At 31.6% G+C, this 144,179-nt stretch overlaps 1 protein-coding gene and 1 pseudogene across 3 annotated transcripts; both read right to left on the reverse strand.

Moving 5' to 3' along the window:
• Positions 1-5,106: 5,106 nt before the first annotated feature.
• On the reverse strand, positions 5,107-45,524 carry LOC143055559 (uncharacterized). Of its 3 annotated transcripts, none has more exons than XM_076228715.1 (14): positions 45,441-45,524; positions 42,514-42,625; positions 39,003-39,129; positions 33,599-33,706; positions 32,783-32,855; positions 31,191-31,253; positions 24,398-24,546; positions 22,688-22,978; positions 16,480-16,707; positions 12,481-12,564; positions 10,599-10,630; positions 9,609-9,719; positions 8,221-8,273; positions 5,107-6,526 (listed from the first exon to the last, which is right to left on the reverse strand). In XM_076228715.1, the coding sequence occupies exons 2-14, from the start codon at positions 42,622-42,624 to the stop codon at positions 6,520-6,522; spliced, it is 1,437 nt and encodes a 478-aa protein (XP_076084830.1). In that variant the 5' UTR covers position 42,625; positions 45,441-45,524; the 3' UTR covers positions 5,107-6,519. The 3 variants fall into 3 exon arrangements, with proteins under 3 accessions (XP_076084830.1, XP_076084828.1, XP_076084831.1); XM_076228713.1 differs by having other exon boundaries at positions 45,340-45,457; XM_076228716.1 differs by lacking the exon at positions 45,441-45,524 and adding an exon at positions 45,172-45,246.
• A 78,016-nt stretch (positions 45,525-123,540) lies between these two features.
• Positions 123,541-128,758, reverse strand: LOC143055125 (uncharacterized; annotated as a pseudogene).
• Positions 128,759-144,179: the final 15,421 nt, after the last annotated feature.

The following is a 144,179-nucleotide window of genomic DNA, read 5'->3' on the forward strand; positions in this document are numbered from 1 at the left end:
GCCGAGCTTTCTGCAACAAAAGTTGCAGGCTCGACAAAAATGATGATTGCTTCTTTAGGTCAGTTGCTGTCCCAAAATGATAGTTTTAACAGATGTCTACTCTTTGGTGAAAATGAGATAATAAGTTATTGATATGAATGTAAATATGACAAAAAATGTAAAACATTTAATAAAATATATGTAGATTACTTTATGCAACCAAATTAATAATAATATGAATTTATTCTCAAGATGGCATTAAAACTAGTATTACCTCGCAGTATATACGACAGCTTAAATATTTAATTAACTGCTATACAAATTCACATGTATTGTCAATTAAATATATGGATATAAATAAAATGAAGTTTATCAATTTTATATACATAAATGTATGTATCAATATATACATAACACGTAGCTCAGAGGTTGATAGAGCAGATTGGGACCTGAGAAAACGTTGTCAACCGAGGCGAAGCTATGTGTTATTGAATTTATTATAATGAATGTCCTTTTAAACAAATTTTGATTCAAGCATCTCTGATGAATCGTTTTTAGCCTAAACGCGCGTCTGGCGTAAATATAAAATTTCGATCCAGGTTATTATGATGAGTGTATTTTGATTATTGTCTTTTGCAATAAAAATATAAATTCAACCAGGTGCTCCGCAGGGCGCAGCTTTATACGACCGCAGAGGTCGAACCCTGAACAGTTGGGGCAAGTATGGACAAAACATTCTAGCGTGATACAGCTCTGAATTTGGATTGTGATCAAATTTTTGACATTACATGGTTTTTTATACACAAAACAAATGTCAAGATTTTACAAATTTTACAATTAAAGATTTCTTCTTCAAACTTTTTAAATCTAAAATTAAATAGTTGACACAGCATAGGTTTCTGACACAGAATGAATGTGGTCTAGTGAACTTAAAAGTTTGTTTTTGCCTTTTAGCAATTCACTATGCTGTTGAATATTAATCCTCTCAAAAAAATGTTTGAAGAAATTTTCTTTTTATTTATGAAATCTGAAATGAGAAAAATTTAACCCCCCCCCCCCTTTTCACATCCCCGTTTCCCTTTTTCCAAAACTGATATCAATTCAAATTTCTAATGGAGTTTGCAACAATAACTACTCTTTTAAATACATCATAAAATATTAAAATGTAAAATAAAGTGCTTGTTATCACTGAATGGTAAAGATTGGTTGGTAGTAAAAGTGAATATACATTGTTTATTGTATAAAACAATAAAAAAAACTTCATCAGCAACATTTTATATTGGCAAATTTCCAATGAAGTTATTTACATAAAGTCATTGGCAAATAAAAATAGAAAATGACATCATAGTCATGTCTGGCAAATGTCCAACATACATTATCTAAAAACATTTTAGATAAGATAAGGAAATAAGATGTAAAAAAACTGCTTGTTATCACTGAATGGTAAAGATTATTTTAATTTATCAGTTGGTAGTAAAAAGTGAATATACATTGTATATTGTATATAACAAAGATTTAAGTTGATTCTGGACAAAGAAAGATAACTCCAATTAAAAAAAAATCTTGCTATTGCACAATATTTTGCAATTAGATATTTCTTGCTTACTATTCTGGACAAAGAAAGATAACTCTAATTAAAAAAAAAATTGCTATTTCACAATATTGTGCAATTAGATATTTCTTGCCATTGCGCAATACTGTGCAATTGAAAAGACTTGCTATTGCACAATACTTAATATAATAATTTTAGATCCTGATTTAGACCAACTTGAAAACTGGGCCCATAATAAAAAATCTAAGTACATTTTTGGATTCAGCATATCAAAAAACCCCAAGATTTCAATTTTTGTTAAAATCAGACTAAGTTTAATTTTGGACCCTTTGGACTTTAGTGTAGACCAATTTGAAAACAGGACCAAAAATGAAGAATCTACATACACAGTTAGATTTGGTATATCAAAGAACCCCATTTATTCAATTTTTGATGAAATCAAACAAAGTTTAATTTTGGACCCTGATTTGGACCAACTTGAAAACTGGGCCAATAATGAAGAATCTAAGTACATTTTTAGATTCAGCATATCAAAGAACCTAACTGATTCATTTTTTGTCAAAATCAAACTAAGTTTAATTTTGGACCCTTTGGACCTTAATGTAGAACAATTTGAAAATGCGACCAAAAGTTAAGAATCTACATACACAGTCATGACAGTTAGATTCGGCATATCAAAGAACGCCAATTATTCAATTTTGATGAAATCAAACAAAGTTTAATTTTGGACCCTTTGGGCCCCTTATTCTGTTGGGACCAAAACTCCCAAAATCAATACCAACCTTCCTTTTATGGTCATAAACCTTGTGTTTAAATTTCATAGATTTCTATTTACTTATACTAACGTTATGGTGCGAAAACCAAGAAAAATGCTTATTTGGGTCCCTTTTTGGCCCCTAATTCCTAAACTGTTGGGACCTAAACTCCCAAAATCAATACCAACCTTCCTTTTGTAGTCATTAACATTGTGTTTAAATTTCATTGATTTATATTTACTTAAACTAAAGTTATTGTGTGAAAACCAAGAATAATGCTTATTTGGGCCCTTTTTTGGCCCCTAATTCCTAAACTGTTGAAACCAAAACTCCCAAAATCAATCCCAACCGTTCTTTTGTGGTCATAAACCTTGTGTCAAAATTTCATAGATTTCTATTGACTTAAACTAAAGTTATAGTGCGAAAACCAAGAAAATGCTTATTTGGGCCCTTTTTGGCCCCTAATTCCTAAAATGTTGGGACCAAAACTCCCAAAATCAATATCAACCTTCCTTTTGTGGTCATAAACCTTGTGTTAAAATTTCATAGATTTCCATTCACTTTTACTAAAGTTAGAGTGCGAAAACTAAAAGTATTCGGACGACGACGACGACGACGACGACGCCAACGTGATAGCAATATACGACGAAAAATTTTTCAAATTTTGCGGTCGTATAAAAACATATCTCTAAAATGACAATACTACGTGACAAGAAATGAAGAATACAGTAAAAACAAACGCAGAAATAATAAATATAATAGTAAATCAGTAACATGTAAACATAGCAAATGAACCACCTTGTCTTGAGAAATCATGCTATGGTTTTGATTAATGTATTTCAGAGAATTGTTTAAAACATTTGCTACTTTTCATGTCGTGTTTTGTATCAAAAGTCAATTATTTTAATTAATTTTAAAATATATATGAAACAAAGAGTGCATTTTTACAGAAATCCGAGTGTTTAAATCTTTTTCAATTATATTAGAGACATCTATGAGTCGTGTTAGCGTTAATAGGAAATATTTATAGATTAAGATTAAGATAATGTCGTGAGAATACTTTTGGACAACATTGGTCATTAATTCAATTTACTAGTCAGCAAAACTACGTACATTGAGTGATTAATGTCAATCAACATTTAATTTAATCTGCTTTGGTACTTTTTAGTGTTTTGAGACAACATGGCTATTTTCTTTCCCTTTTCTATTGTCATTGGTCGTATGCTACATAACGTTGAATTTACATGAAAAAAAAGAGGGAAACTTTGGATAGTAACCATGTGGCGAACATTTTTCTCCCTCTGCGAGGTTCTCTGTTATTCCTCTTTCATTGCATATACAGTTATAGTAAATCAAACGAACAACATTCAGTTCAGTAGCCAAGGTACTATTGTTTGTACATTGATTTGATAAGTTAAGGTGTCCAATACTAACAAGGTCAATATGGTAAGTTATTTAATATTTAGACTTTATAAAAGGAGTGCTATATAGTTTCCTCGTTTAAAAAATGACAATTTTAGAGCGGAAAACAATTAAAACTAAAGAATAAGCAACACGAACCCCACCAAAAACTAGGGTGATCTCAGGTGCTCCGGAAGGGTAAGCATATCCTGCTCCACATGTGGCACCCATCATGTTACTTATGTGATAACAAATTCGGAGAATAGTCTAATTCGGTAGGTCACATTATTAATTTTTTTTATACAATACCCCAAATGTGATCTACATTTTCTGTGCAAAAAACATTAGGGTATTCAAGGAAATAGTTATCAAAGGTACCAGGATTATAATTTAGTATGCCAGACACGCGTTTCGTCTACATACGACTCATCAGTGACGCTCATATCAAAATATTTATAAAGCCAAACAATTAGGAAACATTACAAAGAACAACTCATTTCATAAAAAGCAACAACTTTTGTAAATACCTGTATGCTTACAAGCTTGATACTTTGAACCTAGTAACTCATTCATTTTGTGAAACAGATTAAACCACAAAATCATAACATTAACCAATGAACCATGAAAATTAAGTCAGGTCATATGAACCCTGCAAGACGCACATGTACAACTTAAAATCATTCAATACACCAAATACAGTTGAACTATTGCTTATAGTATCTTATCAACTGACAACACTATGAAGACTGATTATTGACCAATGAACCTTAAATTGAAGACATGGTCATATCAAATTAGACAAGACAGACATATACATCTTACAATCGTTTCTGTCACTTGTTTATCAATGACCTGAGAAATAAACAAAACCACAAAACTATACTGTACCCATTGAACCATGAGGTCAAGGTCAGATAAAACCTACCAGACGGACACATACACTCTACAATCATTCCATGAATATAACATAATTGACCTTATGCTTATAAGATTCAGAGATAAAGACTTGAACATGAAACTTTATCCTTGATCACTATTCATGAAATGAGGTCAAGATAGGATGAATACTAGTTGACAGACATGTAGAAGTTGCAAAGAACAATAAAACAAATAGCTACTAATAATCGAGTATTTCACTTCAACACTAATATTTTTTCAAGCAGCCACAGAACCAGGAAAATGAGATGAAGGGCAATGGATATTATATGACAGACTTCGGTACATAAAGGTATTTGTATACAAGGTATGAAGCATCCATGTCATCTACCTTCTCAAATATAAAGCTTTATACTAAAAGTTTACGCCATTGCAGCCACTGTCATTTGATTGTAATCTTCAATGTCTAGCATTTCCAACTTTTGTCAGAGGCGAGACAGCAAGCTTGAAGCAGCATAACTGAAGAAATAAGATATTTTAATAAAAAAAAATATTTATTTGAAAATATACTAGCACAAGCATTGCACTGTAAAACGGTAATAAAAGATGACATGAGATCTGATAAAACAAATGGTATAAAATGGTATGCAACATCACAGATGTTTTCTTTACTTTAAAAAATTAGCATACTATTTCTGTTGAGTTATAAAATATACCAAGTGATTCTAGCAATTATTTTAAAAAAAATTATTGATAAAACAATATCTAAAATCTATTTTGGAGCTTAAAAATAAATTTGTTTAAAATATCAAGAAATGCTATTTCAAGACAAACTTTCTTTTTGCAACAGACAAAGAAACTGTTTACCAACCAAAAGAGGAGAGTTCATAATTTCACCAACAAAAAACAAAAGTTTTACTGTTAATTTTATTTGAAATGATCCAATTTTTACAAGACTGAACAAATATATCTGGTTCCATACATTTTTTTGTTAGTTTCCAAATGAGCAAAAGAGAAAAAAAACACATTACAAGTTCTATAAGCTAGATATTGAAAACAATGACCGATCTAAAATTGCTAAAATGTCACATCTAGTTTATCATCCTTAACCAGTTGTGTAACAAGAGTTTAGAACATAAACTAATCCCTTATATAAAAAAAAATGGTAAACCCAATTACCTCATCTACCAATTAAAATGGAAGAAGAACATATGTAAATATGTGTACTTTCAAAAACTACAATATTCTAAATTCAACTAACCCCATCTAAATCTAATCAGCTTATACATTACAAATCTATTAATATATCTATTAAAGATAGGTTCTCTGACCCTTTTAATACACTAAACAAACTAAACAAAAAGGTTATCAGACCTTTCTTATGCAATGAGCATACAGTTCTCCCGCCTTTTTAATACACTTAACCTAAGGTTATCTGACCTTTCTTTAGCACTAAGCATAAGGTTCTTATTTAATCACTAAGCACTAAGTTCCCAGACTTTTTTAAATCACTAAAGCACCAAGTTCTCCAACTTTTTTTTTTAACACTAAGCACTAACAGCTGTTTAACATTATCAAAGTTCTATCTTCATCTAATGGTGTTTCTTCTGAATGCAGAAATTTTGTTCAATTGTTTGGCCTTACATTTTCAAACCATGTCATCTATTTTATTCAATCAACTGAGGTATTTTCCAATAATTCACAAACAATCACTTGAAGAATCACCAATAAGAGTGATTTTTCACTTTAAGAACCCTGGTGTTCTATATAACAAAAAAACAAGTGAGATTGGATTCTAAAACCCGTAATCAATAAAAATATAATTTATTATAAAAGCCCCATTATTTATGGGTACTAAAAATAAAAAAAATATAATATGGTGTCCTAATATCAACTTGACTTTTTGATGTTTCAGTATTATCCATACAAATTGTAATCGGTCTTTCTCATATCCCATTACAATCTACAAAATAAAAAGAGATTACAAAAAGCTAGGAAAAAAGTATGTACAAGTTTCATTTTAGCCAACCACAGACATGCATTATTTCAGAAAATAATAACCTGTTTTTGGTCGCTTGTTTGTTTTGTATCTTACTTAAAAACCAGTAATTATTTCAGAATTATTATGATCTAGCTACTTTGTAAATTTCAGAAGATTAAATTTGATCTCCTTCAAAACTAACTGAGAGCAAATATCACAACATGTTTTTCTGCTTATTGCAAACCCAGAAGGCATACATTATATATTAATGTTGACATGACAAAGTTTTGATATCATAATCATTGTTGTCATACATATAAGACGCAGAAACTAACATAAATATTGAACTAATCTAAATGTTTTCTATAAATGAACATGCTCAGGAATTACCTTTTCAGAGAGATTTTTCAACCGTATGTACTTTGCAGACAAGCAAGCTAGCAAATACTAACTTCAAGTCTATGATCCTGACAATGATTAACCAATCAGTCTTTCACTTGGGAGGCAAGAATGCTACCATGTGACTACCAAGGCCTTCTAGAGATTTAGTGTTATGAGTAACATTTGATGTTGGCATTTCAAAGTTCAGATTTTTTTATTTTTCATACAAACTTTTTATTTTATATTTAAAAAGGTCATTATTCACCATAAATAACACCAGCAGTTCTCAACCAGTGCTTCATATTAGAACTGATATTTAAGGATGTACTTTGGCCTGGTTTAGGAAATTTTTGTCAGATGTTTGGACTGCTTGTTTTTTTCCTGTGATACAGGGTCAAATATTTTTCTCCATAACACCAATTTTTTTTTTTCATATAAGACTTCAATATTCCATTTAGGTCAGCTAAAAAAATTTAAGCAGGTTCTAGATTTCTTCCTTTCAATTTGATACCCCAAAAATATATATTGAAATATAAGGTATAAGTCTGAGTCATCCTTTTCCTACAATTCTTTTCGAAATGAAATACTGGATAAGGAGCTAAATCACCTATCAATATTTTTAGCTTATTTTGTTCCTAAACTAATTTATAATGCTCTTCTGACTTACAGTATCAATTTTAAATTCTAGATTTTTTAAATTCCACTGAAGTGCTGTACATCCTTAATTCTAATGCAATTATTTTGTATCAATGGTTCTGATTGGATGACAGTTAGCGTAAAATTCTCGATCTCCTTGTCTGTAACTAAAGTAGTCAACATTTTGAATTGCTGAATGTATTGACATGTAATTTCTACAATAATAAGCCAAAAAACTAACATGTCGCACCTACAAATCTTCTTTTTATCAAATTTCATTACATTCTGAAGCAGCACAGAAGCCAGAAAACGCCTGGTGTTAATGTTTGACGCCAGAAGGATACCTATGACGTCACCTAGTGTAGGGACCAAAGAAGATAACATCTTTTCGTGGAATTTTCTCTAAGAAGATTTTACACTGAAATAATGATTGAAATTTAATTATGAACTTGTTTTGCATTAGAATAGAGATAACTGTATTGTATTTGAAGCTTTGCAGATTTCCATCGGTAGTTTTACTGTCGCAAAAACCTGTTTACCTGTCTCCGCTATGCGTCGCCCAGTAAACTAAATTTGCAACAGAAAAACTACCGATGGACGTCCTTAAAGCTTCAAATACAATACAGTTATCTCTTAAATGTTTGCAATAAATAACATACGTTAATTCCTCTAATGCCTTTAACAACTTGTCCTTGGCTCTGACTTTAAGTTCCTACAATACAACAAACATAAGTTTATTTAACACATTTATATTAAAACCAACTTTATACGATATTCTTTAGCTATCACCTGTTAAAATAGCAGGAGTTTTTATGACCCCTTTTTCAATATCTTAAACCCGCTTGTGACATTAAATTGATATCTAAGCATTGTACAACCTCATTTTTCCCCAAGACTATTTATGACATGTTTGCCCTAAATCTGTTGAACACATTGAATATACCTTGATTGATATTTAAGTCTAGGGAAACATGATTTATTTACTTGTTGTAACTGGACATGGACTGGGACGATTACTGCGATTACTCTTTAAGATTATTACTCTTTGTCTTTCGTGGGTTTTTTTCGTTGTAAATAAATCCTTTAACACATTTGGATAAGGAAAATATTAATGTTGATATTTAAGCAAGAAAGGTTAAGGTTACAGAGGTTTGAACAACCTTTCAATAGACATTTTATCTAAAACTTTTTTAAATGCTATGCTTCTTTGGTCCATATTTTAAATTGTTTCTTCTGTAGCATGTGACATGGAGCATTTATTTTGTTTTGCATATCATAAAAAGGAAATTTTCTTTTACTTCAAAATCGGGTAAAAAAATGCTAAAACATTTCAAGCAGAATATTTTTTTCAAATGGGTAAATATTGATATGAAGTACAAATTTTATTAATGAGTGACTTTAACCCTAACAGTAAAGCTTCATACTACAGTGTAATTGTGAAAATACTAACCCCCAATAGCATCAACCGTAACAATAAGATTGTTTTTGTTGTTTTAACGCCACTTTTAAGTGCCACTTTTAAGCGCCACATTTTGGCTTTTTAGTGGCTGCCAGTTTTAATTGGTGGAGGAAGCTTGAGTACTAGAAAACAAGAATGTGTCCATAGTACACGGATGCCCCACTCGCACTACCATTTTACATTTTCACTGGACAGTGAAATTGGGGTCAATACTTTAATTTGGCATAAAATTAGAAAGATCATATCATAGCTGACATGTGTACTAAGTTTCAAGTTGATTGGACTTCAACTTCATCAAAAACTACCTTGACCAAAAACTTTAACCTGAAGCGGGACGAACGAACGGACGAACGGAGGCACAGACCAGAAAACATAATGCCCCTCTACTACCGTAGGTGGGGCATAAAAACACCTACCTTTGATAGGCAAAATGACAATCCTAGTCAATTAAGATTGGAGTTGAGTGCATCTGCAAGAGAGGGGTTCAAACTCACAACCTCAGTGTTGACTGGCTAGTGATTACAGTAGTAGAACTACTTAAACCACTTGGCCACCGAGGCGCCTTGCTCTAACAATATGTATGATTACCTCATCCTTATTGTATGAGTATCCTTCATCATGTTTTTCCTCGAGAAGTTCAATCTGCTTCAATTTCTTCTCGATTTTCTTGATTTCTCTTTTCTTAGCATCTTCAAAATTCTATAAAGTAAATAAAAAGTCATTCTAACAATTAAATTTCATACAATCAGAGATATTCTCATGAACAGTAAACAAATATCACAGTTATTTGTGAACGGAAAAACTACGATTTTTTAATCCATCATTTGATAAAAGTAAAATAAAAACATTCTCTCTTTAAATCAGTCTGTTCAATACCATTGTATGGAGAGTACTGTGTCATATGAATCAACCTAAATAATTATGTGTATCTAATTGACAAGACCTAAAGGGAAATAACTCCAAGTAAAATATCAGTCCAAGTTTATTTTATCGTGTGTTTTTCTATGTTGTGATGTTATGCTATTGTTTCAGGAAAAAGGGAGAAGGTTTGGTACCATTAAAACATTTAATCCTGCTGCAAATGTTTGCACCTGTCCTAAGTCTTGTTTATGTAATTTATACACGTTTCTCTTTTCTCATTTTTTATATAAATTTGACCGTTGGTTTTTTCCGTTTGAATGATTTTACACTAGTAATTTTGGGGCCCTTTATAGCTTGTTGTTCGGTGTTAGCCAAGGCTCCGTGTTGAAGGCCATACACTGACCTATAATGGTTTACTTTTTTATATTGTTATATGGATGGAGAGTTGTCTCATTGGCACTCATATCAAGTCACTACCATAGACAAAATGTTATATATGAATGCATGAATATTGTGCATCTTTGAGAGTAAAATCAGCATTTCATATTTCTTGATTTTTTTATAACATTTGGATTTATAAGTAATCATTGTGTACCAATTTTCTTGCATTTCATTGGTATACTTGATTCAAATCAGGTAAGGATAAGAATAGAAAATTTGTAGAAAATAGAAAAATTGTCCTAAGCCTTCAATCTTATATAAGAAATTTGTACTTACTGCATTAATGGACCCCTCTTTTACAGGGGAAACTGAAAGAAACAAAAAATACATTTAAATGAAGTATTTAATTTTGTATTGTTTTACTTTTAGACTTTATTTGAATGAATCAGATGTCTTTTAACAATTTTAATCTGCATAACTTATGCCAGATACTCTGACAAGTATAATAAATTTTCTGTATGGGAGACAACTTTTGTAAAATTTATTATAAATATTATCTACCGAAATTCACATTTTTTACTAAACTTTTTAAAAATCTTTGAAAAAACATACAATTTTCAGTATATTTAGGCTGAGTATTAAATACCAGATAGAGTGCAAATTGGAACCAGTATCAGATCAAACAGATTCCAGATAATACAAATGGCAGATGTTTATCTATAATTTAAGTATGTAGCCTTTTGTATATAAAAAAATTCAAATCACTGAAAACTGATCCCCGAGGAAAATTCAAGACAGAAAGTCCTCAATGACATGGCAAAATCAAATAATAAAATACATCAAATGAATAAACAACAACTGTCACATTCCTGACTTGGTACAGGCATTTTCAAATGTAGAAAATGGTGGATTGAACCAGGTTTTAAAGCGCTAAACCTCGAAAAATACGAAAATAGCATCAAATTTCATTACATTGACAAAGATGTGTGAACAAAATGTCACAAATAGGGGTACAACATCAACATGAAACCCAACAAAACTGGGGTTGATTTCAGGTTCTCAAGAAGGGTAAGCAGATCCTGCTCCACATGTGGCACACATTGTGTTGTTCATATTATTACAAAGAAGGTAAATAGTCTAATTTTGTAGGTCACATTTGTAAAAAGGGAACAAATGTGAACTTCCAAAAAGTAAAGTATTGTATACGAATTTTCTACAAAATTGCAGCAACCCAACAACCAGTTGTCCAATACATCTGAAATTTTCAGCGCAGATAGATCTTGACTTGATCAACAATGTAACTTCTCGTCAGGGTTATAAGCCAAAATCTACATTTTACCCCCATGTTCTATTTTTAGCCATGGCAGCCATCTTGATTAATTAGCTGGATCACCGCACACATTTTCAAAACTAGATACCCTAATAAAAACTGTGGCTAAGTTTGGTGAAATTTGGCCCAGTAGTTTCAGAGGAGAAGATTTTTGTAACAGATAAACATTAACGAAAAATTGGTAAAAAATTACTATAAAGGTCAATAACTCCTTAAGGGGTCAACGGACCATTTTGGTCTTGTTGACTTATTTGTAGATCTTACTTTACTGAACATTATTGCTGTCTACAGTTTTTCTCTATCTATAATAATATTCAAGATAATAAACAAAACGAAATTTCTTTAAAAATTACCAATTCAGGGGCAGCAACCCAACAACCAGTTGTTAGATTCATCTGAAAATTTCAGAGCAGATAGATCTTGACCTGATAAACAATTTTATCACGGTCAGATTTGCTCTAAATGCTTTGGTTTCAGAGTTATAAGCCAAAATCTACATTTTACCCCTATGTTTTATTTTAAGCCATGGCAGTCATCTTGGTTGGCCAGGTCACACATTTTTTGAACTAGATACCCCAATGATCATTGTGGCAAAGTTTTGTTAAATTTGGCCCAGTAGTTTCAGAGGAGAAGATTTTTGTAAAAGTTAACGACGACGGACGGAGACAGACAACGGAAGCCAAGTGATGAAAAAAGCTCACTTGAAAGGGCCAGGTGAGCTAATAAAAAGTTTTGTTGTCCTATTGACCCAATACTTTTCAGCAGGTGTTAACACATAAAAAAAAATAATCTTTTATTGCAATTGTTACCTATTGGGCTGAAACTTGTTTATGTGTTAACACCTGCTGAAAAGTATTGGGTCAATAGGACAACAAAACATTTTCTTACCTCTGCTTATCTCTCCAGTATCTGATGGTACTTTAACCACAACAAATGATGGAGATGTAGGAGATGTAGGAGCTCCTTCTGTATCTACAATACAATTTCATAAAAAATTTAAAACAAATAAACCAGCATGTTTGTTTACAAGTTACTTCCCACAATTCTTGCATCACTAAATGAGTCTTCTCATATATATACAAAGTGAAAGTTGTCAATAGACCTTCAGACCATTTTTCCATATAATTTACTGAAGTTATGGAACATATTTCAAGGCATATCTTAATCAGACTTGGGGTAATTGTAATTGTTATCGTAAATCAGCTGTAATTGATTACAATTTTTCAAGTAATCATTGTAATCATTAATCAGCCAAAAATCTGATTACATGTAATTTAATTTAATCAATTACTTTTCAAAATACCCTGTAATCCTGATTACTTTTTGATTACATTCTGATTACATTGAAAAAAATCTAAAACTGTGTTTATGGTCAATAAATGAACCTTTTTATTTAATGAATACTTAATATGTTAAAATAGTTTTGTTTACTTTAAGCATGTTAATTGATTTGTATACTTCAGTAAACCAGATGCTCCGCAGGGCGTAGCTTTATACGACCGCAGAGGTTGAACCCTGAACGGTTGGGGCAAGTATGGACACAACATTCAAACTGGATTCAGCTCTAAAATTGGATTGTGATTAAATAGTTGACACAGCATAGGTTTCTGACACAGAATGAATGTGTTCTAATGAACTTAAAAGTTTTGTTTTCTCTTAGAGCAATTCACTATGCTGTTGAATATTAATCCTCTCAAAAAAATGTTTGAAGAAATTTTCTTTTTATTTATGAAATTTCAAATGAGAAAAATTGAACCCAATTTTTTTAATCACATCCCCCTTTCCCTTATTCCAAAACTAATCTCAATTAAAATTTCTAATGGAGTTTGCAACAATAACTACTCATTTAAATACATCATAAAATATTAAGATGTAAAAAAAAATGCTTGTTATCACTGAATGGTAAAGATTATTTTAATTTATCAGTTGGTAGTAAAAAGTGAACATACATTGTATATTGTATATAACAAAGATTTAAGTTGATTCTGGACAAAGAAAGATAACTCCAATTAAAAAACAATCTTGCTATTGCACAATATTTTGCAATTAGATATTTCTTGCTTACTATTCTGGACAAAGAAAGATAACTCTAATTAAAAAAAAATATTACTATTTCACAATATTGTGCAATTAGATATTTCTTGCCATTGTGCAATACTTTGCAATTGAAAAGACTTGCTATTGCACAATACTTAATATAATAATTTTAGATCCTGATTTGGACCAACTTGAAAAATGGGCCCATAATCAAAAATCTAAGTACATGTTTGGATTCAGCATATCAAAGAACCCCAAGATTTCAATTTTTGTTAAAATCAAACTAAGTTTAATTTTGGACCCTTTGGACTTTAATGTAGACCAATTTGAAAACAGGACCAAAAATGAAGAATCTACATACACAGTTAGATTTGGCATATCAAAGAACCCCATTTATTCAATTTTTGATGAAATCAAACAAAGTTTAATTTTGGACCCCGATTTGGACCAACTTGAAAACTGGGCCAATAATCAAGAATCTAAGTACATTTTTAGATTCAGCATATCAAAGAACCCAACCAATTCATTTTTTGTCAAAATCAAACTAAGTTTAATTTTGGACCCTTTGGACCTTAATGTAGACCAATAAGAAAACGGGACCAAAAGTTAAGAATCTACATACACAGTTAGATTCGGCATATCAAAGAACCCAGATTATTCAATTTTGATGAAATCAAACAAAGTTTAATTTTGGACCCTTTGGGCTCCTTATTCCTAAACTCCCAAAATCAATACCAACCTTCCTTTTATGGTCATAAACCTTGTGTTTAAATTTCATAGATTTCTATTTACTTATACTAACGTTATGGTGCGAAAACCAAGAAAAATGCTTATTTGGGTCCCTTTTTGGCCCCTAATTCCTAAACTGTTGGGTCCTTAACTCCCAAAATCAATACCAACCTTCCTTTTGTGGTCATAAACATTGTGTTTAAATTTCATTGATTTCTTTTTACTTAAACTATAAAGTTATTGTGCGAAAACCAAGAATAATGCTTATTTGGGCCCTTTTTTGGCCCTTAATTCCTAAACTGTTGAAACCAAAACCCCCAAAATCAATCCCAACCTTTCTTTTGTGGTCATAAACCTTGTGTCAAAATTTCATAGATTTCTATTAACATAAACTAAAGTTATAGTGCGAAAACCAAGAAAATGCTTATTTGGGCCCTTTTTGGCCCCTAATTCCTAAAATGTTGGGACCAAAACTCCCAAAATCAATACCAACCTTCCTTTTGTGGTCATAAACCTTGTGTTAAAATTTCATAGATTTCTGTTCACTTTTACTAAAGTTAGAGTGCGAAAACTAAAAGTATTCGGACGACGACGACGACGAGGCAGACGACGACGCCAACGTGATAGCAATATACGACGAAAATTTTTTCAAATTTTGCGGTCCTATAAAAATAAACTGTTACTGTATTGAAAAGTCATCATTAGCTTTAGTAAAATATATTGTACATATATTCACAATTTAAAGATGTACATTATTTATATATTTGATAATAGATGTTATATATTCAAGTAATAATTTTCTTTAACGCTTGAATTATAATCTTTTGTTAATTTTGTGACTTTTGTCAACTTTAAATTGACAAGTAGGATACCAATTAAGGATTGTTTGTATTGCAATTACCAATTGTGTATAGCTATAGGGCAATATTTATGATAAAAGATAAATCAGACATGTGAAAATTAATCTAATGGGCAAAAATGAATTAAAAGTTGGACAATTATGTATCTATCATATTAAAATTTTACATAGTTTTTAAGTGGTAACACATTATTTCATTCATCATGTCCATATTTTAACTCCAAGAAACTGCACCTTGAAATACATATAAAGTCTGGAAGGGGTCAGAAGGTAAACAGCAAACTCTGTTTAAAGCTATATCCAACTGAAGTCAAAATAATTCAGAGATCAACGATGATAAAGTTTAATGGGTCATTACCAGTGAAATAATGTTCATGTATATATCATATATATATGTTGTAAATTTTTGCGATTTCTTCAATAGAAAAAGTTTGACGTTATTATTTATAACATATCTAATAAAATCCTTTTTCAAAAATTTCTATAGTTATACCAAACGTTTATTTATTCACATAATTCAAATGTTTTTTTTTAAATTCATTGTAATCAGATGTAATCATGATTACTTTGTCAATGTAATCATTAATTTAATCAGATACTTTCAGAAATGATGTAATCGTTAATTTAATTTAATCGTACAAATGACAAAGTAATTGTAATTTAATCAATTACATTGAAAGTAATCAGACCCATCTCTGATCTTAATTAGTTATTCTCTATACTATAAATTCAGGAATAATTGCATACATTTATAATTGGTTTTTAAAGAATGGACAAAACAGCGAAATTAATCCAAGAATATCTGCAAATAGATATGCATTAGATATCAAAATGTGAGTTCTTATTATCTGATCCTAATTGTAATCCAGTCCCTTTATTCACAATAATAATAATCTTGCAAAAGTTTCTGAATTTCCATTATGTGAAATTTGCTTATTGTTTGAAAATTCATATCCCATGTATGACTAAACATTGTTTGAGTACTTTTTCCCCTTTTTGTTAGAGCCCCTTTCTGTCAATACAATGGAAGAAAACTCTTGACTCTAACACTACTGTAATTTCAGAAATTATTTTAATTTTGTCATTTTGCACTAAAATGTGATTTTAAATTTTTGAGATATTGAAAAATCTTATTCATATAAAAACTTTCAAAGTTTAAATTATTGCAATTATAACCCTGTGGCATATTTTGCAATAATGAAAACATAGCAACAATTTCTGAATTTACAGTATTCCATACTTTGAAAGGGGTTCACACTTACCTCTAAGCACCCCTCTTCCCAGGCCAACACTAAAGGCAGAAGGAGGTAACAAAGCCACACCTCTACCAATACCAGCAGGGGCTCTAGAAGGAGCAGGAGGACTTTCATTCTCCTTATTTCCACCAACAGGCTTTACTATATCTTCTTGTCTATCCTCAATATCTGCAAACTGTCCTGGCAACTGTATTTCTTCTTCTCTATCGGAAGCAGCAAACTGACCGTTAAACCCTAAATAATATAAACTTATATTAGAACAAGAATACTAAACACTGCAATAAATTTTAGAAAGTAAAAAGTTCCAATTAAAACTTACTATCTTTGAAATTTATAAAATCTCACTAATTTTTATTTTTCACTCAAATTAAATCACGAAATGTATAATGAATATATCTTCTCCCTTGAGAAAAGTTAATCCAAAGGGACTATCCTATTTTAGACCTTTTGGATCTTCTACTACCAAATGTTTTATTTGTTTGGCTTTCAAAACTTTTGGTCCCAAAACTTTGTAAATTTGGTAATTTCTTTTTATGATTACTGGACTAATCTGGAATTTATTTATCTTAAATATTTTAGTCATAATACATGTAATATGTATCAAATAAAGTTTTAGTCTCTTGTATTTTTTTCATATAAAAAAAATTCTTTACAATAGCTTATGCAGCAAACTTGGTCATTCATTTGAATTCTTTTTTTAAGTCGTATAAACTAACTTTGTAAAACTTTCTGGTCTATCATCCTAAGGACAATCTTAAGCATATTCAGGAGTATGTTTGGTAAAGGCCATTTTTGGCACTGATTATAAAGTGCAATGTTACAAATGTTGAAATTTACATCTCAAATAGGTCATAATTTGACAAAATCAAATGGATTTCAACCAAATTTAGGACCATGAAACAAAGAGCCCTGGCATCGACAAACTATTATTTAAGTTGAGACATGTAATAAAATTAACGGTACCAATTTTCTTGCACCAGCATTTCGACAATACATGTCTCTTCAGTGAAAATATTTGAAACCCAAAGTAAAATGTATTTACAAACATTATTTTAACAGATCTTTTTCGATAACATATATATGGGATCCATGTTTCCTGTCCAATAATCAATGGAAATTTACCCATTTTCATCAAAAATCAAAATGAATTCTATTTTTGATGTCATAAATAAAACACAGGAACGTCAATTTTCAACAAAAAAAGCACAAGTCCTATCTATTTACTGTTATGATTCATTGTGATATTGGTAAATAAATCCTAAATTCAAAATTTTTAGCTAAAAAAGTGGGCCATGTTAGGGCCTTATCGAAACCTACTCCTTTTGTGATACATTAGAAGAAAAAAATCAAAGCACTGTAAGCGCTGTAGGCAGTTAACCAAAAACCAAGCCAAACATAATTATAAAAACTGTGGCAATGTTGCTTCAATTTTTTTTTTAAAGATTTTTAAAGAGAACAATTATTAGACAGTCATATATTGTACATTTATGTTCATTTAATGATTATGAATTAATCATTAAGGCAAATAATTCATTTTTTGTCAAAGTTTTTAAAAGCATCGCATATATCAAGTATATTTTTTTCATGGTAATGAGTCTGCAGTGGTACAAGTTTGCAATGATTGCAGTTCTTCTAGTTGATAGTTAACGTTGGTATTAGTTGACTGTTAGTAGTTCAAGTTGACTTTAGTAAGAGCTTGTAAAAGTATGAATGGACTTGCTTCCCTGGAAAGAAAACTGAGTTTGTGTTCAACAGTACAAAAGTTATGAGACACAAATCAGACAAATGTTTACTACTACAAGGATCAAAGGTGAGGTCTGACTAACCTGTCCATAGTAAATGTAAATGTCCCCCACCTTCACCCCAAGTCTATGATGTCTGAGTTTGGAATAAAATGACAGGTAATTATAAAAACAGTTGGTCAAACATTCTTGGGCTTGAAAGATGTGTTTTCTTTATAATGAGCCATATGAAAATGAAAATTTTTATAGGACCAGAAATAATTCAAATTATAATTAAGGTAAATTCTTTAAACCTACTAATTATTTTCCATCAATAAAATTTTATAATTATCAAAAAAATTATTGTTACATAATGCTGTTACGAAGTCTTCCAAACAAAGCTCCAATAATTATTCATTCCCATGGTCGCCTGAAATTGGGCAAGATCTAGTACACATTGGTTAGGACTAGCAAAGTGACATAGATATAGGAAGATGTGCCAATGAGACAACGCTCCATCCAAATAACAATTTAAAAAAAAGTAAACCATAATAGGTCAATATACGGCCTTCAACACAGAGCCTTGGCTCACACCGAACAACAAGCTGTAAAGGGCCCCAAAATTACTAGTGTTAAACCATTCAAACGGGAAAACCAACCGTTTAATCTAAAAAAAGAAACGAGAAACGAGAAACACGTATATATTACATAAACAAATGACAACTACTGTACATCAGATTCCTGACTTAGGACAGGTGCAAACATTTGCAGCGGGATTAAACGTTTTAATGGATCCAAACCGTCTCCCTTTTTCTGAAACAATAGCATGTTACATCACAACATAGAAAGACATGCATATGTGACGCCTATGACATTGATATTGTATGTCATTCAATCTTTTTGAAATGACAAACAGGAATGAATATGGTTTAGTTTAGGAGTTGGTTTTTCAATCTTTTACAAGTTCTCAAAACACACACAAGAGGGGGTTGGGTGACCCTAGGGACTACCCTTATATTTCATTTAATGTTTTATCTTGTCCCATACATGCATATACATGTATATGGTTTGGGGTGGGGATCTCAATCGTTATCAAGTTTTCAAACAGGAGGGGTGGGTGATCCTAGTGAATTCCCCTATATTTCATTTGATTTGTTATATTGTCCAATACATGAATATATATGGTTGAGGGGTGGGGATCTCATCTGTTTCTAAGTTATCAAACAGGAATGGGTAGGGTGACCCTAAGGACTCTCCCTTTATTTCATTTGATTAGTTCTCATACATGAATATATATGGTTTAATTTAAAGGTGGGGATCTCAATTGTTTCCAATTTCTCAATCAGGAGGGGTGGGGTGACTGCAGGGACTTCTATATTTCATTTGATTTGTTATATAGTCCCATATATAAGAATATATGGTTAAGGGGTGAGGATCTCAAATTTTTCCAAGTTCTCAAACAGGAGGGTGTACAGTGACCATAAGGACCCCCTTATAATTCATTTGATTTGTAATATTGTCCCATACATAAATATATGTTGTTTAAGATTGTGGATCTCGACCGTTATAAATTCTCAAACAGAAAGGGGTAGAGTGGCCCCACGAACTCCACCTATATTTCATATGATTTGTTATATTGTCCCATACATGAATATATATTGTTTATGGGTGGGGATCTTGACCGTTACCAAATTCTCAAACAGGAGGGGTGGGGTGACCCCTATATTTCATTTGATTAGTTATATTGTCCCATACATGAATAAATATGGTTTAGGGTTGAGGATCTCGAATGTTTCCAAGTTCTCAAACAGAAGGGTTTGCATTGACCCTAGGGACCCCCTTATTATTCCTTTGATTTGTAATATTGTCCCATACATGAATATAAATGGTTTAAGATTGGGGATCTCAACCATTTCCGGAAGGGGAAGATTGGCCCCACGAATTCCACCTATATTTCATATGATTTGTTATATTGTCCCATGTATATGTTACAGACCATGTGAGTATTTGGACCGTCCGCGTACGGTCCGGACCGTATACGTATACTCGTACGGTCCGATCATACGCGTACGGTCGGACCGTATGAGTATACGCGTATGGTACAGTACGAGCTGACCATACATGTTATTAGATCATATGGGTTAAATTTAAAAAAATTAACATTAATCACAATCTTTATTTTCAGATTTACTAATTTAATATTATTACAATTACACGGATAAAATGAACAAATGAACAATTGAAATTAAATATTTGTTTAATTGTATATATATCTTGATCCTAATTTTGGTACTCTCAACCAATGTTACACTTGCTACCACAAGTAACGTAGTAATATTTTTTACATTTACATTTTTGCTGTTCGTGTATGTTCCTTAGCAAAAATATTTTTTGGTAAAGTTGCTAAATATTCTAAAACAATTGTCCTCCAACATTATATTTACTTCCGATATTTTCAATTTTAGTGATCATAATTCAATTATTTTACTGAGTGATCGACATGTTAAATACAAGAGATTAACAGATTCAATTAGCGTGAATTTATTAAATCATTAAAATATATAGTTTTTTTTTTCAATTACAATTAAACTTTTTTATATCTATTTGAGAGTTAAGTTATATTGATCTGTTATATGGATCTGATTAACTTTGACAACTTTTTAATATAAGTCAGACCGTACGCGTACGGTCCGACGTATGAGTACTTTGAAAAAGTACGCATACGGTCCAAATATTCATACGGTCTGGAACATATACATGAATATATATGGTTTAGGGGTGGGGATCTCGACCGTTTCCAAGTTCTCAAATAGGAGGGGGTAGAGTGGCCCCAGGGACTCCACCTATATTTCATTTGATTAGTTATTTAGTCTCATACATGAATAAATATGGTTTAGGGGTGGGGATCTCATCCGTTTCAAAGTTATCAAACAGGAGGAGGTAGAGTGGCCCTAGGGACTTCCCCTATATTTCATTTGATTAGTTATTTAGTCTCATACATGAATGTATATGGTTGAGGGGTGGGGATCTCATCCGTTTCAAAGTTATCAAACAGGAGGAGGTAGAGTGGCCCAATGGTCTCCACCTATATATCATATGATTTGCTTACATTCAGGTATCATATAATATAGTTGCACTATTTGTGCCTGTCCCAAGTCAGAAGCCTGTAATTCAGTGGTTGTCGTTTGTTTATGTGTTACATATTTGTTTTTTGTTACTTTTTTATATAAATAGGGCCGTTAGTTTTCTCGTTTGAATTGTTTTACATTGTCTTGTCTGGGCCTTTTATAGCTGACTATGCGGTATGGGCTTTGCTCATTGTTGAAGGCCGTACGATGACCTATAGTTGTTAATGTCTGTGTCATTTTGGTCTCTTGTGGATAGTTGTCTCATTGGCAATCATACCACATCTTTTTTTTCGTAAAAAACTTCCAGCTATTTTAACTGACCTATCAAAATTGAGAAGAAAAAAATACCTTTGAAATTGCAGTAATATGTTTAACTTTAAAAGCATCTAACATGCATTACCAACATTTATCACTGATAAAGAAAATTTATACTGTTACCAGGAACATATATATTGTTTTTGACAGATATACAGTGAGATACGATTTTACTCGGATTTACACATTATTTGTCGGCGATTTTCTGTATAAAGCTAGCGGCTGAACAAATTGAACATCGCTGTCATGAATAGTAATAATGAAAATAAGTTTGAGATCGTTTATTAGGAAACTTTGGTAAAAATGTTTGCAAAGTTATTAATTTTTTTTCTTTCAAGGTCCGTCGGGCCTGTCGGGCGTAGCTAGTAACCAAGTAGAAAGTCCGACTGCAAAAGTGAAAGGTCGCAGACCTCGGACCACCGCTTATTTGAACCCCTGCGTCTAAATTGAAGATACGAAAATTTCGTCTTCTAATTCAAAATTGCCGCCAACAGCGTGATCAGTTGAACTTATATTAATAGACTACTGACGTAGTTGACTACGTATTGACGACAAACAATATTACTACGACTTTTGCAATTTGGGAAATCTTAATTACTTGTCTTTAGAGATTTTCGGTGATTAAATATTTCATACATTTGTTCTTTGACATATTAGCCAAAAGCTCAGGGGATAATAAACTACATAAGGATTCCTAATGTGCTCTACTTCCTATGTGCAACTTCAAAACTTTTGGGAAAATCGACGATCATTTAAGGTTTTTCTGGTCATATTTTTTGTAATCCAGAATGAAAAGTATGAAAAAAACTGTCCAATAAGTTATAAATAACATAGTTACCAGTTAGATAATAATAATGGCAAGTATTTCAGCATGTATTGGGTAGAACACAAATCCAGGGTGCTCGCATAAGGCAGCTTAACTGCCTAAAAATCAAGGCCAACATGCTTTGGCCCGACCACTGATAAGTTCGTAAGTGTTTGGTACAAATAAAGTAATACAACTTTGCCACATTTATACAGATGTAACTTTTGACTGTACATTGTACAAACCTGGAGGTCCTGTTTTTGACTTTGCTCCATTACTTATCATGCCATTAACTTGTGTTGTGCCATTCATAGTCTGAGCATAGTTGTTCATGCTCATCATGCCATTAACTTGTGAAGATCCATTCATATTTTGAGCATAGTTCAGAGCAGATGCTCTCCCCATAGCTCGTCCAGCCGGTGGCAAAGATGTGGCCATACCACGACCCACTGCAGGCACACTGCCGCGACCAACAGCTGCCATTTTCTGTGCTCGTCCTGCTGCCTGTGGTATTTCTGGATTCATTGCAGCTCCACCTGTTGATAAAAATCAAGAAATTCGGAAGACTAAAATACACGATAGGTCAATCAAATTGTTCTTGATTGTTTTTTTATTCATCAGCATGAATTCCATAATTCATTAAAATAGACTTTTCAACACTGGAAGGAAATACCTGACATTTTCATTTTTTAAGGGAGGAAATGTTAACAGATCAGCATACCCTTCTGGAGCAATTGAGATCTCCTCCAGTTTTTGGTGGGGTTCCTGTTGCTCAGTCTTTAGTTTTCTTTGTTGTTTGTTGTTTACTATTGTTTGTCTGTCTTTTTCATTTTTAGCCATGGCATTGTCAGTTTATTTTCTATTTGTGAGTTTGACTGTTCCTCTAGTATCTTTCGTCCCTCTTTTATAATGTTGAAAACCTAATATCTTATGTTTTATTACATAATCTGAAAGATAAAACCTTGAACTTTACAGGAAAAATACTCCCACTTCTGGGAAAAATCTGTAAAGAAAGTACACAGTATCAGTTCATTATGTAAAGCCATAATTATATAATTTTTTCAACTAAAATAGAAGTTGCAGCTAAATGATAGCATCAAAGGCCTAAACCTTGCTACTTAAAAGAAGCAAAAAGTTCCTTTTTGTTTATTTTACTAATGAAAAGATATTATTTAAATCTATATGTTTAAAATTTTGGTAAAACTACAAAATCACAGTTTGTGACAAAACTTTGAATTTGCTACTTAAATAAGTGATTTAAAAATCACTTATTTCAATTAGTTCACCCGACTGATAGATAAACTGAATCCCAACTGATCATTCCATTTCATAGAAACTAAGAAATTATCCAGGAAATCTTCTACCCAAGATATTTTTGACAGAGGACTGAGTCGCCAGGTTACTAGACCTGCTTTCAATTTAGTAACATAGGTAACAGGAGATCAATGTTGAGACTTTTAATTGCAAATATATTAAAAGTAGCAAGTCAAAATTCAATTGAGGACTAACACAACTTTGAAAACAATGAACAACTACCAACTAGATGACTTGGAAACTGCATATCATATAATATATATAACAAGTTTCATTTAGCAAGTCAATAAGTTTTAAAATTTCAACAAGAATGTGTCCATAGTACATGAATGCTCCACTCGCATTATCATTTTCTATGTTCAGTGGACCGTGAATTTGGGATCATAACTGTAATTTGGCATTGGAAAAAGAATTATCATATCATAGGGAACATGTGTTCTAAGTTTCAAGTTGATTGGACTTCAACTTCTTCAAAAACTACCTGACCAAAAACTTTAACCTGAAGCAGGACAGACAGACGGGTGGATGGACGAAGGAATTGACAAACACCAAAAAACATAGTGCCCCACCTACGATACCCCTCTACTATCGTAGGTGGGGCATAATGACCAATAAATTAATCAGTTAACTTTGCTACCAACCTCGTCCAATGCCTGCCATTGCCAGACTGTATGACAACACTTGTGATTGTTGAGGTGGGGGTTGTGCTATCATGAATTTAGAGGCCTGGATACGTGGCTTGCGGAGTTGTCCATGGTCTTCCTCTTCTTGTTTCTCTTGCAGGGGATACCTAAACAAAACAGTTCTCATCACATCACATTCATATAGAATCTGAAAAGGCTTTTAGCTGAGCTCTTTCAGTATCATGTCATTTAATAAATTAATAATGATACATGTATAGACTAAATACAACATAAGAATAGAAAATATATATATGAAAAATATACTAAGGACTTAAATTAATCCTGTGTCACATGCAAGTGCAAAGTGTTATTATTTTAACTGCAAAAAAGTAGGCTAATATAAGAAATACAAACAAAAACAAAAATGTTCTTCAGATGCCATGTCTTAATCATGAAGAAGCACTATTTAAGTTAATACAATTTATGAATTTTAACAAAGTTAAAAATACTGATGTGTTTCATCAAACGCTGGACAATATAAAAATTCTGGTTTAAATGTCAGTGAGACAGCAAGACCATCAATTACTTGATAATGCATGATCTTCCACAAGACAGTTGTCAATACAATACTTGAACTCTTGAACAGATACCATCAAAGATCTGTCACCAACACTATACCTCAATCAGTCAGAGCTCTGACATAAACAAGTCAGAATAAAATGACTTCCATAGGTCAGATATAATTTGATGTAAGTGTTGTCTCCCTTCTTGCACTCAACAGAATATGACTTGTACAGGTCAGTTTATGTCAGACTTTAATTTATCATAAAATGACTTCCACAGGTCAGCTTTTGCATAAAATATTGTGACTTAATATCTTCATATTCTAATAAGATTTATGTCCCTTTTTAATGCATTTTGACTTAGAGAGGTCATTTTTGTTCTGACTGTAAGCAGTCATTTCTACCACTTTGTTATCAATCTCCATAAAATATAGTGATTACTAGTTTCGAATCAAAGAGTTTAAAAAGTGGGGCTCATCATACCTTCTTCTTTTCAGAATCTTAACATAATATATTTATCTCATCAAATTCAATCATTTCCAAATACAAACAAAAACCAAAGCAGAAAAAATGGATCATACAATTTTCTGTCAATATCAAAAGATTTACAAAATACAATATTGGATACATTAACTAGTACCATGACAATACTTCAAATCTTCCAAGGAAAAAATAAGGGATCTATTCTCATCCACTTTTAGCTAAATTTATCAAGAGCAAAACATTTATTATTTTAATATTTCATTGAGGTAAATACTGCTGTGCAAACTGACTCAAACAAGTCACACTATGTTCTGACTTCAAAGAGTCAGTCAAAACTAAACTTATTTCAACCTTTAAGTCTAGTACTGTCATATTGATTTAAAAATGTATGAGAAAGCCAGATATGGGACAGAGAAAATATTAAGGTCCCCTAAAGTCACAATGAGGACAAAAAAAAAATATTTGGTATATTCAATATTTAAATGCATTTTCTTTTAAACAGGTCAAATCATGTTTTGACTTAAAACAGGCAGCCCAAAACTAAATTTATTGAAATTTTTAGAGTGGGGCACTGACATATGATATTAAATGAAAGTATGGGAACGTCAGACTTAAGAAATATATGTAAGATCCCCTAAAATAAATAACCATTTGACTTAATTGTTTCTAAACATTTATCAAATAAATTCACAAATGGCAGATTCAGAAGCAGGGCTTAAAGGAAGTACACCTAGCTTTGATTGGAAAATTTGTTCTGCAATCTGACTTGAACAGGTCAAATCATGTTCAGACAAATTGACTTAAACAGGTCAAATGGGCATGTTCGGACAAATTGACTTAAACAGGTCAAATCATGTTCTGACTTAAAAGAGTCTGTCAAAAACTAAATGGCTTGCAAAGTTCTGTAAAAGTTGTGCATTATCATGATTGTGATGTGATTGTTAGAATGTATGGATACAAGTAGGAAAAAAAATCACAAAAAATTAAGTCACAATTATAAGAACTATATATATAAAAGATAATTTGGTATATTTTTGATATCTTAATATTTCATTGAGGTAAATCCTGTTGTGCAAACTGACTTGAACAAGTCACATTATGTTCTGACTTCAAGGAGTCAGTAAAAAACTATACTTTAATTAAGTATTGCAACTTTAAGTCTGGGATTGTCATATGCATTTAAGAATGTATAAGAAACTCAGATAAAAGACACCCAATAATAAAGTCACAAAAATGTGGACTATAAAAAAGTGTATTTGGTATACTATTATTTAATATTCAAATGTATTTTGTTAACAAATTTCTCCAAATTATTTAAATTTTTTTATTATATTTCTGTATTTTCATGACTTTTTTTCTGTTAAATTAACATTTGGAACTTTCGGTTTTAAAAAACATTATTTTAAAAACCATTTGACTGAATTGTTTCTTAAAAAAAATTATGAATTAATTAACTCAACAGTAGCAGATTCAGATATGGAGGGGGCTTAAAGGAGGAAGACTTAGTTTTGATTGAACATTTTTTTTCTGTAAACTGACTTTAACAGGTCAAATCGTGTTCTGACTTCTAAGAGTCAGTCCCAACTAAACTTATTTCAACTTTTAAGTCTAGTTTTTTTCATATTGATTTAAAAATGTACGGAAAAGCCAGATAAAAGACAGAGGAAATCAGGTCCCCATACGGCACAATAATGAGGACTATAAAAAAGTTTATTTTGCATATTGATTATTCAATATTTAAATGTATTTTGTTTTAAACTGGTCAAATTATGTTCTGACTTCAAAGAGTCAGTCAAAAACTTCACTTTAACTTATTATTACAACTGTTAAGTCCGACATTGTCATAAATATATGCATTTAAGAACGTATGGGAAAATCAGATAAAAGACACCCAATAATAAAGTCACAATAATGAGAACTAATATTTTATATTCAAATATATTTTGTTTACAAATTTCATCAAATCATCTTTAAATTTTATTATATTTCTGTATTTTCATGACCTTTCTTTTCTGTTCAGTTAACACATGGAACTTTTGGTTGTAAAATATATTATTTTATACCATTTGACTGAATTGTTTCTAATAAACTTATCAATTAATTAACTCAACAGTAGCAGATTCAGATAAAAGGGAAAAAGGGTGGGGGGGGGGGGGGGCTTAGAAGAAGAAGACCTAGTTTTGATTTGTTTCTAATAAACTTATCAATTAATTAACTCAACAGTAGCAGATTCAGATAAAAGGGAAAAAGGGTGGGGGGGGGGGGGGGGGGGGGGGGCTTAGAAGAAGAAGACCTAGTTTTGATTGGATTTAATTTTCTCTGTAAACTGACTTTAACAGGTCAAATCATGTTCTGACTTCAGAGATCGAGTCAGTCAAAACTAAACTTATGTCGACTTTTAAGTTATTGATTTTAAAATGTATGACAAACCAGATAAAAGACTGATGAAATATGGTCCCCTCAAGTCACAATATTGAGGACTATAAAAAAAAATGTATTTGGTATATTTTATATTCAAATGTATTTTTTTTTAACAAATTTCATCAAATTTATATCTTAAAAATTTATTTTATTTCTGTATTTTCATGACTTTTTTTTCTGTAAAGTTAACATATAGAACTTTTGGTTGTAAAAAATCATTATTCTAAAAACCATTTGACTGAATTGTTTCTTAAAAAAAATTAATTATCCCAACAGTAGCAGATTCAGATAACGAGAAAAAAAGGGGGGGGGGGGGGCTAAGATGAAGAAACCTAGTTTGATCGGATTTTTTTTCTGTAAACTGACTTAAACAGGTCAAATCATGTTCTGTTAAAAAAATGTTGAGGAGAAAATACTATGAAAATCAGACTAAGTTTGGTGACTTTGTTGTCCTTCAAGAAGTGGTACATATAAATACATAATATTTTCACTACAACTATCTATTGGGTGTTTTTTAAATAGATTTTTTAGCAACATTTATAACTTTGTAATTTATGTTCAATTGTACACTTGTTATTCTTAATATATATATTTTTGGGAACAAAATCTTGTCAGGGTTTCTTATGGTACTAGCATGACAAGAGCATTCATATTCTTAAATACTCTAAACATTAAAAACAAGTTATTATCTTCAGATCATTCTGAGTCTTTCTGGCCTTATTAAATTAAAGTCAGAACATTCAGACTTTCATAAGTCAGAACATTCTGACTTTCATAAGTCAGAACATTCTGACTTTCATAAGTCAGAACATTCAGACTTTTATAAGTCAGAACATACTGACTTCCAATGTTCTTCTCACTTCTGTAGAAACAAAGACTATCTATATTTCAAATAAAAGGTTAATGCTTTATGTGGCTAAGCATCTGGGGTAAGAATTATAGATGTGTAACTTCATAGGAAAACATATATGCCATATAATTAGGGATTGACTCTGTACATGTATGTCATTCAAATCTTCTTGAAATGACGAACAGGAATATTATATGGTTTAGGGGTGGTGATCCAGACCATTTCAAAAAGGGGGATGGGGATGACCCCCATGGACTTTCCCTTTATTTCATTTGATTTGTTGTATTGTCCCATATAATAATATATAGGCTTAAGGGGTGGGGATCTCAACCGTTTACATGTTTTCAAACATGAGGGGGTGGGGTGACCCCAAGGGACTTTATCTTTATTTCATTTGATTTGTCTTGTTGTCCCTTACACTAATATATATGGTTCAGGGGTGGGGATCTTGACCATTTACATGTTTTCACACTGTAGGGGTGAACAACCCCCCCCCCCCCCCCCGAAGGGACTTCCCCTATATTACATTGGGTTTGTTTTATTTTCCCATACAAGAATATATAAAGTTTAGGGGTGGGGATCTCGACCGTTTACAAAATATAAGAACATTCGCAAATGGCAGGGGAGGGGGTAAACCCAGAGACTAGCCCGGTATATTTCATTCAAATCAATTTGACATTATAAAAAGGAATATATATGGCCGTTTACAGGTGGGGATCTCGACAATTTTCAAGATATAAGATCATTCTCAAATGACAAGGGGTGGGGCGACCCATAGAGACTAGCTTGGTATATTTCATTATACTTTACAGTGAGAAAAAATTGAGTTAAGGGGGCAGGGATCTCGACTGTTCAACATTGTCAAATGACAGGGGTAGGGTGATCACTGGAGCCTTACCCTACATTTCATTTGATTTGTTTTTAATATCATATTCCATGTTCATAATTGAAAAACCCGTTTTGTGAATCTCTTTATAATGTTCTCAAGTTAAAATCATTTTTAAAATAAAAATAAAAAAATATTTCGGTTCTTTTAGTTAAACCCTCCCTTCCCTTTTCCTTTATTAAAATTATTCCGATTTCATTTCATTTTCATTAATATCAATATTCAAAAGATCGTTTTTCTCATTGGGAGAAACGAAAAAACAAATATATATTTATAAGCCGCAAACTCGGAAAGGTTAAAAAGTCAATTCATGATTGAGTTTAAAAATAGAAAAATCACGTGATGATGTTCAGCTCGAAGCAATAATTTTACTTTTAAATTTGCACTGACTGGTTATTAATGTTAATACTGTTTAAGACAACACGAGTTGTCTCCCGAAAATAACAGTTCATTATCATAACAACATTTTCTGACCTGAACAAGTCAGAATTGTCAGACACCAGGTCATCTCAAAGGCCACGCGTCCGTATTTACAGGTCACGCGCCTTCATGAAACAGCAACAAAATCACTTGCAAAGACCTTCTTCACACGCAAAAAATATTAAAATGGCCATGAAAATACGGAGGTAATATGTATTACCTTCTGAAAATGACCACATTGACCTAGATTTTCAATAAAAAAACGTAAATAATCACTATGTTTTCAATAACTTCTCGTTCGAGAAACTCCCAAAACAACGACTCTCAAACACGTGATCTCTCGCAAAAAACCACGTGATCGTATGTGTCTTAGATCGGCGGCAAATTCAAAATATCTTCTGGTTTGACGGACTCGATGGAAAACTACGCAAAACAAAAATTGACCCGTACAGGTCAGAATTTCAAAACATTTTCTGACTTGAAGAAGTCATTTTATTCTGACTTGTTTATGTCAGAGCTCTGACTGTCAATAGACTATTTTCATATTACGGACTTGTGACTATGAAGTTTATATTTTTTCCACTGGTTTTGTAAAATGTGGTTGGACACCCAGGTACCAAGTCGCAACGTAAAGAGCTGAATCAAGCTTTCAATCAGTACATTTTATGGGTAAAATTGACACATCTTCTTTTTTATGCTTAATATTTTCTTTATACATGTTATATATATAGAAATTAGTAGATCTTTACCTCAAATCACATCTATTATATGTTTGATTTAATCTATTTTGTTTTCTCTTACATGGCTGAGTACCAGGGTGTTTTGCCACAGAAAAGGTTACATGTCAAAAAATTATCAAATACAAAGTCAAAAGTCGGTAATATGAATATACTGTTAATTCAGAAATTTTGGCGTGTATTTATTATTGCAATTTATCATTTTTTGACAAAAATATGATTTCAATTTTTTGTGATTTTACGAAAAATCCTGTTTTTAAATGCACATAAAGCATTTTCAAAATGCAAGTTAATATATTTGTGGTTATAACCCTGTCACAAATTTTTCAGAATAAAAAAAACATTGCAATCATTTCTGAATAGTATATTTTCTGACAATAAAAAAACATACAGTTGCGACTAAAGACAAACATTAACAATTTTGCTGGAAGTATAAATCATAGAAACTTACTGCCTCTGATCAGGAGGTAGATGGCATTGACTTCTCCACGATCTCTTCTCAGATCTACTCATTCTGAAAAATATAACATAAATTTATGAATATTACTGGTATAACACATACCTGCCAACTTTCCAAAATGCCCATAGGGGTTCTACGTGCAAGATGGCTCTTATAGCCCTAAAAAACCTTCATGGGGGCCTTGAAACGTCTTTTAATGTTGTTTTTTTGCTTCTCCAAACTTTTACAAGCCTATATATATATAGATAGCCATTGTTAATTAGGGCTATGATTCCAGAAAAAATGTATGGAGGGGTTGGAAGGCAGTTTTTGTCAGCACCCACCACCCAGACAATTGAATTATAGTGCATTATAGTGTGAAAAGTTGCTCTGATACCCATCACCCATGTATTATTAATACAATGTGCCTTCCAACCCCCCCCCCCCCCCCCCTACATTATTTTCTGGAATAGCCCTCAATTGTTTTGTTTAAAATTGTGGACACAATTCCTTATTCAAAATTTCCATTTGGGAGCCTCCATGGGGAATTCGTCTGCAAATAGTGACAGTTGGCAGGTATGATAACATAGCAATTTATTTTAAAGTTTAACACTAACAGAATCTATGACTTGTACCTTTTTTCACAAATTGACATCATATATCTAAGTTAAAAAAAGATGCCATATCTATATATGGAACTTTACAATTTTCTATATAATTTTTTTCAATATTATTACATTATATATGCAATTTTAAACCCCTACAAAATAAAGAATGCAACAATTTGAGGTTCAATTTTAAGATCAGGTCCTGTGTTTGATAACAGGTTATGTAAAGAATGACTGGAATTTCATTGTGTTATTGATGCTATCAAAAATGGTCAGTCAGTTAAAAGTATAAAAAAACAGTATACAGATTGTTTGACCATCACAAGAAACAACTATCTTAAGTTTCATGTAATTTGGATAAGTTGTTCTTAAGTTTTAAGGGATTAACAATAATAATTTAGAATGGGAGACAATCTGAATAAAATACAGACCCTATATCTAATGCTTTGCTGGCATGAATCCGACTACAGCCAATGAAATTTTAGCCTTCAAATTAATGGAGGCATCCATTAATCCCTCAAAACCAGGGATCCAAAAAGAACTTTACAAAAGAAAGTTAATGAAGCATTTAGAGACCTGTGTAAGCAAAGCTTAAACACAAAATATTGTTTAAATTGGTAATACATGTTTTGAGGTAGCTTGGACACAAAATGTTGTTTAAATTGGTAATACATGTTTTGAAGTAGCTTGAACACAAAATGTTGTTTAAATTGTTAATACATGTTTTGAGGTAGCTTGGACACAAAATATTGTTTAAATTGGTAATACATGTTTTGAGGTAATGTACAATTTTTACATTTTTTAAATATTTCAAACTGAATCATAGTTTAGGTTATGGTCAATGATCATGATGATTATCAAGCCAATAATATATACATCAAAACGTTTTACATATATTAATCCTGTGCATCTCACAGAATAATATTACAGCCCGGCCAGAGATAGTGCTATGTCATTCATTAAATACTGAACCATATCTATACATGCTATACTTACCCTGACATATCTTTATATTCCATCCTAGCAAAATAAGAAGGATCAACTCCTATCCTTGGATTATCTGGAATTTCTATCAAAATAATTGAACGGCAATATTAGTTGTTATTACAAAACACATTTATTTTGTCAGAATAAAATAAAAATTATGTAAATACTAATTTCAGCAACTGAGCAAAAGGCTCCCTCCTTAGATTAATATTTTGATTCGTTGGTAGGATAAATAAATTCTATATTAAACAACACTTTTGTTTTAACATACAATTACAGTTCTTCTATAAAACCATGCAAAACAAAACTTTAATCGACTTGCTTGCTATGTTTGCAAACAATAGGTAGGTGGAGTTTCAATATATACTGGGATTTGATTAGACAATAAAAACTGACATGAAATGAAGATAATGTTTATTGTCCAATCAAATTCCAGTATATAGTAAACAGACTACATACCTGTTGTTTACAAACATCCAAACAAACATTGCAAGCAAATTGACCAATGGTTTGTTTTGCATGCGTTTATAGAAGAACTGTAACAATTTAATTGCTTTAACATTGCTACAAAAAGAAATCTCATCGTTTGTCATGTTAATTTGATCTACATTACTGTAAACCTAAATTATTGAATGAACCTAGAAATGTGGGTTACAGAGAAGCCCAAATCAGATGAGCAAAAATGTATCATCAGTTGCTATCACTTGTCATCAGTTTCAAACTAGTTTTATGCACATCTGCTGAAAAGTCTTGTTTACATTTATTCATACCGCCATCCAACTTTCAGGAGGAGTTGACCTTTACTGTGGTCATTGTTTTCCTTACCTTCGTCCCAATTTTCAGCCCCCCTACTTTGTCTGTTCTGGTCATCATACTTGGGTAAATCAGTGCATCCTTTGAAATTCTTCCCATCCTCTTGATTCTTGGACTGTTCTGAAAATCACAAACACAAATAAATTGTATTTTCCATTTAATTGTATGTGGGAGGGTAGAAAGTTTAATTATTGAAAGTGGGTCATGTGGTTCTTTTCGGTATGCATCTAATACCATTATGCAAAATTATCGTCTATTTCTACGTATATACTATAACTGTTTTATTACTCTCATAGAATTTCGTTGAATTCTTGGAAAAATCATTTCAGCTGTTATTGACATCAAAACAATGACACGTCATCTATTTTCAGGTTATGTAGTGCTCTTCTTCCTTATTAAGATGGTACCAAACACTTTCACTAAAATTAATTTGACTTGGTTAATTCTCATAAAAATAATATATAATAAATTTTGAACCAACCGTTTTGTCAGAAAAATTACACTGGTTATATAGCAATTTCACAAACACCAATTTTGATCATTGAGAATCTTAATATTCCTTTTACAACACAACGTAATTAAAACGTTTAGCTGACTTTACAGAGTTATCTCCCTGTAGTGTTAGGTACCACCTTAAGGCCCAGAGTATTATTGAAAAAATACTTTGAAACATTGATGCATTGATGACATTGTTATAGTTATCTTAAACATGTTTGAGGTGTTTAATACAGAATTTTCCAATCGACCATCAAAAGTCACATGTAAAAATTCTTTAAATTTTTTGTAGGCAGAATAAAAAAGTTAGCATGTCCCAATTTCTCTATTTAACGTAATACTCCAGGGCTCACACTACTTCAGAATTAAAGGGAGTAGTGACTTCTCTTTTTGAAACTGATAGGGAGAAGTGGAGAGATTTGAAAGAGAAGTGCTCATTCGCGCGGTGCGCTACAATGTGTGGATTTTACAATAGTATAAAGGGCCATATGTAAATAATGTTCTTTTTATATTGTTCAATTCATATCTGAGTAAATAAAATAAAATTAAAGTAACATTTGAAATTAAAAGTTGTTTAAGTTTTACTAAGGTTCTTGTGAGAAACTTATTCCAACTTAATATCTAGCACTAAAAAAAAAAATATTTTAAAAAATGTAAAGAAATTATAATATATCATTAGTACAATTTAATCAAAAATTATCTTGTGTATGAAATTCAGTGTTTCTCATAAAAAAATATAAAAGTTATTAAGCTGGGCCATAATATATTGAAATTAGTATAAGGCCAACTAAAATTAATTAGTAGATTTTCATCCAAATTTTTGAAAAAAATGGGGCGGGTGGGAGGATTTTATTTTTTAAATTTTATTTCATATGAAACCCTTTTGTGACGAGTTCTTCATATATGCAAGTGTAATAATAAGCTTATATCATGTATACACAAGTATGAGGAATCTTACATAATATTTCAAATCCTTAAATAAATATATCTAATTGCGGCTTTAAAAACTTAACAACAAAAACGTGTGAGAAATACTCTCTTCAGTTAGACTACCTACACCAAATGTATTTGGGTTTCTAAACAATGGTGAAGCAAATGCATTGGTATGCAACACAATTATTATGAGTACAGAATAAAATGAAAACTCAGAGAGTGTTGAAAACAATATGGTTGGTACTTTATATGCAAGATGAAAATATAATTATCATGTAAAACATGAACTCAATAATAATAAAAAAAAAAGTTGTTGTTTAATGACTCTTTTTGGGAGTATTGGGACATTTGCGGTTTGTCAACATAAAAAGACAGCCATGGGTAAAATCAAAGGGCTTGCATAAATAAAATGCGTATGTTAGGTAATGGGAATGAACAAAATCCGGAAATCGTAAATTTTATAAAATAAAAAAATTCGGGGCGGGGCGATTTCAGAGGGGCGGGCGGGGATGAAAATCTATCAATTAATTTTAATTGGCCTAATAGTCTCAGAGTTAAGCAACTTTAATCAATAGTTTGAAACAATCCATAAAAAATATAGGGAATTATATACACCAATCAATTAGATGTAACCAAAAGTCTCTTAATGTGTGTGGAATGCGTAATTTTTCCCTTTGGTATCAATATTCTTCTGTCAGCTGTTCCCTCCGTGCGTCCGTAGTAATTATTGTAAAAGTACGGATTTCGGTCATAGCTGGTCCAGTTCAGATCCGTAGTTTAAAAATCGGTCAATGGCGGACGAATGCAAGAAAATTTACAAAAATAAACGATGTTTGACAAGTTATTTGAAAAGGAACATGACATTTTTAATGCAATAAATGGATTAAACATTTACTGGAGGCAACTTTTATCACGTTTAAATGAAGTAACAAACTTATTTTGCCGCCGAAATTTAGGTTGATGTACCTTTTCGAGTAACAAGCACCGGAACTTCCGAAAAATGCATGAAGTGATAAAAAGTTGTATTTTTATCAAATAACCTGCTACACACTGCGAAGACAATGTGTCAACCTCTTTTCTAAAGATAATGAATCGTTTATATGTCTGAATTTCTTTAATTATCAATAAAAAAATTGATGTTTTATCAACTTGGTAAAAATTGAAAATGTCCGATGGCGGAAGCGACTGAAAGCGAGTATCGTCAAGAACAGGGCGACTTGATTTCGCTTTTGGGGGTCGGGGAAAGCGAAGTGACGGTCGGGAAGGCGACTTCTTCGCCCAAGTCGCCTGGTAGCGTGAGCCCTGTATTCATTTGTTATTTGATCTCAAATTTATTCTATATAATGCTAAAATTCATAATACAATAGGCCTGACCTATATATTTAATCATATGCCCAAAAACCACAATCCAATACAAAGGTCACGAACTTACAAGCATGTCTACTTATTTAACAGAATCAGGTCACAATACGAAATGTAGACGAGGTTGACCATGTTTCTGAAACTATTCATCAATTAGAGTATCAGTTTGTTTCCGAATAAGAAAAAAAAATCCATTCACATTGGATAACATTTGCTATAAGCTGTCTCACTAATTAGCGACAAGAAGAATTATTTTAGCGACAAGAAGCGACATGAAACTATTAAGCGACAAGAAAACATTTTTTTTTTAATTAAAATTACTTATTCCAAATAAATATCAAAAGAATAATAGAACAATTTAGGGACAAGAAAGTTAATATTGATAGAAAAAAATAAAAACATTTATTTACATGATATTTTATCATTTATTATGTATAACAGCCAGTATTACATTTATCCTGTTGTATTATGAGATTACTTTTCCTTGTGTTTTAGAACAATAATATATTTATCTTATAATTTGTTTTTTTTTAAACTCTCTTTGTACATATATTAAGCTTGCAAAATGAATTATGTGTGCATCATTGTCCTGAAAATACAGACACAAATTGTGAAATACAAAGAACTGAAATCAAACAAGAGGAAAACATAATTCAAATGTGAATATACTTCATCATTTAATTTAGTGTATTGCTTCATTTAACGATATTGCATGCATTGATTGGAGATTAAAGGACAAATGAAAATCTTTAGTTTTCAACAGGTGTTCACCATTTACAATGATTGTATATATATTCTGGCGCATGTAATTGTATAATCTGAAGCTTGTACAAAGTTGAAGGTATTAATTGGATGTTATTGTAGCAATAAAACAAGGGACATGCGCCTCTTTAATCTCATTTGATGTACTGCATTTTTTATTACCTTAGGGTGAAGCCACAGCTAACGTTGGTTCTACCAGGAAAAATGAATTGTACAGTTAGAAAGGAAATAATATTTATGTTTTTGTTTCAATAAATCCTTCAAAGGAAAGGTGAAAAATCTTTGTTTTTATTTTCATTTTATGGCGTGTGCATTTCCTTTGCTCTTACAAATATTTAATTTCTTCATCTATCAATATAATAATAACAAGAGGCTGTCACTACGACAGCAAACTTGATTTATTAACATTTATTTGTGTCCTAGCAATATCACAAAAACCATAACTGATTAATGGTGGAAGTGAAATCGTCAATTACAAATTTGACCTCCACTTGACATCCGTATCAACATATTAAAATTTGAAAAGTTTAGGTTGAATAGTTCATGAGTAAATGCAATGTTCAATATTAATTGGAAAAGCCATTTTTTCAATCTTTCAAGAACAATAACTCCTGAACAGTAAAAGTAAAAACGGACATTATTGAACTTGACCTCCATTTTGTCATCAGTAAGAACAGATTAAAATTTGAAAAGCTTCGGTTGAACAGTTCATGAGTAAATGCACGGACACGACTGGAAATACCACTTTTCAATCTTTCAAGAACCTCCTGAATGGTAAAAGTCAATATCGTCATTTTTGAACCTGACCTCCATTTTGTCATCAGTAACAACATATTAAAATTTGGGAAGCTTTGGTAAAACGGTTCATAAGTAATTGCACAGACAACATTTGGTTTTGCACGGACACGATTGGAAACGCCAATGTTCAATCATCCAAGAACCATTATAACTCCTGAAGGGTAAAAGTCAAAATCATCATTATTGAATTTGACCTTCATATTGTTGTCAGTAACAACATATTAAAATTTTAAAAGCTTTGGTTGAACAGCTCATAAGTAATTGCAAGGACAACATTTGGTTGCTGACCGCCCGGCTACCCGCCACACATCTCCAATTCAATAACAGACAGTTTTGTCACAAAAAAACGGTTAAAACTGCACAACATCAGACTGGAACAAAATTAAAACTTGATCTGAAACTTGGCACGATAAAACATTATACCAAATCAAATCCTTAAGCATGAAAAAAACAAGTGTGAAAAACTGACAGATGGACAGACAGACGAGACGAAGTGCAAACCAAAAGTCCATCATTGGCACAACTGGAAATGTAAATAAAACCGGATCAGATTCTGGGAACGGATAAGGATAATTCCAGGTTTGCCGATTAAATACAATAACTGAATAAAAATCCAAGCAGAACACAAAATTCAGCTATGAAATATAAACACTAGAATTGAAAACCAAAGATATATGAAAAAGAAAGAAGAAACAGGAAATAATATTTTATACAGAAACTCTAAATTATGTTTAGTTCACAAACATTGTCAAAATCCAATAAAATGGGATATTACTCTTCACTGAAATGCATTCAAGCAATTGTGCACAACTTTCATAATAATATACCCTCTTGTTACGTCATTTTGTTTTAGTGCATTTTGGGGAGGAGTACGTAGGGCACAACAAAGTCATATGTTTGTTGTTTTTTTGTCGGATAATATACAATTAGATGTAAAAAAAAAATGGTCTTGTAAAATTTCATTCGGTCTGGTAAAGCTAGGATGCTTACCAGACCGAATGTCCTGTAAAAATAAAATTTATTCGTGTAGTCTGAGTAGGGGACTAGAAAGCTGTTTGGCACTTACCATAACTAAGTATTGGTTCCAACATAGCCTTGTCAGGACAGTTAGCAATGTGGTATCTCAACTCAGGCTTAGGCATCTCATGTCTGGCATTGAAAGGGCATGTGGCAAATTCTCTTCCTGTGAAATTCTAAAATTAAAAGATGAACAAAATTAATTAAAAGTACACAACTAAAGATATTAATGAATGAGCATATTAAATAATAAGTATATCATGTATATTCACTGCTCATACCATTGCGTGATTTTACATGTATAATAATGTTAAAATAGTTTGATGAACAATTGGTTTTGGTAAATAATTGTCATTTCATATAATTCTCTCTGTCATTGTCTGTACTCTCTCAAGGTTATCATGGTTATGTCAGGATATGGATAAAACAATTACTATCTGTTGTTTGGAAAATATGTGGTTAAATCGACTTTTGAAAAAGTGATATTTACTTCGGCCTTTGTCCTCAGTGAATATCAGTTTTTTCAAAAGTTAATTTTACCCCATATTTACCTCATCAAAATATATATTTTCATCATGTATCATGTCTGACACACATCATGTGATAGTTCATGATGTATTATATATGCCACAGAGAACAAATTTGTGTGTATATCTTTTTCTAATTGAAACAATTCTTTAAGGTTAAACACCACTTATTTCAGCCCAAAATTTTTATTTCAAACATTCTCAGAAAAAATTTATCAAGACTTATCAAAATGTATCAAATCACATGTTAAGGTGTAACACCACTTATTTCAGCTCTTAATTTCAATTACACTTTATTTTAAATCATTCTAAGGAAACATTTATCATGACTTTTCAATTCACGTAAACCAGGACATAAAAACAATGAACATCTATATAGCTATGACATCCTGTCTCATAGCACTTGAAATCACTGAACACAATGAAGATAGATTTTGAACAGAATCGTCAAGTGTGTAGTTTTTAAACTCATAATTATTTGAAGTGGAGAAGGAAATAAATCATTTAAAAATAAATTTTACAAGTTATGTAGTACGAAACTATTTTTATTTATAATTGACATTTTGTGTGGTTTTCAATATTTTACTACATGTACTAAGACATGTAAAATTTTGAAAATTCTTAAGTTCCCCATCATACTAATTGTATTAGAAAGAAATATATCTTTTAAAAATCTGTTTTACAAGTTATGAAGTACAAAATATTTTTATTATTAATAATTGATATTTTACATGATTTTCATTTTTTTACTTACACATGTAAAAGTTTGTAAGTTTTCAAACTCCATCATGCTAAGTGTATCTGATAGAACTATAACTTTTAAAAATCTGTTTTAAAAGTTATAAAACTACTAAATATTTTTTTATTTATAATTTGATATTTTGTGGCTTTCAGTTTTTTACTTGAATGTTGAATTTTGTAAATTTTCAAGATCATCATTCTGACAGTACCTGACGGATATATATCTTTTAAAAATCTGTTTTATGAGTTCTGTACATTTGTAATACGAAATAATTTTAAATTTGTAAATTTTTAAGCTCCACATCATGCCGAGTGTATTTGACAGAAATTGATCTTTTAAAAGTCAATTTAACATCGTTTTACTGGATATGCAGTACTAAATAATTTTTCATCTATAATTGATATTTTGTGTGATTTTCAATTTTTAACAAGCATATCACATGAGTGTATCTGACAGAATATACCTATTCAAAATCTTGTTTTAAAAGATTATTGTGGTTAATATGTAGTACTTAATATTTTTTTTAGAGTTGATTATTTGTGAGATGTTCATATTTTTATTCACAGGCTTTGAAACACATTTATAATGTGCAGAATAAACAATAAAATGTACCAACCAAATGTTACACGAACACATTATTATAGATTATTCTGAAATTTAGTTTTTGAATTGCATATATATATATTTAAATACATAATGTATTGATACATAGGAAAACAGACCAAATAATACAATATCTTGTTCAACATTATTCTATTAACCATGTTTACATGTATAAAATGTAGATTTTTTATATCTATTTCAAAAAAGAAATATTGTTAATATATTTAATTGACAGACCAAATTAAACAATCTATCTGAATCACTATAAATGCAGGGATGATTCCACTATATAGTTTAGGGCCGCTTAGCTGCCCTTAAACAGGCCAGCGGCCCCAAAAAATTGTACATGAAAATTAATTCCCAATTCAGGAAAATAAAATAAAAATCGATATTTCCGGAAAAGTTTCTGTCACCGATTAAGGCAACTATAATTTTTCATAGTTTGTTGTCAAAATGTTTTAAAATCTGGATAAGAATGCTGTATACGATCGCATTTTATTAACAACGATTTAATTATGTCAACATGTGGCAAACAATTTTAGCAGCCGAATTCAATTGATTAATGTTATGGGAGTATTCGATCTTGTAAAAGCAGGTTGATGAAAATGGGTGTCAAAGCAGACCTCGGCAGAGAGCAAATTCAAATTTTGATATAACATTGATGGATAAAGTTTAATGGGCGCTGATCTCGTAAAAGCAGATCGCCCAGCAGAGCCGGTTATATAATATGATGAAAACTTGTTTTGTAAAAGAAATTATTTCCTCAAAAGACAAAAGTTTGAACGTTTTTTGAAAATATTGTTGATGATAGACCATTCATGAAATACGATGTCATCATAATGAAACTATTTCAAAAGATTTGAAGATGATCCAAATAATTTTAAAGATCACTGGTTCAATGCTTTAAATATCTTATCAATTAAGTATATGAACTTTTGTAATTGCTTTTCTGAATTCGACAATTGAGCAGTTCAATTTGAAATCCATTTGAATCAAGGTAAATTTATAGAGATGACCTGCTGTTGAAAAATACCCGATGAATGATTTTTTTCAGTGGTTTATGTTAGCTGAAATATATGTTTTTGTAATAGGCTTAGGTAACTATAGCTAAGTTGATAGACAAGTACATCATGTTCAATGATATTCATGTAATAACAGTAGCCCATCCAGAATTATTCAAAATGTTACAACTTACATGAACATTAGTGTACAGGTTAAACTTAATAATATACATTTTCCGTTTTTACAGGAAAATAATGTTATTTCGTCTTAGATTTTATGCTTAAAAAATTCCCAATTTGATGTTCAAGTGACCCATTTGAAAACACCTGGAATCATCCCTGAAATGCTTACATGGCCGAGCTGGCATTTTGATATAAAGAACAAGTTGCAAGTGTTTAAGTCTTAAATTGGTAAAAAAAAATTTAATCTTGTATTTCTTTTGTTACGTGTGTCCCATGTGTTTGTGCCCAACTGAAAACATGATCATTGGATCAAGGAGAACAAACTATATACGATTCCATGTCTGCCTATGATAACATTTACTCTAAACAACACAAGTGAACAACATGAACAAAGGAATCCTGAGTTAAAACTATTTAACAATTGAATGCTTCTTTTTGTAATTTATTGAGTTGTATTAGCTTTGACTGAAATACATTTTGTATGAAGCTGACTATAAATTTTACCCTTCTACATTTCATCAGATGATACTGCATGCGCTTTGCAGCTACCATGTGAACTTTATCATATGGACATTCAATCAACTGTTCCGGGTCAGGAATGTGGTAGTATGCCATTCTGAAATATAATTAATGAAACATTTAAAATGATTTTTTAAATTTTGTTGCTGTATACGATTTTTGTTTTCTGTTCATTGTTTTGTACATACGGTGCAGTCCGGAGCATCTGTGCACTTAAGACGACTTCACTTCATTCAACTGATAAAACCAATAATTGGATAATATTGTGTGAATACATTCATCATGTTCATATCATACTTTTATTTCATAAAATCTTCTGTTTGTTTGGTTTCATCCTCTAGATTTTGGACAATGTGTGTCCAAAATTTGGGAAACCCCTGTTCTGAGTATTCCTCAAATGTCCGATGATTTCCTGCATTAGCATGCCTTCCAAAAATAGCTTAATTTGAATAAAACAAAGATTTTCTACTACGAAATATAGCGGAGTTAGAATCAAACATACTCCAAAGGATGCAGAGCAAAATTATTTTAATCTGTTATAAATTTGACTTAAATTAAACAAATTTTATCTGATGATGTAATTATTTGTTATTGGGAATAGTCCAAATATGGTAAATCCCGAGATTGCAGTTATTAATTACCTTTTGAACTTATCAATTTTATTCCTTTTTTTTATCCCTTTGGAAGATTAATCAATAACAAGAAAGATTTTGTTTGTGTTATTGTGTTGATATGACGAAATCAGCTAATGTGCGATATCACGGGCCACACATGTACAGACACCAGATACTCCACTGTAAATCAGTGCCGCACATGTACAGACACCAGATATTCCACTGTAAATCATTGCCGCACATGTACCGACACCAGATACTCCACTGTAAATCTGGCTGTTAATTTTCTGGTTGGAATTGTCCTTTCAGGGTGTTTTTTTTGTTAAATCGGCATATAATGAATTTCGCGACTGGGTGACATTTTTCAAAAATGTGAGTTAACTCTAATTACCTTGTGTTATATTATTCAGGTATATAGGAGGGTAGTGATGGGGGTACCTTCATGATGTAAAACGGTAAAAATTCTTGCCATATGAAGTTAACTGTAATTTTTAGGGCATGCATACATGTGATGGACTGTAAAATTCAGATCAGGAGATTTGGAAATTTTGGTCAGGAGATTGGACCTCAGATCAGGAGGTTTTTTTATCGACATATTTTTCGTCGTAAAACTAACCGTATGATGTGTTTTTTTCTTCAATCTTCCTTGTGAATGGCATTAGTTAAAGTCTGCATATATTAAGGAATAATTGAGAAGAATCTTTTTTTCTTTTATTTTACATTGTTGATTGCTGATGAGAATATTTTTTTCTTTTGTTTTACATTGTTGATTGCTGATGAGAATCTTTTTTTCTTTTGTTTTACATTGTTGATTGCTGATGAGAATCTTTTTTTATTTGTTTTTCATTGGCATTGGCTTGAGATATAAGAGAGATTTATGCTATACATTTATTACATAATAAATAAATAATAAATTAACAAACATTGTTGAACTTTGTCAAATATTTCTGTTGTTTTGAAACTGGTGTCTTTGAAGATAACTGTCGTTTTGGCATTTTGAACACATAATGGTGTACAAAATAATCAATTTGCTTATATAATTTTTCAGTCAGCTTGTGTAGCAAACAGCTCACATTGAGCTGAAACCATTTTCCAGTATTTTCATCTCGAGATTTTCATATACAATAAGTGTTTTTCTCGGCATCAAAAAACTTCCGATAAATTTTTGGACAACAACATTCCATTTTCCATCAATGCCGGTATTTATCGGTATTTGCCTTTAATCATCCTTGGTGTGTGCCATAAACAGAAGCCACATCGAGTAATTGATATACAAACACCTTATGATTGTTCAATCAAACTATTATCACTTGTTAGTTATAGCCTTTAGCAAGAATTAAAATCTCCACATGTTGCGTAACCAGGTAATGTCAGTTACACCGGATACATTCGATAAACCTCGTGTTTTTACGACTTAAAAAATCTCGGGTTTTTACAATCTCAATGATAAATTTTGTAAACAAAATAGTAAAAATGGCGACTGAAAATTTTCATTCATGAAATTTTTTCTACACGGGATTTTTTTCTCTTCGACGGGAGGACGGGAGGGGACCCCTGAAAACGGGAGTTTTGTACTCCCGTCGGGAGGTTCACATGTATGGGCATGACGATAAAATGTACACTGTCTTTTAGACGATAAAAAAATCAGCTGAATTTGACAAATCACGCTAGCCTATTTATTTTTTCCAAAAACAACGGCAACGATAATTATAAGAGACATCTGAAGAATCACAATAAGAATATTTTGACGAATCACGGTAACATTTTAATCAATTTGTCAGACGCTAACGGTAGCCGAAAATGACCATTTGACACCTAACGGTAAAGGGCATTACCACCCTCATATAGGGGGAAAATCTATACGGGGGGGGGGGGGGGGGGGGGGTTCTCAGACAAGTGCAATAGTCAATATTGACATCTTGTACCAACATCTTGTACCAAATGACCAAAGGGTTTAAAAGGTAATCATGGTAATATCTGCATTATTATGTAAAACATAATAGGAACTGTTATGTGAAGTAACATCTACCCAGATATAGAATAACTATCAGTCACATGCGCCCTCGTGCACGTGTCGTGTAGCGTTTCCCGCGATTTTTTCTGCAATCAAAATGAAAGAATAACTTTCGTTTTCAAAATTTCAACACTGCAATGTAAACATTTAGGAATTGCAACGACTGTAAATCATTATACTTACCTTGAACTTATATATTTAAAGATAAAAGTATTCACAAACGAAACTTGCTGTCATTTCAATTTTTTGACAACTTTATCACTTTGACAAGGAAGGAAACTTACCCGATGTTTTCATTGAAATTCGTGCACACGATTGGTTGATGTCAACACGTGGAAATACTGCTGGATTTATAAAATACCGAAAAGATTTATCAGCCTGCAACGGTCTTTAATTCGTATTCAGTTTTGATCATTGATCTTAGAGGGGCACTAGCTAGCCTACGAGATGTATAAAAATTTAAAGTATGATTTGTTTTTGTTCAATCAATAATAAAAGTGAAAAGGTGAAATAATAATTCGCTTTTAGCAGCCAAAATGGTTCAATTTTGTCAAAATAAGCTAAATAATATTGATAATGAATGATTCACTTGCAAGTGAATAAGTCGACCTCATTAAATCCGCATTCATGTGAACTTCAATTTAACCCCTTAACTTACTAGAGATGGACAACGCATGCTTTGTACGTATACTGTTTATTTAAAGGAAAGGAATGTCAACATTGAAAGTGAAACTAATTAAGGCAATTCATTTGATGACTGATTCGATCCACTAAAAATCTTTCTTCTACATGTAAAAACGACGGGAAATACATATTTTTAATCTATAAAGTAAAATTAAACAGACCTATAAAAATTAAAATGCACGTGTTGGCTTACTCTATTTATATCTAATCATTAGTATATTTATGTTAACATCGCTTATATGGTCATCTGAGGTCAACTCGATATTTAATTAGATGGAGTTTAGACTATATACATGTGTATATATAAAATACACACGAAACGAAACTACATATTATTGACCCTATGCTCTGTAAACTGTTTATTTCACACTTTTGATAGTTTGAATAAATGTTTTAAATTGTTATAAATAAAATATGAAAGTTTGAGTCAAATCGGTGACCATGAATTTGACAGCTAGTGCCCCTTTAATAGGCTTAATAGTTAATTAGAATTTCGAACTTCTATAGTACCAGAAATAAATTAAAATTCAATAGTATGACCATGCTTAGATAATTAAACTAGAGGCTCGTAAGAGCCTGTGTTGCTCACCTTGGTCTATGTGCATATTAAACAAATGACACACAGTGGCGTAGCCAGGGTTGAAATGATCTGGATGTTTCGCCGAGCGGAGCGAGGCGAATTTTTTTTTGGACCTTTTTATGCAGAAAATTATTTTTTATTTAAGCACATGTACTCCCCCAGAATCCGACACTAGTTAGATTTTTGTTTAAATTCAAAATACTCACCAATTCATAAATTTATATTTTTAACCAAATTTTATTGTTTCCTCGAAAGTACCATCATATTCAATTCATAAATATTTGATGTAAAGTTTCCCACCCAATCTTATTTTTGACATATCAAAAACGGACCCCATTACAGCGGCACTTCTGTATAATTTAGGAAAATCGGAATAGCGGAACTGAAGTGGCTTCTCTTTCCAGGAATTTGAGTCTACAACCTTGGGTTTTTGATTATTGATTACTGAGCTAAACGCGTTATAAAAATACCGGGCGTCCGATCGTCCGGTCTATGATATGGCGCAAAACTTTTGAAGACGATTCAAAAGACGAAAAACTGACCCATATATGTCTTTAATGGTCTAATTCGGTAATATTTATGCATAAACAGTGCCACTTATATATGAAGTATGTCCAGAAAAAACTTTTATAGCGTAGTCCGTGGTTTAACGACCGGAATCTTCACTGACTGGTCGAAGTGTGAACTCAGTGTACACCGATTTCGCCATGCCGTGTATAAAGGCTTCAAAACTATAGACGAAGCCATTCAATTTCTTATTGCTGGTGATACTTATCAATCATGTAATGTCATCCCAGTATATGATGACACAACTGTACTTAAATCTCCCACAGATTTTGGACATGCCTGTCCAAATGACACTAACTGTACAATAGATCTATGTGAGCCTTCATTCACCATCTCAGTTCAACAAACACGATCTCAAAGTCTAACTAATGAAGACATTGAACCAATATATGATTGTGACAATACTGATCCAAAGCCATTGCTATCAGAAAACAAAAACACAACCCCTTCAGACACAGAGTTACATGTTCAAAATGTACATGTATCAGAATCCAAGTAGTCTGAACCTTTAGTCACATTTCGTAACAAAAAAACAACCTTGAAATCTGAGTGCTCACAGTCGTGTAACAAAGATCAGAATGATCATATGATGGAATGTAGCAAATGTCACAAATGGACACATTATGAATGTACGAAACTACCAATTTATCAACTGTACATACTCGTTAACACTTCTTGGAAGTATACATGTGAAGTTTGTGCTGAAGTGCCAACATGCTTCAAAGAAAAATGGGAAAACGTAACCATTCTACCACAAGCTCCCGAATCATCCCCTGAAGTTCTTTAAATTGCCACGCGTATTGAGCAAAGTGTTGTAACAGCTATAACTAACATCCATCAATCAAATCAAGATGAAATTATTAACGCGTTAAAGAAAGAGCTCGAAGACAGAAATGAAATCAAAAGTTTATGTGACAAATTAGATAAAATGTCAAACTCTCAAGCTCAAGAGAAATCTCAACTTTATGAAAACTATAGCCAGCTTTCAAACAAACTTGATAAAATTTCAAAAGACAGTGATGCTATATCCAAAAATCTCAATATTATAACCTTGGTAAACTATTTACAGTCAACACCGACAAAGTGTCTCACTCATTTAAAGATCTGAATGAACAGAACTGTCAAGTCAATAGTAATCTTGAAATTACAAATTCTGAGTAAGAACTCCACAATCAATGATACTGTCAGTAGAAACTTATCTAGCCTTTGTCAATCTGTGAAGTTACTTGAAACATCAATACCTATAAGAGAAAGTCCCCAGATGTCTCGCTCACGAAGAACACAGGATAGTTCAATCCTCAATTGTGATACTTCAAATCGTTACCAAGCTCTGTCTGACTACCAGGATTCACCAGACGCAGAACAGGAAAAAATGGAAAGTAAATCAAAGAAGTCCGCAAACCATAAAACACTATTAATGGGCAATTCCCATATAAAGTACATCAATACAGACTACTTCTTAAAAGATTGTATTGTTGACAAGCTTACAGTGTTAACTTTTGAAGAAGCAAATGAAAAAATTCAAAACTATGGCACAGATTATGAATGTGTTTTTATTCATTTCTTTACAAATGATTTGCGCAATAATACACCTGAAGATTGTATACAACTTTGTTCAAATTTAATTGATGTGATAAAGTCTCATTGTACCTTTGCTAAAATTACAATCTCCTTGCCATTTGCTTGTCTCTAAGATCAAACTCTTAATGATAAGATTATGAAATGTAATGTACTTTTACAGTATACATATCTAAACAGTTTAGATATCTTAATTTGTGACAATCATAATTTAGGTAGTAACTCCTGTTAAAAAGTTCCTAGCCAATGATGGCCTTCACTTGAATAAACAAGGTATGAATGTATTTGTATCAAACATAAAATATCAATTAAGAAAGCAAATGGGCTTGGAAAAAGTCCAACCTCACAATCAACAAAAAAGGGGAAATAACTACCAAAAAAGGAACAAACTCCAAACAAATAGGTACACAAGGTACTGATTTTATAAACCAGAATTCCTGGCATGGTACAGGTAATATGAAATTTAACTCTAACAAAATTTAGAACAACATTCCCCACAACCCCCTTTTATGTATCCTATGTACACAGGTTTCAATCCTAGTGTGTTTGGCTATATGCCAAGTTTGTCACAACAAACTGGTAGAAGATAAAAAAAAAAAAAAGATAAAAAAAAAAAAAAACAAACAAACAACAAAAACTTATTACTCAGTGGTAACTACATGTAATATGTACTTGTAAATCAACTTTATTTTTTCAAAGCTACTACAGTTTACATGTAAGCTGTTGGAATATTAATGGTTTTAAACTAAAAGGATACAACAAGTACAGTGATTCAGATTTTATTAGTGAATTCAACAAAAAAGATATTTTTTGTTTACTTGAAACCCATTGCTCTCTTGAAGATGCATTGGAAATACCAGATTTTAAAGCTGTGCATCTTATTCGGCCCATGTCTGCACGCACAAGAAAACGCTCTGGTGGTATTTCTGTATATGTAAGGTCTACACTGAGACCTGGAATAAAATTCTTAAAACACAAAACAAATGACTACATTTGGCTTAAACTTTGTAAGCAATTTTTTAGCTTACCTGAAGATTTATATCTATGTTTTTTATATAACCTCCCTGCCAATTCGACATATTCTCAATCTCTAACCTATGATATTCTGGAATATGTGGAAAATGATATAGTAAGTTATTCCAAACTGGGAAAGATTTTAATTGCTGGTGATGTAAATGCTAGAACAGGGTCCAAACAATTAGACTTTATTCAAAACGATATTTTAGATACTCATATCTCATCTTTATTTGAAGAATATAACCCTGATTTTGATATACCAGTCCGTCATAGCCAAGATAGCATTTTATCCACAAGACACTGAACGACTTGTGTGTGCAGACAGGGATCCGTATCTTAAATGGTAGAACCCCTGGTGATTATATAGGTCAGCTTACTTGCCACACCCCTATGGGGTAGTAGTGTGGTAGACTATTTTTTATCCTCCGAAAGTCTTTTAAGTAATATACTATTTTTTAAGGTTCATGATTTTAAAGCCGACCTCTCTGATCACTGCCAGGTATCCACAATGTTAAAAGTTAACTGTATATTTAATGCAGTGCAAAAAGATGTTTACTCTATACCAAACTAATATATATGGGAAGAAAATTCTGCAGAGAAATTCAAAAATGCTCTAGCTTCACCATTGGTTCAAGAAAAAATAAAAACATTTAATAATACAAATTATACTGGTGACTCAAATATTATGATACAAGATCTGAATAATATCCTTTATGAGGCAGCTAATATTTCTATTAAGAAAAAGATTATAAAAAAAGTAAATAGTACCGCTAAAGTGAAGAAAAGTCAACAGTCAAAATGGTTTGACCTACCCCTCATAAATATGAAAAAACAGTTATGCGATAAAGAAAAGCTTTTTAAAAAAATATAACAAAGATCCTTATATTAGATCCTCATTCTTTGCTTTACTGAAAAAATACAGGAAAGCAAGAAAAACTAAATATAGAGAATTCCGTGCTGATCTTAAAGATCAACTTGATAATTTGCGTGAGGAAAACCCAAAAAGTTATTGGACTTTATTAGAATCCCTTAAAAATTCAGACAAAAAAACAGAAAAATCATCAAATATAACAAGCACGGAGTGGGCTGAATATTTTAAAGATCTTAACAAAAAACCAGTAACTCCTTCTCCTAATATAATAGAATTTTTACGTAATTTAGAAAATGCTAAAGTTTTTACTGAATTAAACATCCTTATCACAGATAAAGAAATTTCTGATGCAATTCATACTTTAAAGAATAAAAAATCATGTGGCCCAGACAGTATTTCAAATGAAATGATAAAAAACAGTCAAAGTTTTCTAATTCAAAGTTTAAATCATGTTTTTAATAAAATACTTTCAACTGGAAACTATCCTCAGATATGGGTTAATGGTTTTATAACTGCCTTATTTAAAAATGGTTCAAAGGATGATCCATCAAATTATCGAGGACTTACTGTCACTAGTTGTCTCAGTAAAGTATTTACAAAAATTCTTATTAAAAGATTAGAAAAATTTTGTATTAAAAGAAATATCATTTGTCCTGAACAAATTGGTTTCTGCAAAGGCAAGCGTACTTCAGATCATATGTTTGTCATGAAATGTCTTATTGATAAATATACTCAAACAGGTTTAAAACATTTGTATACCTGCTTTACTGATTTCAAAAAAGCCTTTGATAAAGTTTGGCATGAAGGCTTATTTTATAAATTAAGAAAACTTGGTGTTAGTGATCTATTTTATAATGTTGTTAAAGATATATATATATATAGTAAAACTTTATTGTCAGTGAAAATTGACCCTAATCATGTAACTGACACTTTTTCATCTTTTATAGGAGTGAGACAGGGAGATAATTTAAGTCCCATCTTATACAATATTTTTGTTAATGATATTCCAGAAATATTTGATGAGGATTGCTTTCCATTTAAACTAAATAATACAAAACTTAATTGTCTGATGTATGCAGATGATCTAATTTTGCTTTCTGAAACTCCTAGGGGTCTACAAGAATGTCTTGATAAACTACAGATCTATTGCATTAATTGGGGACTGGAAGTTAATATTACTAAATCCAAAGTCATGATTTTTAGCAATTCTGGTAGACTTCTTTCTACTCAATTGCATTTAAATAATACCCCCCTAACTAACACAAAAAATTATACCTACTTGGGTGTCAAATTTAGTATTAATGGCAAATTTACAGATGCCCAACATGAAATGTATAATAAAGGGTTAAAGGCCTTATTTAAACTAAAAAAAATGTTTCTCAGGTCATAAACCAAAAATAAAAACTCTCATTCATGTTTTTGACCATACAGTTAAATCCGTCTTAATGTATGGCAGTGAAATATGGGGTGACATTAACTTTCACAAACTAAACACTCAAGGGGATAACTATTTCAAAAAACTATGTGGAGACCTGGCAGTAGAGAAGGCTCATTTAAGCTTTTGTAAATTTATACTTGGAGTAAGTAAAAAAGCAACAAATATTGCAGTTATGGGTGAACTGGGCAGATATCCTCTATTTTTGGAGGTTTTGTTACATATGTTTAAATATTATATACGTTTAAAAAAATCTGATGACTTATTATTAAAAGAGGCTTTCAACCTCTCAAAATCTCTACATGATGAGCAGAAAAAGAGCTGGTATACCAGTATTCAAACTTTATTTAAATACTTTAGAATCAATGAAAATTATGCACTTAATTTAAAGACGAAGTTAAAAAACTATTTATGCAAAAAGATGCAATCAAAATATGATTTAATATGGCAAACTGAGCTTAATAATGATTGCAGAGGCAATAAACTATATGGTAACAAGCTCAGAACTTAAAGACTTTTTAAAAGCAGATTTTGCTTAGAAAATTACCTTTTGCAGGAAAATTTTAGATATAGACATTATTGAACAAAATTCCGTATCTGACAGTGCTCACGATTTAGAGATCTCGATTGAGAGGGGAAGGTACAAAAATCTGACAGTGTCAGAACGTATCTGTAAATTGTGCGGTACTGAGGTTGAGGATGAAATTCATTTTCTTCTTCAGTGCCACAAACTTTCAAATATTCGTTTCAAATTTTTAAATGAAATAAAACAACGGTTTAAAAATTTTAGTGGTTTAGATATTAAATCACAATTTATTTGGCTAATGTCCTCTGAAGATACTTTCATACTCCAGAAACTCGGAGAATTATTGGAAAATTTATCCTCATATAGGAAAGTTTCCTTAAATGATATATAGATATAGAAATGCCCAGTGACCCCCCTTATATTATTAAACACTGTGCTTGTTGTATTCTTGTACTTGTCTTAATAAATATTTTTTGGTTTGGTTTTTTTTTTTATATAACATTGTGTCTTAATCATGTTGAATCACTTGTAATCATTTGTATGTAATTAATGTTGATTGTTCGGCTCCTTGTGGGCACTTTGATTAGAAATAAAATATATTTGAATTTGAATTTGTTAGCAGTCTCATGTGTACAATTCTTGTCAGATTAAGTGAAACTCGTATCATAAGCAATGTATTTGGCAATTTGGAAAATAAGTCGTAATCAAATATTTATAACCAGTTATGACCCTTTGAAATATGAGTTGTAATGGAAATCTCTTATTTCTCTTAAGATATTGAAAAGAAAAAAGAAAAAAAGTGTTTGTTTAAGTTATTTCCTTGTTCCTTGTCCTTTGATAGATAAAATATGACATGCAATGTGCATGGCGGGGAACATTGGATCTTTGTTCTTTACTGATTGAAAATAAAATTAGTATTTGAACCTAGATAGAAACGGGAATTCATAAGCCTATATGACTTATCACGATCTATTACAAATTGAGTTTTTTATCATGTCGTTTTACCATGTCGCAAGAAACGATATCAGGATATGGTGTTTTAGTTGTTAGTTGCTATAGTCTAATGAGAAGCCACCACTCCACTAGTTTCAATTTCAGATGGAACATGTCCACGGTCTGCGAACCAGTCCTCTCCGCTTGCCTTAGCCGATGACGTAGACTTTTTTTACGAACAAAAGTTAACTTGAAACACTATTCTGCGATTGAACTATCTTGTTAAAATAAACTAAATTATCCTAAATGAAAGACCAGGCATACTGCTTCGAAAATGACTGGACGTTAGGGAGCTACCATTTGATTTTTATGGGGGGGCTAGGATGAAATTTGAAAAAAAATAGGCAGGACAGGAGTTTTGAGTAAAAAAAAAAGGCAGGATGAGCATCTTGGCAAAAAAAAAAGGCAGGATGACAATTTGGGTAAAAAAAGTCAGGATAAACTAGTAAAAAAAAAAGGCAGGACCGAATAGAGTAAATAATAAAAAGGCAGGACAGAGATTACAACTAAAAAAAAAGCAGGACAAAATTTTTCATCCTAGCCCCCCCCCCCCCCCATAAAAATCAAATGGTAGCTCCCTTATCCTCATATCGTCAGCCTTGTTATCTTTGGATACTTCCGAGTTAAACTGCTTCTATTGTTATTTATTTTTGTCAAAATGATGTGGATGCTTGAGCATTTGAGCATACATGCATGCTACGCCACGTCACAGATGGATTCATGACAAAATTGTGTTTTGGTGATGGTGATGTGTTTGAAGTTCTTACTTTACTGAACGTTCTTGCTACTTACAATTGTTTCTATCTATAATGAACTTTGCCCATTAGTAACAGAGGAAATTATTTTGTAAAAATTTACCAAAATTTACCAAATTAATGAAAATTGTTAAAAAACAAAAGGGCAATAACTCCTTAAGGGGTCAACTGACCATTTTGGTCATAATGACTTATTTTTAGATCTTACTTTGCTGAACATTATTGCTGTTTACAGTTTATCTCTATCTATAATAGTATTCAAGATAATAACCAAAAACAGCAAAATGTCTTTAAAAATTATCAACTGGGGGGCAGCAACCCAACAACCGGTTGTCAAATTCATCTGAAAATTTTAGAGCAGATAGATATTGACTTGATAAACAATTTAACCCCTTTGCTCTAAATGCTTTGGTTTCAGAGTTATAAGCCAAAATCTACATTTTACCCCTATGTTCTAATTTTAGCCATGGCGGCCATCTTGGTTGGTTGGCAATCGTAACTACTCGGCCATTCTCGCTATCCAATACAGTTATTTCTTAGTGCAACCAGAAAGGCCGAGTAGTTCCGATTGGGTTGGTTGGCTGTGTCACCGCACACATTTTTTTAAACTACATACCCAAATGATGATTGTGGCCAAGTTTGGTTAAATTTGGCCCTGTAGTTTCAGAGGAGAAGATTTTTGTAAAAGATTACTAATATTTATGAAAAATTGGTAAAAAATTACTATAAAGGGCAATAACTCATTAAGGGGTCAACTGACCATTTTGATCATGTTGACTTATTTGTAGATCTTACTTTGCTGAACATAATTGCTGTTTATAGTTTATCTCTATCTATAATAGTATTCAAGATAATAACCAAAAACGACAAAATTTCTTTAAAATTACGAATTCAGGAGCAGCAACCCAACAACCGCTTGTACGATTCATCTGAAAATTTCAAAGCAGATAGATATTCACTTGATAAACAATTTTACCCAATGTCAGATTTGCTCTAAATGCTTTGGTTTCAGAATAATAAGCCAAAATCTACATTTTACCCATATGTTCTATTTTTAGACATGGCGGCCATCTTGGTTGGTTGGCCGGGTCACCGAACACTTTTTTTAAACTAGATACCCCAATGATGATTGCGGCCAAGTTTGGTTAAATTTGGCCCAGTAGTTTCAGAGGAGAAGATTTTTGTAAAAGTTAATGACGACGGACGACGACGGACGACAGACGACGACGGCCGGCCGGACGCCAAGTGATGAGAAAAGCTCACTTTTCAAAAAATGTGGTATGAAACAACTTTCTTCAAAAGACCAAATGGCAGAAATTAACAATATCTCACGATTCACTTGATAAGTTGGGTCACCATGATGGGCCTTCAACAATGAGTAAAGCGACCAGTTGCATTACAACAAAAACGCAAAGCACAACCAATCTGTTTTTTAATTGATATTTGTTTTATAGAAATGGGACAACTCGCTTAACTTGTACTGAATACATTAAAAGCAAGAACATTCAATGGTTCAAATATATCGATATGGAGCGTTCAGAAGCACTGCAACATATAGGGGGGTCACATATGTAAAATATTAAAAATCAAATCAACTTAATTGTTTTTTAATAGTATTAATTTGGCTTGATAATAATCCAGGAGTTATTTTAATAAATATATGCATTAAATATTATTTTACTGCGCAAATTATAACTAATAAGTTTGCAACGAAAATATTGACATATAAAAAACACCACCAATTAAGCTTAGTGAACTGAAGAAGATGATATTTTGCAATCACAATCCAATAGTATCTATGACTAAGTTGGAAACAATTATTTATTTCTCTTTTATGTTATGAATAATATCATGATTTTTGTATTACAGGTACATGATGTCTTTTGCAGTGAGTGTTTTTGTGTTTAGAAATTGTACAGAAGCAGAGACAGTATACCAAAGAGCATACTCGATGTTTCTTGTAGTATGCGATTAATTGGTCGTCTCAAAGGCGGATTCAGGGGGCTGGGGGTGGGCCCCCTCTTTCCTGGGAAAAATTGTGGTTGATTATATAGGGAATCATTGAAGAATGACTGGAGCCCCCCTCTTTTAGGAAAATGTCTGGATCCGCCACTGCGTCTTTAAATGATTATTTAATCATCAGACCAAATAGTTCATGATTATTTGTTAATTTAGGATTGCATTTTTGACTTATTTTATCATCTTCTTTTAATAATGGATGTCAAGTTAGCAGCCGGTTCGATTTTCAATGTCCAACCGGCTGCTAGCAGTCGGTTCGATACTCAAATTTATTTGATAATTATCAATATTAAAATATTCCAAAACATTAAAAGTATGATACTCATAGTTAACTGAAAGGAAGAGAAATATTACATATGTAGGAAATCGATTTTTGACTCTTTCAAGCTATCGAAAATTCTCGTTGTCCTCAAATAAATCGCACATTTGTCTTTATAAAATACAGATTTTCATCAATAAAACGACATCAAATATATACTTTTATATATGATATTTCTAGAAACATAAAAAAAAACTATCACTCCGGTAACATTTAAAGAAATGAATAGAAAAAAATGGAAAGCCAAAATAAAAAGAAATACATACATTTGTAGTGAAAACATAAAGCATACTGCTTAAATGGCGTTGAGACCCCTCTGATCTCTCAAAAAGTCGAATGTGATGAACTTCTTGTCGTCTATGTTTACGGAGGGCTCAAAGTTCCAGTTTGATATAATAAAATATTATTATTCGTATTTCATTCTTATAGAGAAAAACAACTGGAGACCATTAAATTACAGTGAGACCCCTGGTCATTCAATGTCCATAAAATTCGATGAACATTAAGACAATGTATATATACAGATGTTATCAAAAGGATTTCCCAAAATGATGTCATCTAAGTTCTTCGATATCTACGGTGGTCTTAAATTGTAACTATTCATCTAAAAAAAAATAGTCAAAATTCAGGTCAAAGGGCACAGGGCGATGTTTTTTGTTTTGTTGTTTGTTTTACTTTTTCTTCCAACACAAATCATGTTTTAATAAATTCTACATCAGATAAATCATTTAACCCTCTACTCACCAAGACACAACTATTGTCAAATTAATTTCTTTTTTGTCAAACCCAATTTCCTTTTCTTTACAGAAGAATACTTTAAGTTAGTCAATTCGTAAATACATAATAAGGGCTGACTTAGTCATAATAAACGAGTTACCGGTGAAAAATAATGTTATTCCAATTCTTGAACCAATGCATACAAACATCATAAACCTTAGTCTTCTGTGCACGATTTTATCATTTTTTTTCGGATATATAAATTTCGTATGATCGTCAATTTTTTTTTCAATCGGTCAGTGTTGTTGTGAAAATATGGCAGGTAATTAAATTTCGTTTTTTGAAGCCGAAGTTTAACGATTGTCACCTGTTTGTCAACAAACAACAAAAAAGCATGGATATTGAGCACGTGTTTTACATGCACAATCAGATAATAGTTTATTTTAAGGACATCCATGCGTATTGCGATCACCGGATTTTTACGAGATGGGTCACACTGAGGTCACTTTAAATACGGAAAATATGTCGGGGAATTGCTTCCAATGAAAATAAAGTAAACGTCTTCTAAATATGAACAAATTAAAGAATTTTCTTCAGAAAAAAGTATATGTACATAAGTTTTATAATGAATAAAATCCATTGAGATATAAAAAACATATGCATGATTTTTTTTTAATTTGAGGTTTCTTATGACTTTAACATTTAAAAATTGAGACAGATAGATATAAAAAAAAAACGACCATATAGACAGATCTGATCGTATTCATTTAAATTGCCCACTTGGTAAAGTTGAGGATGAGCTTTACTTTTTGTTAGAATGCCCAAATAAATATATCTAAAGAGAAGATTTTTTCTATACATTTCTAACATTTGTTATAATTTTAAAAACATAAATCTTCCAAATTTGTATGGCTCTTAACCCAATAAAATGTGTCTCTTATGGAAAAATAGGGCTTCTTTTATATTGGTGAGTGGTTTGAATAAAGGAGATAAGGTAAGAATATTGATACCAAGAGGGCACAGGACGTTTGCGCTTTTTTACCTGTAAAACGATAGGACATTATTGCGCTTTTTACATTTACCTTTACTTTTACCTTCAACCTGTAGTTTTAATTTAAGAATTGAATGCTTCTTTTTGTAACTTCATTGGAGTGTAAAAGCGTTGACCGAAGTACATTTTGTATGAAGCGCGGAATCGCTTCATTCTAAAAATGTAGGCCTACTTTCGTCAACGCTTTTACAAAATGTACTTCGGTCAACGCTTTTACACCGATTACAAATTCATTTTTTCTAATTAAATTTCCAATATTGTCTAACTATACAAATCCTTGTATAAAACAAAAACATTTTCTAAATGAATATTAAAAAAACATTTTTAAGAATCAACTTTTAAAATAATTTATTAACCAACTGAGTACATTATTGCCTACAATAGATATCGGAAGATGTGGTGTGAGTGCCAATGAGTAAATGACTGTTTATTATAAACCTTAATACAGACCAACTGGGCATCAATACAGGGCCGTTACAGAAAAACATAGCCATTACAGAAAAACAGCGTTAATATCAAATATAATAAATTTAACATGGCCGCAGATTTTCAAAACGGATCGCCTCGTAAAAAAAAGTCATCATAATTTTATTCTGTATAATACGGTAATGCAATGGTTTTCGTAAAATCAAAATTTTTGAAATAGACTATAAGTTTCAAAAACAGTAGAGAACACATCAAGTTGGCAGCAACACATACACTTTTGTTCAGTTGGTTAATAAATGTATTAAGAAATGGGTGTTTTTATAATGGCCCTGTTATATGTCCTCGGTGAGTAATAATGGCATCGGATGTCTGTAATGGCGCTCGGCGTTGCCTTGGGCCATTACAGACTTCCTTGACCATTATTACAGACCTTGGACATATAACAGGACCATTATAAAAAAACACCCATTCATTAATACTATAATAATGCATTTTTGTGAACATTATTCAATCGCGTAGTGGAATTAACTATAATTTGTGGATTCTTATAAAAAGTAAAAACACAAAAATACTGAACTCCGAGGAAAATTCAAAAAGGAAAATCAAAAATCAAAAGGCAAAATCAAAAGTCCAAACACATCAAACGAATGGATAACAACTGTCATATTCCTGACTTGGTACAGGTATAAATTCTATATAACTTTTGGACTATTTTAAATCTTGGTCTATTTCTGAAATTTATTCTTACATACTTTTGATTTTTTTTTCCCTTTATGCTAACATTGCCTATGTGAAATTTTAAAATTGTTTTTATGTACATTGAACGACAAATATATGTGACGTATAAAATTTTCTGACGTCAGACACGCAAATCAATGAATGTGTTTGTAGATAGATGTTTTTGTGTTCTGTTAAATTGTTCCTTTAAAATATTTACAGGATGATGACTGCTGTTCCAATATTTTGACTATTTTATTCATTGTGTCTGTTTAGTTAACGCATCATTGTAAATATAACGGAATTTGATGAGACTGTCATCAAAGTGAGAAGGTTAGCGCTATAAAACCGGTTTAATCCACCATTTTCTACATTTGAAAATGCCTGTACCAAGTCAGAAATATGACAGTTCTTGTCCATTCGTTTTTGATGCGTTTTGTTATTTGATTTTGCCATGTGATTATGGACTTTCCGAATTGATTTTCCTGTAAGTTCAGTATTTTTGTGATTTTACTTTTTGTATAAGAGTATTTTTTTCGAAAAAACAAATCGTGCATATTGCAGATTAATAAAGCAATTAAACACGTATTATTTAATGATTGATATTTCAATTTTCATCTTCAGTGTGTAATATATGCATGATAAAACGATCATGAATTTAAAAATTTGATCGTTAATGAAATGCACATAGTTTATTTTTCCGGCATTTGATGTCTTATCCTCAGAAGAGAAAAGTCTGTAATTCTTTCTCTCATCTAACATGTCTAAGCCAATAGCTGTGGCTGTATATCATCCACATCATGAAGCAACCAATCACAATTTATATGTGACAAGTAATTGTTTCAAGATGGCGTGTAAATCGACACTGAAACTTATACCTATGTAGCCTACAGTTATTCGAAGCAAAAAGAATGCTACATGTTCAAAACAAAATGCAACCGCATTTCTTTACGGAGAATTTGAACGGAAAATAAATTGATGTTCTCTTTTATCTCTACAACCGGGTCATTTTATAGGTCGCCATTCCTTGCATACATACTTATTGCATATGGTTTTAGAAGGTGGCGAATAACATTTATCAATTATAGACTTTTAAATGTCAATACGTTTATATGGACCTGTTCAGATTATATTGAGGCTTGTTTAGGGGGGGTATCAATATCCCATATCCCATTAAGTTTTTATTCCAATATCCTGTATCCCTATAATGTTTACCCCTAATATCCCAATAAATATTTTTTACAAATATCCCATATCCCTAAAACTATTTTGAAATATCCCAAAAAATCATTATAAATTCATTCCCAAGCCCATTTTTTTCCCCTCATCATCACAACGTCAACAATTTTGACTCTGGGAAAACAAACTGTGTTAAAGGAAATTTAGTGCATACTTCTAGTGTTAAATAAGAATATACAATGTATGTGTCCAAAAGATGAAGTGTTCCATCTTAGAGCCTTGTATAACAATCTCTTTTTATGTGAGGTTAAACGATAAATTTAGTGTAAGGGGTCTAATTTCAGACTTTTTATTTAATTATTCAAACCGTGATGCATATGACTGTACAATATAATTTTGATAGCATTCTTCTTTCATTGATAAGAAACTTCATCCTACACGTTAACCTATGTTGTAAAGAACAGAAGGACTCAACCCTGTCTCTTGTCCGAGATTGCTCTGACATCCAACGACTGTTTTGCCAGACAAGCTGAGACTGTGGGACGTCAGAGCACGTCCATATCAAAAAGTGGATATTTAGCATGCAAGTTCAATAACTCAAAATTTAACACAAGAAAGCTTTCTGCTAATGTACCTACATTACACTTAACTGTTGAATATTTTTACAGCAGGCAAAATTTGCACAGCCCTTGTTTTGCAAAGAAATAACACAACATTTGACTCTGTGATCTTGAACTTTATGAATTACATAGATCCCAATATTTTTGTTACTTTTTTTTAATTTCCTTCCTCACAACACCAGTAATAGAAGAAAATATATTAATTTACATTGATTATTTAGTAATTCTTCTTTATTAACATAGTTTATACAGCGAAATATCTACTTTTTGATATGGGACGTGCTCTTACGTCCCTCGGCCCCAGCTTGTCTGGCAAAACAGCCGTTGCACATCAGAGCAATCTGTGGAACGTAGAGACCTCTGAAGATCCTCGCCACGCCACGTAAAAAATAAGAGGTTAAACACTAGAAAATATCCTGCAATCATATAAAGCATCAAAACAAATAAAAACATTGACAACAATAAGGCTTAACTCATCAGATGGATACATCTAACAAAAATCTATGATTATTTCAAGAAAATTATCAATGCATATGAGCATATAATATAAAAAAAGATGTGGTATGATTGGCAATGAGACAACTCTTCACAAGAGACCATGAGACACAGAAATTAACAACTATAGGTCACAGTACGACCTTCAACAATGAGCAAAGCTCATACTTCATAGTTAGCTATAAAAAGACCTGAAATGACAAATGTAGAACAATTCAAATGAGAAAACTAACGGCCTAATTTATGTATAAAAAAATGAACAAAAAACAAATATGTAACACAGCAACAAACGACAACCACTGAATTAAAGACTCCTGACTTTGGACAGGCACATACATACAGAATGTGGCGAGGTTAAACATGTTGGCGGGATCCCAACCCTACCCTTAACCTGGGACAGTGGTGTAACAGTACAACATAAGAACGAACTATACAAATCAGTTGAAAAAGGCTTAACTCATCAGATGGATATACATAGAGATATATCTAACAAAAACTAGAGAGTGGACGTGACCGAGTACTTGTACATCCCATCAACAAAAAGACACTAAGTACAGATCTGAGAGTACTTGCAGTTACTGACAGCTAGTTCAAATGTAATTACAACTAATAAAAAGTAATGCATCTGAGACTAAATTATCAATCATTACACATCCAGCATCCAATGGCACGGTAAACAACATCTCCGTAAAAATGAGGATGTGCTATCCCGTTTGAAATAAATTTTCTACAGGTAGAACCAAACTTCAAAACCAAATCTAGAATTTAGTAAAGATTTTAAGTGATTTGTGGTAACGAAATCCCTGACTTAATATCATTTACCAGTAATACATAGATTTCGTTCATTAAAATCCAAAACGTTACAACAGACACGGGCATAGCGGAGGTGTTGTGATATACAAACACTGTAAGATAGTGCCAAAGGAACATCACCATCCAAAAAAGGAAAATTAACAATAAGGAACGAAGTATGGAAAGCAAAACAAATACTTTTAAAATTATCAGTACATATGAGCATATAAATATCGAAAATAGATCAATACTTTTCGCTTGGGTTTGGATTACCTTTAAATAAAACGACCATTAACTCAATTAAAATCAACAAAGCACTAAAATGACCTTTAATATTAAACTTTTTTGGGCAATTTTATCAAGTGAGATGTAAATATTTCTGTACTTAAATTTTAAATTCCACTTATTTGTTTTCATGTTAAAATTCAATATCCTTATAAATGCATCAATATCCCATATCCCATTTACTTTTAGAACAAATATCCCATATCCCTAAAATTAAAATGGCAAATATCCCGTATCCCAATATACCCTATACAAGCCTCTATATTGACCGAGGAAGAAGATATTTTCCCGTCACCTCTATTTTGTACTTTTATTTTAATTAACAGGGATTTTGGGCAAAATAAAGTCTCGAACCCCCTCCTAATCAAACTGTTTATTAAACCAACAAATGTAGCTCCTCACTTTTAAAAAATTCTGGTTTCGCCACTGGTCATTGATTGAGAAATAATAATAATAAAAAAAATATACAAAAACATAGGTCCGTGTGTTTGTTTCCAGATATCATCTAATGATATTTTAGCGGGAAGAATTTCTCTATTCATTTTTCAAATCAAGAACGAGAACTGTTTGTGTTAGATGTGGGAATGGACTTCATAAAAAATGCAAACATAATCATGTATGTGTGGACGAATAATGAATATATCTAAAATTGTGAAATCTATTTATTTATTCGCCATGTATATGCTAATGACTTACCCAGCCTCACCACATTTCCACACCCACACACAATTTCTAAAAGAAAATCCAAAACAAAAACAGAATCTGTCTGTACTATGTCCAAAAGAAAGAAAAAACCAAACAACAAAATCACTGCAAAGCTGTACAAAACATTTCAATCGTAAATAATCTTATGCAGGTAAAAGAAACAAATGGACTAGAGTATCGATAGACAAAAAAACAAACACGGGAACAGATTAAACACACATTCAAGGTCATTTAACATTGTGTCTTCAAAACAAACGAGAAAAACGGACACAAAAACTGGGGCGACCTCATGTGCTTCGGAAGTGTAAGCAGGTCCTGCTTCTTGCAAATACACCAGGCGTGTTTCTAAAAAATAGGAAATTAAATGGAAATGGGGAATGTGTCAAAAAGACGAAAACCCATCCAGCGGGATCACTCACAAGTCTTCATTGAAAAGTGAGAAACAGTGAGCTAATTTTAGCGACAAACAAATAAAATCTGAATAAAAAATTAGCCATATGCTATTTTTGAAATGCAACGGCAAGTGCGCTCTTAGGTGGCGGGAGATTGATGTCACAGTTCTGTATTGTTGACGACGTTGGTAACGTCGCTAAAATAACATCGGCCTAAAATCGGCCCTCTGGCACTGAACGTAGTATGTACAGATCGGCCCAAAATCGGCCCTCTGGCATACAATGGGTTAACATAAAGATGTTCTCAAAAAGTAATAACACATAACAAGGGTTTTATATTATTTTACAAATGTATTATTATCCTTACTAAAGCCCCAGTCCCACTAGACCACGATCGCACCACGCTCACGGCGATCTAAAATAGATTCAGATCGTGGTGTGGTCGCGGTATGAGCGGCATGAAAATGTAAATTTTCGTTGCTTTCACGATGCTACTACGTCCTCATTACGCTTTTACAACGATCCCGATACGATTATACCACGTTCTCACCACGCTTATTCTGCGACCTCACTACGATTACCACGATCTTTCTACTCTCATTACGTCTTCACTACGACCATACCACGATTTATCCGATTGCAACACGATCTTCTACTACGATTATAGCAGGCTCTTACAATGACCATACGACGATCATACCATATTCATATCGCGTTCTTACTACACTTCCAGCAATAACGTCAACATCGTGTTCCATATAAATACTGTTTCATTCCTTTTATTTCTCATTGATACGTAGAGTTTCTCGGAAACAACGCAGCCATGAAACCAAATCTACGTAAGTGCAAGGGTAGAGGTAGAGGCAGAGGCAGATCGGATAGTACCGAATCATGATCCGGAAGATATATGTAGGACCGATAAATCCAACCTCAATCACAACTTTTTGCTGTTCCATCAAGATCAAATGACGATGCTTTAGTGAACGACACAGATATGTCAAGAATCATTGAGACGTTGGAGATAAAGGACAAGAGGTCCAAATTAAATACAGGTCTCGGACCACAGTTTATTTTCTTTATTCGTGGTCTATATAGTTCCCAATTATTATATGGGGTATTTCTTCCTAAGCATTCTGACTATTGTTTTCTTTGCAATGTTTTCTATACAAGTGGTCCTATAAGTTTCTTATATATATTGAAATAAGTAAATAATGTGGAAACAAATTATTGTTGAAAGTGAAAGTAGTGATTTGGCGAAAATGAAATTAGAGTATAAATTAGCCTTCGTTTGTGTTCAAGATTCAAATCCTACCATTGGCATGTTGATATAGCTCTCAAAAAAAAAGTCACTGATAGATTGTCCTGGGACAAGAATATTTTATTAAAAGAATAATTGTGTTCTGAGGCCTATACAGACATACAAAAGCTGGCGGGCCTTTATAAATTTTATATGACAATTACAATGAGCATGATGATCGTGGTATGAGCGTAGTCGGGTCGTAAGAACAGCGTGACGAGGACGGCATGGGCGTATTAAAATCGTACTATGGTCTTGAACAGCGTGGTATAGTCGTAGTGGAAGCGTGTTTGGGCGCGGTAAGAACGTGATGGTCGTAGTGAGGTCGTAGTATATAAAGTCGCTGAGAGATCGTAGCGCAGTCTCCCCGACTAGAATCGCGCTTTCTTTACGCTGTCGCCACGATGGAACAGCGACCTTTTCGCTCTTACCACGACCTTACGGCGCTCTCACTACGCTTCTACTACGACCTGGTTTCGCCAAGAACGCACCACGATTGTTTTGAACATGTTCAAAGTTGGCCACACTCATCACGATCATAAAGACCTCACCACGACCGTACTACGACCTTACTGCGATCTGCACGATCGCACTACGATCGTCAAAATTTTCATTTTTTTCACAGATCGTAGTGCGATCGTGGCCTAGTGGGACTGCGGTATTAATCTTAATTCATTTTAAGAACTTAAACGTATCAATGACATATTGTACATCACGGTCATGGTGAGGTCTTCAAGATCGTGATGAGCGTGGCCAACTACGAACATGTTCAAATCAATCGTGGTCCGGTCGTGGCGAAATCAGTTCGTAGTAGAAGCGAAGTGAGAGCGCACTAAGATCGTAGTAAGATCGCACAGGTCGCTGTACCATCGTAGAGAGCGTACCGAAAGCGTGATTCTACTCGGCGACGTTATTACGACCTCACTACGACCATCACGTTCTCACCGCGACCCAACTACTCTTCCACTACGACTATACCACGTTTACACCACGCTGTTCAAGACCATAATACGATTCTAGCACGCCCTTGCTGTCCTCATCACGCTCTTCTACGACCTGACTACGTTCATACTACGACCATCATTCTCATTGTCATTTTCACATAAAATATATTATATACATGTATCTCCAGGTTTTGTTTTTCTGTATGTAGTTCTTGTACATTTTCTCTAACGACTCAACCATGCTTCTCGTTTATATAGATTAAACTTGGTTTTCCCGTTTAAATGGTTTTACACTAGTAATTTTAGGGGTCCTTTATAGCTTGCTGTTCGGAGTGAGCCAAGGTTCGGTGTGAGTATTGAAGGCCGTACCTTGGCCTATAATGGTTTACTTTTATAAATTGTAACTTTGATGGAGAGTTGTCTCACGTGTTTTATAAGATTTTGATGGCATGACTGTTTTTTTTCCGAGAAATCAATGTATTAATCAGAAATAGAAGGAATGGAATTGTATAATTTAAGGTAACACGATACCGAATGGCATGTCTCCCGATTTCCAAAATTTTTGGCATACTTGTACTTTGAATCGAGTTACATCGGAATATGTAATAAAAAATGGGGGTCATGCACCATTTTCGTTTTTTTGTAATTTTCATAGAAAAACGTCAATTTTGGCGACAATTTTACTTAGGTATATAGGGGAAATGCCTTTTTTTCGGCTTACCTTTTTAGATTTTCGAATGGATGGCTATTTTCTTATATACGGAGAAAAACAAAAAACTAACATAATATCCAGTATTGCATAGTGAATCCATACACGTATAGAAACTCATATGTCACCATCCTTGTTTTTGAAATAAATGGCTTCAAAATTGATCGATAGGCCTAGAATTTGACCAAAAACGTGTGACGTTATGGTATACGGAATATATTCCTTCTCAGAGAAATGGAGAAAAAAATATGTGTCGTAATCTGAATGAGTATATATTATTTTCATATCCCCTGTCGACTGTCGTAAAGTTCCTAGTAATACAATATAAAATTCTACTGAATCAGATATAATTTTATTTCGTCCTGCACATGGAATTTCACTCATATTAATATTAATATCGTCTGATTTTCACATCAAATGAGCACATACTTGAAACTTGCGTGAACAGGTTCCATGTGAATCTTATGATAATAGTTCATGCATAAATCACCGGAATTTTGTACACGTTAAATTCACGTAAATATTTGAAATAAAATTATTTAAATAATATCAAAGTTCTAAAATTTGATTAAAATCATAAAAAATACCTTCAGATTTCAGGTAACTCCATCATATCAGACATTATCGGACCACATATGAATTATCACGTTGTGATTGGTTAAATGCCGTCACGTGGTGACCCCCTATGAGACCGTATGGGGTTAGTAAGTTTCATATGGGGTTCATGACGCGTTATTAATGCGACGTCATCTATTAATGTTGTTGTGTTTCATTGTTTATTTTTCAACAAAACGCCGCAGAAAAAGTCCAGCGTCCGATAAATTCGTTATACGGTTAACTTCTGACCCCCTACGGATCCATAGAGGGTGAATAAAATTCATAAGGGACTCGGCCTCCGGCCTCACCCCCTATGGATTTTACTAACCCTCTATGGATCCGTATGGGGTCAGTAGCGAACCATATAACTTATAATAGTGGTATCATCACTGCATCTCGTGATGCAGAAATATAGTATTTTAAAAAATTTGATTCATTTAACAGTTTTTTAATTGCTCGGTTTGATGGTTGTTTAACGTTCAGTGGCAAATAGTTCATGCATGTTCGGGACGATACAATACAATTTTGAAAACAGTTGTTTATAAAAGACTACATTTGATGCACCAGTCAAAAAAGATTAAACATTCTGTTATTTGTGAAAATTATTAGGAAAAATAATGATCCTGATAAAATACATCTCCAAAAAAAATAAAATAACAAAACTCCAAGAAAAATTCCCTTATCAAATGACGAAATCAAAAGCTGAAAAACATCAAAAGAATGATAAACAGCTGTCATATTCTTGACTTGGTACATACAATACATGTAGTAAGTATAGTGTACTCTGCGTGGTGTAAATATGTTACTTGTTTGCTCAGCAAGTCGAACAAACCTTGCAAACTGTTAACCCGAATAAATCAGTGGTTATATTTTGCTTACTACATTATAAAAGTAAGTAGGAGAGATCGATTACGCGGAGGGACTGAATTATTCGGGTTAGCAAACTGTATTCAAACAAATTTCAACATTCTGTCATTTGTGAAAAATTGTTTACATAACAAATCTTGAGATCATATATGCATTCTTTATATAAGTAGAACAACTGCGAAATTTAAAAGTTCCAGCTTGAAATTCAACCTGTATCAGATGTAAGCCGGAGTCTGTACTCTGTGTGCCTTTGTATTTTATCAAAATGCCTAATCCAGCAACCTGTCATGAAACAAAAAAGTTAATCCAGACGATATGCGCACCTATAATATGAGTAGTAGCACAGTTATATAGTTTTAAAGCTGAAGCAAAACGACTGTAGTCCAAATTAATTAGCCGAATTAACCCTATATATATTCTAAGATTAACGGTCGAACGTACAAATGTTAAACAATATGATAATACGTGCTCTATAAGTAATTTGGTGACAATGCATATTTTTGAATATGCAGTTCATATAATGGAATGGTAATTTGGAGATCTGAAATGTAGTAGCAATGTAAGAAGGCTAGCATTTCCGTCATTTCGTCTTTGGTGGAAAGTTGATTAATTGGAAATTTTACTGCATCTCCTGATATTTCATTGTGGTTTGAATTTTCTAGAGAAGTGTAACGGGGTGTCATGTGGCTAACAAAACCAATCCAGTAAAAGTTGATAATTTTATTATTGGCACCAGACGTATTCAATATAATGAAATAAACGCCCTACAAAACATAATAAATACAATTATAATTATCTGCCAATATCTGTATTAAAGTTATAAATATAACATTCAACATATATATAAACGCATTTACATAACACAATGCACAATAAAACAAAGTATTTATATTTCTCATTTTTTTTTAAATCTGTATGAATTATCAAAATAAAATAACTTTAACTTTACGAAAATGTTCTCGGAACTTTATCATTAAAAATACACCAAGTCGAATACTCCCGTGAATATGATCAATAAGTACATACGATCGATATTACTGTTATCACGTAATACACATGAAAACTATTATATATAACTCTACAAAAATATACCTCCTCGTGCAATTATAATTTGCACACATGTATCAAACTAAGTAAAATATAATTATCTTAGTATTCTAGACAAAAAGGTGTCGGCAATCACTGTATGTAAACAATGAATTATTTCTTCACGCCATGTTAAACTGTATGTATCTATTAATCGTAAAACGGTCTAAATGACAATCCTTCTTAATTTGTAAATACTTTTCAATGTAATAGAATAAAAATAGAACATAGAAAACATTTTCTACATTAACATACACATTTCACCCGAAATATGGAAAAAATACGCTCACGCTAAAATATTATGTTTTTATAAAACATTAATATACACATACCAAAATTATGGATTTTATGCTCACTGATCTCTCATACTTGTGCGGCAAGGATGTGCATTCACTAAAAATAAGGAACATGCATGCAATAAAGTGTTAGTTTAACAATAATAGCGAATTCCGCATTACTAGAACTAATTTGACAAATGCGCGCTATATGAACTATATCAAACCGAAAAATACAGAAACCCGACAATAGAAATTATCCTACACATACCTGATATTTTCAACTATAACAACCACATGACTTTGGACACATCTTCAATACAAAAGAACATCCAACCCCGTCAACTTTCAGCAGCGAACTAACTAGATAACTATCTACCCGTAAAACGAAAACAATAACCAAGCGTTCATGACTAGCGGGAAATCTACCCGGACTAAACTCATTTGCATAATAATGTAAAGGTAATTCACATTATATAAAGAGACCAGTTTCTATACAATAAATTCCAACACTTTAATTAAATGATTCAAACAATTTATTAAAAGATTTAACTGCTATCTTTTTATTATTTATTTTCTGACTTTTATTATTTTTATAGCAATGGTTTCACAATAAATTATTTTGATTTTTTTAGTAACTTTTATTTCATAAAATAAAACACATATATAAAATTATATTCACAAACATCACAAGACCACTAAAAATGTCACTATTACATTCTTCCCCGTCCTCGAAATGGCGTCTCGACATTTATCTTTTTTTGTTCTGACTATCCAACATCTAAAACAGTATTTACGATTCTACTGACCATAGTTTCTGACACACCCTGTAACACTCCTGAAGAAATTAAATTAACTAACACATGTTTTGTCTCTAGTAATGACTCCTGAACAGAAATTTGATTCATCTGATAAAAACTATGCCATTCTGGCTTTTTCCTACGTCTAGCAGACCTTCGCGGCACCGGAGACTCTAGAACTATTTCCTGTTCTGTATTAACTTCATTTGCGTTCTGTTGGGGCATCACTAGTGACAATGGTTTCACAATAAATTATTTTGATTTTTTTAGTAACTTTTATTTCATAAAATAAAACACATAATAAGATTTATTCCTATGAAGAATAAATCCGGTTATCGGAGGAAAGTGGGCTTACGTTTTGGGAGTTGTCCCGCTTTGAACACGTGGTGGAACTTGTTATGTATTATGAGTCACGTTAATTATTTTAACCTTGATAACTGTGACGTCATCATTCTTTCTTTACCACGTACGATGCAGCAGAGGGAAGACGCAAAAAATTGGGTTCCGTATGAATTAACTAATGTTTGTTTCAAAAGTTAATAATATTTCTTTGATTTGGTATATGAAATGGATGTCTTTCAAAAAATCTTATTACTGAAAAGGTTCGGAAAGTTTGAAAGATAGGAAAAGCACATGGTTTTGATCCAGTATAAAATACTATAGTGTTAAAGATTTTATATCTTTTGTTGTTTCTTCTGTAAAGAGTTTCTAAATATTTCATTGTAAATTTTTAATTGTTGGTTTAATTCAGTGGAAATCATGAATTATATTTCCAAAAATAGAAATTTTAACAGACCCGTAATTTCAGATAAAAACTGCGCACATGGTTTTAAAGACACGTGTCGCATGGACGTCTGCGATTTTAAAACTATCGTTATATGAAATGTTTCATCTGCTACACAGCAAGCAATTTAAAGAGAAACCAATAATGAATAAATGTATGAAGTTTATAAAATATACAGATCTAACATTGTTGGGTTGATGTTTAGACGAGTTGTATAGATTAGATATTATAACTTTTCAACGGTCGTTTCACTAATATTATTGTAGTAATTTTTCAGTTTTAAAAACCAAACATCTTATGGAAATCGGGAAAGCAGATCGTATGTCACAAAGGCCCTCTAAAAGTCCTTATAAATGCAGCCAAAGGCAAAGGGTACAGCAGAGGGGCGTACCGACACCGTTGGGAAACAGATCTAGCAATGTCGTTGGACAGCATACTTCCACGCAAGTTTTAGCTACATGTATGATGACTCCATAACTTAGGAATGAAGTTGTTCAGATTGTCAATGGCAATGCCCTTATTCACTCTCCAGCTACTGTTAGTGTTACATCTCCTGACTCAGTCAATGAAAGGCAACAATCGAATACAGGTATAACACAAAGTTCTAATATTTGCCAATAACTAGTGCAAATGATAATCTATGTTTAAATGTTTCACAAAACTCGGAACAAAATAATTAATGGTGAATATGTAGATTTAGGTATATATTGCTTTAATACAAATTCAGGCACAGAACAGTAGATACAAATGGACAGCTGATTATCCAAACTAAACTAAGTAAAAAGATTACTGATATTAACACATGGATAGATGCTTTCCTTATTTACATAAGTATTTATGTTGGTGTACATTTAGAAGATGCACCTAACTTAACCGAATACATACATGTTAAAATATTTTGTGTATCCGTGTTTCCAGTGCAAAATTTACAAAATCTCTCATTAGAGGGTATTGTTGGTCTTGCATACCTACCAGTTTCTATTGATAATGAGTGTGCACTTATTCTTAATTTAGTGATAAATAAAAAGTTAACCACTGTTTCCATCTTTTATCTTAGATAGTTCAAATTTAATTTAATTTTGTAGAAATCTTCTAGTTTCTGTTTGAAATTACTATTACAATGCTTGTTAAAGGGTATTCCAATATATTTCATTAATTCAGATAATTTATTAGACCACAAATTTTCTCTGTACTAAGTTGATATTTTAATAGGATTGATTGATTGTTGGTTGCTTAATGTCCAGTGGCAAATATTTCAGGCATATCTATCAGGACGAATATTTACACAGTGTCTGTAAATTGTGTCATTTTAGGATAATTTAGTTTGTATCAAGATGATACATTGTTATGACACAGTGTCTGTAAATTATATATTTTTAGAATAACTTAGTTTGTATCAAGGAGATATTCTGGTAGGACACAGTGTCTGTAAATTGTGTCTTTTTAGGACAATCTAGTTTGTATCAATTAGATCCATTGATAGGACAAAGTGTCTGTAAATTGTGTCTTTTAAGGATAATATAGTTGTATCAAGTAGATACATTGATAGGACAAAGTGTCTGTAAATTGTGTCTTTTAAGGATAATATAGTTTGTATCAAGTAGATATGTTGATAGGACAGTGTCTGTAAATTGTGTCTTTTAAGGATAATATAGTTTGTATCAAGTAGATATGTTGATAGGACATAGTGTGTTTAATTGTGTCTTTTAAGGATAATATAGTTTGTATCAAGTAGATATGTTGATAGGACACAGTGTCTGTAAATTGTGTCTTTTAAGGATAATATAGTTTGTATCAAGTAGATATGTTGATAGGACAGTGTCTGTAAATTGTGTCTTTTAAGGATAATATAGTTTGTATCAAGTAGATATGTTGATAGGACACAGTGTCTGTAAATTGTGTCTTTTTAGGATAATTTAGTTTGTATCAAGTAGATACACTGATACGACACAGTGTCTGTAAATTGTGTCTTTTTAGGATAATTTAGTTTGTATCAAGTAGATACATTGATAGGACAGTGTCTGTAAATTGTGTCTTTTAAGACTAATTTAGTTTGTATCAAGTAGATATGTTGATAGGACAGTGTCTGTGAATTGTGTTTTTAAGGATAATTTAGTTTGTATCAAGTAGATATGTTGATAGGATACAGTGTCTGTAAATTGTGTCTTTTAAGGATAATATAGTTTGTATCAAGTAGATATGTTGATAGGACACAGTGTCTGTAAATTGTGTCTTTTAAGGATAATATAGTTTGTATCAAGTAGATATGATACAGTGTCTGTAAATTGTGTCTTTTAAGGATAATATAGTTTGTATCAAGTAGATATGTTGATAGGACACAGTGTCTGTAAATTGTGTCTTTTAAGGATAATATAGTTTGTATCAAGTAGATATGTTGATAGGACACAGTGTCTGTAAATTGTGTCTTTTAAGGATATTTTAGTTTGTATCAAGTAGATACATTGATATGACACAGTGTCTGTAACTTGTGTCTTTTAATGATAATTTAGTTTGTATCAAGTAGATATGTTGATTGGATACAGTGTGTGTAAATTGTGTCTTTTAAGGATAATTGAGTTTGAGTAAATTGTGTCTTTTAAGGATAATTGAGTTTGTATCACAGTGTCTGTAAATTGTGTCTTTTATGGATAATTTAGTTTGTATCAAGTAGATACATTGATAGGACACAGTGTCTGTAAATTGTGTCGTTTAAGGATAATTTAGTTTGTATCAAGTAGATACATTGATATGACACAGTGTCTGTAAATTGTGTCTGATAAGAAAAATTTAGTTTGTATCAAGTAGATACATTGATAGGACAAAGTGTCTGTAAATTGTGTCTTTTAAGGATAATTTAGTTTGTATCTAGTAGATACATTGATATGACACAGTGTCTGTAAATTGTGTCGTTAAGGATAATTTAGTTTGTATCAAGTAGATACATTGATATGACACAGTGTCTGTAAATTATGTCTTTTAAGGATAATTTAGTTTGTATCAAGTAGATACATTGTTAGGAAACAGTGTCTGTAAATTGTGTCTTATGAGGATAATTTAGTTTGTATCAAGTAGATACATTGATAGGACAAAGTGTCTGTAAATTGTGTCTTTTAAGGATAATTTAGTTTGTATCAAGTAGATACATTGTTAAGACACAGTGTCTGTAAATTGTGTCGTTTAAGGATGATTTAGTTTGTATCAAGTAGATACATTGATATGACACAGTGTCTGTTAATTATGTCTTTTAAGGATAATTTAGTTTGTATCAAGTAGATATGTTGATTGGATACAGTGTGTGTAAATTGTGTCTTTTAAGGATAATTGAGTTTGAGTAAATTGTGTCTTTTAAGGATAATTGAGTTTGTATCACAGTGTCTGTAAATTGTGTCTTTTATGGATAATTTAGTTTGTATCAAGTAGATACATTGATATGACACAGTGTCTGTTAATTTTGTCGTTTAAGGATAATTTAGTTTGTATCAAGTAGATACATTGATATGACACAGTGTCTGTAAATTGTGTCTGATAAGAAAAATTTAGTTTGTATCAAGTAGATACATTGATAGGACAAAGTGTCTGTAAATTGTGTCTTTTAAGGATAATTTAGTTTGTATCTAGTAGATACATTGATATGACACAGTGTCTGTAAATTGTGTCGTTAAGGATAATTTAGTTTGTATCAAGTAGATACATTGATATGACACAGTGTCTGTAAATTATGTCTTTTAAGGATAATTTAGTTTGTATCAAGTAGATACATTGTTAGGAAACAGTGTCTGTAAATTGTGTCTTATGAGGATAATTTAGTTTGTATCAAGTAGATACATTGATAGGACAAAGTGTCTGTAAATTGTGTCTTTTAAGGATAATTTAGTTTGTATCAAGTAGATACATTGTTAAGACACAGTGTCTGTAAATTGTGTCGTTTAAGGATGATTTAGTTTGTATCAAGTAGATACATTGATATGACACAGTGTCTGTTAATTATGTCTTTTAAGGATAATTTAGTTTGTATCAAGTAGATACATTGAAAAGACACAATGTCTGTAAATTGTGTATTTTAAGGATAATTTAGTTTGTATCAAGTAGATACATTGATAGGACACAGTGTCTGTAAATTGTGTATTTTAAGGATAATTTAGTTTGTATCAAGTAGATACATTGATAAGACACATTGTCTGTAAATTGTGTCTTTTAAGGATAATTTAGTTTGTATCAAGTAGATACATTGATAGGACACAGTGTCTGTAAATTGTGTATTTTAAGGATAATTTAGTTTGTATCAAGTAGATACATTGATAGGACACGGTGTCTGTAAATTGTGTATTTTAAGGATAATTTAGTTTGTATCAAGTAGATACATTGATAGGACACAGTGTCTGTAAATTGTTCCTTTTTAGTATTTTTATTTTGTATCAAGTAGATACATCAGAAACATAGTGTACATGTCTAGTGGCTTTCGAAGCGTTCCGTAAATTGTATAATTATGATATCATTTGGCCACCACTTTTAGAATCACTTAAGGCATTTTTATTGCATGCAACTATATTTATTGCTTATATGTCACTTGAAACAGACTAAATGGTTTTATAGGACAGCTAACTGTTATCCGTAAAGAAAGATCACGTTGCAAAATTTTGCTATTATTGTTATCCCATTCTCAAAAACGGATCAATGTTGTCATGGTACATGTATAGAAATAACAGAAACTAAACTAGAATATTGTCCAATTTATTTGTTAAAAATATGAAATGCAAAGACCAAAGGTTAAAGTCCCCTTATTCTCTGACTTTGGTGACAAGTACCAGTGTTCATGTGTTCTAAGTTTTAAAAGTTTGAATACATGTAGGAATAATGGATTCAGTTTCATTTTGAATCGGAGATATGGTAAAAACCAATAAGCATGAATAAAGCAGCCACAAGAATGTACACCTTTGCCGCTTAGCTATATATACAATTGGGAGGTTGTTACATAAAATAGCCTGAAATATATAATAAGCCCGATATATTCACATCTGATGGCGTTACTTTATCTCATGTGGGCAATTGTTTTTTTTTTTCTTATTTCATTACAGGGTAATTTAAATATAAATATATGTGTGTGGTCATTTAAAAGTACGGTCACGGCGGGTGTGTTGTGTCGCTACCGCATTTGTGGCGGTGGTCGAACTCAGTGTCCAATAACTCTTGGCATAGCCACTGAATTCGACCATGTGGCGAAAATAGCGACACAACATCTACAAATATATTATGCTTCTTATAATGGAATTATGTATCCGCTGAGCTTCTGTTTCCCAGGGCCAGCATCCGATATATTTTGGAAGCAATAATGTTAATAAGGATATTATATTGATATATAAGGAAATGACATGATAAGGAATAACAATAAGGTGGAAATAAGGAATAAGAATAATGTGGAAATAAGGAATAAGGAATGGACAATAATGTGGAAATAAGGAATAAGGAATGGACAATAATGTGGAAATAAGGAATAAGGAATGGACTATAAGGTTTAATTATATATACTAGGGACTTGCCAATTATGTTTCTCGGCAGTCCCATTCTTTGTCAAGCCGTGGCCGTACAATTTTGTACTTTTGCCAAATAAAATATTTCTTACTTTATATATTTGTATGTCATTTAGCCCCACGTTGTCTCGGATAATTATATAAAATTATATTCACAAACATCACAAGACCACTAAAAATGTCACTATTACAGAAGAGCAAAAGTTTTAAGACTTAAACTAGTTTTACCAAGAACTGACATGTCACTACTGTGACAATTATACTACACATACTCAAAATTTTCCAACGTTTACTAAAACTACAAATAAGAAGTGTAAAGATACTATTCCAATAAGCTTTAGTCACGATTTTCTTGATGTCTTCAAGGTGTTGATGTCGTTTAATTAATGCCCAGCTGTTGCTATCTTATAAATTGCATATCACATATCTCCATTTATCATTCAATCAGTCAACTTTTGTACAAATAACATGTACATGCACACAATTTTTTTTTCATTTGTACTTGTACTTTTACAAATAAAGTCTCATGTTACCCCACTTCCATAATGAGCAAGCGGTAACGTAGATATTTAGCTTTGCGTAACTGTTCAATTTTGGTCTTCCTCGCGGTCTGCGTTTAAACTTTGTCGAATTTTTTGAAAAAAATAGAGGCAATGATTTAAATTTTAACAACTAAGGTTCCAAGTGACGGGATTAATTGTAGGATTGATTGCTTTGATTATTGGTTGGTTAACGTCCAGTGGAAAATATTTCATGCATGTTCAGGACGAGAACAAGTTAACAATAAATACAATAGGTAGGTTTTGCAATAGAGGCAGGGCATCCGCGATGATGGTCGGGAAAATTTTAACTGACGCTATACATGTATATATGTACTTGTATACTTGTTCTAAAAACTAATTTTAAGAGAGAAACTTTCCGGGCCTTTTCCGACGCCTAGTATGCGAGCAATATGACCCTCAGAGCCCTAAAAGGTAACTTTGTCAATTTTCTTTCAGTCGTTTTGTCTCCCAACTTGTACATGTACATTATTTCCAACTCAAAACTAAAAAGACACAGAATACCCATGCAAACGTAAATTAACACGAATATAAAATCTAAATGATCTCAAGATCTAGCTTTTTTACAGTCTCTTGCCGTTTGAAAAATAAAAAGTCAGTCGTTTGCATGTAAATTTCGAGAAAAAAATTATAACGGAATCAGGGAACACGGAACCTGTCTGACTACAGCCAGCCCCAACTATCAACTTGCGTTTGTAGACGCAAGTGGATACTCGGGGCTGGCTTTATTCAAACTGTAACGGAACCTGAATTTTGTTATTTTATTTCTGCCGAATCAAGTGCCCATGCATTTCTCAGCCTTCGCTAACTTTCTAATGCTTCATTCCGATGTTGCTGTCAGTCCTGAGTAGACCTGGTTTATACGATTACAAAGCTGGCATTGTATTTTAAAATATTTCCAAAACTATATCGAATTTACTCTGTACAGACCAATGAATTGCAGAGACTGTTTACACATGGAACACAGGAAAAGTTATTCGGCTAAATAACCACTTTTTTTACATTCCATACAAACAGACTATTTTCTGTATGATTTTCAACGTCTGCTTGTATTGTGCTTTTCCCCCTAATTTTATCCGTATTCTCATCCAAATAAATTTCAGTTTTGTCCGAGCGGTGTTTTTGATGACCAATTTAAAACGAATTAATAGTTGTAAAATCCCCCGTTTTTTTCACACATCATCCTAAACTTCTATATATAAATTAGATTTCTACTTTCAAAACAAAATTTCATGGGGATACAGTGTGAATCATGAATAAGTACTTATTGCAAAAATAAACCAAGGTTTACTTTTATAAATTGTTATTTGGATGGAGAGTTGTCTCATTGGCACTCACACCACATCTTCCTATATCTATACCAAGAATAAAAATAAAGTGATAAAACTGTGTCTGTTATGCATAATAACATATATAGATAAAGCGTGCAGATGCTTAAATATCAAAGAAACAGAATATTTAAAAAATAAAGTAATACTTTTTAAAGATTAACAAAGAGCAGAATGATTGCCGGAAAACGATAAAACCATCTATGTAAAAAAAAAACACTACGTATTGCATCAAAACTATCGGCACTCTGCATCTAGGAAAAGTTACCGTTAAAAATGTCACACAAAACCCGCTGCATTGGCTTATATGTGTGAACGTTATTCGATAACGTCAGGAACGATAACTCCTTCTATTCAGATCTACCAATAATATCTTCTTTATATTTTATTTTTACTTTAGGCTAGGTAAAAGCTTTAAATTAAACAAATAAAAAAATGGGGTCACCGACCTCGTTTTCGATTTAAAACGCCATCTTTTTCACGGAATTTGGAAATTGGGACTTCTAGTCAAAAGCAGTGTAATATTTTTTTTAAAGTCCGTATCCAATAAAAACTTGTCTGTTTTGTTAACCTAGTTGTTAATATAAACTATTTTAATAATATCACCATTTTCTAAGTGGAAAATAATAATGATAAGTTGCTATAATAGTTTTCCCGCCTTTTTTTATTGTGAAATATCTATAAAAAAATTAAGTTTAAAAAAAATTGACCAATAATTTCTTCATGAGTCTTCAATAGGATATGCGTTGTTTATATCTAAACAAAATAAGGAAATAAAAAGATGGGGTCACCGTAATGGGGAAAGAGATATTTCTAAAAAGGGGTTAACAATTTGAATTGGCGGGAACACATTGTGCCAATTCTAAAAACAACGTCGAAAGACGTTCGGCCGGTTTAGGCTATATTCTTACAAATTAGGGACAACCCAGTTCTCGTTATTTGCTGTTTTGTTGTTTGTTCATGCGCGTAGCTACGTTTACGTCAAAACGCCCGGGCGTACACTTGAATTTTGAAGAAAAAAAATTTTAATCTAAATAAAAATACAAATTACTTATAAATAGTACACCAGCCCTGTAAAAAATATTTCAATTGCGAATAAAAGTGACGAATTTTACTTATCGAACAAAAGGTATCATATTATATAGATTTGTTTCTCAAAGTCTGAATCTACTAGTTGTGAATCTTCAGAGAATTCTACCAACTTTCCTTCTATTTAAATGAATTCATTATATTCTATGATTCGATATGTGGTTTGCATTTTTGTCAAGCCTGTGACATTTCTATATGTCGCAAAAGCAAGACATATGCGATTTTAAATTTCGTCGTTGGTGTCACTCTTGACCCTCCCTCTTTAGGATAAGTGTGTGGTTAAGATGTGTTTATTTTAAATATCAATACCTTAATCAAACCTTTGTATGGAAGATGGACAGAAACTGTGCATGACAAAAAGAGTATCCAGAGCATAATGATGAAATTATCTGTTTAATTTTGCCATATTTAGAATAAAAAAAATCTTGTTGCACAAGTAGATGCAGTCTGGGATAAAAGTTTGTTATAGATCAATTACTTTGTCAAACCTTTTTTGGATTTTATGATGGAAGAAGCTTTTTTCTGATTAATGTCTGAATAAAAAATTTTGATTTAAGCATTTTTTTCTTCCATTGTTTCAGTATTAATCTGACAGAAGGACTTATCTTAACGCAATTTAACGATCTGGGACTTTTTCACATGAATTTATAAACCTTAATAGATTTTCGTTAAAATTGGGTTGAGTCGATATTCCATGAAAAGCAGTAAAAACATCTAAAAAATATTTTTTTTAAATCCTGTAAAAGATAGATAAATGCATTCACTTTACGCGGGGAGAAATTCCAGTCGAGAACCAGGAATCAACAGAAATCTTCAGAACATTAATTATTTCATGTCCTTTAACGACAATTACCCCATGGCTCCTTTTGAACATTATTTTTAAGAAACTGTTTTAGACTTTTCTCTATACCCAATGACCATTAAATTCCAAATCAACACGATGAATAAACTAAACATTAAATAAACCATTTAAATTCTTTAAGTATGTTGCTATTGATGAGAATTTTCAATAACGGGAACGGTATCTCATTCTTGATAACCTGTTAGCTTACGGGGGCTTCGCCACGTTGAACCAACTACCAACAGGTGCTATGACTTGGGCACCCAGACCCCTCGCCGAGGTTCGGGCGTACACGTAACAAACACCTAGCTACGCCACTGTTGTTTGTTTTAAACTACGATAAATTCACATTAATCTACACATAATAGTACTTGGTTTTCAGTCAGTATCACAGACACGTAATATAAATGCGGTGGTTGGAAAACAATGCGTTGTACAAATGTATACACGAATGCTTCTATGAACATTTCGTTTCAGGTTATTCATAGTGCTTATGTGTTGAACAGCAATTCTTTTTAAAATAGTGAAGACATTTTTATATAATATCATTGTTCAATCAAAGTATATCTGAAAGACCAGACAGAATTTTGCTTCAGGTATCATTTAATTTCGTTTAAGAATGTTGTTCCTTTTTATTTTGATGATAATTACTTAAAATCATTAGAAATCTAAGACTCCGTTTCAACTAACAATAAAGATCGGTCATTTCTGAGATCGCCGATCTTTAGTATTGCAAAAATGAGAAAGATCGATCTTCAATCGGACGTAAACATTCCATTTTCAGATGTAGTTTTAAAAGACCGATTTTTTTATGAACCGATTTTTCTTCGAGTGAAAACGTTTTAGATTCACCGAGATCGACTTTTCAATCAATCAATCGATATAAAATTCCAAGTGTTTTATGTAGATATGAAAATAAATCTGCGCATGGTCAGTTTAAAGATGTTCTAAAAAAAAACTGATTTCAGTGTTTATTCTCAAATGATTTGACAGAACGTGCCATGGAGATAATGAAAACCAAATAAATATATTCGACGTTTTTTGCGTCATTCTTCCGAAAATATATTAATAAAAAAAGAAGATGTGGTATGATTGCAAATAACACAATTCTCCATAAATGACCAATTGACACAGGAAATTATTTACTATTGGTCACCGTACGGCCTACACATTGAGCAAATCCCATACCGCATAAACAACTATAAAAGGTCCCGAAAGGACAAATGTAACACAATTCAAACTAGAAAATAACAAAACAAAATTAAAGAAAAACAAATATGTAACTCTTTTACAAACAACAACCCCCTAATTACAGACTCCTGAGTTGAGACAGGACCCGTTTCAGCGCTCGACTGATACCATTACTTATTCGTTCCTTAATTGCTTATGAATACGTTGAAATACATTGCACTTATTACGAAACAAATCTTTTCAATTGTTTTCTTGTCTCTGGTGTTAGGTATAGTTCTTAAAAGTGAAACATACCTATTATCGTGTATGTACCAGTTTTAGCGCTAGACCGATGACCTGATACTTATTCGCTTACAATATGTTTGTTAAAAGTAACACCTTTTTAAACAAATCTTTTCCATTTTTTTTTCTTGCCTCTGATGCTATATATTGGTTCTAAGAGGTAAAATAACCCTATACTAATGCGTAAATACTCGTTTCAGTGCTCGACTGATGCCCTGTTACTTATTCGTTCCATATTCGTTTACTAAACGTGTGTTATTCGGTGCACCTTTTATAAAATATCTTTTCAATTGTATTCATTCATTATTCTTTTTATTTATTTCATGTAAATTACTCATCTTCCGTTATAAGTAATTTTTTCCTGACAATTCTTTGTTTTTAATTACTTATGACATGTTAATAAAAAATAAAATTAATAAATTCAGAAGCATATAATTATCTAATGAACCAAATATTTCCTTATTCAATTTTCTACGATTGTTTGTTAACGAAATGGTTAGACCGATTATTTTAGATATTCAATGTATACTAAATGTAAACGCACAAGTTCTTAAAAGATCGAAAACGCGAGATGCTCTTCAGAGATCGATTTTATTTCAATTCCGTGCAAGTGTTAACGGGGTCTAATTAACATCATTTCTGTTTTGATCATTCATCCTTAGGCATCTATGAATATCGAAATATTCCGTAATGTTGCTAGAAACTCAGTCTAAGTATACTCACACAGTTGTCATACCGTGAGTATGAATAAAACCTAGTCCGACCTCTTTTCTCAAATCTCCTTTTAATTGATTTTTTTCCATATGCATTCCTCTGTAATTCTTCATTCCGACAACTTTTTAACACAAACACGATTATGTTTTATTTTCATACAAAAAATGCGCACCTTACACATAAATATCAAATTTGGTAAATCGGAACAAACTCGGAATGGTCATATAAAAAACCTACATTGTTAGAAGCTTATATGTTGATTTCTCTAGATGTACTTTGTTTTACATGTATGCGTCGTTAGGTTACTGTTTTGTCGGTGACACAATATACCACTCCTTTAGCCCCCCCACAAAAAAAAAAAAAATTATCTTCAATTTTTGGCCCCCCATTTTAAAGAAAAAAACCCCTTTTTACATCCAAAATAAAAATTTTACCAACATTTTTGTGTGATTTTTAACTTCAAAATTAAGAAGAAAAAAAAAAACACACTTTGTATTTATACCCCCCATAAAAAAAATAAAATTTTTTTTTTGTAAAGAGCACACCAAAACCTTAATCCTGGGGTTTTTTATAAAACTCATTTTTTCCCCTAAGGGGAGTAGTATAGTACTTGAACGACTCCAGCACCCCCCCCCCTCCAAAAAAAAAAAAAAAAAATTTGACCCCCAAAAAATTACCCTTATTTCAAGTAAAAGAGCCCTAAATTTTCATAAAAAAAAAAAGCAAAAAAACACCCCAAAAAACACCAAATTTTCTTACTCCCAAAAAAACCCGGGATAACAGGCAGAGAAAAAATTCTGTGGGATTTAAGAGAAAAATAATTTCCCCAGTGCGCCCCAACCTTGATTTTTAATTAATTTTATCAATATAGTCTAGTAATAAAACGGATCAATACTACTACAACTTAAATTGCTTTTTACATTTGCTATTTAATAGGACATGACTTTTAAATAGACTAAATCGATCATTGGAAATATTTACATGGTTGTCAAGAGTATGTTTACATGTTGCCTAGACAATGTTGTCATCACATGTAAACATATAGCAGACTGGTGCGGTCTTTCGTTTCAAATTAACAGTGGTGAGACATTAATTTTACCTTCAAATCAGTGTGAACGTGAAGCAGATATGGAATCAGAACAACAATGGACTGATACCCAAAAACAATTTATTAATGATTATAAAATTTACTATCACAATATGGGATTGTTGGTTAACGAAATTGATTTAAATGGACCAACCGGAAAGATGCCGAAGCTTCCTAAAAAACCTAAACATCGGCTTAGTGACGTTTATGGAAAAGTGAATAAGAAAAAAATGACCCCCCAAGAACTGCACCAATATCTAGCAGACAACATTGCTGATGTTAACCGCACAATTTCTAGAGAAATATTCACCGACGTTTATTTGCTTGTTGGCAATGAGAGTGAGACGATCATTGTGGAAAAATTAAATAAAGGGATACGAAATCTAAAACGGCAGGATGCTCAAACACTTTTAATTCATATTAATTTTGGACATTATTTAAATCTTGCCAAAGCCTGGCTGGAAAATAAAAGGAAAGAAGGAAGAATTCAACAATCTTGGGCTACATGGTTAAAAGAGAAGACAGGGTATTCCGATGACCACGCGAGGAAGCTACGTGCTCTCGCAAAGGTTCTTCACGGATACCAACAATTTTTTTATGTGGGATTACCTCTAAATTTCATTTTGGGAAAACTAAAAGAAATTGAAATCATGCTACAAATTCCAGATTTCAATGCATTCTGGAGAGTACCTGTGGTTCTACCAACCACCAATGAACTTCAATCATCGCAAGACGATACACTTACACTGACTGCTTCCGAGTGACTTTTTTAAATGCTATATTTAGAAACTTAGAACTTTCTCAATCTGTAATTGTGTTTTTTAATATAGAATATGTGATATTGATTTTCTTATTCCATATAAGGAGTAATTATACATGATCAGTGGCTGGGACAACTTTGTATATATTCCGTATCAGGAATGACTATTTCTCAATGCTATATTTAGAAACGGTTGTGCATAACCGGGTAACTTTTAGTGGATGTGACAGTTCTAACTTTGAACAGTGATATTATGTTTATAGTGTTTGATTTGTATGTATTCATTGCACTTTTGTTTTCAAATTAAAATTTTGAAACTGATTATTGTTTTGGTAATAAATTAACCGTAAGTAAAGGAGGAGCGAAAAAACCAAAGGGACGTTATATCTCATAAGTAAAAAGTAAATCGACAAAGCCATGGCTAAAAAAGAAACAGACAAACAGACAAACAACAGAACACAAAATACAACACAGAAAAAAAAAACCTAAAGACTGAGAAACACGAACTCCACCAAAAACCGGGGGTGATCTCAGGTGCTCTGGAAGGGTAAGCGGACCCTGTTCCACATGTGGTACCTTTCATTTAGAAAGATTTAAAACTTAGTCATTTGTAATTCTTGTTCATAGAAAGCACCTGTTATTTCTTCGCCTTTTAAATCAATTATTTTATAAGTAAAAGGAATTGTATTTAAAACTTTTTCAATTACAAATATTTCTTTAGTCCAACGAGTAGTATAACCCTTTTCAAATTTACCCTTCTTTTTTGTTATTCTTACTCTAGTACCTGCTTTAAATTTAGGTTTTTTAATGTTCTCTTCTTTTTCTGGATATAAATTTTTATACACTGTTAATTCATTTTTTAATTTACTTGCTTGAACAGGTGTCATTTTAATTGAAGAATGTACTGTATTATTATAATTTTTAACTAATTTATCTAGTATATCATAATATTTAAAAGTTTCATTAGCAGTAAAGTATTTATACATATGTTGTTTCATTGTTCCTATCCAGCGTTCCACTACACTAGATTTTTCTTCATTCTCAGTTGAATATAACTTTATGTTATTATCTTTTAACAATTCTTTTACTTGTCGATTATAAAATTCAGATCCTTTATCTGACCAAATATACATTGGTTTTCTTTCTTTAAATAATGTTTTAAATGCTTCACTTACTGCTACTCCTGTTTTATTTTTCAATGGAATCAACCAACCATATTTACTAAAAACATCTATAACTGCTAATAAATATTTATAGTGTTTATTTTGTTTTGAATATGGTTGCATATCTATCAAATCAACTGCCCATGTTTGATCTATTGAATTAACATAAACACGTCTTTTAGGAAAAGATTTTATAACTCTATGATGTAATTCATCTGCTAATTTATTTGTTAGATTTGTTTTAGACATTTTTAAGTAACTAAAATGTTTTCTTAAAAAATGGAGGCAAAAAAGGATAAAATTTTATCCAAGCTAGGAGATTCATATAAACTTGTTTTGACAAAAGAATATAAACATAAAGCAAGTATTTATGTATTTAATTATAAAATTAGTCTAAAGGATGAAAAACAAGAAACATTTACAAATGCTTTTGATCACATGGTAGACTATTCCATAAAAGATTACCCTAATGGAAGAATTAAAATAGTACCTATTCATGAAATCATAAGTACTAAACATAAAGGCTGGCCTATAAGAACATATAATACAGTTAAAAAGTTATTCATGGATCAAATGGAAAGATTATTAAATAGTGCTGAAGAATTAAATTTAGAAGAAGTTATTTTTGAAGTTACTATTATACCCAATAAAAGAGGAAAAGGTAAAGCTTTAAAAATATTAGATGTCATAAATAAAAGAAGTATTATCCAAATAAAAAATGATGATACAATATGTTTATCAAGGGCAATTGTAACTTCTTTAGCTTCAAACAAGTTGTTAGAAAATTTTACAAACTCACAATTAAAACACATTAAAGAGGGTAGACCATTACAAAAAAGAGTTGCTGAAGATTTACATGAACAATCAGGAGTAGAAATAAAAGAAGAAGGTAATAATTTAGATGATTTAAAAGCTTTTGAAAATTATCTTAATATTAGGATAATTGTTTTTACATCAAATAGTACAGAATATATTGTATATAATGGTAATGAAGAATATAATGAACAAATATATTTATATTATCATGATGAACACTTTGACACTATAACAAATATAACAGGATTTTTAGCTAAACGTAGGTTTTGTAAAGTATGTTTAATTGGTTATACTGAACAACATACATGCAAAGATAACACAGTAACAACTATCAGAAAACAACATATTTGTGATAAATGTAACAAAACATATACAGGCCCTATAGGGAAAAATCACAAATGTGGTGAAAAAATATGTTTAATATGTTATGAAAAATACACGGAAAGTAATGAAGAACACTTATGTTATATGAAACCATCAGTACCAAAACAAGTAAAAAATAATAAATATATATATTTTGATTTTGAAGCAAATCAAGAAACAGGAATACATATAATGAATTTTTGTATAGCTTACGATTTAGAAAATATTTATTGTTTTAAAAATAACTATGTAAAAGTATTTAAATGTGATTTCAATATTGATAATTTAAACTTGTTAGAATTAAACATAGATGATTGTTTTAGTGATGTAGAAAAAATTCCCTTTAGGGAATATGAAACCCCTATAGGAAATTCTGTAATAGACAACTTTTGTAAATATTTCATAAGAGACAAATTTAAAGACTACACTTTTATTTCACATTATGGAAAAGGTTATGATATGCAACCGATTTTAGGATGGATAATAAAAAATAAAATTGAACATAGTATTATTTCTTCAGGATTAAAATTAACATTTATATTTATTAAAGGAATAAATTTAAGATTCATAGATTCTATAAATTTTACATTATGTGGATTAGCTGCTTTCCCAAAAACATTTGGATTTGTGGGTAACAAAGGTTATTTTCCACATTATTTTAATACAACAGAGAATCAAAAATATAAGGGAATTTATCCTGATAAAGAATATTTTGGTTATAATACTATGACAATTAAAAATAAAGAATTATTTGATGAATGGTATAATAAAGTTAAAGAAAAAGAATTTAAATTCTATAAAGAAATATTTTATTATTGTCTATTGGATGTATTAATTCTTGCCAAAGGTTGTACCTTATATAGAAAATTATTTTTAAATATAACCAATAATTGTATCGACCCATTTCAATATATTACAATTGCTCAATGTTGCACAAAAATATTTAAAACATTAATGTTGACAAATGAAACAATTGGAATTCACAAAAAGATGACAATTAAAGAAGTACATTCACAAAAATCAATACAATGGTTAGAGTATATTTCTTTAGAATATAATATAATGATTCAACATGCTAAAAGAGGAGGTGAAAAGAAATTATTCATTAATAATAAATGTTATAAAGTCGATGGTTATTATTATGATAGAGAAAATAAAATGCGTAATGTTTATGAATTTTTTGGATGTTATTGGCATGGATGTACAAAATGTTATAGTCCTGAAGAAATATGTAAAAAAGATAGAAATAAAAAAACTATGAAAGAGTTATATGACCAAACTAAAGAAAGACTTAAAACTATTGAAGATTATCTAAAACCAAATGTAAAAATTCATACAATATGGGAATGTGAGTTTGATCAACAAAAATATCCTGAAGTTGATCCACATTTAAAACCTATTGATAAAAGAGATGCATTTTATGGAGGAAGAACAGAAACTATTCAATTATACAATAATCTTTCTGATTTAAAAGGTAGATATGTAGATTTTTGTTCTCTGTATCCATCAGTAAATAAATATTGTAAATATCCTATAGGACATCCTATTACATATACAGATATTTCTGTAGATGATTATATAAAAAATCCCCATAGGAATTATTTCGGAATAATGAAATGTAAAATATTACCACCTAAAGGATTGTATCACCCTGTTTTACCTTATAAACAATCAACTAGTGATAATACACATAAATTACTTTTTGGATTATGTAGAACATGTATGAATAAAATATCTTTTAAATGTAAACACATAGATGCGTCAAGCGATCCTACTTTAAATAAACATGATAAAATACATGAAATAAAAAGATGTAAAGAATGTAAAAATATTAAAAATGAAAAATGTATACATTCTGATGAGGAAAGAGTTATAGTAGGTACATGGTCTACAATAGAAATAGATAAAGCAATAGAAAAAGGTTATAAATTACAAAAAATATATGAACTAGAACATTTTGAAAAAACATCTACAGATATATTTAAACTTTATGTAGATACGTTTATGAAATATAAACAAGAAGCTTCAGGATGTAAATGTGATCCTAAATATTGTAAAAATGATTGTAAAAACGATAAAGAATGTAAAACAAAAATACAATACATTATAGATAATACTGCTTATGATTTAGATATTGACAAAGTTAAGTACAATTCAGGATTAAGATTTATAGCTAAAATATGTTTAAATAATTTATGGGGACATTTTGGTATGAGAGATAATTTTACACAAAAAGAATATTGTTTTACTTTAGAACATATAACTAAAATAGTATTTAATGAAAAATATAAAGATATAAGTACTATGATATTAGATGAAGATATTGTTTTAACAGAATATAAAAATAAAGAAGAATACTCTAAACCTAATCCAAGTGTAAATGTTTATATAGCTTTGTTTACAACAGCACATGCTAGATTAAAATTATACGAACTATTGGATATTCTACAAGAAAGAGTTTTATACATGGATACAGATTCTTGTATTTATAATGATGATGGTTCTGAAGCTTGTAAAAAGATAGAAAGTATGATGGGAAATAAATTAGGAGATTTAACAGATGAAATTGTTTCAAAACATAACGCTAATCATATAAAACAATTTATATCTGCTGGTCCAAAAGATTATTCTATGAAACTAGATACAGAAAAACTAGTTAGCTGTTGTAAAGGTTTTAGATTAAATGCTGAAGTTGAAGAAAAGATTACATTAGATAAAAAAATAAAAATAGTTACTGATGAAAATGAAAAATATGAAACTGTAAAATATGACAACATAAAAATAGGAAAAGATAATCAACTTAAAACAGTTAAACAAGTTAAAGCTTATGATTATATGTTTGATAAAAGAATGGTATATTGTGAAAATGAAAATCTAATTAGAAGTTTTCCTTATGGATATTAAAAATTATATAATTTAAATTTTCATTTTAAAAAATAAAAGACTAAAAAAATGATTGAAGCTTATACTGAGAAAGATGATCCTGACGCTAAAGTTATATTAGGAAGAATAATGTTATCAGATTACCAAATATGTTGTTTAAGAGATGATGGAGAATGTCCTTTGACTCCAAAACAAATGGAAGTAATGGAAAAATTTGATGGTAAAAAGTTATCTAAGTTTCCTCCTGGTTGGGATGCTTTTATTAGACCAGATAAAGTTTATGAATATGTTTTTGAAAAACCATGTCCTGAAATTTCTTTTTAAGAATTTTTTATTTTATTTTATTATTTCTCTATACCCCTAAAAACAGAAAAAGTACAGGAATAGTACATACTTTTTTCTTATTTTTCCAATTTTTCATACAAACGTAAATTGTATTTATTTTTTATTTTATTACCCAAACAATAAAACCAGTTAATGCCATACCACCAACAACAAATGCAATCTCTCTATTTTTCTGGTCTTCTGATGGAGTATAAAAATCACTTAATGTAGGTTTAGGTGATAATGAAGTTAATTTTTTATTCGTGACACGATAGTATAGTTTCATTGCCTGGTCAACATCATCAAAAGTCTGAACCGCATGATGTTCCTTTTGTAATTGTTCATTTATAAAATCTAATTTTTGTATTCTTTTTTTATTCCATTCTGCTTGTGCTTTTTCTAATTTTTCTATAGCTTTATCATGTCTTATTTTCTCTTCATTTGCATTACTACCCATATGTGAAAATAAATAATTACTCCCTGAAAATGCAAAAGCATTTGTTATTGCCCCACCAAGCATCATTGTTAAAGCACTTGCCATTTTATAAAAACAAAAATTACTTCATAATATCAGCAGGTATAATACCTTGCTTAATCAACATATCTTTTGTTGCCATTGCAAGTAATATATCAATGGATAACATTACAACATCATTCATATTAAAATCCACTTTTGGTGCTGGCCTCCTTAATACCTTTTTACCTATTTCTGCATATCCAACTGTTAACAATGTTTCCACTCCAGCATGATATAACATATTTGCTATTTGTTTTCCGTCTTTTTGAGTTGTCATTTTAATGTACTAAATTTAATTAAATTCAAAAGGATCAATTTCTTTCTTTTGTTTTTCTGGTTTTGTTATTTCTTTAATCATTCTTTCTGGTTTCTTACTTTGGTTGTAAAAAAACAATCCCAATCCAACAATACTTATAGAAAAAAAGTACAAATTTGTAATCAACTAGGGAACTGGAGTGTTTCTCAACCGAAGGAATATGTTCGTTTGATTCATAATCTGTTTCTGTATCAGAATCTTTTGTTATTTGTTTGATTTTTGAATTTTCTTTTTTTAATTTTTCCACTTCTTTTTTTCTCAATTCTGCATTTCTTATTCTTACTTCTGCACCTTTCTTACCAGCAGCTACTCTTTTTGGGTCTTTTTGTTTGGGTTTTTTAAATACTTCTATTTGTTCAGGATTTTCATTCATCATTTTTTATGTCATTTTTTTCATCTTTTTTTTGGAAATCGAGCGAAGCGAGTGGTTCGATATGTCTTGCTGTTGTTAATATTGCAGTAAAAGGAGCAAGATACATTCCATATCTATAGTACAGTTCACAACATGTATTAGTTAAAGCATTATTGATAAAAGGATCTTCCTCTAAGTCTTGTATCAAAATTGGTGGATTAACAACTTTGAAAAACTTTGATACACCCATAACATATAAATTTATAAAAGAGTTTCCTAATGTCTTGGTCATACTAGCTCCCAATCTTGCTTCATATTTGCAGTATAGTTTGTTTATTTGTTCTGTTGTCATTTTATCAATATCTGACAGTTGTAATTCTTTACCCAGATATTGTTTACTACTCCCACCAGCAACAACAGCTGATAATCTTTCGCGTTTTTTTTCTTGAAGGGAACCGTTCACTCCGCTCGCTTCATCATCAATATTTATGTTTTCCACAATTTGCTCACTTAATAATTCTTCAGCATTCATTTTATACGTTTCAAAAAACGGATATAATTTATTTTTAACTTTAAAAAAATTAAATACAGCATATCCAACCAATGATAAGACTGCAGTGTTTGTTGCAATTGTTAGTATTTCCAACAGCATTGCTTTTTTTATTGCTTATTTTTGGTTAAATTACTTAAGCATTATTTTGCTTATTTTGGTTAAATTACTTAAGAATTACTTATTTTGGTTAAATTACTTAAGAATTACTTAAGCATTACTTAAGCATTACTTAAGCATTACTTAAGCATTACTTGAGAATTGCTAAAAAAAATCAATTAAGTAACCAATAATCAGTAGGTTGATCTGTCTTTAATATTAATTTACGATGTTTCTTTTTTTTAAGTTCTTCCTTTATTCTTTGTCTTTCTTCCAAAGTAGGAATAACATCATTTTCTCTTAGACAATTATCAAAACTATCTCTATCTTTTGTGTAAAACATACATAACCATTTTGTTTGTTCTCTTAAATCTTTTAAAACAGAGTTGTATCTCTGTGAAATGACCCACACTGATTGTTCCGCATGTCTTCCTGAAAATGCAAGCTCGGACAACATATCTTTTTTCTTTGTTAGTTCTTTTGTTGCACTGCAGTCATCAATGATATATAATGTTGAATGACCAGCATATTTTTTAAAGAACATTCTTAATAGTTCTTGTAGCTTCTCTTCTTCATAAAGGGAACCGTTCGCTTCTCTCACTTCAACAATAGGATTAACAATTATTAAATTTTTTGTTTTTGGTTTTCTAACATCACCAATCCATTCACGATTTTTGTATGCTTTGTTCCATTGGATGGTTGGACAAAGTATGACTATATATTTGAACACTTCACTATATTCTCCTTCTAATAAATCAAGAACAAACTCTGTTTTTCCACATCCTGTTTGTCCACATATAATAGCACAATGGGGATATTTTGGTAATTCATAAAGGGAATCGGAGTGTATCTCTTCCATTTTTAAAGGGGAACCTCTAGTAATTAACTTCTTTAAATCTTCCATCTTCAAAATTAATTTGTGCATCTTGTATAACAAACAGATAAACATTTATTAATTTATTTGCTCCTGCTGTTTTAGTTATTTGGATAGTAATACCTTCAGAAGCATTTTCAATTCTTCTACCTGAACCGTGTAACGAATTGTCATCTGTTGAACGTAAATCTAACCATAATGCATACTTAGTTGTAAGATATTTTTCTAATGTTGTATAGGATAAATTTAAATCCTTTAAAACTTCTTCTGTTGTTTTATTTCTTTTTGAATTTAAAGCAAAGAATTTATTTATTTCATCCCATTGTTGATATGCTTTCATTCCTTGGCTGTATAATTGATTTGGAACACCTTCTATTGTCATTTCTACTTTTGTTATGTTAGGATTATAATAAGTTTCGGTACTTGTTCTTTCAGGATCTTCGAACAACATTAGAATTCCTTTCATACTTCTAGCTGGAACATTTAAATTTATATTCCACAATGTATCAGATTTGTTTTTGGTTATTTTTCTATGTCTTAGTATTCTATCGTACAAAATAACCATCTTACCATTAACTTGTTGTCTTATCTGTCTTGCTAATTCTGTATCAGTAACCATATCAAATTCTAAACAAATGTTTTTGATTGTATAACTTGCAGATGTATCTGTTGATTTAATAACATTGTTATAATTATTAAATGTAAGTTCATATTCAAGTCTATCACCAAGACCTGCTTGATAAAAAGGCATATGAGTTTCTAATAGTTCAAAATCAAGTGGGATACAAAATCTTGCACCATATGCAGTTGCAATTGCTTCATCGCCTGTGTCTGATGCTTTATCATCCGCGCCAACTCTGTGTTTTAACATGTTTGTTTCACCAATACCTTGGTATGCCATATTTAAACGTTCAGATGTAGATTTCCATAAATCAACATAACAATGATAAATATCACTATCATCAATTGACATAATTTCATTTCCACTTATACGAATTGTTGTTTTTTTAACTATTGCTCTTCCTATGTTTTGATATATAGTTGCATTGTCGTCTGTAGATGTGAGTTCTATTTCAAATGCCAATCTGGTTGTTCCAGGAACAATAACATCATTATTGCTTAGATTGGGGAATCTCACTAATAGCTGTTGATTTTGATCAATAGTTGAAGGATTATTTGTTATTGATACACTTTGACGAATACCTTTCACACCACGAGGTTCTCTTATTTTTCTGTAAGGATTTAATTTGTTTCCGTATGCCGACATTTTTAAGGATTAAATTTGTTATAAAAATAATTCAATTACCACTGATACTAGAGTATTGATACATGTATAATTATTAGTCATACTAATAAAACTTATTAAATCTCCAGCCTTAACTTCAAAAGGTGTATAAAAGTTATTAAAACCGTGTGTGACACCATTATCCAAACTCATTATGTAACTAGTTGACTTATCATTAACAATCATCTTAATGGCTATAATATCTGTGTTTGTTCTTAAACTTACTAAACTAATACCCAATATTTGTCCTGGAAAGTTCATTACATAATAACCACCACCAACACCAAAATTAAACTTTTTATTTCCATGTATTGGACCATCAATTCCAGCATATATACTTATTATTTTTCTGTCTGGTTTATTTTTAATATTACCAACTATATTTTCAACATTTAAAACTCTGATGCTTAGGGCAGCGACACTCCGATGTAAATCTTTATCCTTAGTATCCATTGTTTGAAGCTCACTCTTCATATTTAATATTTCTTTTTCTACGTTTTTTTTTTTGACACCAAGTATGCTCATTTTATTAAATAAATTATATAACTTCTAAAACACAATTAATTGGTAAATGATTAATTATCTTGTTATTATTTTCATCTCTTATTTCTAATTTCAATTCTGTTATAACATCATTTACTAAACTCTTATATTCCGGATGCTCAAATCTCGCTGTTATAACTTCACCAAACTCTTTATTCTCGACTGGAATAACAGCCAATAATGTACTTGGCTTACCATCAAGATAATTATGAGAAGTGCTAACTTGTTCCAAATGGATATATAATGATTTATAAATAGCAAAATCCACAAATTTGTTTCCATAATGTAATTCATCAGGTTCGAATTTACGTTTATTATTAAACCCTAACATATTTCCCAAACCCTTACTTATCTTTAACTCAGTAGTAGTGTTTAATGAAGCGATACCATTTGCTTCATTTACGGATAATACAATATTTTCTTTTTGAAATTCATCCACTATTTGTTGTAAACTATAATAACCATTCATAATCCTTTGTTGTTCCTCTCCGGTTTTTGTTATAAACCCATGATAAACATTATACCAACCTATACTGTATCTTATAAATTTCAAACCAATACGTTTATTTCCATTTCTGTTATTTATGTATTGTTCTAAGTTTATTGTATTATCAATATTTGAAATAGTATGAAACATTTTTAATATAAAAAAATGATAACAAAAGAATTTAAATATAATCCTAATGTTTCATATAATCCAGGTATTAAATATTCTGAAAAAGATCATCAATTAAAAACAAATCTTGTAAATCAAACGATATTTGTAAATCAAAAAGAGAACTTTAAAACATCTTTTCCTGATTTATTTCAAAACTATCAAAACCCATCAATACACACTAACGAACCATGGAATACATGGATTCATTCTTCATTTGATTGGTGGCAATGTCAATTAAACTTTGCAGTATGGTGTGCAAGTACAGGATGTGGTGTTTCTTATAATGATCATATACAAAATACTTCAAATCTTACAAAGTCTTTTTATATGTTTCATTTATATTATTGTATTGCCAGAATTTTAAAAGAACTTAAATCACCTTTACCAACAGATTCTTCTTTCTGTTATTACAAGAATCCCTATGACAAAGCTGCATATCAAAAATTATGTGATGAATTTAATATTTCTCCAAATACAGATTGGAGACAAAAACTAGAATCATCATGTCAAGGATTAGGAAGTTTTGAAGAATTTTATAAACCAAGTGATGAATATAGACAAAATCATAAAAAGGATGGTCCATTCTTTAATATTCGTGATACTATTAAACATGAAAAAGATATAAGTATGGCTTGGACAACATTTATTTTAGATAAATCAGAAGGTTTTACACGAGCAGGTATTGAACGTATAAATGAAAGTATAAAAATTTACGTATGGGCTTTGTTGGGTGCACAATCTCAAACAAAAACAGAAATTTTAAAAGTAGGAACAGGATTTGATGCACAAAAACAATTCTTAGCAAATGTACAAGATGTAATAAATAGTCCTATTGATTTACCAACACAAATTTCAAATTATCAAAATGTTTTAAAATACGCAAGAAGTAAAGTTGATTATGCTTATGGACTTGGTTTATATATGTCTCCCAGTGATATGGTTTTACAAATTGGAAGTATTGTTGGTTATAATAATAAAATTATAATTGCAACAGAAAATCAAACACTCGGTTTAAATGATGATTTAAATAATAAAAATTTTGATCATGTTGATTTTAAACCAAAAGAACCTGTAAAACCACAAGAACCTATAAAACCTGAAAAGCCTAAAGAACCAAAAATAGATCCAATAAAAAAAATTGAACATGAAGATCATGAAGATAATAAACAAGCAATAATATTTGTAAGTATTGTAATAGGATTTACAGCACTTTATTTTTTCAAATAATCTCTAGCAGCAGTAAACAATAAACTAACAACTAAAATAAGCAATGCCCATAAGTTGTTTGCAAACCAATTTACTACTTCTTTTGTTGCAGTTAATAACCAAGAAACAATAGAACCTATAATACCTGGTAATGCAGCTGCTAATTTTCCTGCAAGAAAAGATAATAGTTTTCCAAGATTTTTTAATTGTTTTTTTATCCAATCTTGTACACCACCACCTTTTGATGGAGGAGAAGGAGAAGGAGCAGGAGAAGGAGAAGTAGTTCCACCAGTAAATGCCTCAACAATAACACCAATAATCATTCCAAAAGCAGTTAAAACACTAACTATTGTTATTCCTTGTTCTCTGAATAATGTTCTTATTCTTTCACCTAATGTTCTGTCTTCGTTTAAAATTTTATGTATTGTTTGTTTAAATCTATCTAATTGACTACGTAGTTTTTCTCTATAAATATTAATTACTTCTATTCTTGCACTTCTCTCAGATTCCAACTCTCTCATTCGACTACTTATTCTATCTATTTGTAATTTTAAATTGTCTTCTTTAGCTTGTTTTAATTTGGCATTTTCTTTTGCTAAGTCTTTATTTGTTTCATTCAGTTTTGCTAATTCATTTGCAATCTCTTCTTTTACTGATGTCATTGCACTGATTATTCCATCCATCTCTCTTTTTGTCATTTCTGTTTGTGTTTCATTATCTACTAAAGATGTTCCTTGTTCAATAAATGAAGTTTCTATTTCTTTCACATATGTTTCTGCATTACTTGCTGTTTCTAATAATTCTTGTCCTTCTTCTTGTGTAGATATTTCTTGTAATGGAATTTCTATATTATCGAGTTTACGAATTGGTGGTTTTATCTTTTTTTGAAAATCTTGAAACACTGATCTACCTTCTTTTAAATAATCAGATATTTTATAATCATCTACACCTAAAACATCCCTGACAAAATTAACACCGTATTCTCTTTGAAGAGTGCTAAATTTATAAAACTTTAATACTCCTTTTTTAAAATATGTTAATGCATTATTATTACCTTTTTCATCTTTTACATATAATATTTGGTTTCCTTTATAATCTTCTCTAACTAAAAAACCTATTTCACTACGTGTTGTTTCACCATTTTTTTTATAAAATTGTTTAATCATTTTTTTTATAGTTTCTTTTTTACGAATTTTAGATTCATCTTCTGATAAATATCTTGTTTTTTCAAATTCATTATTTATATAATTTTGAAACTCTTCATCATCATTATCCATTAATGGTGTTTTTTCTTCATCACCATAATCATCATCATCATAATCATCTATTTTAAACTCATAACCCCCTTCTGCCATTTTTAATTAAATAAAATAAAAATGCCATTTTTAATTAACCAAATATTTCTGTTAATAAACAATAAAAACTACCTGTAAATATTAATTTTTCTACTAACAAAAAGATATTTGAATATTTAAATTCATTATCAACCATTATTTGTAGATTTTCTATAATTTTATCTTTTTGTTTTTTTGTAAGTCCATTTATTTTCGCTTGACGCTCTTCTTCTTCATCTGAAGAATCTTCTTGTTCTAAAATATATTGAATTGTTTTTTTAGCGCATTTCGATTTTTCAGTTTCCATTTATTTAATAAAAAAATCACCCTGTGTCTAAAAAATCGATTCATAGTTTGGTGGATTTTCCCTAAGGGGAATAGAAGAAATTATAACTTTATTTATAAAAATTATAGATTTTCCATTTTTTTTTTTATTTCGTTTCTTACTCTATTTTCTGTTTCTTCTATAAGTTTTTTTCTTTCATCTTCTCCTAAAGTAGTTAAACTTTTTCCTTTTAGGAAATTTTCCATTTTTCCTTTTTGGGAATTTTTTTTCATTTCATTAAATTTTTCTTGCTCTTCTAAAATAAGTTTAAATTCTTCTTCACTTATTTTGTTGTCAGTTAAAGACCTAGAAATTAAATCTTTAATACTATTTAATTTACATTCTGCTAAAGTTTTTATTTCGTAATGTTTTTTAGCTTTTAAAGTAAGCTTTCTTCTTATTAATTTTATTACACCACCAATACTTCCGCATGCGACTGCTGTTATTTGTAAAGGTAATAAAATAGGAATAGCAACACCTATACCTGCAGAAATAACTGATGCTGAAATTAAAGTTGTATCTATTCCATCTGTAAAGTTTACTCCTCTTTTATATTTTTTATATAAAGAATTTCTTTTGTCTCTTTCATTTTTTAAAGAATTTTCTATTTCTGAAATTTTTTGTAATCTATAGTTTTGTCCATCTTCTATAGGTAATTCTGGATATAAATCAGGAGCTGTAGGTTGTTTCATTTTTTAAAGTAAAAATTGATTTTTCTCTTAAATCCCACAGAATTCTTTCTCTGCCTGTTATCCCGGTTTTTTTTTGGGAGTAAGAAAATTTGGTGTTTTTTGGGGTGTTTTTTTGCTTTTTTTTTTATGAAAATTTAGGGCTCTTTTACTTGAAATAAGGGTAATTTTTTGGGGGTCAAATTTTTTTTTTTTTTTTTTGGAGGGGGGGGGGTGCTGGAGTCGTTCAAGTACTATACTACTCCCCTTAGGGGAAAAAATGAGTTTTATAAAAAAAACCCCAGGATTAAGGTTTTGGTGTGCTCTTTACAAAAAAAAAATTTTATTTTTTTTTATGGGGGGTATAAATACAAAGTGTGTTTTTTTTTTTCTTCTTAATTTTGAAGTTAAAAATCACACAAAAATGTTGGTAAAATTTTTATTTTGGATGTAAAAAGGGTTTTTTTTTCTTTAAAATGGGGGGCCAAAAATTGAAGATAATTTTTTTTTTTTTTGTGGGGGGCTAAAGGAGTGGTATATTGTGTTCGGTGTTTATCAGAAATCTAATTATTATATTCATGTAATAATGTAAGTGCCGTACACATTCAAAATACGTCAGTGCAATTTGCCATATCCATATATATATAGGTACGTAATGGACCTATTGCTAAAGATACATTGAATTTTGAGGACATGTCCAGAATGATTGATGATTTTCGTACTTTCTTAATGATTTGTAAAATTTCGATATAATTAAGAACCTACGAAAGTCTATACATGTACAAAATTAAGGAAAAAAGTATTATATTATAATTTGATTGGCCCATCTTGTTGTCGAGTATCCAGATTCTGTTTCGTTTCTTTACAGATATTTTTGTGTATTTTTTGTTGTTAGATTGCTGTATAGTTGACTCTCTTTTCATTCTCATATTTTATCCAATTCTGGAACATGTCTATTTAATAAAAACAATTTTCATTTTTTTTCTCGACAAATTAACCTATCAAAACGATTGTCACTCTCTCCATCGGCTCAAAGAGGAATAACTCTAATAAACGTTTCCAGTTCGCGGAAACCGCGACGTCATAAACCGCTGACGGCATAGTACTGTTGCGCTTGTATATACGCATAAACAATAGAGGATTTGTCTTTTTTAAAATATGGAACACGATGACCATGTTGACGTTATTTACTGATAATGTAGTAAGATCACGTTATGAACGTAGTATAATCGTGGTAAGAACGTTCTATAATCGCAGTACAAGCGTGGTAAGATCGGATAACTCGTGGTATGGTCGTAGTGAGAACGTGATGAGCGTAGAAAGATCTTGATAAGCGTAGTGAGGTCGCAGAATAAGCGCGGTGAGAACATGGTATACTCGTAGTGGGATCGTTGTAGAAGCGTAATGAGGGCGTAGTAGCATCGTGAAAGCAACGAAAATTTACATTTTCATGCCGCTTATACGGCGACCTCACCATGATTGAATTTATTTTAGATCGCGGTGAGCGTAGTGCTATCGTGGTCTAGTGGAACTTATAGGAACGAACAAGAGGGTTCCGAAATTCTAACAAAAGTGAACATTCTTAACTTATAATCAGTAGCAGGAAAATGACAGAAGAATTAAAGCCTTATTCCCTTTTGTGTTAAAGTCTGTTCTAGGTTTTTTTTTTGGTTATAAGGTGAATTTTTAAAAGAAATTTGCTTAAATATGTTACGTCGATTTCAAGGCGAACCAGATTGCATCAATTTTAGAGGGATTCCGCACTTTGAGAAAAAGATATTATGAATCATATGAACTACATGCCTCATACATTTTTTCACGGTTTAACAGCAGCCGAGAAAAGGGGACCGATTTTTTTTTTAAATGGTAATAGTTGTCAAAACAACGTTTAACATATAAATCCAATAGAATATATTAATTTGTATAACATTTTGCTTTTTAAAATAAGATTTCTCAGATGTGCACCAAATCTTTTTTATGAACAGTTGGCTTAAATGTGTATTTAGCTATATTTATTAAACCATTCGCGTTCCTAAACGCATCGAGGTTAACCGTTAATACTGTATCCCGCAAAAATATTCATTGAATTTATTGCTATCCGTTCGGAAAATAAGTAGATTTTTCTCATTTATACGACGATATTCGTTGAAATGTTGAACACACAGATTAATTCATATTAATATCTGTGGAATAATGTATTGATTATATATACATGTAGTATATGTACTGTGTCAAAAACAATTAAAAAAAAAAAAAAAAAAAAAAATGGTACGAGCTTTAGAAACAGGACGAAAAGTGAGGCTTTCCGAATTTTCTCCTGTTTCGCAGCGACTACAACTACATTTTATATTTCCGACAATGTATGATATATATATTTTTTTATCCTGCCAATTTACACCTGGTATTTGAGCATTAGTCGTTTAAATAGACAATACTGTTTAGTGTCTTTAAATATGAGCTGTATTTGTACGAGGCTAGGAAACAAGGTGTATGCGAGCTTTTAGCTAGCTATTACACCTGTTTCGAGCCGAGTACAAATACAGCTGATATTTAAAGACATTAAACAGTTATTGTCTTTATCCTGCAATTAATTCTGTATATTATTTGTGTTTTGAAAGACACAAAAACACATGTTGTGACGTTACGCGCGATGTTCGTACCTCATTGGAAATTCGGTGTAGTTGGCAAGATGCAAGTCTAAAATATATAATTGTGTGATATCATATTCATTGCTATTGTACGTATTTTAAAAAAATAACGATTTGTAAAATAAAAACGAAAAAAATAATTGTTGAAACTATGTTTTATGCTGCAAGCGACAAGCTTAATTTAAAAAAAAAAAAAACGGCGATTTTTAAGTTGTCCCGCGTAACATATTTCGTTTATTGTAACCACTAAACTATGATTTTCGTCAAAACTATTTAATATTGTGAAAAACGTTTTTTTTCCATTATCAAACAGAATGGTTCCAGTTGGAAAGCAGGTCACGGTTTGACCCCAAGTTTATCAGCAACAATAGAGTCACATGACCGTGAAAATTCAGTAAAACTACAGTAAAACTACGGATGAGACAAACCTCATTGTAACTCACTAAATACCACTGTCGTAATAAAAACTTATTGATCCAAATAATCTTGAATATTCATAGTTTCAACTCGTCAAAACTTACACATCAAATCAAAGTCCTTTATTCTTTATCTTATCTTCAAACTTGAAGTTTGTTTGAAAATTGTCAAGTCTCCTGATCGAAAAATCTAAATATCTTCGAGGGAACTGAAAATGATGGGCTGAATTTAAATTTAATAAAGCATCTCATTAAGACAAACACTCGATATGAATATCTAGCCAATTGAATTTTGGATACGCAAACGTCAAATTATGTTCAACACGAAGCGGTGGTTTTCTGTCGATTTGTGCAAGAAGTTACCTCCCCTTGATATTACAAGTCAAAAATAAAAACCCAGCAAAATGAATAAAATGGAGTTTACTTTACCAAAAATATTTGGGAAAATAAATGAAATTCGATTTACAACATTGTTATTATAATATTAAGAAAAAGTACTTTCCTGTTTTTCAGAGAAGAATTTAATGTAAAAATTAAAAGACAAAATATGAGTAAAAATTAAGAACTTTAAACATATTCATAATTTTTTAACAGCTTTTTTACTTTAAATAAGCTTTGGCTGATGGAATTTACTTTGCAATTTTTATAAAGGTTTATATATGGGACCACTTCTTGTAGAATTTCTTTTAAACCACTTCTAATAATGTTTAATGCAATAAACCATCTTTTATACAATTTAAATAATCTTTACGAAAATGAAAATAATAAATAATACTGATCATTAATATTTTATATTCTAAAGTGGGACCAAGAGTCAGACAATAAGTTTCTTCAAAAAGCATTTAACTCAACCCTTTGTTTCTTAGCTACAGTACTGCCTAGAAAATATCCTAATATTACAGTCTTTTATGCATTTTTTATGACGTTATGATGACGTCATAGAAAAAAAACGCGTTCCATACTACAAGGGCAAATCTGTCCCGCGGGAAAAAAAATTGGGATTCGAGATTTGAGAATCAAAAAACATTTATCTAAAATGAAAAAAAGTTTAGTATTTGTATTTACTACATCAATGTTAATTTGCTTAATTTTATGAATTTAAAGACAAATATCCTGAAAAATGATATATGGTAATTTATGACCGATTTTTCAAAGGCTTACAAGTTTGTCGCACCGCCATTTTTTGACGTAAAAACGAACTCAACTCAAATTTACGTCAATTGTTTGCTTATCACTGCTCTTATAATGGTAGAATTTTATAATTTTTTAAAATGTTATTTTTCTTAAATTTTCAAAAAACTAAAATACATCAATTTTCGATAAGTAGTTAAAAAGCACCGTCGATTTTGACGAGTCGTACAAGAATGTCGCACTTGCTTAAAAACAACGTTTCAGTCGAATTTTCGGTTTGAACGTGACGAAATATTCGCGACGTTGTGTTACGCTTACATGTACGAACATCGCGCCTAACGTCTTTGCATTTATTTTCGATTTGAAATCCCTTGACTCAGAGGCCCGTGTAGTAATACGATACAGTAATCACACATTCAGCTGAAGACGGGTTCGCAAAAAAAGAATCTCGAATGATCAACAATAATACATCGCTCAAAAAGAATAATTATCTATTTTAACATAACAACTAATTTCAACAGTAAAAACAAATAACAAAACATTGTCCGAATTGAAACAGGAGTGTACGATTTGTCCTACGCTTCAGACTCGACATTCACTAAACATGCATGCTGAAATTGACATGGTTGTTTTTGTTACACAATTATACACATTCAAGTTTTGAAATCGACAGTTATCATCGTAGAAAAGACTGCTGCTCATGTGTGTATGTTATCAGAAAATTGGTGTGATTCTTATTGCTCTAAAGAAATGTTTGAAAACAAACAGAACGTATAAAAGTAATCGTTAATTCGCAATTGATACGTCATTGGAATGCGACTGCAATACACATTCCGAGGTCACGCAGGTTCATGCAATACTCAGTCCGGCAGTTGGCGGAGATTTTACACGATATCTGTATAGTATACAGATACAGCATAGCGATATCTGTAGGGCTGTATCTGTATAGTAGAACACCCAATTGCAGGATAAATCCAATTCATTGTCTCTGTGTATTTTTTCAATAATTGAAACGCGGACCGCGAAGAGGAGCCCTAAATGAACTGTTATCCGGAAAGATATATCCATATAAACCGATTGCTCAACATGGAAGCGAGACTTTATTTAAGAAATAATTCCTTCATGTCATGCTCTATGCTCATTTTAACATGGATAGGCATTATATTTGTCGATATTTCACACTGAGCGTTAGCGAGGTGTAAAATGTGGTCAAATATAATATGATATATACAGGGTATAATATAATATAATATGATATATACAGGGTCAGTAAATATCATATTAGGTCACTAACACACTATGTAACTAATAATACCATGATGCATTATGTTTTACACTGGAGATACAGATGCATAAACAGAACATAAAGCCGTTAGACTATAACATCATGAGGTTTTCATAGAACAAAGATGTATCAAAACGAAAGGTATAGAACATTCGGCATAACAATCGCAATTAGTAACTGACTTACTTAAAGGAAGAATAGACACAACATAGAGAAAATATGAAAGAATGTTAAGGTGCTTGATCATAAAGTTTGGAGGTATTCACAGAATATATAGTAGTTACAGCATGAGTTAATGCCTATTGCACACAACAAAGTTTAGCAATGACATGTCATCATACACTTGTTTGACCAAACAATTAATTAATTTGACATAACACAGAGATGCAGTTTCAGGAAATAAAGACATCTGCACATAACTTAAAGAAGAAATGACAGGACGTAAAGGCAATTAAAGCGACAAAACACATTAGATATTTACACTATAAGACAGTTCCGGCGTTCCATACACTACTTCCATTCCTATGATTTTGTCAATTCGTTTATTTCATTCACACTTCAGATCCTTGTAATGGCAAAGTCACGAGTAGCCTTACTCATCATTTCTCTTGCTTGCTCAAAGAAGTTTAAAGCGTAATTCTTTCTGTCAATGCTAGTTAAAATGTTATCCATATATAAATCCCGTTCAAGCATTTTTGCGGTATTACTGTTGGTTTGCTGTCAATGTTTTAACAGAGTAGCGCTCAAGATAAATGGTGAGCAAGTTGCTCCAAATAGTAACACTTTAAATCTATACGTCATTAACGGTCTGGTTACGTCTGAAGGGTAAATTAACCATAGAAATCGGGTTACATCTCGGTCGTCTTTGTTGAGCCCTCCATAAAAAAGGCTTCTCAATATCGGTAGTGATAGCATAACAATGAAGTCTAAATCTTATCAAGATCTTGGATAAGTCGTTTTACTCTGGAGGAGTCTTCATTAAGCAATCATTCAGACTAGGTTGATGTCAATACATCTTACAACTGCAGTCATACACCATGCGTATTGGTGTTATACTGGAATCTGTGACGTTCCTGTTCCTTTATAATATCTCTGTATTTCTTTAACATGGTCGCATCTTTACCTATTTTTCTGATAACATTCTCCGTTCTCCTTTTTTGCGACATCATTATTTGACGACAATTCTTCGTAATCTTGTTTCCATGGTAATTTCGCCGAATACCTATCTCCTAGAAATTCAATTGATAACTCCTGATAGTCTTTCAAATAGTTTGTCCCTTTCTCTTGATTTTCGGATGAGTCTATGCCTATCGATTTAAGTTTCCAGAACGCTTCCAAGTAAATTCTTCTGATTTGTGCGAAACTAGTAAGTCAAAGATGCCAGCTGTCGTAGACGAATGGGATACACCTGACTGTAAAGGTCCTGATAGCAAATACCCAAGCTTTGATCTTACCGCGGTCGGTTCATCTCCTCGTATAACCTCGTCATCAATAAAATCCCAATAATAGTCGGCATCAATAAATAAAGAAATTTCAAAAGAATCTTCTTTGGTAACTGGATGAGCGAGTCTCAATCCTTTTAGATAGTTCATATCTCGGTTAACGTAGCGCATGTGATTCTGAAGTGGGACTGCTATTTCCTGTTTCAATGTGTACGATGGATTTACGTAATTCTCTCGTGCTAGTGTTGTCCTTTCCAAATGCCGATAGGTGTACAACTTCAACTCCTTCAGTTTTCAAATTCAATTTTTTTCGCTAGATCATCCGTTAAAAAAATCTTTGTGCACCTTCATCAAATAAAATATTCGTATCCGTACATACACTACCTGACCATACAGGAGCTACAGCCGTCTTCAGTAGCACAGTTGTGCGCATCTGTGTCGATGAATGTAAAATGTTAATTTCTTCCTTGTTTTCAGTAGTATTGATGAGACTTACTTTGATTATTCTGTATCTCTGGTTTGCTTGCAGTTTCCCTGTTACCATGGTTACATACATTATATAAGCTGGAATGATGTCTCTTGTTACAGTGTCTACACGTTCTTTTAGATTTACACTCATTAGCATGATGATTTCCTAAACAATCAAAGCATAAATTGTCTCGTGTAACTATAGATATGCGGGCGTAAGGATCGCTAACCTTGGTACAGTATGTTGGTGGATGTATGTCTTTACAAAAAACACATGGTCTCTCCTTAATATTCCGGGGCTGGCTTTTCTTCGCGTTGTGTATTGTGTTTCCTTGGGGTGAAAAATTTCCTGTGTGAAATGTATAGATGAATTTGAAAACTGGTGGTCTATAGAATCAAGATAAGTACCTGTATGTTGTCCTGCCTCCATGATTTGTAGAGCTTTCATGTATGTTTCTATTATAGTATGTATTTGTCCATACCTCTCTTGAAACAACGAAATAGCTATGCCGTAGTTAGTGTTTGTCATAGAAAAACCTGATATGGTCTGAAACACTTCTCCCTGCACAAGTGACTTTAAGTAGTTAAACTGCTGTACGTCGCTGAGTGTTGGATTTGTGTGAATAGATGTCTCATATGAATCCCAAAAGGATTGCCAATCTAGAATAATCCCTTTAAAAGTAGACAAGTTCAACCTTGGTAATTAGTGGTACTGATTATTTGCGCTAGAAGACGAATGTAAACTTGATATATGCATAGACGGGTTCGTAGTAGGACTAATCTCTGACATAGAGGGGTTACTTGTATATATATATACTGCATTCGATTGTACATGAGATGTCGACGTGATACAATTGACGTGCGGGTTCAATTGAGAGGAGTCGCTTGTGGGTACACTATTTGCTGTAGGTGAAATCAAGGTATGCATGGGTGTATCAGAGGGAGTAACGTTACTAGCTTGATAAACGGTAGTATTGACGGGTAAATTATGACTTTTCGACTGGGAGGGATTAATGAGTTTTCTATTTGACGAATGTTTTAATCTAAATCGAACATGTACTCATCTGTTTGTTGAATTTCATCCACCACATCTTCATCCAAGCTTGCGTCCACAATTTTATCATTCAGATTTTTAAGAATATCCCTTTTCTGTAACACGGAATCTAAAATAGCTGTGACGTCCTCGATTTCTATTTCGGAAGTGTCTCGTAGGTCTCAAAAATTCTTCCAAAGTCTTGTAATTGCTCCTTTATGCCCGGAACGAATGGCTTTCAGCTTTGTATTCATTTTCCCTTTTGGTCACGGCACCATAAATGTCGAGGCTAACTTCTATTATCGTATACAGAAAACAATACAACCATACAGTTTGACGTTTACTTCATATATATCAGAGCTGCTAAGGCTATAGTCTGTTTCTCTGCCGTTATTGAAATTCTTGACAATAATATTTTTATATTCCGAAGGCATACTGAATGTTTTACGGAGGGGACCAACCTACTAAGGCTACGTCCCACACTGACGTCAACCCTAGATACATAATTGTAAAACGCGACGTATTAACAATCGCGGTATTCTCAACATGTTTGATCTTTATATCAAAACAAGATGACTAATTCAGTTCAATAGGCCAAACGTACTTTTTATATTTGTTTTGCGACCATTTTGCTTGTAGGTGTTTGATGTTTAAAGGTGAGCAGATATGAAAATAGTTTTTCGCGAAAGTAATTTGAGATAACCAACGTCGAAATGTCAGTTTCATGTATATTTAATGTTGATACAAACAAAAATTTCTCTGAAAGTAAATTGACATAATCAAGATCATCAGCCTCATTTTTAACCACAGATTCGTTTTTCTGAAGACAATTGACATTCCTATCGGAGCTAGCATCTTCTCGTTGACTTGTTCTTTTATTCATGTAAACTTTTATTGTATTGTTTACAACAAATAGAATGATTTCAAGTTTCCAATTTTGTATTTTAAGTTGATTTGTAGTGTGAGGATACTATGATAAATTATACATTTATGTATGTGCCTGTCCCGAGTCAGGAGCCTGTAATTCAGTGGTTGTCGTTTGTTTATGTGTTACATATTTGTTGTTCGTTAATTTTTTTTATATAAATAAGGCCGTTAGTTTTCTCGTTTGAATTGTTTTACATTGTCATTTCGGGGCCTTTTATAGATGACTATGCGGTATGCATTTTGCTCATTGTTGAAGGCCATACGGTGACCTATAGTTGTTAATTGCTGTGTCATTTTGGTCTCTTGTGGACAGTTGTCTCATTGGCAATCATACCACATCTTCTTTTTTTAAGGTTATATGCACCCTGCAATACGAAATATACATCTAACATTCATTTCATACACCAAACATTGTTTAGCTACTGTTAAAAATATCTGAGAAACGGACTTAATTACGAAAACTCTACCTTGAACAATGACACGAATGAAAAGGGGTCAAGAATAGGGGAACTTGTAAGGCGGTCAGTCTCACCTTGCAAGGATCCAATATACCAAATATAACATCTAAATATAACGAAATTCTCGTGACTAAAAATTAATCATTTTTTAATCATTTGCAGAAAAATGAAAATGGAGTTAATTGCCAAGAGACATGTGGCAGACGAATGTAGTATAATTAGGCATCTGTAGATAAGGTAGGAAGCACGCCTTTCCTTTCTGAGTTAATTAGTTTTTATTAATTATATAAATAGAAAACTTTGTTGTCGTATCCTTACGTCTTTCATGTGTAACATTTCGGCCAAGTTGTGACAATAAAACCAGAGTTTTTAACAAGTCACAAGATATTTTGACACAAACTACCATGTCTTCAACACAAGCAACAAAATAGAAGGACTACTTTGTTTTATAGGTTGACTAATCTAAATAAATAATAAAATGCAAAATATTTCAATTGGATTTAATTTTCCGAAAATACTTAGAACATACTTTAGTTAAATAAAAAAAATGCATCGTTATTTTTAAAAAAATCAAGAAATGTCCTTTCTGAATAGAAAATTCCGTAGGATAAACATAGTTCGGAAGCATTGTCTACGGATGGTGCCTTGATTTAAAATAATGATTTTTGATATTCTTGGAACACTTTCATCCCGCGAAGCATTCTTTGGTTGTTCTTAAGTTTCATCTGAGGACCAATCATCAATAACAATATAGTCATTATCACAGTCTATTTCAAACTCAGTATCTTCTATCCTATTATCTTTATATGAATTTGTACTTTCTATACGGTTAGCTGTATGTAGATTTGTACTTTCTAAAGGGTTAGCTGTGTGTTGACTCGTACTTCCTGTACGGTTAGTTGCACGATGGTGCATACTTTCCATACGTTTAATAGAATTGTCGTCAACATGTGTAGCCGACTGTACGAAATGAGTCAATTCTTTGGAGTTAACATTTGACGCAAACATTTTTCTACTATTCACAGCAGGCTCTATTCTGGTAACTTCTGGACTTATTGTGAATATTCTGTATGTAGGATGTTCACTTTTGTCGGTTGTCAACGCTTGTTCTGTTCTTAGTTCGCAAATATCTGTTTTCTTGGAAACAGATTCTACAATATCATTACTGTCAGCCGGTTCACACTTGATATCAACAGTTTCATAATTGTCAGACGGATCACACTTGATATTGACAGTATCGTAATTGTCAGACGGATCACATTTGATATCGACAGTATCGTAATCGTCAGACGGCTCACATTTGATATCGACAGTATCGTAATTGTCAGACGGATCACACTTTATATCGACAGTATCGTAATTGTCAGACGGCTCACATTTGATATCAGTCATTAGTTCTTGTTTTATCTTTCCTAAACATGAAGTAAATTCAGACGAAGAACTCTTTGCTTTTATCATGTGATTGTCATGTGGTTCAATTTTGACCTTTCTGATGTCAAATTCTTGAATTTCATCTTTACGTTGTCCTTTTGGCGTTTTAGAAACGTTTTTGAAAAGTTTCTTCATCTTAGTTAACATATCGTCAGTTAAAAGCACGTGTTGTATTTTTTGAGTTTTCCTTATCCCATGACTCGTTTTTAAGTCCACTTTTAACACATGTTAATGTTAACACTATCACTACAGACGGACAACCTAGCCTCTTCACAGTACTATCCATCTGCATTTAAACCTTCTCTTCCATATTTCCCATCACTGTAATCATTTTTGCTGTCTTTTAAAAATTCCGAAAACACTCTATGTTTTGGGAATTGACTATCCGAATTGCTTGTTTTCTGACTAATCTCTGTCTCATGGATGCTTTGTATTTCATTCCAGTTGTCAGTACCGTTTAAACTTTTTCCATCACAACTGTACATTGAAAAATTGTAACTATTGTTTGTACCCAGTGTTTTTTCTACGCCCATCGTGATGTCTGTACAATTTATCTTATCCAAAACTACTGATATTTTCGCATCGTCATAATTACGTTTGATTCTGCTACTCTGTTTTTTTTGCCGATATTACAAGGCTTTGGATCAGACGCGCATTTCGTCTACATAATACTCATCAGGGTCGCTCAGATCAAAATACAGTAGTTATAAAGCCAAACAATTATAAAGTTGAAGAGCATTAAGGACCCCAAATTCTAAAAAGTTGTGCCAAATACAGCTAAGGTTATCTATTGTTATCAAAGTTTCCAGAATGATAAGTTAGTACGCCAGACGCGCGTTTCGTCTACATAAGACATCAGTGACGCTCGTACTGAAATAGTTATAAAGCCAAACAAGTAAAAAGTTGAAGAGCATTGAGGATCCAAAATTCTAAAAAGTAGTGCCAAATACGGCTAAGGTAATCGATGCCTGGGATAAGAAAATCAATAGTTTTTCAAAAGTTCAAAGTTTTGTAAACAGGAAATTCATAAAAATGACCATACATAAATTGATATTCATACCGAAGTGCTCACTACTGGGCTAGTGAAACATCCACCAGCAGTGGCATCGATCCATTGGTGTAAATAGTTATCGAAGGTACCACGATTATAATTTATTACGCCAGACGCGCGTTTAATCTACATAAGACTCATCAGTGACGTTCAGATAAAAAACAACGTTATAAACATGATAAAGTCAAACAAGTATAAAGTTGAAGATAGATATAGGAAGATGTGGTATGAGTGCCAATGAGACAACTCTCCATCCAAGTCACAATTTATAAAAGTAAATCATTATAGGTCAAGGTACGGTCTTCAACACGGAGCCTAGACTCACAACGAACAGCAAGCCATAAAGGGCTCCAAAAATTACTAGTATACAACCATTCAAACAGGAAAACCAACGGTCTAATCAATTTAAAAAATAAGAAACGAGAAACACTTATGAACCAAATGAACAGACGACGTTTTGCTTGAATTATTGACCAGGCAGATTGACAGTTCGTTTCTCAGTTGTTTCAAGACAGTCTCACCAGTAATGCTGTATTTTAAAACTGTTAATCGATATGATAACTGTTATGAAAAACGTCACGATCTAGAAAGAAAGTATTAAACAACGCCGACCAACTATGTAGACACAACTTCCAAGCAAGATATCGGCAATTAAATGTTGAGAAATTTCAGAAAACCAACACTTGCTTTGGAACTTGTTTGTAGACATAGTCCAGTTAGCTGCGACTGGACATCAGTAAAACGCGACCGATTATAAAAAGTGAAGTTAAAAGATGACAAATAAAAATATAAAAATAGTATATTGTGAAAGGGTTAGCCATCAGAGTGATTTTTTTTAAATTTTATATTTTTGTATTATGGGCTGTATTACCACCCAGCATCGTGCATTCCTGAAAGGGAACCTTAAGGATATTAGATTGCATTTACTTTTATCTTTTGTTTTAAGATTATACAGCTTGCTGTTCCATTTATTTAAAAGTCGTTTGCTCTTAGGAAGATTGTCTCGACACCTCATTGAGTATTATTACTTCAGTACACGATTATGATTTTTGAATGTATGTATGATCGTTTGCACTATTATTTGTATGGTTCACCTCGGGTTTTAAAAGTGCATTACTTAATATTGTAGATCCATTATTATTCGTTGGATACCAATTTTCGTGGATTTCGTGGGTACAGATAAACCATGAAATTCAATGTTCAACGAATGACGAATTTCCTAAGGTTTTGTATACAGACTTTAGCAAAACCACGAAATTAAATATCCACGAATATGCAAGTTTTCCTTAATCCACGAAAATTGGTACCCACGAAAATTAATGAATCCACAGTATATAAAATAATAGTTCCTATTTCTGTGATACTTTTTGTTAGAACATTTAGGCTTAATATATTACTACACTGTTCTGTGTTTGACTTCCCAATGTAAGGAGTAAGAGTAATTATCCCAATAAAATATTTGATCCAGGGTTCGAGAAAAGGTTGTGTAACTAGTATATAATGTCAAACAAAAGCATTTTTTTCAAATGTCCTCTATGCCCCTCTCTGAATCCACCAGTGTAACCAATACAACAGTTTTTTTTACGGTGGATAGCATTTTCGTTTTATGAATTTTAATGTTAACTGTAATTGACTGATTTGTTTATTTTTCATCAGAATAAAGATATTAGCTGTATTAGTTTTGAAACTTGATCTACGTGAAATTCGGGTTTATACTGCACTCGTTCTATTTGAGCAGTCAAAATGCGTTGACTATATATTTCTTTGTCGTATACAGTCGCTGACCCGATATCACTTTTTCTCATGAATATTTAAATAGAAGTTGCCGAAACTATATTTAATTTTTCATAAGACCTCTTCAACTTGTTCTTATTTTCAATGTATACATGAAAATGGTGCGTGGTACGACTCAAACTTGTTACTTTTACATTTTTGGAAAACACATATTTCACTTGGTTATATGTTTTGTTTGAAACCTATAAATCATTATGTTTTATGCTTGTTGTTGATATTTTAGTCCATTCTCAAACAAATTCGTTCACTACATCAATCGCGGGTTTCAACAGGTAATGTACATTTCATTGTTATGTATATTTCTCCTTCAGACATGAGCTAGGCCTTTTTTTAAAGGGGGCGTTTCTCAATATCTAAATCAAATAAAGAACATTAAAAACACATTAAACAACAATTGAAAATGTTTTTTTTTTTCTAAATTGCAGTATATAAAGACAATAATTGTGCATTGACAAAACAACGATATAAGGATTCGGCCCGCAGTTCCCCGTTTCTAACCCTCATCCTGGTATCGTTGATATGTCAAGCCATGGCATTATTATTGTCTATTTAACACACGCAAATTAAATTTACCTGCGAATATAAACGAGATGGGCGTAACCTTAAACAGCCAATATTATGAAGTTATACGTTTGCGCTCACAATATAAGAACTGTGATTATTCTGGTTTATGATATATAGGTAATCATAAAAGAATACTTCTCTCATTTATCGCTGAATACAGGAGACATCGATCCAATCAAAAGAAGAAAGCAAATAGGATAATATTAGCATTTAAATTTCTTTCTGTGTATAACAACGAAAAGAATCGTGGACATTATTATACCATAGCTTATGTGAGTGAAAGTTAATTTCTCATTAGAAAAGCTCATTACTAAATAAATATGTGTGTCTATATCACTGGATCACACGAGCCTTGTAAAACAGCTGAATGAATTAAGGGAAAACAACATATAACATTTGTGAGTCAATAAAAGCAGAAGCGACTTTTTTTTACATATCTATTTTATCTATGTAACATATGCAATTGATTATGTGACTTACCGTTTTGTTATATTCAGTCACGCAGTTAACATTTAACGTATGGTTTAGCAGATCTATGGAACAGTCAAATCTACTTGACGATATATATATGTTTAAACAAAGGTACAAACCAAGCCTAAACAGATAAGACGTTACTTTTGTAAGGGTTACGTCCCTTTAATGTATTGTCGCAGACTTATTATCGCGACGTTACGTTACCGTTAATTACATTCATCCATGATTATCACAAAGATGTGAAACCGGTTGGAGAAAAATGTAAAGAATTAAAGGACTTTAAGAGTATTTTGAAATTTAATTTTATTTATATATATATATATATATAAATATATAGGAGATATTGATAACGTGACTTACCGTTTTGTTGTATTCAGTCATTTAGTTAAGATGCAACGCATGGTTTAACAGGTCTATGGAATAGTCAAATCTACTAACCTCGACGTTGAAGAACTAAAATGAATGTGTCTAATAATTCATATGATAATGATATCAAACGTACAACATTAGTTCTTAATAGTGTGAACATTGGACTTGGATTGGCGGCAATAATTTTGAATGCCACTGCTTTCATATTTTTCATGAAAACAACGAATTTGCGATGTAATTTGTTTTATAGACTTCTTTTTCCTATTTTGTTGCTTCATTCTATCGGTGCAATTTTTTTATTAACAGATCAGTTTTTTATACTTCAAGGTATATATTCGTATTATTATCCTTATGTTTATGTTGTATGTTTAGTGCATAGTATGATTTGTATGCAGTCCTCTGTAACGCAGACGGCTATTATCGCTATTGATAGATATCAGGCTTCTTTACCTCATATCAAGTCTTTAATACTAAAAAGAAGACAAAAACTAGGTATTGTCTCCGTCGCTAGTTTTGTACTCACTGTCGTGTTTGTGTACACGACTGTTTTCCGTTCAGCATTTCTCATCACCGATGAGGTGATCATATCAAATGCTGTTGTTACATCTGAAATACGAATAGCCGTTGGTGTCATTTACTTTTTGTCTATTTACATTGTCGAAATACCAATGTGTATTCTTACATGTTTAAATATACGGAAGACTATCAGGACAATTGGAATTAGAATGGTTCAGCCAATTAACACTGAAATACAAGTAAAAGATTTCCAGACTCCGACAGTTAAAAAAACAGCAAGAAAGAAATTAAATGCACTCAAGATTCTGTTTGGACTAGTTGTTATGCATTGTTTAGCTTTCACACCACAACTTATCATGTTGGTATCATCCTTGGGAACAATAAGAAATTTCGACCATTCGTATTCTGGAATATTCAGACTTTTCTCGCTTGTTCTTTATATCATGGATGCACTATTTGTTTTTTCAACAGTAAGACCTTTGAAAGAAGAACTGAAATGTATGTGTCGATGTTGGTAACAATTATAAGACTGTACCTAACATTGATTTTTTAGAACTACTACTAATTTTAACTTTTAAGGAAGATGATTTTTGTTTCAATATTCTGTGTATATCAGTGAATATCAGTTTTTCAAAAGTCAATAAAACCACACATTTACCTCATCAAAAGACAGTAATTGTATATAACAGAGAAAAATGAACCAAAATATATAAATCACTTTAAGGGGAAAATGGAACAAAAAATAAAATGGAATAATGTGGTGCTAAAATAAAGAAAAGAGAATAATGGGTAAAACTTTGAAAAAGTCATAATTGAATGACCAACTATCCAGACCTCATTATACTCTGTAAATTAATGTACGTTTAACAACCAAGGTACCCGTACATATTTAAAGTGTGCGTTATATGACAAAGACCCATAAAAGTGTCATACAGTTATATTACAATATTACAATTACATTTGTTATCGTATGTATTTATACACCTTGTGTTGATTTTTGCCCGTTATCCTTAATTGCATAACATGTACAGTAAGACGTATGTAAAACGTAAACAAACAAAAGTACCAATTTCCAAGGAAAATTCCAAAACTAAATGTCCCGTATGAAAGCTAAAACACATCAAACGAATGGAAATCAATTGTCATCTTCCTCACTTGGTACTTACATTTCCTTATTTAGAAAACAGTGGATTAAGGTTAAGAAAAAAATACTGTTAAATAGTTTTTATATAAATCGATGCATCACAAAAATTCATTTTCACCATATATCAAATAATAAAATGTTTCTCCAACCGGTTTCATCTCTTGTGATATAAACATGACCGACTAACAAAAATAATTGACGTTGTTGACGGCAACGTTACTTTATAGATATACAAAAGCGATTACAAACGGTGGAAGTCATCGCGCAAAATTACGTAAATTGGGAGGCAACTCTCATTGTACCTTATTGGTAACGCCGTGTGCTAGATTTGCCTCCCCTTGTTACGTCATCCGGGTTTATATTACCATGTGGTTTTAAGGTAAAGAGCATGTTCCAGCCACTTTTCATTTATATGTAGTGGATGTATTTTCTTTTTAATGTTATTTTTTTCTAATTACTTTTAGTATTAGCCACATTGGATTCAGGTGCTTCATATTGACACTTTGTTCATTGTAGCTTATTAATACCATGCTTGGTATAACTATATTTGGATGCATTATGATAATAAAGCACCTTTCGCCAAACAATATTAGTTGTCAATTATGTCGGTTATTGCAAAAATATGTTTTTTATAATCAATATCCACTAATCTATAAAAGAGTTCAATCTTGGTTTGAATTTATCAATTTGAATGAATTTTATTTACGTATTATCTGTGACTTAGTTGTACCATCTGAGTATTGAAAAGTGGAAATAACCTAGAATTCGGAAGTAAAATTATTCCTATAGCATTAAGGAAATGTGACATGATTGCAAATGATGCAACTATCAAATAGGGGTGAACGATAGAGGATGTTAAAAACCAAAGGGCACTATACAGTCTCTAACAATGAATAAAAGCCCTATAAACGAGAAGTAAACTAATTGTTATTATGTACAACAATTTATTGAGCAAACTGACATGTGGTTTCTCCAGAATGGTATTAGTATTATACACAAAATATTTATTTTTTTTGGAAATTTTTCACCAATGTACAAAGGTGACCCTCAAAACAATATTTTTCTCTGGATTAAACACTATATATATAATACAAGATATTTTAAAGGAGAATTAAGTTTAAAAGCATTGATTGAAAAAATAAAGCATCATTATATTTTGGAGAAGAATATATCAATTAAAAACAAATGTTTTGACAAGTTTAATCAAGCTTGGTGCATTTAACAAGAGGCTTTACAGGATAATTTGATGAATTAGCAACTATACAAAATTAACAGACATAAAAATAAATTTGTGTTGTTTTTGTTGTTTTTTTGTTTTTTTTTTTTTTATCTTGGTTTGTTTTTTTCTTTTTCGTAATCATCTTTTCTTTTTTTTATCTTTGTTTTTTTTTTGTTTTTTTTTTTTTTTTATCTTAATCATCTTTTTTTTTTATTTCTTGTTTTTATTAATTAATTTTCTATACTTTTTTTGGTGTCCCTTTTAATAAGATACCACTATAAATTCCCAACAAAATGTTATTTTCAAGTTCTATGCATTTTCTGATGAGTTTATTATATTACATTTCTATATATGAACTTATTATTTGATAACTGCATGTACTGTTGTATATTATATTCGTTGGATAAAAAAAAAACAAAAAAAAAAATCCTAATTGTTATATTACACAAAAGTCAGATTGCACGTGTTGACTCAATGAGATGATTGAAATTCAACATTATATTCTTATATTATATTCTGTGATTACACTTCATTATGACTAACAGGGCGAATTGATATTATGTCAGGTGTTTTTCAAATGGTCGAACACATGTTTCTCTTATTCCGTGACTATTTATACCTTTCCGCACTCATTGTTTAAAAACAAATTAATGTGTGATTGCTGTCGATCTCAGAAGATGATTGGAGGAGTTTAAGGGTCATAGCCTTAATCAGCTAACTAAATGTATCAAAACATGCTTTCAGGTGTTAATGAAATTGACAACTTTTTGAAATGTTGAAGGCATTCGAAGGAAATTTTCGTTTAACAAAAAATTAAAATTTATTTTGTAATCATTAGAGAAACAGATTCTTACATAGTTAATCATGGATTAACGGGAAAGTTAAATTATAAATTTCAATGTCTTCGCCGAGGAGGCTCGAACTTTAAAATGATAATTTAACTATCTTGATTGGCCTTAATCCGATAATCCATTGGTATCAACGTAAGAATTTATATTCATCTTGTTTTATGAGCTTATTAATCCAATATATTCTCTTGCAAGCCAAAATTTGATATAATCCTGAATAGCCATTAAAATACAAAAAAATGAAGAAAAAAAATAAAGACTGACTATATACACCTTCAAATTTATAAGAAATCTACGAATATGATATTACTAGTAATTTGTATTGACTAAATTCTGGTCGCTCTTTATATAAAATTTAGAGTATTTTCTCTTTTTTTGTATCGAACAAATAAAACATTACTGTAAATACATTCATCATATATACCAATATCAAACACATTTTATTCGCAAGACATTCGTTTCGCCTACAAAGACTCATCAGTGAAGCTCTAATCATACAATAACAAGTAAAAAATAACAAACAAAGTACGAAGTTCGAAGTTCAAGAGTTCTGAGCATTCTAATTACCTCTTTGTGAAGTTCTAATTTGGACTTTAAACCAGACTGTTACCATTTAGTTAAAAATTTGGGTGAAAATTTGACAAAAAATATGAAGATCATTATAGCATGTGCACGACTTCAATATCCTTGCAATCTTTTTGTGAAATTTAAGAGTTTTGGGTAAAATTGTATTGTAGGCGAAAATGATTATGAAAATTAGTTATCCGATTTTTCCCGTCCACTCGGAAAAATCATAATACCATTTTGTACTTTTATGGCAACAAAAAATGGATTGAAGCATAAGAGTAGCAATGTTTCTCAAAAAAATATTGTGTTACGTTTAGTTACTGTACATACCGATATGACTGATAATGTTGTAAAAGTTGCAACGGTTTTCATTTATATAATTTGCTACAACCATTAGAACTTCGAAATAGATGTAAGATTATGCTCGGATAAAAAAAATGAATACCCATGGTTGAACGAAGACAAAAATCTACGGCTGCCACGAATAATTTCTTAAATAATCATGTGTTTTGAAATGAAAACTGAAATTAATTTTTATGATGAATGAAATATTAAAAATAAAAATGCAAAACATATCAAGGGACAAAAAAAGATGTTTGATCACACAGATTCCCCAGTTAATTACGAGGGTATCATCAGCAAAGTAGTTAGCACTTTTGTGTTGACATGAATTATCAGTATGATTATCAATATTGTCAAAATTATAAAGTAACTGTAAACAAAAAAATTGGATTGTTCAAAATACTACCGATTTTCTACCCAAGGAATAAACTACCTCAGCTGTATTTGGAATTTAAATCTAAATAAAACTTTTTGAATTATGGTCCCTCAACTGGCTTCTTTATTTGTCATTTCAACTTTTGTTATTCGAGTGTCACTGAGGAGTCATTTATAGACGGAAAAAGTGATACAGTTTTATTTAATAAAACTATTGATCGTTTACAAAAGATGATAGACTTAGTATACCTATATTCTTGATAGTATGTTTTTGATATTTACTTGTCTAAAACCAAAATTGTTGTGTTAAGAAATATAGGCCTTGATGAAGCGACTGAAAAGTGGTACTTAAATAGTGTGGATATTATGTGATCAATTTACGTATCTTGGCATACTTTTTAAATACAATGGTAAGTTTGTAAATACACAGATAATGTTTACAAACCATGGTATAAAAGCATTATTTTATTCATATAGTAAAATATCTGACGATTGTTTTAACCGTGAAATTATATATACATGTTATCTCTTTTCGACACATATGTATGTAGTATATCGAATTATAGTTGAAGTATTGGGACATCACAAAGACGAAAGTATTGAGAAAGTTCTCTTTAGTTTTTAGAACATATATTGAAAGGTAAAAATCTACAGTTAACTTTATATATGTAAGAGTAAGGTAGATACCTGTTGTACATAGAGAGAACCAGGTTTAATACACCATTTTCTACATTGGAAAATGCCTGTACCAAGTCAGGAATATGACAGTTCTTGTCCATTTATTTTTGATGCGTTTTGTTATTTGATTTTGCCATGTGATTATGGACGTTCCGAATTGATTTTCCTCTTAGTTAGTATTTTTGTGATTTTACTTTTTGCAGAATGCTTAAATATTCGTGTAAATTATTGAAAATATATAACTGTATTTTACATTCTCGCTACCAAGAAATGTTAGACAGATCAATTTAAAGACCCGAGACAAACAAAATTGAGCATGTGAAATAAGAAACATACTGTTTCGTTATGGTTTATATGATTACACCAAAATGTTAATGATATTGATTTTTGTTTGCTAGGAATTGTAGAATGAAAAGATAATATGTCATTTTGTGAGTGATATGAATGTGTTGTCAATGCGCCATCAAAGTGACAATTATATATATATTATATATATATTCCCGTCATTGTATACGACACGCTAGATCACTCGGCCACCTAGGCTTCACAATAATTAAGTTTTCGATGGCCGGGTGTTACCTTTAGTCGTCAGTTTTAATCTAGCGTCATAATACAGTACATGATATATAAGGCCTGAAGATGGAATTGTTACATTTCTGCTGTAAAATCTATAGTAAAGGATTCTACAAATTACTGTAAGACACAGTCACAGAAATAATCATATAATATATATATATGATCCAGACCCTTTACAATTTTTTTCTTCAAAAACGAGTAAAAACTATTTTTATCAGCCATATATTTGTAGATTTGAATTGCCATTACACTGCCTTAACATAGAAACTTGTAGATTTTGTAATATTGAAAGAGAAAATAGATTATGTTACATGTGTGATCAAAATCTGATTGAAGATAAATACCATTATACTTTAGTAGGTGACAAATATTTTGAAATAATATATAAAACCAATTGATTGGGAAAACATCTTGTTATAAATTTATACAATTATTGTCTGTTCATAACATTAAAGAGTTTCACATTCTAGGTAAATACCTTTATTTAGCTGATAAGATTCGTTATTCATAATATAATGCTCATATTTTATTAATTGTAGTAGTTGCTGTCATTCTCCACCGATGATGCAATGATACAAACTGTTTGTAATTGTAAAACCCGTATGTAGATATTCACTGATGCTATTATATTTGTATATGTAAATTCTATAAGCTATATTGCTTTTAAATAAAAGACTATTATTAATGCAAGCAGATTAGTAATTGTTTAAAAAAAATCTAAACTACACGATAACTTCCTCTTAAAAATAACAAAGCAATAAGTTATTGACCAACAATACTTTGCCTACAAGACTATAGCTAATTATGTATTAAATATACTGACCGACTTTAGAAACGCAACACTAGATTATTCTTTTTACAAGGGTTTTGGCAATTATGCGGTTGAAACTGTAGAGCTTTAATTTTTTTCTTCAACCGATTCTTTTGCGGTTTATTTGATGGTCATTTATGGCATGAATCTGTGCACAATTGCATTCGGCAATTTGATAAGCAGTTGACGTTGCGGTCGTAAACATGTCTCGCAAATGATGTTGCGTTATCAAATTCTATTGACGTGGCATTGTCACTACATGTCTACCTGTATCGTTGTCGGAAGGACAGTAAGACGAGTTTCTGAAGTCAATCTGTATATGTGCCGCACGTTCACGTTTTCCTGTTTGCAGTATTCTTAAGGGCTGATTTAGTTTTTTTATTCCTCAGCGTTTTTAAATTCAGTCAGTATATCATTAGGATTGAAGTTTTTGAATCTAGATTAGTTCTTTATAAATCAGCGTCTCATATTATAGAAGTGATAATTTTATTTAATTTTCATGATTCAGACAAAGTCAAATTCAAAGTAAAACAAGGATGTGTCCATAGTACACGGATGCCCTACTCGCACAATCATTTTACATGTTCAGTGGACCGTGAAATTGGGGTCAATACTTTAATTTGGCATTAGAATTATAAAGATCATATCACAGGGAGCATGTGTACTAAGTTTCAAGTTTATTGGACTTCAACTTCATCAAAAACTACCTTGGCCAAAAACTTTAACCAAAACTTTAATCTGAGCTTCGCGCTATCTTTTTCTTTGTTCAGTGGACCGTGAAATTGGGGTCAAAAGTCTAATTTGGCTATAAAATTAGAAAGATTATATCATAAGCAACAAGTGTACTAAGTTTAAATTGATTGGACTTCAGCTTCATCAAAAACTACCTTGACCAAAAACTTTAACCTGAAGCAGGACGAACGGACACACGGACGGACGGACGGACGGACGGACGGACGGACGGAGCCACAGACTAGAAAACATAATGCCCCTCTACTATCGTAGGTGGGGCATAAAAACAAACATTAAATAACTGCACTTGGATGGCAAGTATTATCATTATTTTACTGCACTAGCTTTAAACTAACAACCTTTTACTAGATATGTAAGCTAAACTATCTAACCACTTAGCCAGTTTGTTGAAATGAAAACATACATCAATTGGGTAGATTTTTTTCAGTAATTGGCATTGTAAAAGGCCAAAAAAGTTTTATTTTTATTTTGGAAAGCAATTTTGAAAACTTTTCAGTCAAATTTATTCCAGCATAACGGAGGGTAGCAATGACTGTTTGGATTGTTTGCTGGTTGAATACATTTACTTCCTTGGTATGGATAAAATTTTAAAAGGAATCCGATGTAACATTTTAAATCTAAATATATTCAGTTGACAAATGTTGGATGGTTTCATTCAGAACAGTCTTGGGTTAACAACTATAAATTCAGAGGCCGATAATGAGAGATTAATTTTTGCGACTTCAGGAAAATCTACATACATATATAAGTTTCAGATATAAGAATGCGGATGTTTATTATTTTACAATACTCACCCTGTCGCACTATTAGCATGAATATAACCTCGACAATAATTTCTAAAATTACAGTATTTCATCAGTTGCCAATCATCAATTGTACCGATCACTACTTAGTTCTTTCCTTTGACGCATATATCTAGTCCTAAAAATGAGATTTTAAACTTTTAAGGATGTTCTCTTCTGAAGAGTCAAAAATTTCCTGAATAAAACTTTTTTAAATGAATATGATAATCCTGTAGACAGATAAATTCTGTAGTGTTTTTTAAAAACAAATTGTAGGTAGGTGTTCATTTAAGAAAACTACGGCCGATTGAAAATTGACTATTTATGGAATATGGAAAAAGTGAAAAATCCAATAAAAACCGACAAAACATGATTTTGTTCCCAAGTAATCAAGTGAACAACTCAGTTCCTGTGCTGTATCTCTTTAATACTATGCCTTACATACAAATAATATAAATAATACCCCATCTGAATACACATTATTTTTTTTTTGTCATTTTAGTGAACAAAAAATTTCATAATTTATCACAAAAAATAGCCCAAATTCCAACTTTTACCAAAAAAATACTAAACTTCCCTAATTAAACTTTTTTTTAAAACTTAGCAAACATGTGGACCTACATAACATTAACATTTTAAGCCAAAACAAATTGGAGGTAGGTGCGCATATAAGAAAGTTTATGCCATTTAACGATCCCTCACCCACAAATCACATATTATGAAAAAAAAATCCCATTAAAAACAGCAGATTTCTTAATTTTTTTCTTCAGTAATCAAGTTTAAACATTAATTTGTGGGTTTTATCTGCTAAATACATTGTTCTTTGGCATAAATAAAATAATAAAGAACACATGCTTTGCTATTTTTGTAATTTTCTGGAAATTTATCATAAAAATAACCCTTAATTCCAAAATTTTCTCTACAAATAGTTTACTTCAAGCATTAAGATTCTTTCAGTGTTAATATACAAAAGAACCAATATAAAATTTACATTGCAAGCCCTCGGAAATAGGTGCTTGGTGTGCATACAAGACAGTTTCATGTTGATTATCTCATAAAAAAAATAAATTAGGATATATGTTTTGCTAGCTAATGCTTATTTCTTTCACACTTTTTATATCCCCTGAATTTTAATGATTATAACGTAAGACCAGATATATAAATGATGAAGTAGTGGCATATAAAAAAAGTCTGAGGAATTACAATGGCAAAATGACTAAAATTAGAAAGCATGTGTTGATGACTTGGTAACAATACCCCACTCATATTTCAAAGTATTAGAAAACAGATTTCAGAAATTATCTCATTTCACATCTCATCCCTGTTGACCTGCTGTCCAACATTAAAAATTAGACCACATAAATGGATTAACTTAAAGTCATTAATAAATTAACTTTCAGTCAAGTGTTGTTTGATAAAGTTTGAAACAGCATGGATAATCTTTGACGACTTTGTCACTCTTGTTCCCTGGTTACAACATTCCTCTGAAAATAGTTGTCTAATTCCTTCTTCCTGGCCTCTGGAAAATGCTAGTAGAAGTGAAGATTTGTTTAAATATGAGCAATTCCAATGCTTATTACTTTCTGATCAATAAATTCCTTTAGTGATAGAAGGTTTAACTTAGTCAAAATAATTTGGTCATGAGAAAAATATGCTGCCTGTATAGTGAAAGTTGCAGTGGAAAATTTAGGATCAGCTATTCTAATATTTGAGAAATCCAATAGTTTTTGAAGGTAAATCACACCTTCTAGTGCATCATGTGCATCATAATTGCAATTCATAAGAATTTTTATCAAGTTAACTTAACTAAAAGACTTGAGATCTGGATTGTTAATTTTAAAAAGCAGCCTGGTATCTACAAATCCTTCTACATATTTTTTCAATTCTTCAGTCTTTCCAACAGATTTAAGGGTATTAATTAAAATGGGGCAATCAAAGGTCTTAAGGTTATGGCCTGTGAGGTAGATGTTATGACCTGCAGCTTTAAGAAATTCGTTGAAGATTCCACAAGTTTTCCTTGGTGGAACATACGTCCATTTCTCATAGTAAGACCTGTTACCTCACTGGATTGACTGGAAATGGGTAATTTTGGTATTACGTAGGAAGTCCAGTGAGATTTTCCATTGACTGCTGCAATCTATGTTATATGTGAGTCCCTTGCTATAAAAAAAAACCCAATATTTTAATTTTAATACATTACCAAGTGCAAGTGTTTAGAGATAAAAGTGGTTCATGCAACTGTCACCATCAGTCATTGGTTTCTTTTTTAAATAGATATAGTTTTATGGCAAATATAAGGGAAAATCTTCTCAAGTTGAACTATTTTAGAAATATATATGAGAAATGCAGTTTTATACCCATTTGATAAATCTACCCATCTAAAAGAGGGACGAAAGATACCAAAGGGACAGTCAAACTCATAAATCTAAAACAAACTGACAACGCCATGGCTAAAAATGAAAAAGACAAACAGAAAAACAATAGTACACATGACACAACATAGAAAACTAAAGAATAAACAACACGAACCCAACCAAAAACTAGGGGTGATCTCAGGTGCTCCGGAAGGGTAAGCAGATCCTGCTCCACATGTGGCACCCGTCGTGTTGCTTATGTGATTACAAATCCGGTAAATAGTCTAATTCGGTAGGTCACATTCATGAAAGGCAAGGGGACTATGTTGATAAAGCAACAATTCATTCATAAAATATATACAAGTCTTATATAATTACAGCATCAGTTTATCTAGCATATTGTTGAAGGTCATATGTTTGCCTTTAATTGATAACATTAACTTTATTTGAACCATGGTGGATAAATAAGCCTCATTGTCAATTATATCAAAATCCTCATTTTTCATATTCTAATGAATGTTGATGTTGCTAAGTCTTTATAGTTTTCTATGTTATTTCTTGTGTACTATTATTTGTCTGTTTGTCTTTTTTCATTTTTAGCCATCTTATTGTCAGTTTATTTTCAATTTATGAGTTTGACTGTTCCTCTGGTATCTTTTATCCTTTTTTTTTGCACTAGTGCAAACAGAGCTTCTATCTTACATGTAAACAATGTAATCAGTGACAAAAATATATTTTTTTAAAAAGTTTGTTATTCTTTACTATCATAGGTCAAAGTGTTATATTGCAAGAATATTGATAATATCATACATCTTTATATTGTACTTGGATTTGTTATTAACATTTGAGCTTGTGTAATATGAAATTTTCCCTATATTCACCAGTATTCATGCAATAACCTTGAACTATGTCATTAAATCAACAAATTATATACCTAAACTAGTGGTTTCCAAGTCAAAGCAAATAACTTTTGCAGTATTTGGAATATTGCAGTGACCTTCTGGTGGAACAGGTGCTGAAGGAATTTCACTTGGTGGTCCTGCAAATCAATTTCACAGCGGTAACTTGTGCCCTCACACATCTCTTTAACTGCATTTATCTTCACCCTTCAAAAATAACATTTTAATTGAAAGTCATTCTAGCCTTTGTTAAAACAATAAATAATGATAATAATTTAGGTTTACTTTGACACTAATGTCAATGTAGTTGCAAAATTCATTTCTAAACCATTTGTTGCATTTGAAAGGTTGATAGAATTTGTAATGCTTTTTATTCTTTCCATGATCCTCAAGTTTCTATATTCAGGTAATGAAAAACAATTTAGTACTATTTTCTCTTATATTTATGAAATGACCACCCGTACGAAATTTTAAGGAGTATAACGCCTGGAAATAAAGCGTAAACCAGACCTTCATGTATGATGTAGGAGCTGGAAAAGTAAATTTGTAGTCCTTACATGCGTAGTACTAAGAGGTCAATTTACCAGTCATTGTGAATCCACTGACATACATATAAATCTCCCTCATTTTTTTTTTAAATGCAGTTAAAATAATTATTTACCTTCTGTTTCGTAGCTGGATCCTTCTGATTTTTTCTTTCCTGGTAATGCTTATTGCTCTCCTTTTCCTTGCTTGTGAAGGTCTCTAAGTATTGCAAGTCGTTTTGTATGAACACCTGGAGAAAAGCCTATGTTATAGTTGACCTGAAAAATATATTTATTCTATATCTTTGACAATAAGTGAAGTGCTGTGAGCTTACTATCATAGATGTAACTTTTCTTTATTGCAGGTATCTTTTTATTCAGTTGTTTTTATTGTTAAGTATTTACTTGTTTATCCACACATTTTAGACCACGTAATGTCAATAACATGATGTTTGCAGTGAACATTGTTTAAAATTATATGCTTATCATATGTAGACAATATTTAATTATTCATGACGACCTCTTCAACCTGTCTTTGTTTCCTATGTAAAAAGCGAAGCATGAAACAACTTTTAATAACCTTTTTTCTTTAACAAATATTGAAAAAAATATTTAGTAGTTAATCTTTTTTGTTTACAACCTCTAAATATTATGCGTAATGTAGATGTATTAATCCATACTCAAACTAATTCCTTCACCATGAGATAGGTTTTAACATCATTTTGTTGAGCTATAATATTACTCAACCAGATATGAGTTTTCCCCAATATGTCTTACTTTTTCTCTTTTGTATGTTTTCTCAATGACATATACTCCTCATCTCCTTTTTCCCATATAACTTGCTATAAGTAACATACATACCCTCATCAAATAGTACTGTCCATAATTTTTCTGTGCAACTGAAGCAGCAACCCACACATTCAGACTTGATGAGCGGCTATAAAAATGAGATTTTGGCGCTTTTGATGCAACACTCTTGTTGAAACTCTCGTTTCCCTGGGTACTACCTAACAACTTTTGGCTCTGTTTCTTATATCCTTTCATTAGACCCATCAAGTCAGTCTGAAGAGGTATATCCTTTAAAGGCTTTCCAAAAGGTAAAGAAGAATATTTTTTTGAAGCATTTTCTTTGTGTAAACACCATGATTTGTCACAAAATGAGTGGTCACCAAAAGGATGTCTTTCAACAGCCTCCAAACCTTTCTCTACCCCTTTAGAGTTGTCTTGATTTTGGCACAGCATATAGGTAAGGCAGTTTATCAAGTATGTGATTACCTTTGGTGTAAGTTTTTTATGTTTTGCTTTAAGCTGGTAAAGTGCGTTTGCAATATTCTTTTTAACATGATTCTTGTCAGTCATTTTTTTTTAATATTGGGATCAACAGATTTTCTTAGTCTTGCTATTGTAGTAGTATCGTCATCTGCTATGATTGTACCAACATTAGTCCATTTGCTTTTGATACTTTGGACCATTTCTACTACCATGTCTTGCTCCATTGCCATCCCAGTTCATTCTGCAGTCATGTGACTTTGCCTGTACTTCTTTTCTGGTTGCTTTATCACACATTTTACAATACTTGCTGCGGACACTGAACCCTAAAACTTTTCCTGTTTCTGTACCAATCATGGAACAGTGACCTGTAATTCAAAATATCAAATTTATTGTACAGCAATAAAATAATTCAGGTTTGATTTGAATTGTGTGCAGTGAAATTTAACTTTTTGTAAAGGGGGGCTTACTGACATAAGGGGGGCACTCCAGTCATGCTTCAGTGATTCCCTGTATACTCAACCAAATTTTTCCCAAAAAAGGGGGGCCTGGGCCCCTCAGAGCCCCCTTAGATCTGCCTATGATCACTACTCTCATAAGACACTTAATACAGGGATTAGATGTAATATATTGAACTAGGACGAAGTCTGAGTGTCAATATAATCTTAAAAGTCCATACATAATGTACTGACTGAGTGAAAGCCCTGAATTTTCATATTACATATGTAAGTAATGTATTAGGCAAAAAGTGTACAATGTGCGCTATATGTTCTTTCTGTGTGTTTTTAATAAAAAAAAATTTGCAAGAATGATAACATATAAAAAATAGATGTGGTATGATTGCCATTGAGACAACTCTCTACAAGAGACCAAAATGACACAGAAATATCCAGTGAAAAACTTTATTTCTTATTGTCTGCTGGAGCACTTCCTCTGTGGTTGTTATATGTGTGACGTCATGATATGAAAGCACGGGGTTTTTTTAATTGACCACCACTATACATATAAATTGATAAATAGCGTCAATAAACATAAAGTTGAAACAAAGCTAAGGAAATATGTATAGAAAATAACCTCTGAAACTCGTAATTGATATATATCCAATGAAAACAGTAGAATGCTACACCATATGTATTATTGGATATTATGAAAATAATAATTTTATGTTGGTTTTCCATTTTCAAATTTACATCTGTAGCTAATTGAAAAAAAGAAAACCTTAGTAACTTGAGAATTTTCACATTATGCCATACACCATCAACATGGTCATCACAGTCGACTCATTACTGTCAAATTTCCTGGAAAAAATATCTGTATACTGTAACAATGATATTTTTAATTTTTTTAGCTGAAAATATAGAAGAAAATGTTCTTTTAAGGTTAGAGTAACCAGCTCAAATAATTTGATATAGACTGATTTGGGCATGAAAATTACATAATTTAATTCTTTAAACTTATCATTCCAGATGGTGTAAATATTTACAACAGCATCAATGGAACACAGATATCATTTACTGCTGAACTGCTTTGAATAAGAGTTGTTCCCCTTTGTCCAATATCTAGTGTGGTCTAACCAACTTGCTTCACCAAACATCAGCATTGCAAGACTGTTTCTAAAACGCTACAATTTCAAATTATGTTTACTTTTGCAACCTTTTTATATTGTTTATATAAAATGTGGTAAATGTGGAACTCACTGTTTAGTGATCACAATTTCTTGAGATAAACATATAGCTATAGAAGTCTCTGCTACTGTTTCAATGGCACTTCCAGATTCCCTTTGTCTTGCACTAAGTAAAGTATTACTCACAGGTGGGATATTTAGAGCAGTTAAAAAGGAATTAACTTGTCTACCACCAATTCCAGTATGCACCATTGCTGAAAGTACACATACAATGTTCAATAATTACAAACTATTCAATATTTATGAAAACTGAGATGAACATAAACTAAAATCAAACCAAAAAGATCAGAGTGCCCAAAATTACATATATTTTATCTATACAAGGACAATAACTGTAAACTTCACATTTTTATCTAATAAAAAAGAAATCAATTTATCTTATATATATTGGCTTTAGAAAAAATACAACATAATTTCCAACATAATTAATATTTCCATGAGGCATTACTCTTTTTAAAAGTTTAATAAATTTAATTTACACTGATTTTTTAAATTTTCTAGCTATACAGGCATAAAACTTTGATAGAAATTTGGCAAGAATTGTACACCTTAGAGCACTATGTTTAACAATAAAATAGCCCTAAAAGTAATATTCATAAGAGACTGAATCTTTTAAAAAAACTGTTGATCATCACAACTTTTCAAAGGTAGCACAGATCTAAACCTTTGATAATGTTGTTATTTATAAAAATCTGGCAAGAATTGTACATGTGATAGCACATACCTGTAGCTAATTTTGTGTTGGCATCCCAGATTTTGTCATGTCTTTTTCCAGTGTGAACATTGTTCATGTGCTGACATCTTATATTATTACATGGTATCTAAAAAGAATAGAATAAAATGATCAGTTTAAACATTATGACAGAGTGTTTGCAATTAATCAGTGCATAATTATTTGGTACAGTCTATAAACTGTAGTAATAACATTTTTTAATGAAAATTAAGAAATTCAGTGGATTTATGAGTAAAAATCCACTTATTTTTTTACAGGGATAATCTAACATATGAAAGCTGTAGTCCTCATGCAGATTCAGTGTTCTCAAAATAAAACCTTGCTACATTTGTAATAAGTGCATTGTAGATTTTTTGTATCTTGGTAAAAAAAATGTGTCAAACTTGTGGGTTCTGTGGTAAAAATAGGTGTACAATTAACAGTACACCAAAGTTAAAGATAGTACCTTGACGTACAATGGTTTACTTTTATATAATGTAAACTCAGAAATAATTGTGTGCATTTATTATTGTGATTTTATCATTTACAGCTAATTTCCTACTGCTTGTAGAGTAAAAGTTTGGTTGGATTGCTTGCTTTGTTTGTATAATTGTTTATTTAAGCTTTGTAATTAAGATTGACATCTTCATATAGGTGTGTAAACCTGCATATTATATGATATTTAAATTCAATTGGATGTTATCCCGTTATAATTATACAAACAATGCAAGAAAGCTAACCAAAGTGTTGCTCTACATGCATTAGGAAATTAGCTGTAAGACTATAATGCGTTTTCAATTTTTGCGACACGAAAAAAAAATACTGTTTAATTGATATAAAATATTTGAAAATGTGAGTTTGAATTATTGAGATTAAAACCCAGTTGTATTTGTTTCAATAACAGAAACATCGCAATAATTTCTGAATTAACGGTATTATTACTTGGATAGAGAGTTGTCTAATTGGCATTCATACCACATCTTCCTATATCTAAGTATGCAAATAAACAACAAATTAAGAATCTTAAATTCTGGTTGTAACATTTCTACCTTGATGAATCTATTTTTACTATGGTTGGTGGGTGCTCAGTAAGGAGCTTTTAATTTTGTGTTGTTAAACATGATATATACTTATTATAAAAATATGGTAATTGTCAATTGAGGGGGGATAGCAACTTTATCCGGACTACCGGATCTGGTATTTTAAGCTCTGGATTTTAGGATTGACCTTTTCAGGATTTTGGAATTCTTTTTTCGAATTTTGGGATGTTGGGATTTAAATCTATTCTATTCTAACTCGGGACCTCAGGTCTTCATGTTTTAAGCCCGGGATTTCGGGATCAGGACCCCTTCTACCCTCTTCTCAATTGGTACTGCTGAAAATATTTTTTTTAATAATTTATGTCTCGTAAAAGCAGACATACCGACTTCTATAAACCTGACGGTGTTGTACAATCAGACTGCCAAAATCGAGTATCATGACCGAGTATCCGAGTATTAAATTTCAGATCTTTTGACATACCTAGTATATATAGACACAAAATGTGAAGATATTGAAAAGTATGTGCATTCATGTATTTAAACACATGTTCGTATTCGGCAGCTACGGCGTTCCATAAAGTAGTCTCTTTAGCAAAACAGCGCATGTCTATAAGATCACGTGTAACTTCGTGCAAAGTTAGTAACTCGTGCGCACAAGTTGTGTAACTTGTGCGCATAAGTTAGTAACTCGTGCGCACAAGTTGTGTAATTTGTGCGTACAAGTTGTGATTTTTTTTTGCATGGCACTCCAGGGCTTCCGTATCAGTGTACTAGGAACACTTTCTTGTTATATAGTTTTTTTAAATCAATTTATTATCATTTAGTTTCAATGATTATTTTTATAAATGAGATGGTCAACGACTTTGGCGGCGACCTATGATACTTTATATTTTGAAGTATAAGATCTTCTTGATGTTTTTAACATTACGGGTTTTGTCAAATGGTTTTTGTTGAATACGTTCTTTCTTCTTCAACACGGCCGGCACTCGGCTAACCGAAAGATTAGTCTGTAAATCTATATTGAGTATACGGTTATATCGGCGGTCGGTCTGTTAATCGGGATGGCTAAAGTCTGTTAATCAGGTGTTATCGAGAAAATCATTGCAAGTTTAGTATGTTTTATTATATAAAATTGAGAAAGGAAATGGGGAATGTGTCAAAGCGACAACAACCCGACCATAGAGCAGACAACAGCCGAAGGTCACCAATGGGTCTTCAATGTAGCGAGAAACTCCCGCACCCGTAGGTGTCCTTCAGCTGGTCCCTTAAAAAATACGTATACTAGTACAGTGATAATGGACGTCATACTAAACTCCAAATTATACAGAAGAAACTAAAATTAAAAATCATACAAGACTAACAACGGCCAGAGGCTCCTGACTTTGGACAGGCGCAAAATTGCGGCGGGGTTAAACATGTTTATGATATCTCAACCCTCCCCCTATACCTCTAGCCAATGTAGAAAAGTAAACGCATAACAATAACTTTTTAAATATATTTTTATCATAAAAATTATTCATGTCTGACAAAACAATTCAATGTACTGAATCCAGTGGTGTAATTATTTTTGGCTAGCTCTATCTGATAAACGATCTATAAAATGAAAAGGCTGGTATCTCATCAATAAATTTATACACATTTTACACACACACAAAATGTACACAAAATGACACGTTGGTTGAATTTACTCCCATGCAATATTTTGAACATCGAAAAAAGACAGGCATTATTATGGAACGCCGTAACTGCCTTATGTTAAAAACTTTCATTATATGATGGTACTTTGACATTATACGATGGTACTTTGACATTATACGATGGTACTACGACATTATATGATGGTACTTTGACATTATACGATGGTACTTTGACATTATATGATGGTACTTTGACATTATACGATGGTACTTTGACATTATACGATGGTACTTTAACATTATACTTTGCTTTGTCAACTTCGAGTAGTTCGGTGTCCTCTGCAATTTTGATTTTACATTTTTAAATCACCAGATCAACATCAAAACTGGTAAACAAGCATACACAAGAATGAAGGACATTTATATTTTTTTTACATTAATCAGTACAAATGCTAGATCATTGATAAATCGATATCTTATAAATAGTTCTCATTGATGTAAACGGGAAACACTGATACCCTGTTATAATTTTTAAGATATCTTTTTTACCTTAAATGTGATAAAAAAAAATCCCATAGCAAGTGAACTTTAAGAAGGATTTCCGAATATCATTCTTCAAAAAAAAAAAAAATTCAGTCAGCGTTTACTAATGTCAATGGCCATTTGAAAATAACATTCATATTTTCTTTCTTTTCACCCTATGTTTCTATTGTGGATATTGTACCTTTGACTATGGGTTGATGCTTTAAAAAATCATGAAAATTCCATTTTTCGCCGAAATCGATTTTTCCATAGCAGATAAGATTGAAAAATGATGAAATAATCTAATTATTTAGATTTTTTTTTTAATTTTAAATCAAAGTTTTCTGTTGTCAACTGCATTTTGAAATGCAAACTTCAAACCTCCGTTCGACAGATGTTGTATGTACAGTATACAAAGGGATCGACATAATAGAAAGGTTGACTTTATAATAGTTTCTGCTTTGCCCACTTTCATTATTTAGAAATAAAAAGTGGTAATTTTTATTGAAAGTTCTATCGACAATAGAATAACACAGATACATTCAAAACCAAGGTTATGTCAATTTACCAAAATTATGAAGTCTAGACTTTATTTAAATACACATACGAGATATCATGTGTCATAATAAAAAATATATCTCGGTGAGCCATTAAAAACTATCAGAGTGTTTATAAAAATGTCTTTAACAATTAACTTGGGTTATCTCGCCTGGAAATGTCCAATATTCTTGAACATGTTTCCCACGAAAATACGAATACGAATACAAAAGTTTTATTTTGATACGGTTTACATTTAAGAATACAAACATAAGCTCTTAAGAGCTTTTTACCGAATATAAAATAACATAAACACAACATTTAAACACACAAACATGCAGACAAGATATATAACAGCATAGGCACATTGAAAAACATACAAAGCACTACTAAAATACATATCTTAACAACCAAAGCTGAAGCACAACTAAAATTAAGCACTAATAAACATATAGCACACATGCAAACATTTAAGACATACTAGCATGTTAGAGCAACTTCTAAAATATGAAAAAGCTTATCTACATGCAGGTCCGGAACTTCCTTGAATTTTCCGTGGTTTAATAGTCCCATATTAATACACTCAATTCGACGCTTCATCGTGTCTGCTGTACTTGAAACTCCTAGAGCTTCTAATTCATGTCTCGAAAGCATACCCACAATGTTTTGTGTTATTTATTTTCTTTTATAATGTACAAACGCATGCTTCAAATCAACCTTCTTTAGTACACTCAACATGAGTGATTCGTCCATTTTGTTTTTATGCCCCATTTTTGGGCATTATGTTTTCTGGTCTGTGTCCGTCCGTCCGTTCGTCCCGCTTCAAGTTAAAGTTTTTGGTCGAGGTAGTTTTTGATGAAGTTGAAATCCAATCAACTTGAAACTTAGTATACATGTTCCCTATGATATGATTTTTCCAATTTTAATGCCAAATTAGAGATTTCTCTCCATTTTCACGGTCCATTGAACATATAAAATGATAGTGCGGATGGGACATCCGTGTACTGGGGACACATCATTGTTTTTTTCTAATTTCCCATGATTCCTTTTGTCTTTACAAAATGACAAAGTACCATCATATAATGTCAAAGTACCATCATATAATATCAAAGTACCATCGTATAATGTCAAAGTACCATCATATAATGTCAAAGTACCAGCATATAATGTCAAAGTACCATCGTATAATGTCAAAGTACCATCATATAATGTCAAAGTACCATCGTATAATGTCAAAGTACCATCATATAATGTCAAAATACCATCGTATAATGTCAAAGTACCATCATATAATGTCAAAGTACCATCGTATAATGTCAAAGTACCATCGTATAATGTCAAAGTACCATCATATAATGAAAGTTTTTAACATAAGGCAGTTACGGCGTTCCATACATTATGTTTGTTAACCTTATCAATATCATTGTGTGAAAAATCTTATCGAATATCTGTATATTGGTGACATTAATCAATGTGTAGTTAAAACCTGGTCTGTTAATGGGTCGGATGTATAAAACCCGGTCTGTTAATTGGTCTGTTAAGAGTTATGAATAGAAATAAAAGTTTAATTCGATTACTATATGGGCCCGCCAAGGTGTTATCGGATCAAATGGGTAGGCTCAAGATGAGCGGCTAAAACATACGGAAAAACACATGATCAATGAAACATAAAATATACGGAAACAACACATTAACAATGAATAATTTAGACGATGGAAATTGAAAATTGATAAAAATGGTTTCAAAAAGTGTAATATTAAACTAATAATAATTTCATCTAAGAATGGTCGAATATAGCATGTGGATTGTGTTTAATTGTCATGAATGACACCAATTTGTCATCTACATTGGTACCCAGTATACAAATCAGAGATAAACGTCATAATGTAACTAAACATCAGTAAGTAAACTATATCGGGATGCTGAAATAGAAAGAATAGAGAAAGAATAATGAGTAAGATAAATAAAATGTAGAGAAAAGTGGCATAACAATTTAAAGAATACAGAAATAAATAACACCCCAATCCGGACCCTCATGGTATACACGAGAATCAGGATATAGAATAATAGATAAGGACAGTAGAGAGTGATGCATTGGTAAAAAGAAAGAGAAAAAAATAATTGTTTAAGAATACAGACATGAAACACCCCTGGGTGTTGAAACAGTAACGGATTGCAATGTACTCAAATTGGTAACAAATGGTAGAAGTTTACATGCGGACAACTGCAGTTCTCTTCTTCACTTATGTAAGGAATAAAATGAATTAAAACTTCAAATGTAGCTGCATTTGCTCCTTTCCATTTACTTCTTAAGAAGGATTTGTAGACAACATACGATTAAGTAATAGAAAAAAAACCAATTGGAGGATGCTGACGAATTAGGGTTTAATTTTCTAGACTAAATTATACAATGGGTTTCAATATACTAGGCAGACGAACGTCGTTCTAAATGTTCTTTGTCATAATATCACGTATATACGTAATATACGTGATCTTATGACAAAGAACATTTAGAACGACTTTCATATGCCTGGTAAATTGAAACCCATTGTATAATTTATTCTAGGAAATATAACTCAAATGAATCATAGGATAGGTAAAGCATTGTGTTATTTTGGTTTCTTGTGGAGAGTTGTCTCATTGACAATCATACCATATCTCCTTTATATAGTATATACTAGAACACACCCGTGATATCGCGGGTCCGTGACTGAATTAAAGTATATAGCTATGCGCAAGCCTTATTTTAGTATTAGTATTGTCATCTGATAAAGTCATGCCGATTATAAGATACACAGTTTTCTCTGCTTTCAAATCTTTCTGTTTGAACCCGTCGAACTGGAACTTATCAATTATTGATAATATTAATTATTTGGAAAACAAAAGGTCCTGGAATGGAGTATTTTTTAATCAACAGCAATGTCCTATATTAGTTATAAATAAAGTTGAATTCTTTGATTCGCTGTTTTACGTCATGCCCGCTAACAAATTGAAAACTGTACCTATACGCTTTATTTTAGTCCAGATTTTTAGTATTCGTATTGTTATCTTAGAAAGTCTAACTGATTAAAATACTACAATAGGTAACAATTTGACAATTAAGAAGTGTCAACCCTGTGATTATGACCCGTGTAATACTATATAGCATATAAATCCTGAATACACCGTTTGGTGGTGCGCCTGTCAGATGCGGAACGTACAGATAAGGTAATCGGTAACAGGTGAATATACTATTGGTATCGGTATCGGACTCGACCCGGAACTTCTTAATTATTGGCAATATTAATTACGTGGAAAACAAAAGGGCCTGGAGTGGTGTAATTTTTAATCTACACCTTTGTACTATATTAGTTATATATAAAGTTGAATTTTTTGATTCGTCGTTTTTACGTGATGACGGCTGACCTCGTAATTTTAGTATTATAGAAGATGTTTATACGTGATCTTATGACAAAGAACATTTAGAAAGACGTTCATCTGCAAGGTATATTGAAAACCATTCTATAATTAGGTCTAGGAAATATAAATCAATTAAATCGTATGATAGTTAAGACATATGAGTATTTTTGTATATATATACGTGATCTTATGACAAAGAACATTTAGAAAGACGTTCATCTGCAACGTATATTGAAAACCATTCTATAATTAAGTCTAGGAAATATAAATCAATTAAATCGTATGATAGTTAAGACATATGAGTATTTTTGTATATATATACGTGATCTTATGACAAAGAACATTTAGAAAGACGTTCATCTGCAACGTATATTGAAAACCATTCTATAATTAGGTCTAGGAAATATAAATCAATTAAATCGTATGATAGTTAAGACATATGAGTATTTTTGTATATATATACGTGATCTTATGACAAAGAACATTTAGAAAGACGTTGATCTGCAAGGTATATTGAAAACCATTGTATAATTAAGTCTATATAAATCAAATCAATCGTATGATAGGTAGTGCATAGGTATGAATACGTGATCTTATGACAAAGAAATTAATGCTTCATTCAGGCGGGAATCTTGAGAATCACGTTATGATAAAATATATCATATGTCATCACCATAAAATAATTTTATATTGGCATAAATTCCAAAAAACTTTCTTCAAATTTAAGCGAGATATATTACAGATATTTTTACGGCGGCGGCATCAACTTCTTATATAAACTTTGTATTTCAGAAGGAAGAAGATCCGCATGCTTCATTTCTTGTATGTATATGCCTTATTGATTATATTCATGAGAAAATCTCACTCATTATGGGTAATAGGATACCTTAGTTTGGTATCTAGGATCCTCACAAGGTCCATATGTCTGTCAGACAGGGTTTCACTAACCTCGACCTATTCCATGGATAAGTGATAAAGTTTTCGTAATAAACTCCGTATCTCAGATACAACATGCTTCAGCAATAGGTAAACTATTAACTAAGTTTGGTGTATTGAATCATTTTGGAGGTGGACAAGTCCAACTGACGTGTTTCATCCAATTTCATGGTTCATTCGGACGGGAATGACTTTCATATGCCTGGTAAATTGAAACCCATTGTATAATTTATTCTAAGAAATATAACTCAAATCAATCATAGGATAGGTAAAGCATTGTGTTATTTTGGTTTCTTGTGGAGAGTTGTCTCATTGACAATCATACCATATCTCCTTTATATAGTATATATGTTTATACGTGATCTTATGACAAAGAACATTTAGAAAGACGTTCATCTGCAAGGTATATTGAAAACCATTCTATAATTAAGTCTAGGAAATATAAATCAAATCAATCGTATGATAGGTAGTGCATAGGTATAAATACGTGATCTTATGACAAAGAAATTAATGCTTCATTCAGGCGGGAATCTTGAGAATCACGTTATGATAAAATATATCATTTGTCATCACCATAAAATAATTTTATATTGGCATAAATTCCAAAAAACTTTCTTCAAATTTAAGCGAGATATTTTACAGATATTTTTACGGCGGCGGTATCAACTTCTTATATAAACTTTGTATTTCAGAAGTAAGAAGATCTGCATGCTTCATTTCTTGTCTGCATATGCCTTATTGATAAAATATATGAGAAAATCTCACTCATTATGGGTAATAGGATACCTTAGTTTGGTATCTAGGATCCTCGCAAGGTCCATATGTCTGTCAGACAGGGTTTCACTAACCTCGACCTATTCCATGGATAAGTGATAAAGTTTTCGTAATAGACTCCGTATCTCAGATACAACATGTTTCATCAATAGGTAAACTATTAACTAAGTTTGGTGTATTGAATCATTTTGGAGGTGGACAAGTTCAGCTGACGTGTTTCATCCAATTTCATGGTTCGTTCGTTTATGACAAGTTATAATATTTTGTTCATTTATCAGATATAGGCAATACTTCACTTTTTTTTTAATATCAATGGTTTTAATGTGTACATATCCATCTGGCAGGTTTCATTTGGCCTTGATCTCATCTTCGTTGGTCAGTTGTCAGTGTTTTCCAGTTTTTTATATTCCTCGGATACTATAATAAATATGACCACTGTCTGAAATGATTACGCATGGTATCCTTGACAAGTTATATAGTGTACAAGTATGTCGACCAAGTTTATTTTTGTAAATCTTGTTGAAAGATGACTAATTATTTGGAAAAAACTCTCAGACAATTCTATATTAAAGGAGGTACACAACTTTAGCAAGTGTGCAACCTTGTAGCATTTAGAATTAAAGAATTGATTACAGAAATTAGGTATGCACCTTTTTATGCCCCACCTACGATAGTAGAGGGGCATTATGTTTTCTGGTCTGTGCCTCCGTTCGTCCGTTCGTTCGTTCGTCCGTCCGTTCGTTCGGCCGTCCGTGCGTCCGTTCGTCCCACTTCAGGTTAAAGTTTTTGGTCAAGGTAGTTTTTGGTGAAGTTAAAGTCACATCTACATGAAACTTTGTACACCTGTTCCCTATGATACGATCTTTCTAATTTTAATTCCAAATTAAAGTTTTGATCCCAATTTCACGGGCCACTGAACATGGAAAATTATAGTGCGAGTGGGGCATCCGTGTACTATGGACACATTCTTGTTCTGCTTGATCTTGTCCGATTTCACTATTTTTAAAGCCGGTTTTGGACTTAGTCCAACCTGACCAAAAAGAATGAAAGCCAAAAAAGGTTAGATTGTACAGATTGTTTTCTAAATCAACGGATGATATTTTATACTGACTGGACATTTTAATACATGGAATTATAATACGGGAAAATGGATTATAATCTTTATACAACTACGTAATGGTATGTTCAAATGCTCTGTGAAATTCAAAAATTAAAAATTACACAACTTCCAAATGTATCTAATGCTTAGGATGAAATAAATTGGTCTTTGTAAACTATTGCTGTTTAGTCTATTTTTTCATATTTTCCTTTTGACTTAACTCGGTTCTTATACATCCTGTCATTGTGCTAATGTGCTATGGTAAACTTTTTTTATTATTGTACATCATGTTTGCTAATGTTACTTGTTTATAAGTCTTTTTGGTTGTTTTTTTATGTAGACATATTTGTCTGCTTTCCTAGTGGTTAAGATTATAGCACAATTTTGACTGCTGTATCCATATTTTGACGCTTGTAACTATTATGTCTGTTTTGTTCATACGTTGTTGTCAATATAATGGAATTGTGTGCGACTTTCGATCACTTTCTTACAAGAGAGAGGTTAGCTATAAAACCAGGGTTAATCCACCATTTTCTAAATAAGAAAATACCTGTACCAGATTAAGGAATATAACCGTTGTTACCCATTCGTTTGATGTGTTTGAGCTTTTGATTTTGCCATTTGATTATGGACTTCCCATTTTGAATTTTCCTCTGAGTTCGATATTTTTGTTATTTCACTTTTTGATAACACAAAGTATTAATTACCTTCTTTTGTGAAGTTCTCAACAATAAAGAAAAACAGGAATAAAACTATCATACAATTACAAAATGAGAATTTCTACAAGTTTGCAATTGTTCTGTAAAATATCAGGCATCTTGTTTCAAAATCGCAGTAGGAGTTGATTACACAGATTAGGCACCATCTTTTGTTATATTTTACAGAAAAATGACTATATTACAAAGTCTGGGAACATTGACAATAATTTCCCCACAATTTCCACGATTGCATGCGTGCAACTTCAACATGAAAATATTTCTGTAAAGTTGCAACGATCGGGTTAGAAACTATAGGTAATGATAACACCAACTTAAAGCCTACTTTTCCTTTCCCGCCCGCACAACATTATCATACTTTAAGTTGGTTATAGGATGCGTCCAACTAAGCCAAAAGTACTGCAATGGTCTCCGTAACCCCACATAACGATTTTTGGCACAACTTTTTCGAATTTTGTGTCCTCAATGCTATTCAACTTTATACTTCTTCGGCTTTTAAATTATTTCGATCTGAGAGTCACTGATGGGTCTTATATAGACGAAACGCGCGTCTGACGTATCAAAGTATAAGCCTGGTACCTTTTATAACTACTTTTATTATGTCCAATATAACCAAAATAACTACACCGATCTGCTTAAACCAACAAAATGTTCATTTTTTAACTGCTTTTCGTACTAATTGCATTGATCTATTAAAGTACTCGTTGTTAGTCACATTATAAACACGAATTTGTTACAAACTACGTATAAACAGAGAAGCAAAATGTTTGTCATACAAGTCTGAATTATTATAGAATAAATTAAAATTGTTAAACGGTTACAATGAAAAATGGAATAACAAGTAACAAATGGATTCTAACAAGAATCGCTTGAACTTTCCTCGAGATTAGCTAATATGTCATTCTCAGTTTGTTCACGTTGTGTAATTGCACGAAGTCTTTGTTTCTCAAATATGCTCTTTTCAGCAAGAGTGATTTTACATTGTATGAACTCTCTCTGTTTTAGATAGTCTCCTTTGGTTGCGCATGTTAGAGCATCGTGGAGATAATCTAAAGATCGCTGTAGATTTTGTCTTTTTTTTATGGTGTTCTGACCGAGCAATGTAAAACAGCATCCTTGACCAGTTAGTAGATTCATCCCAACAACTGTTTTCAAACAAGTTTAAATAAAACTCTGCCAAACTGATGTCTTCATTTGAAACAGTGTTCACATACATGTATTCAATTTGTTTAACATCAACACCGAGAACAAATAACGCAAGAAAAAGATAAACTTGGTTTAAGAACGATTTTATCTTGTAGATTTTCTCTTGCTCGTAATGTTTTATTGCTGTCAAAAAGCAGGTTTTTGCTCTTTCTCTGATAGAAAACGATCTTGTTCCATTTTGTGTACACCGAAGAATTGCTCCAAGATAATTGGCCTCAAAGAAATACAAGGCACTGGTAGAAAGACAATTGTCCAAGATACTCATCGATTAATGAGGTTCCTTTAATAGTAAAGATGCCTCGTCAAATTGCTTTGAATGTGTGTATAGTAGTTCAACTTTGAGTGGTAAAAGCCTAGCTAAGTGCAAATCTGACATCGATGTGGAAGAAATCAGATTGGTAGCTTGATCAAAACTTTCCACAGCATCTCTACGATTGTCATTGTAGATGGTGGATATGCACATATCGCTTCGATACAGGAGAACTTGCATGTCGGTATTATCGATGTACTTTTGTCTGGCTGCCTTTGTTACGCTGTGAAATAGATCCCAGTCTCCTTTTTCGCGTAAAGTGAATAACTCATCCCAGAGCTTTGAGCAAAGACGCATTATCTTCTTCTTATTTGGAAGGGATTTCGAAACACTTTTCAAAAGGGCCAAGCTTTGTATTCCGTTTGAGAAAATTGGTTTTGCTTTAAGATGCTTTGCTGTAGATGAGCGTACACGTATTTCTCTGCTATGACTATCATCATCGTCCAATTCAAATATTTTCTGTTTAACAATCAACCCTGTATTTGTAGAAATGTCATCTTGTGAGTGATATTTCAATTTGCTTATTTGATTCGCACAACAACCAGTGCAAGACGTTTTCAACAAAAGTTCAATATAATGTTGACAATGACAAGAGTATTTTCATTTACCGTATGTTGTGTGACAATGTAAGTATATTTGTTCCTCAAACTTGAAACCAAACATGTTACAACTTGACTTTGAGGTATTCTTGATTTTCCTAGAACTTCAAAAAGTGTTTTCACTCCTTGCTCGCGACACGTTGTGTCTGAATTTATTAAAACCAAATCGTCGTCGGATAAAACTTCATCTTCAAACAACTGATGTGTTATATCCTTAGCTCTTAAATTCTTAACTAATTTGCAGTGAAAGCAGGTGAAATTATCACTAACCTCTTGCACCACACAACGTTGCTGTATTGATTCGTTTTCTTTTTTTAATACCTCACAAATGAAACCATAATCATTCGAAAGTGCTCTCAAAAGTGATGGATACGGGTCTCCGTCTTTGAAACTCCTCCTTTTTAAAATATAGAGTAGCTTCGCGTTTTGTTCTCGCTTAGTTTTATTAGATAGGATTTCTTCGCATTCTCCAGAGCTTATGATTTCGTCTTCCTGGAGGATGTCTAATACATCTGAGTTTGATAATTCTATACTGTTAATAAGTAATTGATGGTTAGCCCGTAATATTCGATGATGATTTGTTTCCATTTACTGGTCACACTGCAAAAGAAATGATCATGTAGCTTTCTTTACACATCCTCTAACCGGACACAAACTCCGAAACAGTGGTGACATTGCTTTGCTAAACTATCAACGTAGCGTAGCAAAGAGGACGTTACCGCTGTTTCGGAGTTTGAACCAGACATTTGTTCCTGCAGACACAGTTAATACAGATTCAAATTTGTTGATCACGATTGCAAAATGCATTTAGTTGCAACCGCATTCTCAATGACACACCAAAAAAACTGCAATATACATATGATATAGTAAAGGGGAAACACACGTATATAGACATGCCAATTATAAAGCGGATACATGTAATAGCTATAATTCAAATAGTCAAAGCACATGAACCATCATGATGAA

This window comes from Mytilus galloprovincialis, chromosome 12 (genome assembly GCF_965363235.1).
Source record: "Mytilus galloprovincialis chromosome 12, xbMytGall1.hap1.1, whole genome shotgun sequence".
Taxonomy (NCBI): Eukaryota; Metazoa; Mollusca; class Bivalvia; order Mytilida; family Mytilidae; genus Mytilus; species Mytilus galloprovincialis.

Excerpts from the sequence above, each read along its gene's own strand:
- LOC143055559 (XM_076228715.1), bottom strand. The coding sequence starts at position 42,624 with ATGGCATACTACCACATTCCTGACCCGGAACAGTTGATTGAATGTCCA. Across the intron at positions 32,856-33,598 it reads GGCTGAAAATTGGGACGAAG|AAATTCCAGATAATCCAAGG; the intron begins GTAAGGAAAACA and ends TTATTTTGATAG. Across the intron at positions 31,254-32,782 it reads GAATATAAAGATATGTCAGG|AATGAGTAGATCTGAGAAGA; the intron begins GTAAGTATAGCA and ends TATATTTTTCAG.